The 114,556-nt window shown below is 53.3% G+C and overlaps 10 protein-coding genes across 10 annotated transcripts in view; 5 read left to right on the top strand and 5 right to left on the bottom strand.

Annotated features, from left to right (window-relative positions):
• Window positions 1-837: 837 nt before the first annotated feature.
• NCLIV_001220 (conserved hypothetical protein) lies at window positions 838-6,355 on the top strand (the record flags this gene model as incomplete). The annotated part of the gene is made up of 2 exons (XM_003879617.1): window positions 838-852; window positions 1,418-6,355. 2 exons carry the CDS (start codon window positions 838-840, stop codon window positions 6,353-6,355), a joined length of 4,953 nt encoding a protein of 1,650 aa, XP_003879666.1.
• Window positions 6,356-11,113: 4,758 nt separating this feature from the next.
• Window positions 11,114-16,296, top strand: NCLIV_001210 (klla0c10076p, related; the record flags this gene model as incomplete). The annotated part of the gene is made up of 10 exons (XM_003879616.1): window positions 11,114-11,274; window positions 11,695-11,758; window positions 12,344-12,422; window positions 12,836-12,934; window positions 13,456-13,520; window positions 14,010-14,139; window positions 14,630-14,651; window positions 15,354-15,387; window positions 15,600-15,721; window positions 16,206-16,296. The coding sequence occupies 10 exons, from the start codon at window positions 11,114-11,116 to the stop codon at window positions 16,294-16,296; spliced, it is 867 nt and encodes a 288-aa protein (XP_003879665.1).
• A 2,295-nt stretch (window positions 16,297-18,591) lies between these two features.
• On the bottom strand, window positions 18,592-23,270 carry NCLIV_001200 (hypothetical protein; the record flags this gene model as incomplete). Its single annotated transcript, XM_003879615.1, has 8 exons — window positions 18,592-18,618; window positions 19,109-19,134; window positions 19,826-19,924; window positions 20,430-20,653; window positions 21,174-21,229; window positions 21,907-21,998; window positions 22,131-22,278; window positions 23,136-23,270. 8 exons carry the CDS (start codon window positions 23,268-23,270, stop codon window positions 18,592-18,594), a joined length of 807 nt encoding a protein of 268 aa, XP_003879664.1.
• Window positions 23,271-25,742: 2,472 nt separating this feature from the next.
• On the top strand, window positions 25,743-31,594 carry NCLIV_001190 (conserved hypothetical protein; the record flags this gene model as incomplete). Its single annotated transcript, XM_003879614.1, has 2 exons — window positions 25,743-28,574; window positions 29,507-31,594. The coding sequence occupies 2 exons, from the start codon at window positions 25,743-25,745 to the stop codon at window positions 31,592-31,594; spliced, it is 4,920 nt and encodes a 1,639-aa protein (XP_003879663.1).
• A 15,250-nt stretch (window positions 31,595-46,844) lies between these two features.
• On the bottom strand, window positions 46,845-52,120 carry NCLIV_001180 (cbr-GPDH-1 protein, related; the record flags this gene model as incomplete). Its single annotated transcript, XM_003879613.1, has 8 exons — window positions 46,845-47,012; window positions 47,420-47,638; window positions 47,824-47,976; window positions 48,182-48,331; window positions 48,714-48,868; window positions 49,338-49,494; window positions 49,743-49,934; window positions 50,708-52,120. The coding sequence occupies 8 exons, from the start codon at window positions 52,118-52,120 to the stop codon at window positions 46,845-46,847; spliced, it is 2,607 nt and encodes an 868-aa protein (XP_003879662.1).
• A 3,492-nt stretch (window positions 52,121-55,612) lies between these two features.
• NCLIV_001170 (putative CBS domain multi-pass transmembrane protein) lies at window positions 55,613-62,436 on the top strand (the record flags this gene model as incomplete). Its single annotated transcript, XM_003879612.1, has 11 exons — window positions 55,613-55,704; window positions 56,203-56,422; window positions 56,827-56,965; window positions 57,388-57,999; window positions 58,558-58,625; window positions 59,100-59,179; window positions 59,823-59,887; window positions 60,274-60,383; window positions 60,617-60,787; window positions 61,369-61,830; window positions 62,239-62,436. The coding sequence occupies 11 exons, from the start codon at window positions 55,613-55,615 to the stop codon at window positions 62,434-62,436; spliced, it is 2,217 nt and encodes a 738-aa protein (XP_003879661.1).
• A 2,125-nt stretch (window positions 62,437-64,561) lies between these two features.
• Window positions 64,562-69,793, bottom strand: NCLIV_001160 (conserved hypothetical protein; the record flags this gene model as incomplete). The annotated part of the gene is made up of 7 exons (XM_003879611.1): window positions 64,562-64,608; window positions 65,320-65,470; window positions 65,703-66,701; window positions 67,057-67,301; window positions 67,838-68,152; window positions 69,044-69,167; window positions 69,701-69,793. The coding sequence occupies 7 exons, from the start codon at window positions 69,791-69,793 to the stop codon at window positions 64,562-64,564; spliced, it is 1,974 nt and encodes a 657-aa protein (XP_003879660.1).
• Window positions 69,794-87,738: 17,945 nt separating this feature from the next.
• NCLIV_001150 (elongation factor Ts, related) lies at window positions 87,739-90,259 on the top strand (the record flags this gene model as incomplete). The annotated part of the gene is made up of 3 exons (XM_003879610.1): window positions 87,739-89,133; window positions 89,460-89,612; window positions 90,137-90,259. 3 exons carry the CDS (start codon window positions 87,739-87,741, stop codon window positions 90,257-90,259), a joined length of 1,671 nt encoding a protein of 556 aa, XP_003879659.1.
• A 15,542-nt stretch (window positions 90,260-105,801) lies between these two features.
• NCLIV_001140 (putative CMGC kinase, CK2 family) lies at window positions 105,802-108,751 on the bottom strand (the record flags this gene model as incomplete). The annotated part of the gene is made up of 7 exons (XM_003879609.1): window positions 105,802-105,939; window positions 106,566-106,694; window positions 106,903-107,078; window positions 107,584-107,718; window positions 108,081-108,189; window positions 108,405-108,477; window positions 108,651-108,751. 7 exons carry the CDS (start codon window positions 108,749-108,751, stop codon window positions 105,802-105,804), a joined length of 861 nt encoding a protein of 286 aa, XP_003879658.1.
• A 2,464-nt stretch (window positions 108,752-111,215) lies between these two features.
• NCLIV_001137 (uncharacterized protein) overlaps window positions 111,216-114,556 on the bottom strand; it is a gene marked incomplete at both ends in the record, with an annotated part of 3,473 nt that continues 132 nt past the window's right edge. Inside the window, 6 exons of the mRNA XM_003879608.1 lie at window positions 111,216-111,530; window positions 111,779-111,877; window positions 112,680-112,814; window positions 113,509-113,572; window positions 113,864-113,995; window positions 114,264-114,556. The exon at window positions 114,264-114,556 is cut by the window's right edge and continues 132 nt beyond it. Of these exons, the coding sequence (XP_003879657.1) occupies window positions 111,216-111,530; window positions 111,779-111,877; window positions 112,680-112,814; window positions 113,509-113,572; window positions 113,864-113,995; window positions 114,264-114,556 (1,038 nt within the window). The remainder of the gene's footprint in view (window positions 111,531-111,778; window positions 111,878-112,679; window positions 112,815-113,508; window positions 113,573-113,863; window positions 113,996-114,263) is intronic.

Below are 114,556 nucleotides of genomic sequence, written 5' to 3'. Positions count from 1 at the left end.
GCAGGGGGTTCCCGTGTGAGAAAAATAACAGCGGTGTATTTAGCCGGCGACTCCAAAACAGTGACCCTTCCAGAGCGCTAACGGTGGTATTCTTGCCACGAACGAAGCTTGAAGATACTGCATACGCACAGGTGGGAGCAACTGGACAACTTCAATTTTCGTTCCCTCAGATTTCTCGGATTCCAGAGTCCGGCCAGTCCCGACAGGCGGACTGGTGACGGGAACGAAGCGCAGTCCCGCGCATTTTGAACACATACACCACAAGTTTGGCGTGACTTCCTATCCTGATGACGCACGTGGAAATTATCTGCCGTGTATATACCGGGCAGGCATAGTGCGGTGGTCATGATTAGGTGTCGAAGCCATGGGGTGGTCTCTCGAAAGGCCCAAGGAAAGGCTTGATCAGAGAAGCTCTATCGTTTCAGTCATTGGCTTTCCGGGACCGCATGCTGGTGTGATCTTCCGGGGCTGCCCAACTCATTGGACATCCTGCGCGTCGAGCCCGTGTTTTCTACTCCTGCTCTTTGTGTCCACAGTTCTCATTCCCCGTTCCACTACAGCCACTGTCGTTTACCCACCATGTCCTCTGCTAGGATACAAGACACCTTTGTGTTCCTTTCCTCCATCTCTATCCAGTGGAAAGCATTTCGGGTTCTTCCTCGGCGTTCCCCCTCTCCTATCTTCATCCTTGCTGTCACTACGTCTTCCGTCCCCTTCTACCCACGGCCAGCTGTCCCGTTCCGAGGACCCAAACCTCAACGCGGCAGCAAGACATGGCGCATGCTGCTTCCCACCTGAATGCACCCACGTCTCCACTCGTCCTTTGTCACGTACATTATGCGGCGCCGAGCAGTACGCCTTCGGTTTTGCGTTGCCTTCTCTCTGCGTGTCCCCCTGGGGACTTTCTCATCAAGGCGGCCGGCAACGCCTGTGCAGCTCGACCTTCCACCGTATACTCCCCCCCCGTTTCAAGCCTCACTCAGGGAGAAGAAATGTCACTAGTGCTGCGTCTGCCCACCTTTTTGCATGGAATCGGCGGGGGACAGAGGAGAAAGACACAGCAGAGGACGATATTCTGGACTTTGTCGAGTCTGGGGGAGCTAAAGACAGGTCGTGCCAAGCAAAGAGAGAGATAAGCAGAAGGCACCAGGAGATCGGCCTTGCAATCAAGGCGGGAAATGTCGAGGAAGCTTTCAGGCAGTTGGAGAAACACCTCACTTCCATTGTCTCTGTACACCACCGCGAACACACGGGGCAAAATCCTGCCTCGACACGCGCTCGGGGCTACCATGGAGTTCAGGTGTTGGCTTCACCACGGGCTTCCCCTGGCTGCCTTTCCCACCGAGAGTCTTCCTTTTCGTCTCCGCAGCTTGCACGTAACCCCTGTTCTTCGCCTTCTTCCGCTACGACTTCGCAGTGTAGGAAGAATACTGTCGCCGTACCATTCGTCGAGAGTGCGAGCGGAGTGATCAACTTGGCAGCATCCGTTGGGGACTTCTCCGTCGCATGTCGAGTTCTCCTTCTTCTCGAAAAGTTCAACTTACTCTCCCCCCTTCCGAGCAGCGTCGGCAGTGCGTTCGTGGCTGCGGCGGCGGCGGCCGGCGAGGCAGAAGCAGCGAGTAAAATGCTGCAAATTATGCACATTCAAGGTATCGAGATGCGGCGCAAGGCGTTTGCGGCCATTGTCAGTCTTCTCCTCTCCAGGGGCCAGGGATTCCTCGTTTTGAAACAAAGCGGTCTGCTCCGGATGATGAAGGAACAGCGCTGCCTTCCTCTCCCCGCACATCTCCTTGCGCTTCTCCTTCAGGATGCTCAGGGAGTAAGGAACCAGTTGGAGCGCGAACGGCGCGCCGCGCGTCTCCTTGTCTCTTTGCTGGAAACGGGGCTCGAAACAAAGAACGGCAAAGACCGACAGGAAGAACGGTTCCACTTCGCCGAGAATGTGGTCCGCCGCTCGGGGAAATACGGCAATGGGACCCGCGGACCACCGCCGGCGCGCCCCACGCCCCCCGGCCCGCATGGGGTAGACGGGAGCCTGCAAGAGGAGGCAGGCAATGCGTTCGCCACGGCGCTCCAGGAAGCAGAGATGCGTTGCCGCCAGGAGGTTCAAAAGAGCACTGTCCGGCTCCGAGAGCTCCTCGATGCAAGTCGCGAAGTTCTCGGTCTTCTCCAGCACGTTACCGAGCATGAGGAACCTCTTGCGTCAGCCCCTGCGATTCAGTTCTGCAACGCCCTCCGGGATCTCGACCTCCCGGTAGCTCACGTAAGTCACGCTGTTCTCCGTCACGAGGAGGGAGGCGACGCGAATCGGTTACCTTGTCTGCCTTCTCCGCTTTTCCTTAGCGAACCCGAAGACGGGGCGCCCGCCACGAACGGTCCCCCAGCAGCTGCAGCCTTGCAGTCCACGGGACCTTCGTCACAGGTGACGGGCGACGCCTCTGCAGGTTCTTCAGGTCAGTACGGCACTGGGCCTTACACGTGCACGACTGACGAAACATATGAGGGAAATGTGGGAGACGACGACGGGGACTCTCCCCCAGGAAAGACGGGTGTGAAGCCCACGGACACCAGTACGGCTGCGATTCGTTCTGCAACCCTTCTAGACGACCAGCCACGAGGCGCCGGTCACTATCCCTCGCCACGGCCCTCTCCGGATGCGTGCTCGTCTCCCCACACGAAGTGTTCTCCCAGTTTCGATTTCGACGGTGCGAATTCGCACCTCTGGAGAGAGAGAGAGAGGGACAGGAAAGGTTTCGGCCAACAACCACGCCGGTACGGTGTGTGTACAGCTTGTGGCGTGCACTTGAGGCGCATCCCGCTAAGTGCCAATGAGCGCCGGCTTCTCCGCGTCGGCGTGCTCAAGCTTTCCGCCATGCTGCAACCGCGGCAACTCCGCGCTCTCCTTGCTTTCGAAGTGAACCTCAGTCGCGTCCAGGGGCTGTGGCCGTCCAGCGCACGCCAGCGGACTCCGGCGAGACGAGAGGAGTCAGTCGAGGAGACGCTTCCCGGGGTTTCGCGAGGAGTCGGAGAAGACCCCGGAGGCGGAACAGTGCAGGCGAGGCAGACGGATGAAGCGGAGGCAAGCGGTGAGCGGGAGGCGCACACGGCGACGGGTTCGGATCCTTCAGAAAGGCCTCGAAAAACGGGGTCGGCTCGGGGCACTCCGGGTCCGACCGGGCTGACTCCGGCGCCTTCTCCGTTACGCCCCGTAGAGCCACGGTTCACCATTGTCCTGGACGCTGCTAACATTGCGTACAACCGTCAAAATCGGGAGGACGGCGTCTTCAGCTATGCCCAGATCGAGTGCGTTCGTCGAGAGCTCATTAGTCGTGGAGAGAGGCCGCTAATTATTCTTCCAGCTGCGTACTTTTGGGGGGTCCGACCGGCGACCGCCCCCGGGTTGCCTGCCGAGTTCAGGGGACAGAGGCGATCAAAGCCCTTCAATTCCCTGTCGAGAGAAAGCTGGTTTCGGCCACACGTCTTTGAAACGCAGAGTGCGACATCCGGAGGCACTGCCGGTGACCAGTGGCAGGCACCAGCGGGAGAAGACCCCATCGCTTGTCGGCGAGGCCTCTGTCCCTTCTGCCGGGATGAAATCGTCGTGCCGAATCGATGCAAACCCAGCAGAAGACGGCGGAGAGATTTGCTCGGTCGAGTTGCCACCAGCGAGGCTGCCCGAGCGCTTCGCGGACACCACAGCAGAGGAGCGCACGCCGGCGAGCCGCAGCTCTTGGGCGTGGGGCAAGACCACGCCTGCGGCAGCGAGGCTGAGGAAGCGTTTGGGAATCCAGACCGTATGCGGGAGCCTGCCTGGAGGTCTCATCTCTCTCGTTTTTTGTTCGCCGCTGACGCGTGCACAGGTGTCTCAAGCTCCGACGGGGTTCCCTTCTCACCCGGCGTCCTAACAAATCGGCAGCGGGTGACGTGTCGAGACAGGGCGCTGCTGAATCAGTGGGAGAGGGAGGGCTGCCTCTTCGTGTGTGGGCTCGGCGCGCACGACGATCACTATCACCTGCTGGCGTCGCTGAATGCTCCTGCCACGGAGGGTCTCTGGAGGAGGCGGATCCGCGTTTCGCCGCAAGCGCAGCAAAAGTGGAGCACGGAAGGAGAGGCGAACCAAGGAAGAAAGAGGAGGAAAGCCGTTGACGACCCACAGGGAAGCCTTGTGGATATCGACGGCGCTGACGCGCATGTTCAGGAAGGGGATAGCGGCACGCACGGTCCTTCCGTTGGAGAGGGAAGTGTGCCCAGGCCATCGAACCTACTCAGGGAAGGCGACGGCCCGCTCGCTGCCGTCGCGCCATTCGGCCGAGCGGCAGCAGATTTTCCAGGGGGCGCACGGCCTGCTGCGTCGGAAACGGAAAGCGCATCGCCGCGGATTCCCCATTCTCTGAGCAATGCAATGCATGCGGCTGAGCCGACGGTCAAGCATGACCACTCGCTCCATACGAAGCGCGAAGACGGGGCAGAAGGCGGAGAGCAGAGAGAAGGGGGCAAGAGGGAAGGCGCGAAAGACCTGGCCCCGGCAGAACACCGCGCTTTCCTTGGCTATGTTTGGGACTCGGAAGACTGTGAAGGTGACAGCGGCGCACACACGGAGCGCTTCGAGAACGGCCCAGCATCCCCTCTGGACATGTCCCGAGGTCTTTTTCCTCTTTCTCTCTTGACAAACGACCGCTTCCGGGACCACCGTCTGTCGTCTCAGCAACGCATTCCTTTTCGCCACTGGCGGCAGCTGGCGCTGCTTCCTTATGCCTTCCAGTGGGGCCTCAGTCCCCACGATGGAGAGCTTCAGCTTTCACCGACTCCCTCGCCCTTCTCGCCTCCCTTGTCTCTAAACGTTCCCGCTTCAAAGCGACACGACCGCCAGAGAAGGAGAGAACGGCAGGCAGGAGCCACCGGAGACGGACGCTGGTGTCCGGGGCGAAGTCAGGCGAAGCGGAGGCGCGTCGCCGTCCCAAAGGAACAAGAAGAGGATTTGGGGCACGTTCGCTTCGCGGATGCCAGCTATCCAAGAGACGACGAGAATTCGGCGAGCGACATCTCTGCTTCCGTTGGACTTCCTGACTACGAAGCGCGAAGCCATTCGCCGTCTTCGCGAGGTTCTTTGCTCGCAGACGTTTATCCGCAAGCACCGCTGTCACCATTCGCTGATGGATCCGAGGAATTAGTGGCGCCTTGCCACGATTCGAGAGTTGAGGAAGAGACGGGGAATCTGCGCAGCTTTACGCGTGGCGGAGACGCTTCTGAAACAGCTGCTTTCTTGTCGGGTGCGCACTGGTCTCCGAGCGGCAGCAGAGTCGCACAGCGGGCCTTTGCGGCTTCTCAGACGACTTCCACTGGTTATCAGGTTCCCTCGAGGATTCTCGGCCGCCGTCGTGCGTCGCCCAGTGCGCTCTTTGCCTTGTCGTCCCCTCACGCGTCTCCTGTCGACTCTTCTAGTGGAAGCAGGTCGCGAAAAAGGGAGGGAACCTCGCACTTTGGAGAACACCCCTTTGGAGAGAAGGACACGACCCTCCCCCAGGAGCCGTCGTGGGTGTACGGTGGCACGGGTCTGTCTCTTCGATCCTATCCTGACGGCGAGGAGAAGCCCTCATCTTTTCAGCAGACTTCCCAGAGCTTTCCTCTGCTGTTCGTCGGCATGACGAAGCACGTCACACAGCGAATGCAGGTTTCTACGCAGCGTGCGAAGCGTTCCCTGCTTTCCTCTCAACGCGGACTGACGAGCGACCGAGTCGCAACCAGCAGCAGTGGAGACGGCTGCTGGGGTGGCGACCGGCCTTTGATTTTCCAGCACATCACAGAGCTCTTGCAGGAGTACCGGCGGCGCGAGAAAGCTGGAATCACGAGCGCTCCTCTAGATGGAACAGAGGGCCACCACGGCTCAGAACGGCCCTCCACGGGTGACCCACCGTCAGGCACAGGGTCGGAGGAACGCGAGGAGTCTCTTATCTGGCATGTGCCTTTGCGGGAAGAAGACGAAGAGGAAGGCTTTCCGGATTTTTCTGACTCCTCGGTAGGCTTCCGCTCCCGGGGCAGCCATGGGCCTCTTGCCGACACCCTGAAGCGCGGCGAGGAGGGAACCGCAACTCCGCCAGAAACGCACTCGGCACGCAGAGAGGAGAGAGGAGGAACAGAGACAGAAAGGGACACGTTCCCGTCCTTTGAAGGGACAAGCCGTGTGGGAGGAGCGGACGGAGACCTAAAGGGAGAGACACCTTTCCCGGATACGACGCATGCGGTCGAGTGGCGTCACCAGGAAGCTCTTGAGAGGAGCAGGACGTGGCTGGGCATTGACCTGACGCCTTTGCATGAGCTTCTTCGGGAGCGAGAGGACTTCCTGGTGAACAACTGACAGTCTGCTTCAGCACACCTGGGACATACCGCGTTTTTCTGTGTAGACCGAGCTCTCAGGTATCTTTTCTCAAAGCAATCTTGACGAACGTAAGCTAACTCATATGAGACCTCGACACAGGCCGCAACCGTAGACTGGCATTGAGCCCCCATCTCATTTTTAATGAAGATCCGACATCTGGAGGAAACCGACATCTGCCGCGAAGATGCATCCGCGATTCGCTCCCTGCAATTTCAACTTGTGGGCAACAGCCCATGTGCATGTGGAACAAGGGGACGTCGTCTTCGGTATTGTCGATTGAGCAAACAGTGCGCTTATTCGGGAAACACGTGCTCACACGTAGTTGGCATTCAGACAATCATTTCGGTCCCCGCATTTTTAGACTACACGAAAAAGTTGACAGCCCGCGCTTTGACTCAGAGCAAGTACCGAGACAGCCAGTGCGCGACAGAGCAAAAGGAAACTGTTTTAGGCTGACGTGAGCAATCGTCGCCTACTTCCGGCCCGTCCATGAATGCATAGCTTCAGCATGGTACACGAAAATATGCATTTATGCACGTATCTATGCGTACCGGTTGTACGTGAGGATGCACGCATGTGGGCATGCCCCGAGGATATATTGGTTTCTATGGATATACATACAAATCATCTAGTTGTGTGTATTTGTCTCCAAAGAGACAGATACTGTGTATTGAGCGTTGTGCTTCGGTCTGGGCAATGCATGAGATGTACATACTCTTGTACATGTTGTGACATGGACAAGCTTGTGCACTGTGTCGCTTCCGGGCGGGCCTGTGTCATGCCTCCGGCTCTCCCGTGAGTTTGTGGTCTTTCGTCCTAACGGTGAAGTAAGACTTGGCGGCGGACTTCAGAAAGGAGACGAGGCAGTGAGGCCAGATTGCGTTGCTTGCTCACTTCCTCATCTAAGGCGACATAATGGTGCGGGAAGGGCGCTAGGTGGTCTCTAGCCACGAAGAGTAGATGTGCCCCACTCTCGTGTTTATCGCGCTGCGACTGGAAAAGCTCTAGCCGACTGGGCACGCAGGCTCGCCACCGGCGCGTTCCTCTGAGCTCGAGTGAGCGAGGACCGCGCCGGTGGACACCCCCCGGTCACACTCTCGCCGCCAAACGACACATTTGCAGGAGACGCCACACCCGAAATTTCCCAACAGCAAACCGACGGCTGATGGGCCGGTCCAGTGCCCCTTCTCTTCTTCCGCCCAGATACGACGGAAAGATATGGCGGCAGTGGGGATTCCACGAGACGCGTGGTGCGGAGGCCACCTGAAAGGGCCGTCGTCTTGGCCCCGGTGAAGAAAAGGCAGTGTTCCCGGTCGTGGGTGCGAAACACTTTGCACATGGCGCTGTCCTAGACTGGCCTTTTGCACACTCTTTTTGCGGGGCGAAACACGCCTTGGGGAGAAAATCTGCGATAGGCAGTAGACAGGCGCGTGCCTGGGTGTTAAGGGTGGTGTGCGACACCCAAAGGAGCACACTAGAATGGAGAACAGTCAGTCCGGGCTTCCTTCTGGCTTGTGGCTATTCCGGCGCTAGCTTTCTGGCGACAGCTTTCTTCTTGGTCTGCGAAGTCTAGAGCAGAGCGGAAGACAAAACGTCGAGCTTTGTGTCCAGGTTTTGCCGAGACGCTCACGCAGGGAAGCTCCCCTGCTTTGCGTTCATCTCCCACAAAGTGGGAAAGAACTGAACTCGGAGAGTGCATGCATTCAAAATCGATTGCGCTACTGATTTTTCTCGGCTGACGGAGCGCCCGTCACAGCTGGACGGCCCATCTCGGCCGGCGACAGATTCGCCAACTCTCGAGCACGACTCGGACTCGAACCTGTGGAAAGTGTCCAGGATGGCTGTACGAAACGGTTCTGTATCTCCCCCCACGGTTTTCACTGATTCCCTTCAGTAGCATTTTGTGTGGTCTTCGTAAGAGCGCGAACACCGGACAACGCTAACCACGCTTGCCTTCCCCTGCAGAGGCTGTTGACAGCCGAAGGTGCCGCTCACCACTCCTCACGGCTTTTCAGGGAACCCTGTTCATCAAAGAGCCCGATTCGTTCGCTTCCACTGGCAGACGAGAGGGGTACAAAGAGCTAACAACGGAGAGCTCCAGAGTTGAGGCAGCGCAGCACATTCAGACCCCGTGCGTAGATACAAACCAGGCAGCTCCTGCTGCTGAGCGGGCCGGCAGTGTCGCCTTTTCTCACAAGGCAAGATGTCCATTGGAGGCTGGTTGCGAGGAACGGCTCTCTCGGAATTCCTTCCGTCGTGCTCCAACGCAGCGCATGTGCGTCGTGTCCGAGCCCCTGAGGGAACAGGACGCAAAATGGTCCTGTGGAAGGAAACCAGGAGGGGGCTCCATGCGGAGAGGACCTTCCTCAACTGTGTTTGAATGATTGAACTGCTTTGAGGAAAGGGAAAAAGAACAGTGAGAAACAAGCCTGTGGTGTGGGTGAGGCAAACCGAGTGTAGCATTTTCCGAGCTGTGGACTGCCACTCGCTCGCCCGCCTCATACAACCCACGAGTCGGAACCCGGTAGTTGTCAGTTTGTCCCGCCTTGTGCCCAGTGACTTGAACATCTTTGAGGTGTGCTTCGGGTTTTGCAGCTTCTTGCTGCGAGAACGGCGCTGTCTGTGTCTGGGGCCTGTTGTGTGCCTAGCGAACACGCGGAATCTGCGCCGCTCGAACGGCCACCGCAGCTTTTTCGCGCTTCCGAGACTTGGAATAAAACCTCGGGCTGTGTTGCACACGAGTTCCACGGATCCACCGGCACTCCGAAATTCCTCAGAAGGTGTGTCTCTTCTCCCAGTTTCCTCACTTTTCCTCCGGTGGTTCGCAGCTAGTACCACACGTTGCTGGCAGTCCCGCTGGCGGGGGGGTGAAACGGTGTTCCCGAGTGTCCGATTGAGGACACACACGCCCCCCCCTGCGAATTCGACTGGCTGCAGCTGGCTCTACGCATTCTTTCTTCTTTCAAGGAAAAGCGTGCTTTCCCCCCTGCCTTGTTTGCTGTCTAAGGCTGTGGTCCCAACTTTCACGGCCGAGAGCGAGACCGGAAGACCAGGCATACACGAGCAACCGCGTCGCGCGCAGTTGCTCGTGGTGTCGTCGCCCGCCTGAGCAGCGCGGATAAACCGATGCAAAGACCTGACGCCGAGCAGCGGAAGCGGAAGCGAATTTCTCTTCGGACAAGCCTCTCTGTCTTGTCGTCGATCCGCATTTTCTCGCACACGAGCGACGCGACTCCCTCCTTGCAAAAAGCTGTTTTCGGCACGTTTCCTTCATCGCTGGTGTCAAAACGAATTCTAAAAACCGAGGCGAATGCCACGGGAAGAAAAAGGTCTGCAGTCTTTGACCGCAAAAGTGCAAGTGGTCGGGAGTGAACCGAAGGGCGCCGGCCCCGGGCCCGCTTTTCTTCTTTGCGTTTTTGCAGATGCAGTTGACCGCGATTGCCGCTTCCTTCTGCCTGGCTCTCCGTTCTCTGATAGCTGTGTGCTCTCTCGCAGAGTTTCTGTTCTCCGGGGCCGCAACTGCAAAGGGCCGAGTCTCAAAAATCTCAAGATGAAAAGAGCGCTGTCTCCTCCGGAGCTGCTGGCAACCCTTTTCCAATGAGAGGAGAGTCCGGGCGAGAGCACGTGAAGGCTCCACCTCGACTTTTGCAGTCCCCTTTAAACGCGTGCGCTCCTCTCAGGCACGCCATCCCGTCTCGTCGCGTCGGTCACGGACGTTTGCGCCTCTTCGCGTCCTAGTCCTGCTTTCTTCTACCGTGCTGGGGCTGTTGTGGCTGCGGCAACCAGGAGACACCGCTTCCTGTCTATCCTTCGGCTGCATCCGTTGCCTCCTAGTTACAAATTCGATTATCTTCGCTCCGATCGACGGGGCTCGCCTCTTCTCTGATTCGCCCGAGCCCCGTCCTCGCGACTTCTGTTCGGGCCTCGGTATTCTGTATTATTTCCAAGACGGTGAGCGAGGCGGCAAACTACGCGCTGTAAAGAAAAGACCTGCGGAGTTTGTGTCCAGCGCCTTTCTGCTGCGCCTTCCTGCCGCGTGCTCTGCGTGCTTCAGGCGTCTCTCTGGAGGGCGGCAAGACAGCGCGCCCGTCACACCTACGCCTGCCTTCCGACCTTCGTGACCGTGTCCGCTAGCCTCACTCCTTCCTCTCATCGGTTCTTTCGCGGCGCCCTCCTCGAGAACTGTGCGGTATTGCTTTTCTCCCCTCGTTTGCGTGCCGGTCGCTGCGGCCACGCGTCAAGCTCGCTTGCACCCGGCTCGCCGCTTGAGGAGAGAGCACGCGAAGCGGGAGACCGAAATCGCGTTTTTGTGGATCGCAGCGTCTTGTCCAAGTTTCAATCGCAAGACGGAATGTACGCTCGCACCGCTTTTCCCTGAGGCGGGTAACAGGCTGGAGCGTATCGGCGACAGATGGTGCGGAGTCCCATTTGACCGACGCGCGTGCCTTTTTTCCCGACGCCATGTACGGGAGGGTTCGTCTTGAGGGATTCAGGTGTACATCCACCTGGTAGCGTACGAGGAAAGCCCCATAGTCACCTCTCTTCTCTGCCACGTTTCCCGGCTGTTTCAAAGAACGCGTCTGCTCTGGCTGTTGCATCTTCCGCCGCTTTCGCGTTTTCGGGACGGGCCGTTGTGGCCCGCGTCCCCGCTACGACTCGCCAGCATCCCGCTCTCTCGTTCCTGGCGCCGTTCGCTGCACTTGTTTCTCTCGACTGCCTTCCGATACTGTTTCCGCTATGATTCTTGACGCCCAAACCCCGGACGGGGAAGCCGCAATGCCGTCCCTTCTGGCGGGCGGAGACAACGCGGGTGTCGTCCCCGTCAAATTGACGGAAAAACTCGAGGTGTTAACCCACGCGCCACAGTGCGAGTTGTTGGGTGAATTCGGTAGCTTTGGGTAAGTACCTTCTGCGCTACCCGAAATTTTCCTTAGCCTCGGAACCGTTCGGTTCCCTCGCTCTCCACGACTTTTCTCGTGTGCTCTTTTCTACAGTGTGCATACTGGTTCGTTGCCTCAGCCCCCCGTGTGCGCCTCCGGTCGTCCGGATTGCCACGTGCGCTCCTCGTCAGTTTACTCCTCCGTTCCTCGCGCCTCTTTGCCGGTTCACACCCTCAGCCGCTCTCCGAGGCGTAGCTGTTGTTCACCTGCCTCTCCCTCCTCGTCTTCCGCGCCTCCTCCGCCCTCACCCTTTCTGTGCGTTTTCCTTCGGTTTTCTCTGGAGTCGTGTAAAACACCAGGGAGCATTTACCAGCTAAGCAAAATGCGACTCTTTGGTGCGTTGCCGCTGTGTGTGCTGTTTGACTGCCTGCTCTCCAGCTGGTGGCTCCAAGGCGTCCTTGCCGTTCTTTCCTTCTCCTCGCTCCTCATCAAGCGCTGGCAGGTGAGAAAGCGTCTCTTTTTTGTGAGCGGGCCCTGCTGAAACGTGCGGAGGCCGGACCTCGGCGGTGCCGCCTCTTCTCCCGTTGTGGACTCGTTTTGTTCCTCCCTTTCGCATCTTGTCGCTCCCTGCTTCCTTGTGGTTTTGTTGCTGACCTTTTCTCTCTCAGTCCTCTTTCCTGCCTGTGCAGTCGCTTTTGTTTGGTGTCTTCCCGCGCCCCTCTTCCGTCTGTGTTCTCTCTTTGTCGTGCTTGCGTCTTCTCGCTTCCCCGTGTCTCTCACGTCCGGTCTCTTGCTTCTCCTTTTGTCCACTTCCCTTTCGGTCCTTCTTCCGCGTCTTTTCCTTCCACCAATTTGCGTTTTCGGCTCCGGTCTCTGGGGCCGCGTCTGCGTCCTTTTCGGACAGCTCATCTCACGGCCAACATCTGCGATCAGCAGAGCCGAGCTCGTGCGCACGTCTCCGTGAACCCGCGCAAGAAACTCGCTGCCACTCAGCCTGCTCTTTCGTGTCGAGTTTCTTTTCTCCCTTTCTGCCCCCGTCAGTGTGTGCAATCTACACGCGTGTCTGTTCCCCTGCTCTGTTCTTCAGGAAAAGCCTCGAAGGCCACTAAAGGTTTTCTGCTTCGACACCCTCAAGCAAATCACCGGCTCTGGAGTTCTTCACATACGTCAGTGTTATTTCGCGTCTTCCTAGTCCCCGTACCGTCGTTCCTTCCCGTCGGCGTTCCTTCTTCCATCTCTTCCTTCCCTTCTCTCCGCAGCTCCTCTGTGTTGCTGTTTCTCCGCTTGCTCGCCTCTCTCCCTCCCCCCGATCGTCGCCTTTTTCTTTTTTTGCTCCTGCCCCCCCCTGCATTTGTGGCCCCTCGCGCCTGTCGGCCTCCGCTCTCTCTGTCTCTGGGCGAAAAAGTGCAAAGAGGCGGGGACGCATGTCTGCGCGGGTGGATCCTCTCCCGCGGCGCGTTACCCCTCCTCACACACGTTGGTTTTGTCGAGCCCTCCGCGGCTTCTGCGCCTTCACGCTGCTGCGTGTCCTCCCTGGAGGGGCGTTTTCGCCTGTGCGTCTCTTTCTCCGTCTTCTCAGTGAACTTGGTGTTCGCGTCCCTGCTGTCTTCCGTCTCGACCGAGGACGCCGACCCGTGCGAGTGGTACTGGCTAAACATAATGGTTGACACAACGCTGGGTACGCCTAGGAAAAAAGGGAAACCTATCGTGCGTCAACTGCTGCTCTTTTATGCTCTTTCTGTTTCCTCGCCCCGTGTTCTTCCCATATATACGGGCGGTCCAGGGTTTCTTTGTGTTTCCAGCGGTCTGTGCTTGGTCGTCTGCCTCCCTCAGCCTCTGTGTTCTCGCACCTGTCTCGTCTCGGCTCTTCTCCCTGTCCATCTGCTTTCTCCCTCATGTCCGCGAGTTTCGGTTCTTTCTTGTGGTTCCGTCGTGCGTCTCCACACCGCCCGGCACCTTTCAGTGAGGCGGTCGCCTGTCCCCCCCCCCAAAGCTCCGGGGTACCTGCTCTGGGTCCGAGTCTCTGCCATCGGCTTTCCTGCGTGGCCCGTGTCTTTTCACCTCTCCTCCACCAAAAACCCGCAAATGCGCAGCTCTTTTCGGGTTCGCGTCCCTTCTTGTGCCCGGATATGTGTGTTCACGCAAGGGTTAGGTTTGTCGTCTTCCATGAAAAACGGTCCAGGATCTTCCGTTCCTCAGGTGTCTACGTCCTGCATCTGCTGGTGGAGTGGATGACCCGGTGGCGGAGCCTGACTGGAAGCACCGTAAGACCTCACCTCTGGCAATCCAGCACGTCTTCTCATCAGCGGGCCTACACACGTGAACGCCTCTCGCGTGCTCTCTCAGCAGGAATGTGCGCTTCCACATTTTACCTTTTCGGCCTTATCCCACATTGAAGACACACCCACTCCGCTGCCTCGCCGACAGCTTCCACCTATATGTACAAATATACATATATATATATATATATATATATATATATACATATATATATATACATATATATACATATATATATACATATATATATATATATATATACATATATATATACATATATATATATATACATGTGTATATATATATATATGTGTGCATTTGTATGTACATGTATGCTTATGTGTCTAATTATTGACATACTTCTGTGTGCTTGCTGTGTCTGTGGACGCCGAACGCGTGGAGGGGTCCTCGCTCGGTGTCATCCATTGAGCTCCGCATCCCCCGTTTGTATGCGTTGTCCCTGTACGCGGCAGGCCTTTGGCTACTATGGGAATCCGCCGGCGTGGCGCGCCTGTCTGCGTCAAGTACTCGTGTGGCAGGTCATTGTGTCGGCGATGAAGATGCTCATGGTCCTCGTGATGGTCGTGGGCCAAACACCTCTCAGTAAGCGCGAAGAAAACGCAGTTTACAGAAAATTGACGGTGGGCAAGGGACGAAACCCAGGGCAGGAAAGACAGGGGTGGGAAGCCCTCCCGTGTGGTGTGGGTTGGCGGCCGTCGCCACGCGAAGGGAAAAACTGAGAGGCGAGCTGCGAAGAGACGCGGAGTCGTGGAGCACCAGGGACAGCAAAGGGACAAAGTCAGCGGAAGGGGCAGAAACGAGAAACGCGGCCAGAGACGCAGAGCGGTGGCGACGAAGATAACAGGAAAACGAGCTTTCCGCCGAAAGGCCTCGATTCGACCGCTTCATGTGACGCGGCCAACAACAGATGATGCGCCGAATCGAGGATTTGGGTTCATGGGAAGCGGGGTCCTCAAAATGGCCGGAAAGATATACCTTTGCGGCGGTATCGATGCAGGCGCAGACGTGCCTGCACGTGTATATACACCAAGGACTGGTGTCGGATCTCCTGGTTCTCTCTGTGCGTTTTCAGCGTGGATAGCGGCGGCGCTTCTGTGAGTCTCTCTACTCTCCGTTTCCAGCCAGATGTCTGTTCTGAGAACCCCGCTCGCGGAAGGCAGCAGTACACAGCCGATGTGCAAGACGATGGAGTGGTTGCGTCGTAGGATCCTTGGGGTTTTAGTTTTCAAAAGAAAGGCACGCAGAGTCCTGCAGCGAGCGGAACGAGATAGGTCTGTCATTTTGTGGGGGTGTTTGAGTTTCGATATTAGGAGTTACACTTTGCTCTCTGGGAGCAAGAGAGGTTGCCACACGGATGGGCCCACGACATATCGCTGTGCTTAGTTATCAATCGGTCCATGTGTCTTAATACATATATACTGACATAAATACATGCATATATATACATGCATATCGTGTGAGCCGGGTGCGTGTGCACTGGCCCAGTGGCGCGTGTTCGAACATCTTCATGTATGGCATCTCTGTTTTCTTGAGGCACGGATGCTGTAACCGTCTGGAGCATCCTGTGCGGCGTTGCAAGCGCGCGGCATGTAGAAGGTTCTGTGTATGTAGTATGATCTCCCACACACAGGAATATCCTAGGGCGGAGAAAAGGCGCCCAGTGCGTGCATCTGGGGAAGAACGCGGTAGAGAGCCGGCAGTTCCCATTTCGGCTCGACCATAGCCATGCGAAGGAGGGGAACTCGCGACGGCACACACACATACACACACCGGTTCCTTGTTTCTCATCTTTGCAGGAATTCCCTAGATGACCAACCCCGTGTGAAGCTGGTGAGTCGAGCGGTGCGTGAGGGGAGGTCGCCTCCTGCTCGTTTCTCAGTGTTCCCGTCGCCCTATTCGGCACTGTGAGAATTTTGTGTGCGTTTTCGGGCCTTATCTTTCACCCTTCCTGCTCCGTGTGGCGTCGACAGTCTACGGAAGCCGTCGGTTCTCTCTGGGTTCAGGAGAGCCTCACCCCTGTCCATGGTTTCCTTGCTCTGTAGGTGGTGGTTATGGTGTTGACGCCTCTGACCATGAACACGATCCAGTACTGGATCACTGACAACATTATCAAGCGCAAACCCGGAACGAGCTACGGCCAGAGACAGTCGGACTGGCCACAAGGGTAGGTCGGCGGCAAGGAGTCGCGGGATACGCCGACTCGCGGCTAGGGGACCAGGCGAGGCGGTAGTACACAACTTGCCTCCTCGCCGGGAACGTTTCACTCTCTGAAGCTAGCAAACCTATCCGATATTGTCCACAGGCGCAAACGAAGGACAATGCGTTTTCTGTCCTTTCTTCGTGCATGCAATTCGCTACATCTGCCCCACGAGATGCTCGTCCCGCTTACTGGCGCCTTCTGCCATATAGAACCCGTATTCACATTTATCGACATAGGTATCATGGTGTCTGCCTGCGCATTTGCATCGCTCATAGATAGATAGACAGATAGAGAGGTTACCTTCACACATGCAGTTAGGTAGTCGGTGTGTAGATTTCATGCCGTCTGTACTGCAGCTCGAAGACCGTGCTTTATTTGCTAAATGCGTTGCCTCCTTTATTTATCTTCTGTTTTTTCTCACGTTGCGTCTGTGTGTCCACTTTCACAGACGAGAAACTTACCATCCCGTAGAAGCTCTCAGACGCCACGACGGAGGATCCTCGATCTCTGAGGACGTCTGTCTAGAAGACAAAGCGTGATATCAAGCACACACGCGATCTTCCGTTTACACATTGTCTTTGAATGCGCGTTTTCTGCGCCTGTGGACCGCAAATGCCGAGTTGAGAGAAAACTTGTGAATATCTGCAGCCACAGGTGCACGATCCAGTAGGCTCTGTGAGGGAGCAAATGGGGGAGGCAGGAGATGGGGAGACGCCAGAGAACGTCAGGGCAGCTAAAAGATGTACCTTCGTAGAAGGAGAAAGACGCTCACGTGTAGTCGTGTCGAAGTAATGCGTGCAGTGGATGCCACCGTCTTAGCAGCGATAACCGGGAAAAAGGGAAACTGATTCTGTTTTCTGTAAACGTGTGGACTCGCATTTCTTCTTTTTGCCAGTTGGCCGAACGAGAAAACGCTCTATCTCCGCCGTGAGGCGGGATATATTCTGAAAAGAAATAACCGTGTAAGGAGCCTTCTGTGTCTGTCGCCGGCACATACACGAACGGGACAATCTCTCGCCCTTATCCCGAGAAGATCGAGAGAGGCTGTGTAGCGGCAACTTTGCCGCTCGCTCTCCGTGGGGCTTCGTGCAAGTTTTTTCTCTGGGTAGGAAATTCAGTGGTCACTGTTTTTTCCTCGCCTGCAGAACATGAAGAGGGCATGCATCCATCTTTCGCCCAAAGGACAGAGCAGAAAGCTCAGAGAAAATCGTCCCTGCGTCTCTCCTCTGACGAGTGGGCCACACAAAAACACAAAGATTGGAAGACGAATCAGCGTTTAGAACAGTCGTGAAAAGAAAGACACCCGAGCGATAAAAAAGTCCGATGGCCTTTCGCAAACTTGCACGTGGAGGCCGAGCGCGGAAAAGGCAGCCTCCGGCACAGTAGGAAACTCGCGGCTTCCTTACGCTCTCGCCCCTTGAACTCCTCCCGTGCTGCCTTGTTCGCGTACCCAATGCCTCATTTGTAAAAGCCTGCAAGTTTGTTTCCAAGTGTCTCGCTAGCTCGGACGGAATACCGGTAGAGAGTCGAGGACAGCAAGAGCCGAGCAAAAACAGAGATGCTCCCCTGCGTGCTCATATGAAGGGAAATGCAAATGTATATATGCATAAATGTATACATGCATGTATGTTACATAGTTTGACCGACTAACGTATAAATATACGTGTCGACCGCTACATTAGCGTGTGGCTATTCCTGTGGATGCATGTACACGCACATTGCGTTATATGGGTCTGTGTAAGCATACTTCTATGTGCGTGTGCTTTGTTGTTTTTGTGGCCTGTGAGGTCGCGCGCATGTGGGCCCTTTCTTTCTTCTCAGAAAGCACTTCCTGAAATCCTTTGTTGCCCTCTAGGTCCAGTTTGCACACAACTTCTGAGGGCGTTTCCCTCGATGGCGCGGCGCCTACGCAAACGTTTCTGGTGTCCGTGTCGCTCGCCAAGCGTTTCTCGTGTCTCCACGACGCCCACTAGCCTCGGCGCTAGCTATTCGTTAGTCTGTTCCACGTGTGTAGCCCGGATAACTGTAGTGCCAGTCACTCCAGGATCCCCGCAAAAACGCTACATCATCTGTGCAAAATGGCCGCGATTCGGGGTCGAGCTAGAGAACGGAGCTCGGGAAGAACACGCGTGAAGCCAGGTGCTGGTGCATCCCACTTGGAGCCGCACGGCCGGTGTTCCAATGAGACAGGCTTTTTTATCGGGCATTTCCATTCCTATACCCCGAAAAAGTAATTCCCACGCGAGCATCTTCCCGTTAACCTGTCTGGCCTTTTCCCCCACCCCCACTGTCCGACACCACAACCGACGCGGGTGCATGCTCGTATCACAGCCGACGCAGCAGCAGTCTTTGGAAAGACGCACACGCGGCGTTATCCCTTGATAGTTCAGAAGACCTCGATTTGAGTCAGAAGCGTCGCCGAAGGCTGGGAACACCGAACCTCCGGCGTACTGCATTTTCTTTGTATCCAACGAGAGACACGGAGAACCATGGGGCGCGCTCGTCACAGCAGCACGACGACGGCGATCCAGACGACGCGAAAAAAGCGTTTTGAAAACGACACAGGAGGGACTTTTAGACGATCTAACCGCCAGGAGAGACTGACATTAGGAGGAAACCCGACACTGAGAGGAGAGGAAGGACGGAAGGAAAGGACACGTGTCGAGAGAGTGGCGGAAGAGCGAGAGAAACAGGGAAGAACGAAGAACCTGTGGTGCAAGGAGTGGAAGCAGAAGAATACACCGAGAAGCATGCGAAACGGCAGGACGGAGTTGAAAAATAACTACTCCGGGGCACCGCGACGGACGCGGTCGGCAAGAGAGGTGTGCTCGCCGTCAAGGCCCAAATCCTCGAAGCAAATGCTGCAGGCACAAAAGACACAAAACGAAACGCAAACACATCTGAACGCCCCCGCCGAAGGCACAGGAACACACTCTCCGGGAGATGCAGGCGGCATATGGAGACGCGGCGACGCCAGGCACCTGTTCTCTGAGAGTATGGCCGTAGTGGCGATGCATGTTGAACAACAGAGTCGCGGACGGAAAGGAAGATCGACGAGGCAGCGTCGGGTAAAGCGAGACGGGCGGAGCGGAGAGAAACGAGCCGACTGGCGCCGCACCATGACGCACGTGAAAAAGAAGACGGAAAACGGAAGAGGCGTAGGAGACCAGCGCACGCGGGGAAACGAAAGTGACAAGGGACGGCGCCCCCGGCACGGCGGCAGAGGCGAATACAACGAAGGAACTGCGTGATGGCGACGCGACAGAGAACAGTGTCAACGGCGGGGGAGAACGTCCAGGGGACAGCGGCGGCTCGAGAGAAAGGCAGTCTCCGCAGCATAGAAAGACGTACCCGTATAGATCGGAGAGCCCCCTGTCCTGTGCAAAGAAGGCAAAGGAAAAGAGTCAAGAAAGGATGGACCGCAGTGACGCAGACACCCGAGAAACCAACACGGGGTCGCAACGACTCTCGGAGGGCGATCGCAAGGAGAAAAAAACAGGGAAATAGAACCAATTGAACACCATGCATTAATATACCAAAGACAATCAGGTATGAATCTGGGATCCTTCTTGGCCGATTCAGGAGAGAAAATGCAGAGCGAACACCTCCACCCAAGGTGCGTGAACCTCATCAACTGAAGGCGAAGGAAAGGAGAAAGATCCACTCGCCCGGATACGGTTTTCGCGGTGGGAACTTTCGCGTAATTTCCAAAGCGGCATTACGTGGCCAGTCGAGACATGGCCAACGGCTTGTCAGGACCAGCTGAACAGGAGCGGGGTTCCCTCGGGACTTAATGGAGTGCTGGGCGGGCGGCGTCACGTTCGAGTGCTTGGCGAGCGTTCATCAAAAGGAAGGCTTGAGCCTGTTTGCGCTTTCAGAGACACCCGTCTTCCGGTGGGTCTGCGTGCCTTCCTGGCTTCCGTCTCTGTCTTTTCGGTGTTCTTTCCCCCTCCCCCCGTTCTCTGCCTGGCGTCTATCGCCGCTTCCGATCCACTTTTCTTCGTCTCATTCTCTGCTTCGCCCGCCCCCTGGTGGATTCCCCAGCTTCCACCGTCTCCTTTTCCTCACCGGGACGAATGGGGTCATAGAGGGCAGGCGGCACGAAGATGCGCCGCTTCGCGAGGACGCCGACCGCGACGACGATCCACCAGAAGACGAGAATGATCGCTGCATGCAGACAAGAAGAAGGAAAGCTCAGGGTGCGAGAGCCGCTGCCAGCTAGAGAGCAAAGACGAAAAGGCAAGGCCCGAAACCGCCACGGACGCAGGACGGCGTAGACACGGAACGAAAACACGCGCGAGGGCCTCGGGACGAAACACGACGAAAGCGAAGAGTATCCGCATGCGCGAAACAAATCGACGAGTGCCAGGAACAGAACGCACGCTGAGGGGAAGGAAAAAGGCCAGACGAGGATGCGCAGGCCGAAAAAGAACGGCGAGAGAGAATGAAGCGTGGCGATGAGCAATGAGAGGCGACCATCAGGAAGAAAACGACGGGGGTGAGAGGAAGAGCGGAAGACGGTGATGATGGGAAGTGCGAGCAAGAACAAGCAAAAGAGACGCGTTAGGGGAAAAGGGACGAAGATGTGCCAAGAAGGCGGCTAAAGACGATTGGTGCTATGTCACGACGGCGACGAGCCTCGACTGCGCCTTCGGCAACTCGAGAGTCTTACCCACAATCCACCTCAACCCTGATTCATTGCATTCCGGGAGGAGAAGAAGATCAAGGATCCAAACGATTGTTTGGCACATGTTGAATACGTGAAAGAGGCGAATCCAAGTCGGCACGGTCTTCACGAAAACGCCCAGCACAGACAACCCCGTCGTGAGACGCTCGAAGCGGAGGCCGGTCGCTTGGCTGTCGTCGATGGGCGCAGGCGTCGAGACCGACGCGGTGCTGCCAGAGCGAAAAACAACAGAGATCGATAACGTGGAAACGCATGGCGAAGCAAACACGCGAAAAGGAGAAGATGCAGGCCAAAAGGCCCAAGTGGAGAGAGACATTAAGAGAGACACACTGGCAGAGAGGGAGTGGACTGTGGAAAGCCCGAGTCGCTATGGAGCGGGAGAAGGGACGCGTAGAGGAACTTCCGGATACCTAAGCAGGGGAACGTGAACGCGATTCCAAGAAAGAACAAAACGAGGGCGAAGGGCGACAAAGGCAAACACAGAGGCAAGCGTGCGAGGACGCCCGGAGGGAGGAGAGAGGGACATGGAGACGGGAAAACCGAGGACAGACGCCGGATTCTGAACACAGAGTTGTACGCAATACCACACGGAGGGTTGGTTGCCCAGCTGACAGGAGAGAAGAGAAGAACGGCAAACGCGGTCCGGACGACTTGAAAGAGTCAGGTGGAAGGACGCAGCGGCAGGAATGTGCGAGCCGGTTGCCATGCAGCTATTGCAATTTAACTTACGAGGAGGACGCACTGATGGTTGAGTAACCCCAGCATGTGAAGAAGAGAACAAGGCTCTGCAGAGAGAAAACGAGCAGGACTCCACGCAGAAGGGGAGAGGGACGTCGGGGACGTCTCCTGTGTTTATTTAATCCCCGCGCCTCCATTCCGAGACGTGCGCCGCGCAAAGGAAACAAACAGGCTTTCCTCCGTTTCCTCTGCCTCTCCAGGACGGAAGAGTCGGTTCACCCGGAGGGCGGAGCGAACAAACGAAAACGAAAGAGCGCCAGACACGAGAAGTGCCAGGACGTGCACGCGCTCGGAAAGAGAAAGGGCGATTCTACGCCAAGATCTGCGATGGAGAAAGACGTGCCCATCGCCCATGAATACATGCAGATAGAGGCCGGCAGAATGATCTACACACAAACTTTCTGCGCCCCCGTTCCGACAAGCAGGCGAGCGTTCGCATGCATGCACGCCCCGAGAAAGGCGACGCAGAGTGGCCGCGTGAACCGGCGCGACGCTGCAGATGACTTGATCGACAGATTCACGCGGAGGCGGGCCGGCTGCAACTAAAAAGTTCAAGCGACTGTTTATCAAAAACACAGGTATCCGCAAAATGTAATTATGAAGTAAGGATACAGGCACCTGCCCAGTGCCCACCCACAGACGTCGGGGCTCCGTCCAGCGATGACTAGCTAGACGTCTTGCATGTACAGCCCCAGCTCATCCTGCATTGACATGTCTCTCTTACCTGCAAAAACCACGCGCCGGAGAAGAGGTAGACACTGGGCTTCATAGGACAAGCAATCTCCGTATCGACTCGAGGCACCGTATACTGGAAACCTGGAAGGAGACGAGAGAAGAAACACACGCGGGTTTCGCCGACGTCCCGCCCATCAGGCTGCTCTTTCCTGCCTTCTCCGGCGCTCAGTGTCCACCGCCCCTCTGACTTGGTCGTGGCTACGGTCAGCGCACCTGTGACAAGGACGATGGCTCCGAGGAGGTAGAGGAGGCCGACCCAGAAAAAGTAGGAAACAATCCTGCGGCCGATTTGAACAGAGGAGCCGACGCAGAAAGACAGGACCACAGAGGAAAGGCGTGGAGGCAGCAGCGCAGAAAAAGGCTGGGCAACAGGAAACGACAGAGAAGTCCCCGCAAAAAAACGCTGACGAAACGAGAGAATCAAGCGCACACGGAGTAACGGAACGAAGAGTGGAAGACGACGGAGAAGACGGAAAGCCAGAGCGGGGGGGACACAACAGAAGACAAAAGGCACGAGCAGAGAGAAGGGAAAGAACTTTCGAGCACCAAGACATGTCCGACGGGGGATGTATGCAAAGAGTAGAGAGGACACACAGATGCACTGTACGCCTAGAGGAAGCACAGTGGCGGGTGGAAACGGAAAAGACGAGAGGAGACACGTCACCGACAAGAGGGTCGCGAGGAGAGAAAGCGAAAAACGGTCGCACATCCAGAGACGGCCATACAGCTTACGTGACTCTCAAGATATCGGTCCAGAAGTTTTTGCAGCAAATGAGGTAAACCATGGTCGTGTCGACAGGGCTTTGACCTACAGCGTGCACACAGGCGAAAACATCAAAACGCGGAACGCACATGACGGAGAAAACCCCGCAAAGGCACCGAAGCAGGCAGAGGACGAGGACGGAGGAAGAGCAGGGAGTGGACGTGGACGAAAAACCGCTAGAGAGAGAGAGAGGACAAGTAAGCGCCTGTAGCAGAGCAAACGCGGGGGACGCGCAGACCGGCAAGAAGCTGTGGCCATCCGACAGGAGACACGAGAACTGCCTTCCTAGGCCAACACGCTGCTGTCCTACGCTGCCCCTGTTCGTCAGGTGTCTCTGGTAGCACCGGAGTCGTCCCTCTGGTGGTTTCCAGGAGCGCGCACACGTCTCCGTTCCTGAGAGCAGCGAAATCTCTTCCTATGGCGCGCGCGCGCCTTTCCACTCAAAAGAACCTCACGCGCATGCGCGGAGAGTCCTCGCGAGTCGGAAACTGACCCTTGGAGCCTCCAGGCGGCTGGTTCCGCGGCGCTGCCGCCGGCGCGTTCGGCCGGGGTGGCGGAGGCGCTCCGCCGCCGGCAACCACTGCAGCCATCTGGACGCCCGAAGAGAGACGGCAGGCAGCGAGGAGAGAGGGAGAGCAAAAGGGCGGGACGGAGGGGGGAGGCGACCCGAGCAGGCGGACCAGGAAGGCGGAAACGACAAAGACCAGCACGTGTGTGAAGGGCGGAAAGGGAACGCGTGGAGAACGCGCCAAGGATCCCCTAGGAACAGAAGTGGGTGAAGAATACGCAGAAAGCCAGTCGAGGCAGAAGCCGCAAGAAGAAGCAACCGGGAACCCCCGGAACAAGAGGAGGCGTGTAAGTGGAACAACGAAGGAAAAAGAGTGGCGGAAGTAGGGAGCACAGACAATCCAAGACCGGGGCGGCGCAGCAACGACAACTGGACCAGGATCAAACTCTTTTTTAACGACAGCGGAAGCGGCCAGCAGGAAAGCGGAAGGCCAGGGTTAACACTGCAGCCGCTCCCGCCATTCTGCTTCGAACCGGAGTTTGGAGGAATGGTGCACGCCGAATGCTAGTCTCACTGTCAGGGTACATTCCGTTCTTTAGTCTCTCCCGTCGCCTCCTCTTTCCCTTGTCCTTTTCTGGAGGAGAGTAGAAACGAGCCGGAAGAAGAGCGATAACTGGGCAGTCCGAAGACGACGAAGGGGAGTGCGGATGTCCCCCTTCCAATATCGGTTGAGGACCGCTCCTGTCTAGGCCAACGGAAAGAGGACACGAAAGGAGCAGAAAAGACAGAAACCCAACCGTGCAGCGAGCGAGAACAGGAAACTAGGTCGTGGTCGCGCCTGCCACCGTCGCGGGACGGCGACTGCATCAGAAAGGGGCTAGGATGAACACGACGCCATCCTCCACTGGTACGGGGCTTATACCAAGGAACTCGAGCGCTTCCTGAGGCATAAAACGAGAAGAAGCGAGTTACTGGCAACTAAAAAAGTGGTGTGCTTGGATCTCCAGTCCCTCGTGCCGTTGCGCTCCACCCCCGCTCCTTCCGTGAGCAAGCGCCGCGGTGTGGACCGGCGACACGTTGAGCGAGACAAGTAGCTTTCCACTGGAAAGGGGAGTTTAGGTGCGTCGGATAGGTGTCTTCACTCGAGAAAAAATCCCCAGCAGCCGGAACACAAATCGGTGCGCCAAACGGCCTCCGAGACACAGTTCAGCGAGATGCCAAACAGCGTCGAGCGGAAAGTCGCATGCAAAATGCCCGACGCATGTGGCTGGGCCTAAAAAGAGCAGTCAAACACGGACGTGGTCACCACTGCGCGTAGTCGCTTGCCAGAGTAGCCAGCTGGCTGCTTGTCTCTCTCCGACAGATGCAGCCCCTCAGACGCATTCTCTGCTTTTTGAACAAACTCAATGCGTTTACGTGTCGCGGCCAATGTCGCAGATGTGCCACGCTCGCACACGATCGCGCGACTCGCTGTCGAAGTCAACAACACCGCGTCTCGTTCGGTCTTCCAGCGAAGCCGAGGCACTACCACACTGGTGGCGCTTGAGAAACGTGTGTCTTTTGACTTCCCGGTCCTGCTCGTGGTGAAGTGACGACAAACGAGTAAGGAAAGAAGGGACACATCTATAACTGAATTCGTTCCGTCGCGGCGAACGAAGACATCGCATAAGCGGTCGTCGTGGACGACAGCCACTCGCGGTTCGGCCGAGTACATGCGTCGATTCGTGGCCGTGCGCGTTTTGTTTACAGGTTGCGCGCATTGATCTGTTCTCGTGGCTACAGCTGCTCTTCAGACTGAGTCTGCCGCCTTCTGCTGACATGTCAAATTCCCCGGTGACCGGGCATAGTCCACGGAATCCTGCTCGTACCCAGAGCCCCGACGTGTCTTGACTGCTTGAGTCAGAGAGCCGCCAAAGCGCGCAGGCCGCACGCTGTCTACTTCAGATTTGTCCTTTCGTGTGGCAGCGGTTCAGAACTTTTTGCCTTTCATACCATCGCATCTGGAGCTTGTGTCCCCTTTTCACGTTGAACACACAGGCTCGGCCGTGCCGCCCGCGCAGCGCATTTCCTCGACTGTACGCACCGCGCCAGGCTCGCTGGCTCATTTGCGCGCGGGGCGCAAGATTTTTTCCGTCCGGAAGGACGATTCCGTGCCTAAACGACTTGGGACTCGATTAATTGTTTTCCTCCGTTAACCGGAGCTCCCAAGAGCCCCGCAGATGCAAACTAGAACTCCAGTTTCCCGTCTTGTGTGGTAGGTGGCCTCTTTGCCGGTGGTGGCTGTTTTCCGGAGTGTGCTGTGTCATTGTACGAAGGTAAAGATAGTCTCGTTGCATCAGCAGTGGATCCAAACCACCCCGTCCCTTTCTTGGCGATGACCCTCAGCGGCAGGAGCTCCTTTCTTCGACAACCGCAGCAGGAAGGAGGCTGACTGGTGGTTGGATGTCTCCTTGTTTTTCCGTCTGCCGCCCGTCCACAGCCAGGAGTGAAGAGGCCTGACAAGCGGAAGAGGTCCCACGAGCACTCAGGGTCTTTTCAAACTTTTCCCTTCGAAATGTCTGCATCCGTCTCTCCGTTGGCCGCAGGACACGATGAGTTGCCTCTGGGGACGCCGGAAAACGCCGGGGGCGCCGTCCAGGAATTGCCGACACCTGGCCCCAAGGCGTCTGGGCGTGACGGTGTAGTGGAGATTGCAGACGCGACCAAGGGGTGCGGGGGCGACAGCGAAGAGTGGGCGGGCTCCAGCTGGCCAGTGGGGATCCTCGAGACCAGAAGCGATAAATGTGCGACAGAGGAAAGAGATCCTAAATTGGGCTCCGCTGCTACTGGCGCGCTCACAGCGGAAACCGGCGAAGCGTTCGAAAGATGGTGGGGAAGCCTCTGTTTGTCGGATTCGTCCTTTCCGAGTCGAGTCTATATACCATGTTCCCATGGTTCGCTCTCTCCCTCTGTTTCTTCGCATTCGTCTCCAGGAGTCGTGCCGCAGCCCTCACCTGGACTACTCGCTGAAGCGCTTCCTGTCGACGATGTGTCACTTGGGGACCGTGGTCCGTGCTGCAGCTTTCCGACGCTTCCTGGCCCTGCCGGCGCCCCATCACTGTCTTTCGTCTCCTCTCTTTCGTGCTCGTCGTCTCATTCTTCTTCCCCTGACACAGAGGGCTGCATCTCTCAGTCTGGCGGGTGTAGGAACGCAGACACAGCAGAGCCGCATGGCCTCGATTGTTCAGCCGGAGAGACAAACTGCGGGAGGTCCGCTTTATCTGCTCCCGGGGCCTTTTCCCTTTCCTTTCCGCTTTCCACTGCAGAGATTGCTTCTGCTCCATCGCCAAATGCAGAACTGTGGCTGCCTGCACTACCGGAGGCCCCTGGTGTGCACACCCTCGGTGTACAGAGCAGTCTCTCCGTTCGGTCCTGGGAAGACACCGTAGGCCCGCGAGGTGCGGAGGGGGTGGGAGTTCTTCAGACGACTCTCTGCTCGCGCGAACCCGGAGAAGAACGCGCATCCACCAGTGTCGGCCGTCAGGCGACTGTGCCTGATCTTGTTGCCCCGCTCTTTTATCAGGAAACGAAAGGGCAGAGCGGCGAGCAGGCACGCGTCAAAAAACGCACAGCTGCCTCTCCGAGTCCGGAACTCCGCCAGCCGCCGAGTGTCCACCTAGGGGAGTCTCTCTGGGAAGGCCTTTTCGGAGGAGAGGCCCGCGAGGCTTCCTTCTGGCTTGTGAAACACTTGTTGTGGGCGGAGCGCACAGAGCAGTTAGAGGCAGAACTGAATGGCATGTTTCGCTCTTCGTCTCCGGAGCATCACCGCAACGGACCATCTCCTTGTCCCTTCCTTTTTTCGTGTTTTCCGCTATGGAAGAACATCGCAGCGAGGCGACGGACGGACGAAGGCCGGGAGAGCAGCCTCTTGTCCCCAGCTCTGTCTGCTCTTTTTGCCGTAAATTCGCGAACCTTGACTTCTATGCTGATGCTGCCCTCGCTAGCAGCATGGGACGAGAAGGTATTCTTCTCTGCCTTCACTTCCCCCGAGGCACAGTCGAGGATGATACCATCATGGTCCTCGTTTTTCTACGGAGACGCGGAGGGAAGCGAACAAGACAGTCGATCTCTGTGTCTTTCTTGCCGTCCTTTCTCGCCTCCGCCTTTCCTAGGAGGAGTTGTTATCGGACGGCCTGTGATAGGGAGTTTATGCTATATTTCTCATGCGTTGCTTAACCGGTGTGAGCATATTTCGACATGTTGTAAACACCACTTGGTCGGATTCCAACGGTCAAATGAGGGGCGTCATCGTAATTCGAGAAATTTTTCCAAAGTTCTGCGTCTGTGTCGCGAAGTGTTTTGCCGACTCCTTCTTCTCCATTCGACCGCAGTAGCTGTGGCATGGGGAAGGCACATTCACTTTGACTGGAGAACCGCCAGCGACGCACCAACACCGCGGCACAAACAGCTGAGTCTTCTTCCTCTTCTATGCCTGGAGCTCTGTCGCCAGCAAGGTGAAATACGAAAGCTTCAAGGGTCGATATCGCATAAGCTGCGCCAGCAGCACGAAGCAGCAACTCGGTCAAGGCTTCTCGATGTCCTCTGGGCCGCTGCGGCCGGTGACGAGAGCTCCACGGCGAATAGTGACGAGGTGTTCCCGTTTCTGTTTCGTGCTCGTGGACCACCAGTGGAGGGTCAACAACATGAGAAGCAAGAGAGGGGAGAGATGAACGAGGCAAAAATCGCCGACTTGGAAGAGGATGCAAGTGAAATGCAGACTGTGCTTTGGTGGCTTGCAGCGCATGTCTTCATGTGTGACTCCCAAGTGTATCTACACCTACCAGCGGACCAGCCAGTGTCACATGGCGCGGTCCCCGTCACTCAAGAGATTCCAGCGACGAAGACGGGACTTCAGGATCTGAGGTTGCTTGAGCAGACGTGCTCGGCCGCAGTCAGTGTCCACGACGATTTCTGCATCTGTCAAGACGGAGTCACAACCGGTAGTCCCCGGTGTACACGGTTTTGTTGTGCATGGGCCCGACGAAGAGCTGTCCACAGCGATGGGCAAGTCGCGGGAAATGAAGCGGGAAGGCTCCAGCTAAACAGCTCTACTTTAGCCGTTTCCCGCAGGCCTCACCATTGCAATCGCGAGGTAGCAGGCGCATCGAGGTTGTGTCCTTGTCGTCGTGACGTATACCAAAGCGCAGGGGACAGAACTGACACGGTCCCCCTCATCGTGTCGTCACCTTCTTCCGGCTGTATGCTAGATGTGCGAGGCCAACATCGGTCTCCCGTGCGAGCCATACGGGTTGCAATTCTTCTCCTGCGAACCACATTTCGACACTTTCTCTGCTCTCGTTCTGCTGTCCCGACCCAAAGCGACGCATCAGCTCAAATGGTGCGAGAGGTAGAGGATCCTTACCCCCTAAACGGGGCAGTGCGTTCACAGGGTGACAGCGGCGACGACACTTCCACGCGACGCGGGGACGGCGGACAGGCCTCTGTCTTCGTCTGCGCCTTCCTCGACGACGGACGCGTAACTCTGAATGGACGACTTGTCTCAGTAAGCCCCCAAACCTCTAAGTGGAAACACGGGGGACGGAAATTGAGGTAATATTTTAAGTAGGCAGGATAGTGCGCAGCATTTCGCCATACGATACGGGATGCACACGGCTGGTGGATGACTTGCTGGAGAAACTCATGCTTTCGTCCGATCTCGCCCACGTGTGAGGAAAAGTTAGTGGGTTTTCCAACTTTGAAAAGTTCGTACATGGCCGTGTCCTACAGGCTCAAAACACCCTTGTGGTACACGTTCTAGACGTGGCCGTAGGCGTTGCCCGTGACAGTGGAAAATCCTTGTATGCGCCTGTCTCCCATGTGTCGGCGACGTCAGTAGAAACGTAGACATTGTTTGCAACCATTTAGGGTTTACTATTAGTTTTCAGCTGTGCGTGAAAACCGTTTACGACCTCGCGTTTATCGAAGCATTTCCATCACACACTGCTGCGATAACTAGGGGAAGAGGAAGAACGGTTTAAAAAGCAAAATGAAATCTATTTCATACTTCGCGGGGTAGCAGCATGAATCTTGAATCTAGAGCCCCATTCCTGTCAGTAGGATACTTCTCGTTAAGAATATTTTATGTCCACTTTCAGTCTGTTGATGTACTTCTGTAGGAGGCCATGCATATGTTACAATCTGACCCCTCGCGATGCGTTCGATTGAGCTGCTCAGATCTGTGCTGTGACTGCTGGTCTCTTGCGCGTATCCCGCGAAAGCTGCTTTATTTACGCATGCGCTTTTATTGCGTCCTCTTTGGTGTTTGTTCTGGTTTTTCAGTTTCCGACCCCCTCTCTGCAATCCCCAGTATGTCCACATATTGTGGACGTGATCATGTTCTCGTGGTTTGGGACAGGCCGACGCCCTTCTCCGTCCCCGCAGGGAAACTCTTGCCCATTGTGGCCTGTTTCTCCTTCTACCTCTCCTCCCTCTTCGCCGTCCTCCCCCATTTCCTGCGACGTCACTGCTCCGCAGCAGCGCTTCACCCTTTTGTTCCTCGCAGCAGACGGACGACTCCTAGCGAGTGGCGATATCCCACCGTTCCTCGTTCGGACGTCGCCCCTGTGTGCGACACTCACGAAGGGAAGGCTAGGCAGTTTCTTCCACGCGCATCCCGTTGAGGCCGTGTGCTCGCGCACTGGGCGACCACTGCTCTTTTCGGCTTTCTTGGCAGCTAACCCTGAAGGTGCCGCTGTAACCTCCGGTCTGGCCTTGCCTCGCTATCGGCATTTGCAGGGATCGGTATCAGGCGATATGCTTATCTCTCGTATTCCGACCTCCTGCTCTTCAGAGGCATGTTCTGCTTTCGGTCCGTCGCCTTCTGGCGTTCCCTCTTCTTCCGGTCCCAGGCGCTCGCAGGCGAATGCAAATGCTACGGGGGCTACAGCAGACACTGCGGCAAATGAGCCTGTGTCGCCAGGCTTGGAGGGCCCAGGAGCGCCAGTCCAGCTATCGGATATGCGTTCTCTTGCTCTGTTGAGAGGGCGTGCCGCATTACACAGTTTCGAGCATCAACCTGTCGGCGCTTCCTCTGGCGGTGGAAGTTCCGGCTGCGGCTCCGCCCGCTTTTGGTCACGGCTTTCCCCCTGCGACTCTTTCCAGTCGACAGAGGATAGAGATAATTCTCGGTTAGGCAGAAGAGAGGAAACGTTGCCATGTGTTCTGGCTATTCTCCAGTCTCACACGGGTGACCCTGTCCGGCTTCAGATGGCATTTGAGAAGCCAAACCGCTCTGGAACGCAGTTACAAAGGACCGCCGGGTGTCGATCAGCCTTGATCCAGGGAATTGGAGGAATCCGCGAGGACTGTCACGTCGCTCTTGAGTTTGTTTCATGGGGGCTTGTGGGCAGAGGACGATACCAGCAAACACCCAGTGCTGCGACTAGTTTTAAAAATGAAGTAGACACAGAAACAAAAGGGGGAGAAGGGACACACAGGAACAAGGACGCCGAACACAGATGTCATGCTACTCAGCGGAAGATGCGTTCAACTCGAGGCGAGGGAGGCGGTGTCAAGTACAACCCAGTGGAGGACATGCCGTGTTTTTCCTCCCTCCCACATCTTCTAGAATCCCAACGGTGGGCTGCGTGCTGCGTGTATCACCTTGTGGTGCTCGTCAAGACCGGCCCAGCGACGCATGAAGGAAATATTTTGCTGTCAACTCTCGAAAAAACGCAGCATGATTGGCTTACTTCCTTCTTCGTCTCACATCCCCACATTCGCGCCTCCATCCGGTCCCTTCGCCTCGGCTTCGAGCACCTGACCGCCTTTCAAAATGACAGAGTCAGACAAAAACTCTTTATGCCACAACCAAAAGCAGGCGCGTCTCCCGAACGACAGGGTGGCACTGGCAAGATGTCCGATACTGGTGGGACTCTGAGGAGGGGTAGATGGCGGAGGCGAGGAAACGATTCCTTCGTTAACGGAAGGAAAGAAGTACCTGAGGACCAAGTGACACGTCAGACCGTGGAGACTACATGTTCGACAGCTGAGAGGAAGAAGCCTGACAAAACGGACGATTGCCAACCAGGAGGCTTAAAGATACAAGAGGCAGGAATGCCATTGGAATCAAATGGCGACGTCAATAGGGGCATCAGAGACGGAAGCAAGAGAATAAGGCCTTTACTAGAATGGGAGGAAGCTGACGGACAGTTACGACTCTTCTTACGACTGGTTGATGGCGCCTTCCTGTCTATCAATCTCCACCAAAGGCGCGTCGAAATTGTGTGGGACTCTAAAGACCGTGGGCTCCTAGAACAGTTTGAGCATATGACTTCACCAAAGGACAGGTGGAGACCTACAAGGAGCAGCGCGGCTCACTGGACCATATTTGCAGCTCGGGAGTTTTCAGACAAGTCTCCATGTTGAAACCAAGGCAAAGCATATATGACGGTGCAGCATGAGAGTATAGGCGAACTTTACACGGTTCAGTGTATGCCTTTTAAAGCAGAATTGCAAAAGGAACGGAGAATCGGCTTCTCACGGTTAAACACAGCTTCGAAATCGAGAAAAGTCTGTATTCAGTTTAGCATCGCCTCAATAAGTTCGGGCATGCAACAGAAAACTGCTGGCGATTCTCGTCACTGTGTGCGTCTGTACTGCGGCCCTGTGTTGATCAAGTACTTGCAAATACCTGGAAGACCAGATGCACACCATATTTCTGGGGTGATCCACATTTCCTGTTTCTGTGCATTTTAGTCGTGCCATCTGAATGCTTAAGCCGATATTCCGATTTTGCTGTCCTGGAGCGATTCCCCGTACTTTGGTTTGGGAATCGTCCAAGCGTGTAGTGTGTGGAGAGTGCAAGAACATCATAAGCTTTTGATCAGGTGCCCTGCTTGACTCTTTTTTCTCCTATCGCCGGAACGCTGAGACCAAAGGCCCACGTTTTTCAACGCTCATGCTGTTGGAGCTAGGCGAATAGTATGCCTTTGCGTTCGGGACGGAAAGTGTGCCGACAGCAGTTCATGTTGTACCACTAGCCCCGGGACTGCCATTTTGCATCGACTTCGTTCCTCTGATACTCTGTCCCTCGTTTGCCAGCCCTTTTCATGAGTTTGCTCCTTGTCGTGTCAGTGGGAAACAAGTGCCTATGTGAAGGCATCGACCAACCATAAAATATAAACTTCCTCTCGCACAGCGAAATGGAAGAGCACTACCCCAAAAAGGCCTGTCCCACAGCTCAATGAAAGAGCTTCAGATCCGACTCTGTCGTACAACTCATGTAAACCTCCTGTTTGTCCTAGTAGTGTCTCGTTGGTCTAACGCATGCCTTGCCCGGACTATCCTGCAGCGCGACAGAAGTATTCAATGTGTTTTGTCATTTCTGGTGAGGATCCCAACACCTCCAAGATCATTGCGTGCGGCTCGTACTTTCATAAAATGAGTGTGCAATACACGGACTTCCAATCTCTCCCAACGAGGCCAAGCCAAGTATGTGCCAAGGGTTGCTATCGTTCTTTTAGCAAACACATGAGGGGTCGTAGACAACTGATATATACACACACGCAACACAAGCAGCCGTGGAGGGAGCTCACCTGCAATTAAGAGCATAACGTTTCCCTCGTCCTGTCGTCGGAGCTGTGGCGAAACGTCAACCCGTCATAACTACATTAGACTACAAAACACTTTCCAACCTAGCAAGTTCCCAGTCTGTTCAGCACAAGTTTGAAAAAACGCTGCTAATCGTCATTCAACAATAAGAGAGAAAAAAAGAAGCTGTGACGACTATGGTAGAATTTCCATGCACTCTTGTTGGACCTGAATAGCAATCTGGGGAAATATTCGGGAGCCTCATGTCAATAAACGGCACACAACGAAGAAACCATATCATAGCACACAGAATCCTAATCGGGTGTTTGTCTCCCTGACGTAACCCCGGGCAGCTTAAACCGATCGATATGCAGCGCAATCCAGCAGGGGAATGTCAGGCTGGTCTGCGCCCGTGGCTTCGCATAGAACTGCCTCTCCACGGATGCAGTGAGATCGAGGAGCCCACGGGATGACAGGAAGAACGCTTTTAGCTTTCCTATCTCCCACAGGACGAATGTACTCGCTTTGTGCCGCCAACAGCAACAAACTCCTTCGTCAGCAGGGTACTCCAGTGTGAGTTTAACAGCAAAACAGTGGATCACGCCGTGTGTTTACAGACCGCCTGCACTATGCCTTCTCCGACTAGTTGCCCAGTATTGTTCATCTCAAAAATTGTAGAGGACGAAAAGTGAATTGAGTTTAAGTCCCAGTGTGGACATGTGAGTCACCTGTCTGAGACAAGCCAAAACAAGAGGATATTTCTTTCCTCCCTGCTACTGCGGTCCGTTCGGCTGTAACAGTGATACGCCTTCGGTACAGTTTTTTATGTCAGTGAGCAAGCTACACTTCCGCGGTACTGATAAATAACTTTCTGTCCCACCTACCACACCACTTCTGCCACGGTCTGCAGCCAGTGTCAGAAACCTGAATAACTTTGTTTTCCGTGTGTGAAAATACTTGCTTGATTGCCGAGAGTATATCAAACGAGGCCGCTGGCATGAATCCAGAGCTATCAAAAGGTGAGAAGCAAATATTTGTATGGCAGTTCAGTCGACACACGAGATACCCAAGTCCTCCAGACCATGAACCAGTCCCCAGATTGCACGTACATCGGGGTTGACGGAAACTACCAACGTGAATACCATGATGTTCGTACAGGCTGTGTTCCAATGTTCCTAGCAATGCCACCACATTCTTCTGCAGTATCGCTAAATGCGACCGTGATACCTCTAATTGTTTGAAGTAGGTTTGATATCCTGTACCTACTAATCTAAAATTGTGAGATCCTCGTCGTTTATATGAACGTAGTAATCCTCGTCATGTTCCTTTTGTATACTTAGCTTACTGTGTGCTTGGGCTAAACGCAAAAGAGAGTTTCTGTATATAAAACCTCCGTTCTCCAATACCATATCTTGTAGCTTGGCCTTATGCAAGTTCTATTGTGGTTTTCATGACCACCATGGTAAGTGCATTAAGTAGAGCGCCATCCAGCATATATTTCAAAAACCTTTTAAGGTCTTTGAGTTACCTACGCTACATCACTATGCAATCTTGAAATCATCACTTGCTAGTGGTTCTTGTACTAAAAAGGTTTGTCCATGTACCAGGATGAGAATTCACTTTTACTGTCATGATCAGGAATGCTTGAAGCCACCAAATGATTTATGGTGGTGGATACATGACAACTGCGAACGTGCCCGCGTTTCCATGAAGTATGACGCCTTCAACGTACCTGCGCCAGAGTGTTGACCGCTCCCACCACCGCCCCTCAATAGCGTAACATCAATTTTACTGGGAAACTCATCGGCGCCCCACCCTGAGTGGCAGAGCGTCGCCACTCTCTAGATTGTGATTCCGGCACATTGCGTTCCTCCTACGGACACAACGGCACAGATGTAATAGATCTGGATTCCTGAGAGATATGATGACGTCGGACCAGGTGCACAAGGGCCTCGGACAATCAGCAGCGACTAAAGTGAGCTGGCGCTGCAGAGGTAACATATTAGGGGTTCTCAGTGACTGGCTGTGTCCCTTATCGCTATGTGAATTCGGCCCTTTACCCCAGACGTTTAAGTGAGAGCCTTCTACACTTACTGCTGTGACTCTTCCAAAAAACGGAGAAGAAGGACTAGCCAAGGATCTTGCGAGGGTCGTATGGGGCTGCCATTTTCCTCCGTTTGTTACATGGAACTTGTTTAAACGTGCACCTAGTTTTGGTTGTGTGCAACATTTCCTAAGGGTAACGGTGCTAAAAAAAAAGCTTACCTTTTTCCTCTTCCCCTGTATACACTCCTAAACGCGTGAACCTCCGTCGCGTTGCCGGTATTGCCTAGCTCTCTCGTCCTGTGGTTGCATTCCAGCTGAGCGTGGCCTCGGCACTCCTTTTAGCTTCAGAGCAAAAGAAAGAGCGACCTCAGCAATGAGGGCATTTACAAACCCGAGTGTCACTATTCGTTACAGAATCAGCTACAGTCGTGCATGACAATCTCACGCTCGACTTGATATAACGAGCACTAATACGTAAAGTCTCTCTATACCAGTAATCGGCGCCATCTTCTATACATACAAAGAGAGGACTTGTTTGCGCGCAGATCTACCCTATTGGTTTTGAAGTCAGCTGCACGACAGGACCACCAGGAATTGTTTGCAGACACATTGATTTCGCTGGGAGGCGAGAGTGGCCCTCTAAATTCGTTCCGTGAGAGTCGTGCCCCGCCGTCAGCTGATTACTTGCTTTACATTTCTCACATCCTTGCTTGTAATCCGGGCGCGTGTCGAGGACATCGGGCGGAGCTAGCGTCGTCGGGCGGAAAGCCATCGATTCGCCAAAATAATTGTGAGTACATATTTCGGAGGCTCTTCCCTGATGTCATTGAAGCAAGGGTGTAGGATGCCGCGCCCATTTGCTTTGTAGTGTCCGGTCCCTTTATCTTTTCACTTGTCTCTGACCCGTTCACATTCTGTTTCACTTTTTTTGGGGCCTGAGGTTTCAAGGCTGAACTCAATACCTCTAGTCGAGATACCTAAATTCTGACTCCCGCCCGCTAGACGCTGGTTTTGCTGTATAGGGGTGAGGTGCCATGCCATCAGTTGCTACTCAGGGATTCTGAAGCACAGCTCTTGCTGCAACAGCATATCGCTTGGTCGCACGTGTGAGACGGGCAATCCAATGAGAAAACAAAACTGATTCTCGGTTGTGCTTCTAATCGATTGATACTACCACATTGCTTACGAGCCATAATCTCATTCATATCGGTTCCAACAAGGACGAAGGCTTTCGGCACCTAGTCGATGCGGGTCTGTTTCTGTGATATTCAGTGCTTGCCGTCACGTATGCTTCGGCTTTGGCCTTTCTTATGCTGCTGAGGTATGGTACTGCATGCCCCGGTTACCGATCCAGCCTCGCCTGTCAATTCGTGGGTCCACGAATAGCAGGCGGGTGTGCAGGCACGTTTGGTCACCTTGTGATGCAAAATGGCTCAGGGGTGTACCAAGCGCATCGAACTCAAATAGCTGCATGCCGGTTTGACGTCATCCCTAACTGGCTCGGTATCCGGGAACGTCTTGTCACTCACACGCTCCTAATGGGCGAATTTCCACCTCCTGGCTGTCTAACAGATTGTCAATCTTGTAAAGGGAGGGCCTCTCAAAAGCTACAACATGGGTGCAGGCTTGCGATTTCGCCAGACCTGTCCTATAAATTTACTGGCATATGTTTCGACAGCCCCACCTTTAGATGTCACGGGCGCACACGGTAAGAAGAGGCTTAGGCCGCGAATAACATGGCAACTTTAACCTAGCTAAACAATGCATTTATCCGGGTTTTTATATACACGTCGGCAAAGTCACGAAGAAAGACGCGTAGGAAACGATGGAGCCCGAAAGCCTTTGACACCGACTGCTGGTGCCGTTCGCGCACGCCCCCTTGACACGCCGTTTTTTTTCCATTCGTCTTCTGGACCAGTAGAACGATCACCGTCTCACTCTGAGGTAACATGATTTCTTAACAGAGGGATTAAAAAAGCGAAACCGTGAACTCAGTATGTCGTGGGCTTTGTCGAGCAGCCGGGGAACGCTGCTAAGGCTCTCTTGACTATCAGAGATTGCTGGGCTGCTCAAGACGTCGGTACCTTCGTCGGCCAAGTCGCATCCGACTTCCCCAAGCGAAGCGTCGAAGTTGTTCTCATGATTAATCACGTCTCATTGCCAATCCTTTCGGAGGAGCGCGAACCGCCTTGTTTGGGAGACATTTTTGGGCCTGTTGCTGAACCCATCACGACTCCCACAAGGAGACAATTCAAATTGAGTTATATAAGGCGTTTAATTGCACAGAATTCGCCATGTGCCCCACGGGCCTTCGGAAATCAGATGTAGCAGGCTGTACAACTTCTTGGGCCTCAGATCTCAGAATATTGGCTGGCGTCCAGGAAGTATTTCATCTGCTGAGAGCATCTGAACCATTTCCGTGCAAGGGAGCCTAACGCAGCAAGATTCAAAGCCCCTGTGAGTCATGAAGCCGGCGATCCTTGCCCGTAGACAGCGATTCACTCATGGTGCCTATACAAACACCTCCGTTTCGCTGGAAGAACAATGAAGAGCTTGATTCTGTAGTGCACGCATTTTGCTGCTCGTATTCGTGATAGCCAAGGTATATGCTACTGTTGAAGCGCTATGAAGTATGAGCCCGATAGATGACAGCAATACGCGCGTTATCCGCCGCCCTAGGCTCCGTGAACGACGGCAGCAACATTCGGTACATCTTCGGGAATGCAGAATGTCAACCGAAGCACGGGGGAGCCATGAGAGCGACACGCTGCAGCAGTGTCACAGGCTCGGCGGGAGAACTAGGCAGACACGAGAACCATGAAAAATCTAAGATGTGCAAGTGCCGTGTGTCACAGGTGAAAGGCAACTTTTAAAGTTGCGCACAGCAAGGCCTTCAGCCCAGGTAATCTGTGCGCGGCTTCGATCGATGCTGCGCGACGCTATAAGGAACGACACAAAATCGAGTGGCCTGTGATAGGCGGCGCCGGCAAGGCCGTGCTGTCGAGTATCTTCTATGAATGTATAGCCTCGCCCTCCACATGCTCTGGGCTGGCAGAGAGAATCCTTTGCCAGAAGCAACGACGTTGGCGGGGGGCAGCGCCGCCTTGTCTAGTCGGCTGCTGGTCCGGTCAGTCAGATGCCGGGGCAGATGTGGGAGCGACTGCACTACACTCAATGGTAACGTGGGTCCTCCATGCTGACACACGAGCGGAAACCAAGAGTTTTGGGGGGAGCGGCACGCGTCGGTTGTCAGCCAGATCGGGCAACGACAGGTAAGGCAACACGTTCCGTAAGCACAGCTACGTCCACCTTCTCATTCGCCGGTCTGACGTATGCTGCAACTACGGGCCGCGTCATGCGTCAGCTTTTTTCGCGTGAGTCTGGAAGATAGAGAGGAATACCTGGTAGCGCTGGAGCATTTCAGCCCTTCGCAGAGCAGGACAGATGGAAACGCTATGATCCCTGCTTTGATGTGTCGCGATGGGCCTCCTGGGAGAAGAAACCACGTAAGTGGACGACGGTAGCAGTAGGGGGACTCGCGGGGTGCCGCGACACCACCGGTCTCACACGTACCGTCCGTGTGCCGCGGAGGGTCCGTGACGAGCTTCGTGATTCCCAGAGCCGTGATCCCGCGTGCCTGCGGCTCTGATGATTCATGTGCTGGCAAGAGCTCGTATACGGTAGCCACTGTAGAAAAGGCGTGTCAGGAAGGCTACGGCGCGCCGCAATGGAACCTCGCTCGGTTGCACCTATGGGCTGGACGAAAAGGCGACACCAGCCATTTGCGCTAGGACGCTGTCACTACGCCGAGCAGATAAAGAAGACAACACGGGCCATGTGGGCAATCGCGACACTGGACAGCAGAGGAAACCAGGGCTTGCGGTTCAATGACTTCGCCGCTGACGCTTTTGGCTGAAATCTGAATCGTCTACTCAGCGACATGAGGTTCGCAGACCGAACGTGTTGCTCCACGGCGCCAAAGAATGTACCAGCCCTTGAGAGCAGCACAGTTTTCGGAGGCAAACAAGAGACACGGATCCGGTAGATACTGTATCGTTGTCATTGGAAGGCGGCGCAACAAAAAACACTAGAGCGAACCCTCATGTTGTGCGCGCCAGCGAAAGCTGCACTACTCGTTTCTTTAGAGAAGGCGAATTATCGCGGGAAGGCTGGCTGTCCGGCGGCGTCCTGCCGCAGTGTGGCAAATGCCTTAACGTGCCAACGCGACATCATGTTCACGCTACCGCACGAACGTCTTAGCCCTTTATCCCTCAAGTGGTTTTTTCAGTATGCACTCCCCGGTCGTCTCGAAACTCTTACATTCACCATCTCACGCACCACAGGGTGTGCTGACAGTTCCAGAAACGAGGGTCGAAAAAATTGAGCCGGTACTACCGTCGCGACAGAGAGTCGGGGAACACGCGGTGTAGTTTGGAGAGCCTGGCCTCAGCGCAGCAGTAGTCGACAGACCAAGACTCTTCTGCCATTAGACGCGCTCGTGTGTTCATGCTGGTAACCGCGAGTCGATCGTCGCATTGATTGCGCCGAGAGCGACATCATCCCTAAGTTCCATGACGTGCCACAGGCTTTTCGCATGGCGCAATCACGCTTGTTGCCGTGAACTATGAAGGCTGTACCCGAAGCCGAGATATTTGGCGCCATGGCTGCCCCTGAACACGGTCAGCAAATCAGCAGTTGACTGGTCTGAATTTCCACATGGGCTTAGGGCCGCAGAGCGCTTCGTATGTGAAAAGGTAATAGCACTGGTGTGGTCACACTCACGGAAAGGACACGAAGAGACCACATGAAAACGCCATCTTCACGTGCAGCTGGCAACACTGAGAGGGCCTCCCGGCGAGCTATGCTGACCTGCTTTAACTCGACACTATGCGACTCAAAGAACAGCGAGCGATCTATATCACTCGATGAAGTGTTCGCACAACAGAATTCGCCTGTTACACGCTGGACCGCCTGCGCCTGAGAAAAGCCCGCATTATTTCATCCATCGTTCGCTGTCTCGTACAGCTCGCGCACCGCTTGTCAACTTTGCTTTTTCGGGCGCTCCTCCTCGTCTGTGTTGCCCTGTGCGCACCGTGAAAAAGCCCCGAGCCAGAACCATGCTGGCGGGGTCGTCCCCCGAGAGTCATTACACCAAACGGCGACCTGTAATGAACCACGAGTCGCATCTTCGGAAGAACTGCGTTGCGGCTGATCTGCTTTCTTGTCGATGGGTCGCCACTTAAAGACGCCAGCCTGTGTAAAGTATCCGACCCCCGCCCGGGTTGACGCTGTTCACCGGTAGAACTGCTGCCGAAACAACTTGCATTATTAGTACCTAAATGCTTCAGCTTCTGACGTGCCACACTGCGGATCTGCTCTCGTGGCCGTCTTCTTTTTTCCCCCCTTGTCAACCATACCATACGTGAGACCGGCCCCGTAGCTGCCAGAACGGAAGCACCGGCTCCGAGCCACCGTATACGCCATGAGATCGTGGATGGCAACTAGAGTCTCTGACCAGCGGACTGGCTGCCTGGCGCGCGACAAAAATTGTGTCCTAGGAATTGCGTGTGAGCCAGCGAAGACAGGCGGGCTTGTCTGCTGGCGGCTGAGTGATCTCATTGGCCACAGCTCTGTAGCTGTGCCCGATATTCACCCACTAAGCCGCTTCACTCCTTTCACCGGCGCGCATGTGCGTCCGCTCCAACAAGCTCTTGAAATGCAACGCCAGTTCGCTGTGCGTCGCAGTATTCCACATCTCAGACAGGGAAGGCCGCAAGATCGCCTATAACGCGGGGGGATTAACGGACAGGGAAGGCTGTTTTCCGTGGAAAAGAGCTTCTTTGGACGAGCCGCTGGAGCTCAGCGCGACAGAATACGATCTCGAGATTAAAAGTCTATATAGAAACATCTATTTCTGCGTCTTCTGGGATAGAGGAGGCGAGACATTGGGCGCTGTTCCCTCGCCTTCAGCAGCCCACGGTGAATCACTTCTGTTGTGCCCTGCTACTTGTCATGAGCAAGTGCTCTGCCTACTGGCGGTGCACGACGGAAGGCTTTCGGGCGAGCCGACTGCATAATTTTTTCGGTCATCGCCCGGCAGAGTTTCTGGCGTTTTCGTGCTCAACGAGATGCTCGAAGCGTAATGTCTTCTCGTTCCGCACTGCCGTTATGGAGAGGGCTGATGCCAACCCCGCGTTGCTCTGTGCATTGGTACGCCATCGGCTCCCTCCATCAGTGTGTGAGCCCGACGATACAGATCTCATGTCAGCCCCCGTAGACCGGCGTGTACAAGCCTGAGGAAGAGGCGGCTTGTTCTGATGCCTTTTCTGCGGAGCTCGGCCAGCCTGCACAGCACTGCGAGACATAAGGTCCAAACGGGGGCCGGAGAACCCTAAGCTCGCTGGCAGGTATGTCGCAAGCCACAATGAGAAGACGCAGCCTCATATCAACGAAGCAGCTTACCCCAAACTTCTTCAGAATGATCATCAGGCGACTACCGTGCATAATCGCACAGGTCGTCTCTGGCTTGCCATCTCATACCGATTGCTATATATTCCGCTCAGGCTCGGGCAGCTGCCACCCTCAGAGCTATTCTGTCTGCTTTACCTCAGCGCCGCCCCTAGTGCTCCGTTGTCCGCTAGCAGCATCCCAGCAGGTCACAGGTGGCAGCTCGCCATCTCCTCAACGGCTAGTGTCGAACCGCAGGCCCAATAATAATATCGAAGAAATCCTGAGCTGATGGGCTGACACTCTCTCGCGTGCAAGATGGTCGCGGGCAGCAGATCAAACATGTCGCTGACGAAATTAAGGAATAACGTCTTGTGAAGAAATGCGAAACGATATAGAAAGAGTTGTAGCCGACAGAGTTTTGCTTTAGCATTTACCCTAAGCTCTAATGGCGCTGCGCGGAGAAGCAAACGAGTAAACACGAGGGGGGCGATCTCTTCAGCAGACCGAGACCTCGTGCTGGCTCCTCTTATCACTGTTACTGCCCCACCGCTTAGAAGTCATGAGGCGGGCCGTTGTGTGTTTCAGTTCAGGTCGTCTAGAGCATGGGGAAAACACACGCTACCCCAACGCTACTCCGTTTGCCAATCCAAAGCTGGAACAGTATCAGCCGGCAACAAGGGAGCATCTGCGAAAGAAAGAGCCTGGATAATCGCAACAGAAGAAATGACCTGAAACGACCTTTTTACTGACAGCGCTTCACCCCCGCTTCTCTGGAGCCCCGGATGCGGTCCACGGGGACAGAGGCCTCAGTGAGCGCTGCACGTTCCCTAAATAATGCTGTCGGTGGCTTCAAAGGCGACGAAGTAATTGAGCTTCAGTCTGCAGCTGCAATCCATTCCCCTGCAATTCTACGATATCACTTCTGTCTATTGTAGCGGTCATCCATCATGACCGAAACATGGAGGACACTGCGTCAAGCCCGTATATCAAGAACGTTGAACAGCATGCGCTCCAGCCACTGGTGTCGCAGGTGAGCTACGTCTATCTTTCGCGAACCAGACCAAGGGGTTCGAGTGGCGGATCCTCGACCTCCATGACAGACGTCGACACACTCCCCTCGATTCATCTCTCAAAGCGGGGCCCCCCCGTAACTGTTTGGAGAGGTGGTGCGTGCGGCGTTCTAAGCACCTTTGGTGAGGGATGAGGTCCAGCTTCGCCAAACAAGGATTGGGGCGCAAAAAACGCCACCATTGTCCTTCATCGTGGCTGATGTGTCCATACACACAGGGAACCTATATTGAGTACCCGTATGGCTTCGTTACGCAGCAAAGGAATTACTCTCTTCGGGAAACAGACCTTGCGGTAAACTTCAGCACATAGTGTTTTGACTGCTCCAACACTTGTGTTGAGGATACGGTAGAATCCAGTGCCAGACGCTAGTGCCTCTTGGATTAAAGCAGGTACACTCATGTCCTCCTAGGTACTGAGAGGTGCACTCGACACCAACCAAAGCCAGTTGCAATTCGGATCACGTTTTTAGTCTACACGACACTTCAGTCACTGGCGAGGATCTACAATGGATTGCTCCGTGCCCATCTTTGTGTTGCACTTGCGGAGCCAGTTTTGAGTGGTCAATGCACAGGGTCGGCAGTAAAAACATAAAGATCATTCCTGGGCCATATGATCTAATTATCATATTATACGCGTAGAACGTCACCGACGTGGAATAACCTTAATGCAGTAAGATGTGAAAATCTGTTTGCCATTCTTATGCATGCAACCCAGTCTTGATACGCTTTCAGTTTTTCAGCTAACTGGCCTGTCTGAAGGTTACTCAGATGTATCGCGTGGGCGTCGGTACAGCAGGTCGCCAGAGAACGGTAGTCATATTCCTTGCTGGGGTTTCTTTAGTGATACATTTTGTGCTGACGAATCGGGTGCTACGTGTAGACTCCCGTAATTAGGCAGGAGTGGTACAATGCCGCTCCGTCCCGGTAGGATTCCGTAGCTGTGTTGAATGTCGAGAGCAAAGCGATGGCTCCTCTGTACAATAAAGATGCCCTAAAAGAACTCGACCAGACTGCAGTCAATGATAACCTCCAATATGGCGCCTTTTAGTGTTGGGCGCCTCCCGTTTTGTCAATCGGGGGATCTTCTGTTTTTTCCAGGAAGATGAGGGGTTGCGCAGAAACAACAGATTTGGCAACATGGCTGTGATATGTATTCGGGTATCCCGTGGCGAACCACCTGGTGACTAGGAAATAGACGCGTCGCCGTCCTTGTTTGCTTGTAGTGTGGGCAATTTGCGCAATGAGCCCTCAATGAGGTGGTACACATGATATTGATGACAGGTGGACAAAAAATGAAAAGATGCCCTCGGTCCGGCGGGGCGCGCTGGAGTGCGAAAGCATCGCAAATGCAGAAGTGCGGTTTTAGCTTTTGATTTGATCACGATATTGGTGCCCTCTGCAGTGCCTACGACACAGTTCTCTGGGATGGAAGGTCACTCGCCGGCAGACCACATTTCTACGTTATAATTATTTTGCCCGATAACTGGTTGATGGCTGCCCTACGGGTGCCGGCAAAGAATAGAACCACTCTCTCAATGAACACCGCACAAAAGGTAGCTTTCAGCTAATGTTCCTGGGAGGGGGGAAATGAAGCAGAATCCATATAATTTAAAATACCAATTATCAGAGCAGCACAGTTGGAGGAATATGTAATTTCGTGTGACTCTCCGGATTCGGTTGTGGTCACAAAGTGGTCGTGCAATTTACACCACTCGGGAGGAAACTGTTTGCCTGAACGGGCCTATGGCGGGCTCATGTCAGCAGTGATTCTCTAATATGTAGAAGTCTGTGTGGCACTTAGTGATACGTCACCACCATTGGGATGTAAAGGCTGGAAAACAGCGGGAGACATTCCATTGCCACCCTCTGCCCTAGTGACAGATTTTCCGGCTGGGGTCACCTTAACAGAAGCAGCCGGCGGACCGCTTGGCGTGATCGACTGTCTCTGCCTCGTCTCAGCTAACACTGTCTCCTGCTTCGGATTTCAACTCCACTTTGTTGAGGTGAAATGTCTGCTGTTTCCATTTAAAGCATTCATATGCTTGCTGTGGAATTTCAGTATCGAACGAATGAGTAGTGTCACGTGTGTTACAGTTGCAAGCTCGCAGCACCGCTTCTGCGACTGCGTACGCATTCGGCTTCCTTCTACCGACAAGCATCACTTCTGAAGCCTTATCTGGGTTTCGGGGATGAGAGCCGAAAAAGAGTTCCAAGAAGCGAGAAAGGCGTAACTAGCCCCCGTGTATTTCTTCACTCTTTTACTCAGTGTTTTACTATATTACACATAACACAGTGTCCCTTTGCTCACAGCCCCTCCGATTACATTGGGTTCCCAGACGGCTTTGTACCAGTGCTTTCAGGAGCGGTGCAATAGGTAGGTGGTAGTGCTTTCGGCACCACGTTGGGTGTCCCCCTGACACAGCCTTTCACGTTCTCTGAAGCCGGGACCTCACCTCTGTGCGGTTGGCAGCGGGACGCCTTGTCAAAGATGTATGCTTTTCCAAACTACTACAAAAGGCGAGGCCTCTTACTACTTTCATCAGTAACATAATTTTAGTACTGTAAGACGCAATTTCTCAAGCTGACCGAAGTAGAAAACGATATGGATAAAAGCAAAACGGCTTGGCAGGGTATGCGGCCCTCGCGGCGGCAAACATTTCGTCTGCGATTGACCAAGATATTTAGTAGTAGTATGTTAGGTTAATAGTGTAACAATGCTGCATACAGGAATGTCACAACACTCCTATATCATTAGGCGCCCCGGTGTGAGCTGAGTACGTTTTAACGAGCAGCTGACCGGGTCCTCGTGTGGTGCGGTTTTGGCCATGTATACAGAGAGTAATAGCATGCCAGCGGACAGTATATTTTTAGCGTAAGCGGTTCAGACTTGATGCGCAAGGTCATTCGTTCAGATCACTTCGTGTTTGACTAGCTGGTTTAACACGGTTATTCATATCAACGAGTCCCCAGGGTACCTCCCTGAGCTTCGTGAAGAGCCAGCACCGCGGATCGTGGCTAGATCCCCAGTTGCAGTTACCAGTAGATACAGAGGCTGCATGAGCTGCAGAATCATGCAGGGGTTAACATATATCATAGGTCACAACGGGGCACGGAGAACAAAGGGGGCACGTGCCGAGTGGGAGGGGGTAGTTTAAAAAAGAGCAAAGATAATCTTCTTTACCTCAGGGATTACTTCAGCTTCCGTCCTTGACAGAGTGACCGGGCCCGCAGCTCCCAGGGGAAGGAAGGAAGGTGAGCGCTGGAGCCATGGGTCAGGCGCAATACTGTCTATGGAGAGAATCGTCCTACAGTTCCAACTTATCTGATCAATAGCGAAAAGCATTGACTGATAAAAGGTGAGGCTCTTTCAAGAGACAACTCGGGATATCCCCAATTTCCTGTTTTGTGCATGTGATACATCGAAGTTGTTTCGCGTTGCATTGTCTCGGGTCTCGAGCGGGGGTTTCCCAGTGCTTTATAGGTGTATGAATTTCCTGCTGCCCTGTTTCTGCTTTCACTTCACTGTTGGCGACCAGCTCCTAGGCCTGATGATCTGCTTTCCGTTGTTCTTTCAGCATTTTGATTAGTTGATTTCGACTTGCGGCGGTTCGCGGGCGTGCATGCCTCGCTTCCCGCCCGACGGTGTTGCTCTTCAGTTGTCGACGCCAGGCAATTATCTTGTGGCCCCGGATCACAAATGTTTCATGTGGGCTGTCCTCTCTGAAGCCTGAAGCGAAACATACCCGCTGGCGACGTTTTTGAAAATCTTAAATCGGAAAGATGCCTTGAAAGAACAACTTGCAATCCAATGATACCACTTCACCGTTTTCTCTTATGTTCCGGGTACACAGAGATTACGGGGTGTGTGCTGGCATAATTGAGACTATTAGTCAATGCCCGTGGGCTTACTTCATTTCCTTGTTCCAGGCGACAGTCGGTGCGGTGTTTTGCTGCTTCATTCCCCATGGCCGAGATATTACTCTGTACGACCACGTGGCGTTCAACGCCACAGACCACTACGAGAATGTACTACGACCGTAACTATTATATGCGGCGCAGCCTTCAAGATAGCAGTACGGCTTCTATTGCTATTGCAGCTGACCAACCCAAAATGATTCCAAATCCTCTGCTTTAGTGTTTTGCAAGACTGTACGAAACATAAAGAAACATTTAAGGGCTTTGCGGTTTGGACGGACAGCCCTTCTGCACCCGAAAATTGAAGTCTGACAAAAAAAAGACGCTAACGAGCCCCTCTTGTTTGTGGTGGTTCACTGCGTCTCGCTTTCAAAGTAACATGCAGCCAATGTGGGTACGACCGCGATCACTCTTTCGGTCTCGACAGGAAATTCGATGAATCGCCAGAACTGCAACGTCACATTGCGCCACTTTGTAGACAGCACTCACGATGCCTTAGCGAGGCAGGCCATCTCTCTTTCTGCTTCCGCATCAAAACTCCTTCCCTTCTCTTCGCACAGCCTGGAAACGTTCACTGGAGACACGTTCTGTCCGATCTCAACATCTCATTTTCTCTCCCGACACTCTTCTGCTACTGGGGCGGACGGAGCGAGGTCATCCGCGGTGTTCGCGGCGACTTCTATCTCTGTGTATCGCTTCTCGTATTCTTTGACGATCTTCTTTTCTTCTTCTTTGAAACGTTCATGGTCGACCATCGACTGAAGACGGCCAATCTGCGAAGGCAAAAAGGAAAAGTGAGTACACCAAAGTTGCACCGGGAATCGTATGTTTCACTCCGCGCTGAGAGGGGGTACCTCGTGACTGATCGTCAGCTACGCAAACGGGTGTTGGGCGTCTTCTTTCCGGATTCCTTTTCATACCCATGAACGGGAGTATTTGCTCTTTCAGCTGCACGACGCTGCGCTGCTTGAAAAGACATGCGCTACAGAACCCTACTCGCGGACTAGGGTCAGATGTAGTCTGTGCCATTCATCTACAAAGCCACGGCATCTTGTCTTCCTGTCCCCGAGAGGAAGCATGGCACAATGCGACACAACACTAGCTGGCTTTTTTGGAGGCAGGAAATCGTCTTCTGTAGTTGCCAGGTCGTAAAGTACAACTCCTGTGATGCAACACATACCCTTCTCTTGGCATTTGCCATCAGTGGAGGCAGCACCAGGATGTTGCATTCTTCCGGCGTCTTGTGGGGGCGGACCTCGCTCGTCTCGAATACGCGGACGAGATCTGCTGGGTCTCTTCCCTTGAATGCGATGTCGTAAGTGACAGTAAAGAGAGGAAACAGGTGGTCTACTTCGTGGGAAGAGATAACCTCAAACACTTCCCTTGTCGTCAAGGTGCCCTAAAAGAGAAGCACAACAGGAAAAAGAACAAAAAACGAAGACTGCTGACGGAGGAAGCGGAATCACGGGAACCTCTACGTTTCGAACTCTGCTGCGATACCCGAGACACGCAATGATACCGCTACTGCGTAGTTGCCTTTGATCTCCTTTTGCGAGTGCCTCTCCCGTTCGGCTAGTTTCTCACCTGAAGCTTTTGACCATTCAGCATCTCGGCTTCGATTTGGTCCCAACTCTTGTTCCCTTTCTGTCGAACGAATTCCGCCGCACAGCGCGCATTGCGACCACCGAAGACTGTCGTGATCACATCAGCGTAGCCAGCACTATCGAAGAAGGTTTCCTGCATACAACAGGATGAAGGCAGAATAGCTCTTTCCTGCTTAGTCGCCTCTCCAGCTCCGTTTGGGAAATGGTGACGGACGCGTCGCACGGACAGAAGTCATAATGGATGCAAAGAAGAAATGTAAGGCCACCAAAAAACTCGAGCGAACGTACGCCGACAAGCGAGAGACAGCGAGAGAGTCGGAGGCGGAACCCGAACTTACGGCGACAACGTTGTCAAAGAACAGCATTCCGAACTGTTTCATCTCCTCGACGCCGAGGCGAATGATAGCGCTTTTTGTATTAGTCCCTACACCCACGCCATCACAGAAACCGGCGGCCAGCGCAACGACGTTTTTGACTGCTCCGCACAGCTGCAGCAAAGGCAGAAGCATAAAGCACCCTGTTACTTCCAATGAAGCGAGGAACAAGTGGTCGACTGAACAAAAGGATTTGACGAAAAGCCATCAGAGACGAACGTGTCGACCTGATGTGTGTTTGTCTTGATGCTCTGCTTCTTCAACCGCGTAGGCTCTTCAGTTTCTGTTTCTTAGCGCGCCTGTCGCCAGGTGCGCGTTGTGCCATCTGGAACGGCGAAAGTAGACACGCGCCGTCCACGATAGGGAAAAAAGACGCAGCAGCCGTTGTCACTTTCGCATCTTTCTTCTAGACCCCTTCTGACTCTCTTCATTGCCGTGCAAAGACCGCTGACTTGCGCCTCTGTTACCACGAGGGACTCGAAATTGAGTGCCATACCTGAACACCAGCAATATCTGGGAGGGTGTTGACCTTGAAGTACGGCTTGTCGAAGAGCTGCTGCCAAATCAACGCTGTGTCCGTCTCATCCGGCGAATGGCCAATTGTTGCCTCGGCGAACTCCTCCCGAGCCACGTCGTTGGCCACATTTGCGCCTGAAAAAAAAGGTCGAAAGAAACCCGATAAAAAACCCGCTGTTCCTCAGTAGAGGTTTGTGGAAATCCGTTACACGCAAATAACATATACCTTAGCGATGCGCATGAATTACACATATGCGTACCCAAAACTGGATCTATAGCTACACGCAGATGCTTATTTGTAGGTAGACATATGCCGGCAGACGTGTGACTGGAAAAGTGACTGCATTTAGGCGTTGGCTCTTTGCGTCTTGGATGTTTGTCAGCCAGTGGACGCTGCCACCCCCGAGTCGGAGTGTTGCCTCGGACTGCTGGTGTGTGACCACGGACGTCTAACATCTGGCCCTCGTGTTGCTCGTCCGGTTTCAGTTCACCTGGTCTCTCGAGGAAATTTGGAAAAAAAAAAACACGACAAACAGCCAAACACGTGCGACGCAGGACGTGGACGTTAGCTTGACACGCTGTCTATTTGGGTAAACATGCGTACCAGAAAGAGCCGCGCACTCGACGATGTTGAGCTTGGAGCGGATGGTGTCTGAGAACAGTTGAGGCCTTCCGCCTTCCACGTAAAGCCCTTTGAGAAGCGATATCGCGCGTGCGTGGGGCGGCACAACGTTCGCCTTCGCGAGTTGATCGCAGACTTTCTGAAACCCCCAGACAAGCAGGTGCGAGCCGAATTCCGTGGTTCCTTCTTTCCCTGCCCAAGCACCCGACTGTGGGGCGCGCGTGCGGATTCGGAGAAACCGCATACGTCACGCAGACGACGAGCTGAAACGAGAGTTTTCTTTTCTACCTGTGTCATGCTTCTTCTCGGTGGAGGAAAAGGCGACGCAATAACAAAGCGAGAACAAAACAGGGTGTCTATCCGGCGTCTTAGGACATGAGCGCTTACCGCCACGAACTGATGGGGCATGACGAAGACGAGGAGATCGGCCCCGCGGCAGGCTTCGACAACGTCGGGAACTGCCAGCAAGTTTTCGGGCAATTTGTGACCCGGGAGATACTTAACATTCTCGTGCCTCTGGTTGATGATGTCGGTGAGTTTCTCCCCTTCGATCATCTCCTCGAACACCCACATCCGAACCTAAAACGGAGCAGTAATGAAAAAAGGGCGAACCCAGCATTTTGACGCGCACAGACGCTTGGACTCATCCTGTAGTCTCGACATGAAGAGCTGCACGGCAATGCAGGGGGAATATGGGCGCAGCAATGATTCTTGAACACTAATCAAGAGATTCCATACGTGGACTTGGAAGTCGAGCAATATGCGGGAACAGGAATGAGACAAGCAAACAGAAAAGGGGGTGGACTGCACTTGGAGAAAGGAAACCGCTTCCGATGTCACCGAATCAAACACGCGACTGTGGTGGTGAGACAGACACGGACGAACGAACCCCACCAAAGCATGGGTGCACTTTTAGCACAACTGCGCTACTGCATCCTCAATCGCCGTCTGCTCCGTCGCCTGGAACATGGGAAGAATGAAGGCGCCGCGGGAGCAAAAGGGTCAGACATTCCCCTGGGACAACTAGAAGGTTCAACTACGGCCCTCTAGACTATCCGTAGACTCTTGCGGACATGCGGAGGCAACCAGGGTAGCGGTGCCGAGGAAGCACAGAGAAGGCCGGTGGAGCTCAAGGAACAAGGTGGAATGGAGAGAGAGCCGCGCACCTGATCGTGGAAGACGTACGAAAGATTCGCGTTCTGCGCGCAAATCTTTCCGATCACGCTCCCCCAGTTTCCGCTGCCAACCACGGCCACCTGAGAACAAAGACATGAAGCCGGGAAACAAGGTAAAAGAGAGATCGCAGAGATGGAAGTGAAAAAACATACACAGGAGGAAAGGTCGTTGCTTACCCTCAATGGTCCCTTTTGCAAGACCTGAAAGAGAGACCTCTTGGGTTGGATAGGCCGAAGAAAAGAATCCATGGCGTCTTGCTTGCCTTCAGTGCGTTTCCTTTTCGTATGGAATTCTTGCGCAGAGACAGAAGAAAAGGCACGCGTGTTCCGTCGGTCACCCCACGCACTGCTGCGGGTGAATGAGGGGGCCGCAGCGAGCGGGGAGAGGAAGGCGTTCGCTTGAATTGCTGTCGCTTCTGTTGATACAGGGAAGGGGCGGAAGCGAAAACAGGAGGATGAGGGAGGCGTTCTATGCGTAATCGGACAAAGAGGTCCAGGCAGCCCAGTTAGGAAAAAGAGGAGGAAAAAGAGAGTGAACGAGCGCGGGGCAGCGCACGAAAGCGATGCGGGCCCGGACACAATTTGCGTAGGATGAAACCCCCGGAATCGATATATGACTGGGGGCTTCACTGCCGGAAAGAGAGCTTCCGATATTGAACGCGACCATTTGCCGTCAGACAGAAATCGGAGAAACGCACTACATGTGGACTTCCCGTGCACCAGATAAGGGAACGGCGGAATGGTCTCGAGGAGCCTTGTAGGCGGCGAGCCGCTACCCGCCGGCGTGTGCGGTTTCTGGGCACGCAGAGTCGTGGGTGAAGGATGTGTTGGATTCACGCTCTTTCGAGGTGCCCGAGCCCTGACCGTAGACAAAGGTGGATCGAGCCTCACGGGACCCGTGCAGACCGGAGGTGTGGATGACTGCGAGAGGCGACCAGATAAACCGTACTGCCGTGCGGTACAGGAGGAGAATAGACGAGTGAAGTTGTGTCCGAGACCACCGGAAGAACTGTTCCAGCAACCGGCACCCGACAGGCTGCCAGCTCGCGACTTAGTCTTCGAGTCACTGCCGCATTGCTGGCCTGGATGCACGGTCGGTTCGTAACTGTCAGTGACTTTCCTCCTTAAAAGAAAACTCGGAACCCTCGCAGCTGCACAAACCCAAAATGGCAGGAACGTGGAAGAAGACGCTGGTGCAGAGACTCCAGCAAAAGCAAGGCCGTTCTTCGGATCACGGTCACGTTCTTTCTCTGACGCCACAAAGAGAGGAAGCCTATCTTCTGCTGCGTTAAAGGAAAGGGACGCGCCGGAACAGTGCTTTATAAGAACGACGAAATTGTCACCTTTTGCAGTGTCTGTTTGCGACTTTGTGTGCCCTGCGGCAGCGAACAGATTCCACAGGGGGGGAACGTAGCTGTGCCTCGAATTTGGTACCTGGTGACCTCCCGCCCACTGATTCTTCCGCCTTTTGCTGCGGTTGCGGTTTTTCTCACCCGGAAACGACGGAAAAGTTTGTGTGTCAGAAGAAAGACCAAACTGCTTTGTTGCCCAGCACTCATCGGCCGAGAAATGAAAATAATTTACTTCCATCTCGGGTACGCTGAAGTCTACGGCGTGAGATACCGCCCGGGTGCGTCCAAAAGTTGAAAAGAAGAACCCTAGCTAGTGGCATGAGCTGCTGCGCGTTTTCCAGTGTGCAAGAGTCGGTCCGCCTTCTGAACCTCGGCCCACGGGGGCACATACGGCGTTGCCAGGATCTGGCTCTCCACAGAATGAGAAAAAACGCATGGACGGCAAAATCAAACCCACCAAATTCTATAAAAGCCACATTCAGCTTTGTATCGATTTGGCACGCGATCTGACAAGCAAGAACTGCGTGGACCGAGATAGTCCGCGACACACTGGATAGAACGAGGCGAGAAGCAGAGACTTCGTAGGTAGCCGACCTGGATACACCGATGCCTGGAAGCGAGTAGAGTCCTACCGACGTGATGCATATTTTTTTCAGGGAGTAAGGGTTGCTAAAAGGATCACATTTCGAGGCCACCGAATGGTGGTGAGCGACGTCATTGCGCGCCCGAAGGGCGGCGAGACGGATACCACCCAGTTAAGTTGGAGATGCGGAGGGCCGTGTAAATTTCGACGTCTCCGGAGACAGTTGCTGCGGAAGAGGTGAAATGCATCTGGCATATACTGAACAAATGAGCGGGACGTGGAACGGAAGGAAAGTAAAACAACCAAATCAGATCTGGAGAGGTAAGAAAGCAGAAGCATTCACGGTACGACTGCAGAATTCCTCTCCACCGAATATTTTTTTGCTACTGCGCCCCCTCCTCGACCACGATTGGGGCGGTGAAGAAAAACGACACCAGAGAAAAATATTTTGGGGGACACGGAAACGTGAAACAGACAACACAGCGAATTCTGAAGGAGGTAGGGAATATCCAGGAGGTCTGGAAGGACTCGTGATCCATGTGTCTCCGCTGATCCGTCTACCATGCTGTCTCGTTCCAGGCACGCTGCGCCGTACGTGTTGCTGCTCGCCTGTTGTTCCCCCCTGATCGCCCGGGCAGAGGGCGTCGCGTGCGCCAGAAGACACCTTTACGTCGCTGACCGCCGCTGACATTCTCTGGTGGGTGCCTGGCACAGATATGACGAACAATCCCTGGCGGAACTGATCTGTTTTTTGACGTACGCCGTCCTGGTCCCATACCGCGCGTGGTTCTGTTTCAACAAAACCATCACCAGCTTCACTAGAAAGGAGGGAATCCGCTGGCTTATGAACTGGCGGGCAAGGGAGACTGGAACGATAGATCGCGTTTGTAGCCGTTCGGAGTGGCGCGAGTTAAACTCATTTTCCATACCCTTGGGTCCCAAATGACACGTCCACTCCATGAGCCCCCGAAAAGTGTCAACGCCCTGAACGCACTGCCACCAGTTTCAGCTGTACAGACAGCTGGGCCCCGGATGCTGCGCATGTTCCGCGAATCCAGCCTCCACTCATTGCATGTGGCGGTTTCACAGTCAAATCGCCGCTGCATCTGGCGGAGTTGTTTCAGTATTCTCGTCCCCTGAGCAAACATGGCGAGGGAAACGAGACCTTCGAAGAAGAAGGCAGGAAAGAAGCGTATCGTCGAGTAGACCGGATATTTAGCGGAGAGCATGTACACGTGAGGGCTCCGATGTCCCTGTTCGGGAAATTGTGTGCAGTGGAAATAGAAGGGACACGGGGGCCACACTCCCCGCAACGTCACACCGCTCGAAACACAACAGGGGTACTTTATGCGCTGCTGGCACAAGCCAGGAGTCAGTCTTTTTTATTTCTTGGTCTCAATTCCTCTAATGACTACTCTGTAAAGGCGACATTTTCTTCATGCAGCCGAGGGAAAAGGAGTTAGCACAATCGACGCCTCAATCGCAGTGGATCTTCCTCCTTCGAGTGTGGTCCCGCCCTTCTCTCGGCTTTCTTTTCGTTATGTAATTGTAATGCTTTTTTCCTATTGATATTTTTCCATTCATATTTTCCAGAATCTGCTTTCAGATTCAGAGCGAGCCGACAATTTCCTAGCATCGTTTGCCGTGTCCCGCTCATCGGTGCGACGCAGTGTGCGGCGCGCATCGTGGTGCCTGACGGAATGGTAGCACCGTTTTTCTCTTGAGAAACCCCAGGGTTTCCCGTCCTCTCTGCCGGATTTGTGGAGAAAGCTCCTTTGAGGAGTGACACCTCTGCTCGAACTACGGGTCGGCACCTGGATGATTCCGATCATTCGGGGCGAGAAACGCATTTTTTGTAGCTCGTTCTGCGGGTCGTGTCCCGCTCCCTGCTTTCTTCTTTGTCTACCGTGTTCCGTGCCAGCTGCGACGGCGGAACACCTGCGTCCTTGCATGCGTTTCTCATATGTATACTATTTCGCGTCACGGTTGACTGTGTCCCTTGGTGTCCTCCTCTGCACCATTTCTCGTGCTGCCAGCCACGTGGCCTCGTGGCATTGTTTGTGCGCCATGAGGGGGCGACGCCAGAGGCTGAGGCCAGGGAAGTCTCTCTGCAGCACCGCGTCACCATCTGCGCATTCTCATCTCTCATGCGGAGGACAGTCTTTCCCATGGAAGGAGCCGCCCTCTGCTGTCCTGCCAAATGCCGGGAGCTACGCGCAAGTTTCCCCTTCCCGCCCATTATGTCTTGCTTCTTTGACTTCTGACTTCTCGTCCCCCTCCGACTGCCTCTGTTCGCTAAACTGCGGACCCGTTTCGCCGATTGCGCCGTCGCTGAGGCCTCTCTGTAGACCAGCGGGCCGCTTCCGCAGTTCGTTGCGCTGTGCCCGAGGGGTTTTGTCGTGCGCCTTGGCGCTGTTTCTCCTAGCATCGCTTTCTCCCCCGTTCTTCCCTCTGGCGATCTTGCCCTCGACTCAGGATAGCCAACCGGTGACTCGTACCGATGGAGCTTCGGAGCCGTCGTCTGGGGAGACTCACGTCCTCGCAGCCGCTGCGGCTCCAGCTGCAAGTGGCATCTTCGGCCGCGGCTCGGAGACAGCCATGCGGCCAGTGGACACCCGAAACGTGGGAACGGAGGGCGACGGACACACACGTACAAATGCAGATCCTGGCGCAGCTGAACTCGTAAGAGAGACAGGAAAATTCGCAGCGCCCGATCATTTTTTGGGTTCTGCGAAGGAGGTGCGCGAGGGGACGGGCTTCGATTCCCCGTCAGAGAGAGAGGAAAACGGAGACAGCCCACTGTCCTTCTCTTCTTACTGGCACTCGACTGTCGTCTCCGAGAAGTCTCCGTTAGAGGCTGCTGATGCGTTGCTTTCGTGGAGCGCTGAGAAGGTAGACACCGGCAGCTCCGAACAGGAGGTTCGGAACCGCGGAAGAGAGAGAGAACGCGGCGGGATGCAAGTGACAACGGATCGGCTGAGGACTGCTTCCGCCTCATCTGCCTCTTCGACAAGAACAGCTGCGCCTACTCAGAGGGCGGAGCAACAGGGTCGGCATTCCAACAGAGAAGAAAACGAAGCCAGACTGTCTCCGTTCTGGAGGGCAGTTTATGTTGCTATCAGTGTCGGGCTAATAATCTTTGCTGGCATGGCCAGCGGCCTGACGACAGGATATATGGCGTTTAACGAGCTGCAGCTCCTTGTGCTTCAGGAAACCGGGTCTGCAGAGGCGCGGCAACAGTAAGCAAAGAGGAAAGAAAGGCCGTTTCTTGGCGGGGCAAAAAGTTATTGCCTTCCATCTATCGTGCCGCTTGATTCAGCTTCGTACACCTCCTCTCTTCTCACTGGCGGACCCTTGCGTCTTTGGCTTGGCAAGATTCCTCCGCGAGTGTAAACCTCTTCCCGTTTTTCCAAGATATTCGGCGTTCCTCGCCTCACTCTGTCTCTTCTCCGTCGGTCTTCGTAATATCTTTCGTTTCTTTCTCAATGTGCTTCAAAACGCACGGATTCTAAGCCATGAAGGACTGGCTGCATACGACCGGTGCTCCTGCGTTTCAATTTGAACAACCGCTGCTCCCTTGGTCTCGTGTCGAATTTGCCGGAGTATCGTTCCTTCTGTGCTTCTCCTCCTTGACTTTCTACGTTTCCTGCTGTGCTTTTGTTCGTTATCCCCTCGCAAATTAAGGCGGTCGTGCTACGCCCTTTGTGTTTGTTCCTATCTCTGCATGCGCCATACAGGGCCGAAGCCGTATACCGCATCGTTCAGGGGAATCGGCATCAGCTCCTGGTGACGCTGCTCCTCTGCAATTCACTAGCCATGGAAGCGCTCCCCCTCTTCCTCGATCGGCTTTTCACGCCCCTGCTTGCTGTCCTCATTTCCGTCACTGCCATTCTTTTCGTCGGAGAGATTTTGCCTCAGGCACTGTGCACAGGAAAATATCAGCTGCGGATTGCTGCGGTAAACCCAGGAAACCAACAGGAAACTGCTGGTGAAATTCTGAGTTGATGGACGTTTTAGCCGTCCTATACTGTGCAGCTTTGTCAACTCCTGTGCCGCTGGCCGCCTATGATCGGCGGTCTAGCGTCGCTAGTCTTTATCTCCTCTCCTTTCGCTCGGCAGTTACGTCATGCCTAGGCACGTGCACTCAATGGCCCAGGTTCGGGCCGTGCCGGCGGGAAGCAAGTTGTGCCATTACGTCGATTGTCCTCTTCAAAGTTTCTTCCCTCTGCCAGTCAGTGTTCGTATTTCCGCTCCATCCCTCATGCCTCGCCGATGTCTCAACTCCCTGTTTCTCCACTGGCGTTGCCTGGGTGTCCCTCAGTGAACAAGTGCTTTTTTCTGGCTGTTTGCCTCCTTCGCAGGCCCTTGCTCCAACCGTGCAGTTGCTGATCTTCCTCTTTGCGCCGGTCGCCTACCCAATCGGCAAACTCCTCGACCGGTTCGTCACGACGGAGAATCGGGCGACTCTCTACGCTCGCTCTGATCTCAAGGCATTGATTGGTGAGCGCGTAGCTAGGATAAGAGCGGAAAGCCTTTTTGGCTCACTCTTGTGCGGTGTGTCTCCTTTATCGTTTCTGCTTCTTCCTGAGGGTGTGCAAACGGACCAGGAAGCAATGCATTGAAAGCAGTCTCCTATCCAGGACGACCGGGCCCACATAACGGGCCTTGCTCGCTTCGGTTCCAAACGCGGGGCTTAAGCCACCTCTTGACAACGGAGTTCCTCCAGGGCGTTTCTGCGGAGCAGGACAGCGCTCTTTTGCTTCACAGTCAGCAGTGTATAGTCCTACCTTTCCTGCCTTTTCCCCCGCGCCGTTGTTTCGCTTTCATTGCGGTTGACCTAGAATCCTTTTCGCAGATGCTTCCTCCTCGAATGCGTCCCGCTAATTCGTTGTGGACCTCATGTGCTCCGCGTGTGTTGGCAGGTCTACACCAGAATGATCGTCGCCGACCGCTGTTGCTTCAGCACACCATAGAGCAGCAAGCGCGTCTCGCCCGAGACGGCGAGTCTTCGCACCGGGGCCGCTCACCTTCCTCAGGACAAACTCGTGTCCCCGGTGCGAAGGTGACGCCCGTGGCTCTTGCAGTGCCGGATGTTGTCGAAACCCTCGGCAGTGCAGGATCAACACAAGACGGGAAAGGTCGCGCGACAGGCCCCTCTTCTTCCCAGAGCAACAAGGGTCGGAGGGAAAAAGCCGACACGGCGGGCGCGGGTGCGCCGCGGAGCGTCGGCGACGGGGAAGGAACCGAACGATGGGCGGGCGAAGAGAGTGCAGGGAAGGGGCTGCGATTCAGTCCCGGAGGGCGCAGGACGGTCTGTTCCCAGAACGGTTCTGCTGGGCCGAACGGAGAAAAGGAAGGAGAGAGTAGAGACGAGACTCTGCAAGACCCAGAGCAGCACCCGTCGAAGAAGGGGCAAGATGGATTACATGCCGCTCAAAACGACGGTGGGGAGCCGGAGGGAAGAGCGCAAGAGACGCGAGAAGATCTGGAAAGAGCAGTTGGACTGAATCGCGACGAAGTTCTGATCATGCAAGGTATGCAGTGTCCATCCGATCCTGAGTTTATATGTACATCTACTTTTATATTTGTTTATATATATGTAGGTTTCAATATGCGCAGAGGTGGCCTTCATGCGAGAAGGGAAAGCGTTTCCACCCATGGAGCAGACGGGCTCGTCTGTCTTCTCATCTTTATGTGAAGCATCGCATTCAGCCATCGAAAGGAAACTGCGGCTTTGTTCAGCTGAAGGCTAGCTATCTCTTTTTCTCGCGAGGTGACACGGTGCGAGAGAGATGGCAACGTTAGGATTAATGCTTGTACTCATCGGAAGAAACTCTGTTCGTACTGACCTTGACGTTCCGTCCCCTGATCTCAGTCCGGGAGGAGGGAGAGAAAAGAGAGAAACTAATTCTCTGTGCACGGGTGCAAGGACAGAATGCTATCGTCTCTGCTTCCCTCCAGCCGTGGCATGTTGACCATTTCACAAAGCGTCTCAGCGTTTTCTCCGTTCTACCTTGAATTTGCTTGCTCCGCTATCCCATGCGGTGAAACGCCCACGACACAATTCTTCTTCTCTTTTGTTTACCTTTCAGGCGCTTTGGATATGGCTTGCAAGAGTATCTGCGACTTCATGGTGCCTCTTCACGACGTCTATATGCTTGTAAGAAACACTGCGAGAAGTCAGAGTGTTCAACAATAACTCATCGAACTACCTTAGGATCTATGCGTGGTGTGTTTTGTTGGGCGGTGCGGCTCTTCTCTGGACAAAAACTCGACCGTTTTCTCTTCGCTGGCAGCCACGTCTTTCCAGGGTCGGAGGGGGAAGTGTACAGCGATTTGGGAGTGGTATATTCGGCTTGTGGTACGTCTCTCTCTGACGCGTTTTGGGGAAAGGTCCTTTCCGTGCTGTCCACCATAGCGTATTGTAAGCGAATTTTTCTTGCTTTTTGCGTACACAGGAGGACGTGCTAAGATTCATTGAGTCCGAATACTCGTATTGTTTTTCGTCGACAACGTCCCACAGTGTTTGTTTCACTGTCTCTCTTCGAGCCCCTCATTTCTGCAATGTTCGTCTCCACGTGACAACGAAGACCGCCTTCAACTTGGTTCCTCAGTGTCCGTTTTTTCGCTTCAGGAATGTTCGATGCGGCTGACCCGCGAGCTTCTGGTTGATGTTCTGCGGAAAGGTCATTCCCGTATTCCGGTCTACGAGGGGTGAGGCAGACAAACGCAAGGATCGCCAGTGTCCGCATGGTAGACGGCAGCGCTGTGAAGTCGCCTGTGAAGTTTTCGTCGGGGCGTTCGTCGCTTTATACGGATTCAGGGAGCTTGGAGGGAGTGAGCCAGGCGCAGTCGTTTATCGGTCGAAGGGAGAAGCTTTCTCAACTGTTGCTCTTGGGGTTCGGGCCTTGTAATGTGCCGGAGATGGACACAGGCGGGTGATGCAGCCTTCGAAAAGGTCGCAGATATGCGTGGACGGGGTTGCGGAGAGAGCCAAGCACAGGTTGGGTGGCCTTTTGTGTGTCCTTTGACGTACAACTCAACCTGCCGATATCTCGATTAGGAATACAAGTAACGGGTGCGACTGTTTCTCGGCGCTCGATGTTTTCGTTAAAACACGTCCGCGGTCCCCGGAGCTCAGATGCGTACATGTTACGCTGTCTACTGAAACAAATCCTGTTCAACAGGCATGGAGATACGCCTGTGTTTCTTTCTGTGAGTGTCAGCTCTTCTCCAGGGCTTTCAAGAGGTCACGCCGAAGCTAAGTGCATTAGCCAGTAGAGGCCCTATCTATGGGTTTGCAGGACGGGATACGCTTTTGTGCCGACATCCGCTTTCGTCTGCTGTGTTTGAGCAGCCGTCGCTCTAACGTCCGAGGCGTACTGCTGGTGAAGAGTCTCATTCTCATTGACCCAAAAGCGGGTAAGAGCAAAGAAGGATACCCTCGTGGTGCAGGCGTCCCGATCTGCACCTACAGTGACGCGTGCTTGATTTCGGTCTGCAGTCGAAACTGCCTTGTGCGACTCTGACGAAACTGCCCCGTCGCAGAGGCAGGAATTCGTGTCTGCTGCGTACTTGCTACTACGTCGTTCGCGCTTCCATTTCCAGTCCCCGCTGGGAGATGCGCGCGAGTTCCTGGTTTGAGATTGCAGGTTGCTAGCCAGTGTCCTGTGCTGAACGCGCGTTGCCAGCCGAAGGACGACAAGCACTTGAAGCGTAATGTGCCGCTTCATGTGTCAAAACCAGAATAGGGTGGTAGAGTGGCCCATTGGCGAATAGTTATGTACATGTGTGTCTGCTGCCCGTAGGCATCAGGATCCGCGATCTGATGCGAGGGCGAACCTTCCGACGTCTGTGCACGCCGTTGTTCGTCGCTCCTTCTGCGAACCCGTACCAACTTTTGAACGAATTTCAAGAGGTAATGACCGTGTGGACCATGGCCATTGATTGTGGCATGCTCGCTGGTATGGTCCTATGGTGGCTTTCGTGGAATTATGCGACCGTGGTCGGCGTACGTCGACTCAAGGGGGTTCACATATTCACTAAAGGGAGTCTCTCTGCGCGTACACTGCCTGGGCTTCATCGCCCATCGCTTCTGTCCATCTGCGCCTCCGTGTGATTTTTGTGCTCGGCGTTTTGACTGTTCAACAGGGACGCTGTCACTTGGCTTTCGTGACCAATGACGTCGCAGCGTATCAGCAAGCGTGGAAACAGAACGTGGACGTTCCTACGACTGTGGATCTCCTGGGGATCGTGACTCTTGAGGACGTGATAGAGGAACTCATTCAAGAGGAAATCATGGATGAGTTTGATAAGCGCGTGGTGAGTGTCTTTCCGTCTTCGCAGTGGCCTTTCGTGTTGGTAGGTTTTCCTTCTTTCTTGTTTTTCTCTCTTCTGCTTCATGACTTTCCGTGATGTCGGTTGTGCGTGTGTGTATGGTGAGAGGAAAGACGAAAGCATACTCCAGTGCGTACGTGCAGCACCTTGCCATATATGTGTTTCCACCTTCCCCTCTCACATGCGATTTTGGTTCTCTTTCCCTACGGTAGAGTGCTCGTACAGGAACAGTTGACAGAGGTTTGTCCTGGCGCACGCTCCCACTTTTGGTGTCCCAGTCTTTGTCCGTGTGTTTCTTTGTCCTGTTCTTTCGTGATGTCCTTTCATTGTTGCAGTGTTATGACAGCTTGTCCTACCCGTCACCGTACCACAGGCGCGTGTCCTTGTTCGCTGTCTCTAAGCGCTGTACCACTGTGCTCACACACTGCCCTCAGGTCACCGTTTCGCCTTTTTGATATCGTCTCCTCTCTTGTCTCTGTGAGGACCCCGCTCAACCTTGTGTCCTCCCGTTCGACGTTTATCTCTTTGTATGTATCTCTCTGTCTCTTGCCAATACCCGTCCACAGACAGGAATAGGGCCCTCGGCGGCTCGTGTTCTGGGCTCGGCCAGCAGCGTCCACTCTGGGGTGCTTGCAGCGACACCGGCCATGCCGAGGTTTCGCGCGATGGACACCTCCGATTTTCTTGGTCTGGAGCCCCAGTGCGAAGGGTCGGGCATCGACGTTTCCGAGGGACTGGGCACTCGCTCAACTACAGACGTTTACTATCCAGCTGTACGTGCGTCGAGCGCTCTGAGTCGTTTTGCATCTTTTTTTGCTCTGGAAGAGGCTGCCGCGTGCGCGTCCCCCTCATCCCCGTTTCTTGGGACCCTTCCGCATCTTGGGAGTCGAGCGGCGCTTCTCTTCACTGCTGATCGAGCGCCCGGGCCAGGCACCGGAGATCAGGCCAAAGACAAGCTGGAGACGAACAACTACGAACGGTTGGCAAGACTGACAAAGTCGAAGACGTCGGAATATCCTTATCAAGGGGTACGTGCTGATGAGGCAGTAGCGACCTCTGGGACCGCAGACTCGGTCTCACTTTATGCCGCGGCTGGACGCGGAGTCTCTTCCGTTTCATGTAATGTTGGCTCCGGAGGAACTGCGCGCGAGGTGGACCCGTTGATAGCCGAAGCTTGTCGATCTACTTCGGCGCATCAAGAGATGTATCGGCCGTGCTGGGAGGAGTTCGCAATTCCGCAAACGCCTGCCTCGTCTTTGGTGGAAGAAAAAACGCCTGCATCGGGAGCAGTTTCGCCCAAGCGGCGGTGCCGAGTGTCGCCCAGCCAATGTGGGGGATCAACAGGAGAGGCTCCACCGGAAGTGTGCGCCCGACAACCATGGGGAGGAGAGGCGTTTTCTTCGTCTTCGCCAACTGCATTGTCTCGTCGATCTCAGCGACGGCGCTCCACGTGGGTGTCCGGCCGTGCTGCTGACACTCCAGGTCGCGTCATTGTTCAAACCGAGGAGGGGCTGGAAGGACCGCGAAGGATGCCCGCGTCGGTGCAAGTGGGTCAACGCGGCAAAACGCACCAGCAGAGTGATACTCAGAAGAAGCTAAGCCAGGATTCTCCAGGAACTCGGCCCTCTACCTGATCCAGTGTTCAGGATGAACAGTGGAAAGAATGGTCCATGGACAGATTGACATGGCCGTCGAACGAAAATAACAAAACGTGTTGAGAGGGCAACCACTCTGAGTCTGTATATGAAACCGAGAAGCGATGCGTTGTGTTGCTGGATACGAAAAGAAAGCCGAGATACTTTCACCGTTGGAGGGTAAACAACAGAAGAAAACGCCTGAGATAGGCTGTAGAGAGAAGATTCATTTGGCATTGGCATGGGAGAGAAGACGGAACATGTGCCGGATGAGGACAGAGGTGCCGCGAAAAGAAGGAATTCAGAGCACGAAGACCTGGAAGAGGAAGAGGAGGGACCAAAGCGCCGCCGAGGAGGCACACGCCGGGAGAGATGGGGATGATGTCTCCGGGGGACAAGACAGTGGAGGCAAGGGAAGCAGGAATTCCGATTTTAAGATGGCGCCAGTGGCCTTGACGCAAGACAGCGCAGGGACAAGTTGGCCCGGAAAAGCGCTGTGCATTTGCTGAAGAATGAACACGTAGAAAAGTAGAATAAGGTTTCGGTATCGCGCCGGTGGAGTATGATGGTGGTAAAGCGTTGGCAACATTTTCCTGCCACAGAAAATTTCCAGTTGTTGAAGCATCACCCGTTGAACTTTCAAGCGCAGCACCCACGCAGGAACTCTGAATGGATCGCAAAGATTGTGCCAGAGAAGTGAGTATGGCAGATGAAGTTTTCTGGGTGTTCGCGTCTTTTAGACCCGTTGGGCTGAGACGACTCTTGGATGTGATCATGGTGTGTCTGCGTGAAGCTTTCGGGATAACACGGACGGAAAAGAGATTTCGTATGATCTGCAGCAAGTAGGTACAGGCTAGATATCCTGTCCTAAACTTGTCTTTTTATTATCAACTCCTCGTTGTGGACTTGGGTGCCTCTCCACAGTGATCATTCCCTTTGAGGGATGCAACTATGGTTGAGGCAAATACCTCCAGAATGCAAATAATTGCATCTGAGGTGCCTGCAGGAGCTGTCATTATTGACTGTCGAGAGTTTGCGGCGAACGTGTTGCCACTCCTCGTGACGGCATGCGAGAACTTATCTGCAACAGCAGGGTGCTAGGAAATGAAATACTTGAGTAAATGCCGTGTCACTGGTTTCAGAGGCTGGGGTGTATTTCCTTCTGCTGAGTTGTGAAATCGGTAGAGATCGGCGCAGTATGGCGATTCATTTTCATTTTGAAGACACAGATTCAGCTCTATGTTTAAAAAACGTTTGAATGTCCAGACCAAAGCCACGTGGCTTCGTTGTTGCCTTTTCTCTGAATTTTTTCTGCTGACTTGGCTCATCGCATCCATGGTTTCCTCTGTCAAAACCGTTTCCCGCTAATGACAGAGGAAAAACAGCGAGGGAGAAGCCAAGATCCCCCCACAACTGGAGATGCTCGTAAACCCGCCTACACACACACCGGCTTCACTGAGTGTAGTAAGCTCGAAGATGTCGTAGGCATATTATCGGGTACTCCTAGCGTATGCAGATAATAATTCGCTGGAATACTTTGGAAGCTTACGCTTCCGTACAGAACAACAAACCCTGTCATTTTTCGAATGCTGTCCAAAATATTCCGTGCAATACTTCGTGAGCATAGATGACCAGCGTATTCTGTTCAGTACGCCAGCTGCGTGAATGAGTTCTCTGCCGAGAACGCAACACACCCGGCCGTCTTGTTTTCTGCCTCTGTTCCTAATCCGTCTGAAGGACTAGTGCCCCAGCAACGCTTTCGGTCCCCCGAAGGGACGCGGAGCAGCACTCAGAAGCATACGGCGACTCGCTTGCATTTTGCCTTTTGCCTTTCCCCTTGGGTTCACTGATTCGTTTCTGCCTGTCAGTTCTGGATGCGTGGCGTTGCACAAAACCCTCTGCACGTCCACGCGTACACGACACGCGATGCGAAAGTAGCACTCGCTTTTTCGGAGCGTTACAGCAAGGGCGACAGTTCACTGAGGCCCGAAAGGTAGCAGGCAAGTCTGTGGAGAGACTGATGCTCGCCTGTAGTTCAGTCCTTCCCGTATTCGAGCTGCTCCAGTGTGAATATGAAGCGGAAATCGCAAGGCCGACATGAGCGATTCATACGGAGGCACAGACGTTAAATCACTTGGACGTGAGCACTTTGTCGGTTCGTGTCGACGCTGCCTGCGGTCAGAAAAAAGGGTGAACGGAACGCAGTAGAAGCGTGTGTAGAGACCAGTGGATGCGGAGTTTAAATGGTGCAGAAGAATCACGAACTGCTGAACTTCAGTCAGATGAAGGACCCTTTTTTCTTGTTTTCCCGTGGTCTGGCGAGTGCGGTCTACCATCCCCTGCTGGTCGACCGGAAGGCACTGCGGCTTCCAACAGTCGAAGACAAAGGCCTGAAAAAAGAGGAACAAGAAACGCGGAAACACGTGAAGGCATGACTACGGGTGCAAACGAGGGCACTGCTCCTCGCAGGAAATAATTTTTTCTCCCGAGGAGGGACGTGAGGGGGTACTTGCATTTGAGGTCTGAGCTCCCACACGAAACTCTGTCGAACACACTACGGCACGTGTTGCGAGGCGCTTGCTGTCAAACGTGGTATTTTGTATTTGTTTCCCCTTTCATGTATAGTGCACATAGCTGTTGATACTCAGAGCGACACATGCACTAAGGCGTTCCTGACAGTTGGGAAGCGGTGGACAGAGTAACCTGGAGAGAAACCGAAATTCAGGCCCTTTGATGCGAGAAGCGCAATTTCCTCGCAATCGCTACGTATGTCCCTCCCTCCACACAACCCCATTCCCCATGTCGGGGGTGTGCTGGCGAAAACCTGTTTGCTGATTTCCTCACCGCCTTTACCCGGTGGGATTCAACCCCCGGCGCACGTACACTGGAGTCGGAGGACTCTAGCCTCTTTGACGGGGATGAATCTCTGTCCGTCAAGAGAGATATCGCAGACGGCGAAGACGAACTCTTCCGGCGCCTCTGCCTGCTGCTCTTCCACGGTCAACGCGGGGAGAGTGAGCTCTGGAGTAATAAACTTGTGTAAGGACAGAACGGAGCAAAACATACCGTGACAAAGTCAGACCCTGTTCCAGTTTCCCGCAGAGCGTCATTCGCCAACGTAGGAGGCCAACGTGAGGCAGGCAAGTAGGGTGTGAAGGATTGCTGCTCTCTGGATTGGCCGCGGTATTTGGATAGCCTTAGTATGCCCCCGGCACGCGTTCGCCCTCTCTCCTCAAATTCAAACACTTTCTGTTTTCCTTTCTTACTGCTAGCGTTGGATCCCGTGATTTTTCATCTGCGCCGTCGGGTCCTGCATTTTCCGTCTTCTCTCTTCTTCTTCCTCGCGCTGCCGCCCCGCCGACAAAAGCCGCATTCCTTCCTCCGGAGCTTCCAGTCTGTTCTCGAGGTCCTCCTAGTCCAGGCGGCGGGCTCTTTCCCTCTTGGCCTCCCCCGGCGACGTTTGCTGCTCCAGGAGTGGCTGTGCCGCCTCCAGAGGCAGTTTTTGCCTTCGCTCGACCTGCGCTGCCAGCTGCTCCAGGGCCACTTTTCCCTCTCTGGTTATCCATCACACGGGCCCCTCCAGGTTTCCTCTTTGAACGGTTCGGATCGGGCATGAGCGTGAGCGGCTGCGGCTCTAAATCTATTTGGGCATCCAGGTAAATAACGCGGTAAACCGCTTCTTCTGCAGGTGACGGGACCTCTTGCGCAGAGCTTGTGTGGGAAGGCATATCGTTGTCCGCGTCGGTGGGCGAGGCCGCTGCGGAGAGAGGAGGCATCTCATCATGAAGGCAGGAAAGAAAGTCTCGTGCAGCCGGGTTGCCGGAGCGAAGAAGAGTAAGCCGAACCTGGGCGCTGTTGCTCGCAATCGCTGACTGGACAGAGACTACGATATGGGTGTGGGGCGATAGAACGTTGTCCAGATCTGCCTCGAAAAAATCTCCATTCTCCGAGATGGTGTAAGCAAAGACATATTGTGCACACAGATCTCGACAGTAATGCGTGAAAACAGCAGGTTGTCTGCTGAAGACTTGACCGTTGAAGGAGAGAAAAACAAAGATCTGATCCTCATGATCCGACTGATTTGAAGGCGCGAGACCGTCTTCAACTTGGCTGGCGCTTGGGCTGTCGGGAGCACCACAACGTGTCCTTTCATTGAACGAAGCCGAGCTTCGTTTGTTAGTTTCCTCGGAAACAGCTTTTTCGGAAGAATCGTTCGACACTTCGTCGGCGACATCTGCAAGTTCCTTGTCCGGTCGAGGATGTTGCTGCGCGTGTCGAGGGCACAAGACAGTGTCGCTGCTGCTGAAAGCTGATGCGCGCCACTTGAGGCGGGAGAAACGACCTTTCAAAGAGCCAGGAAGATCCAGGAAGAGACCTTTGCCACTTGTCACTACTACACTGTTTTATCTCGCTCTTCGTACAAGGCATTCCTACCGCGGACGAACCAAATCGAGTCATGGTTCGACAGGACTGCTCTCGTTCTCCCCTTGACAGATGGACAACCCTCAGATCCTAGAGGCACCAACCGTGGCTAGCTGCCTTCTGCGCCCTTCTAGCTGGAACGCCGCCATATCTTTCGTAATCAGTGACAGATGCGACTGCCAGAGAAGAAAGACTTACCGGCGACTTCTTAGGAGGCATCCAGAAGCTAATGCGTTGAGATTCCAGGTCGACATGAGCTGGCAAGATCTCTTCAGTACCATCCGGGAAACGAAGAAGAACGGCGGTGTTTTCGGACTCAAAGCATTCGTTTGCTTGGATGTGCACCTTGGTTTGCCGATCACCCGACCCGACATCAGGAGAAATGCCTAGCACCTGCACATCGAGGACGCGGAGGCTCTGCGGTCTATCAGTAAAGTGCACGCCTGCGAAAAAACACCGCATTCCTCAGCTCAGAGGCGAATACATACACGGGCGTTTTGCTTTGTCAGATTGGCGAACGCATATTTCAAATGTAGCAGTGGAAGTATCGCATATGCTGCGTCCTACCGACTCTTGTCCACTTCAGGATATATGCACCAAACGGCTTTCTCGGTGCGCCTCATGCCTTGGCCTCGGCGTGCCATGTAGCGTGTAGTTCCTACTAGCTTCGAGGTCTGTTTTCCGGGTTCCCAGTTTCCTGTCTGCTTATACCAGGGCTTTCAATTTGTTCTCTTCAATTCCCTTCATTATACATTGGGTACTACAGCATAGAACTTTTAAGGGCCACCGAAGAAGACAGGCGTACATGGAACTAGATCTATCGAAGAGTGAGAATCTTCTGGTCATCCCTGACGCATCGAGGCGGGGTTCGGTTCCCCTGACCCCCGCCTGACTCGATTTTCCTCCTTGACACTCGCCTCTCCACCGATTCCCTCTCTCCTGGCCGGCTTTGCTTCCCTTGCTGTTGCTGGGGGCCTACCGTTTAGCCCAACGTCGACAAACGTATCGAAATTTTCGAGGACCGTTGGGTCTAGGGCCGGCGAAACGCACTGGACGGCAAGAGTATGGCCCTCTCCACTGTTCGCGAGTCCGTCTCCGCCTCGTCCCCTTTCCGCATTGCCTCTCTCCACTGTTACGATCTTCGCTGGGACGAAGACCGAGTAAGAGAAACCGTGTTCCCGTTCCAGCGCATCAGGCACATAGACGTTGAACTCCTCACTCCCTTCGTCGAGGTTAGCGCACGCCGTCAGACGTGCCGCCATCATTTCGTGGACTGCGCCGAAGCTGTCGCCGCCTGACCACCGGCAGGCAGGACCCTCAGTGACAGCGGCTGACTGTGGGCCTCTTTGGCCTGCCTGGCCGGCGTGATTTAGATGGGATGTCGAGGCGCTGAGCCCGTTCAAGACACGATTCGATCTTCTACTAGCGTCACTTAAGCTCAGGGCCCGCCGCACCGCTGAGCGACAGCTGTCATAACTATTGGGTCTCCACGCCAAGGGAGAAGAACGGTGGAGTACACCTGGGGAGGACGTCAAGCTGGAATTTCGCAGTGAGGAGGAAGGAAAGAAATGACTGCCGGCTGCCGTAGAGGCCCGTCGAACGCATGTGAATTTAGCCACGATATCATCCTCTGGAACACCACGAGGGAGGTAGTCGACAAAAATTGTGAGCAGAAGGCCACCTGAAAAAGAAACCGGAAGACAACTAGGAACAAGGGGCAGTGAAGGGCCGCAATACCAGTTAAAGGCTGGTGGAATAGAGACCGAAGCGCCGCCAAAGGCATTATTTCCCTTCTTGCACTTTCATCCATATATATATATATATATGTCTACAGATGTACCTGTCCAACACTGCTGTATCCGTCTCTTTTTAATGCCATCTCTGAAGCTTTTTATACGCGAAGTTGAAAACAAAAGAATTGACGACTCAATGTAGGTAGCCCGGTGATGCTGTCAGCGCGCTCAGCGATGGCAGACACGGCAAAAGCCACCTCTCGAAACGTTCTTTTTTCGGTTATGAGGCCGGGAGGTAAAAAGGCCTGAATCTGAAAATGTCGAGAATTCAACAGGTACGGAAGCTACTGGGACGCCGGGCCAGGTTCTTCCCCAGCGTCGGCGATTAGGGGCGGTCGGCCATAGGCAATACAACCTCAGCAAGATCGTAGGTTTGTCTGTTCCTTACTTACCCTCTACCGCAATGTTGTTGGGGGTCACATGCGTCACTCTCTGAGGGAAGTTGGCAAATAAGACGCGTGCTTTGGGCGCTTGCTCTGAAGCACTGCTCCAGCAGCATCCGCCATCGATGGACACCTGCAGAAGACAGCAGGCCAGGGAGATATGAACACAGATTCGTCTGAAAAAGAATAAGGCTGCAAGCACCTACATTATTGACTGTGGTAGAGGCGAGGGCCTCAAATGGAACATCTCACAACGAGCGACGTTAGTGGGTTTTTGGGTCAACAAACGGAAAGCGATTTTCGAGGAACACAACGCTATAACGCTGGGATACAGTGGCTAATTTGACAGTTGGGGAAATGCGAATATGGAGACACCTGCTGCTTAGGAGGACCCGCACCTGCCGGACCGTATGAGATTGGGGCAGGTTACTCAACGTAAGTGTTCATACGAATTTCACCTATGCGAAAAGGCCTGTGGAGTCACGAGACGACGGAATGCGTCCTCTCCAGATTTATACAAATCGAATGTGTTGTGCGGGATTTTTTCTCACTCGAAGTAATATGTGCATATACACATTTGTACATTAATATACACACATAGCACCACACGGAGCCATTCAGACCCTGTTTTTTCGCCTTCGTTTTCGAGGTCAGATGTCTCCTCACTTCGACAACGTAGGGAAAAATATGGCGGGTTCTGCTTTCGAAGGCCTTCTTGGTGGCATGATATGCCCGTGCTTGTTCCTCTTCTGCAGGCATCCCTGGTTCAAAAAACTCTCGAGAAGGGAACGGATCATCCGCAGCCTCTGCGCAAGCTGGGCTCGCGAGGACGCCGCGGAGCTGCCCCTCACTGTTGCCTCGTTTGTCCACTCGGGAGGGCAGCGTCAAGAGCTCATGACCGGGAAGGGAAGGACATTCGCAGAGAACTTCACGTGCGCCTTCACTGGAGTCTATATCCGCTGGCACTACGACTGTTCTTGGCCCATGTGTAGCGCAACAAGGACGCGACTCGAGGTTCCCGGAATGGCCTTGGCTTCTTTGATATGGCGGAGAACATTCGGAAGATGGTGGAGGCTCGTCGGCAGGACGAAATCTTACGAAAATGTCGGTGGTCGAGCGTTGGCGGTGGGCTGCTACATAACGCACTGGCTTTTGTTTGCCAGGACAGCTGTCAGACGCGATTGTTTGCCCTCTCTGTCCCGTTGCTCTCCTCGAAAAGGAGTAAAACTGCGAGGTGTGTTCGAGCACGCCGTGCTCCGTAAGGTCCCAGCAGCTCCTTGTACTGCTGCGTTCCACTGGAGGCCTGTTCCTGGTTGTCTTGCCTTCCCCCATCTCCATCTCTGCGGGTGTTGTACAAACAGCGGGAAGTGTAGTCGCCTTGGAAGTGTCGAGGCGGGACACGGGGGGAAGAGCAGAAAGACGGAGGCGAAGAACTGGGAAGAGCGGGGATGATCCCGGGAGTGGCAACAATCGAGGGCGGAGCTCCCAGATTTGGCATGCCGCAAAGACCATCAGTGTCTCGTTGCTACTCGCGATCATGCTGGAAGCAAGACCACCAAGACCCGGAATAACAGCTGGCAGAGTACAGAAAGCAGAGAGAACGATTTGGGAACACTCGGAATCACGCTGGCTGCGTTGGTCACGGGTTTTGGCACATCAATGGACAGAGGGGAGAGAGAAAGAAAGAAGGCGGCAGCATACCACAGAGAACACTCATTGTAAAGTAAAGGATTGGCCACTCGGGAACTGCGGTCGTCCTACGCGGTGTTGTCCCTATTCCTACCGACTCATTAGCAAAACGAACGAATTGCCGAGCTCCGTCCTTGGCCGTAATCCGACCCCTCTTAAAGGCATACGAAGTGATCGACACCTCAGTGATACCCGACTATGCAATTGCTTTTTGTTGACGATGGCCCGTTGACGGACGGTATGAACAGAAGCCTAATTGCCGTGCAACAGTACCTTTTCCTGGAGACCAGTGCACATGACGGGACAAGACAAACGAAGGATCCGACAGGCCTGCCAGTGGCGTCTTCGCTTGGACTTCCCCGACTGTTTCCTTTCTTCTCGGCTCCACATTTCAGTCTCTCTTTCGACTGGCAAAAAATTGTATTTCCTCACTTGGCGTCAAGCAGGCCTCAACTTCTCTTCTGCTCTTTTCTGTTAGGCTTAGCCTTCTCCGTGCAAGATTTTCCCTCGTCGCCTCTTCCCTTCCGCTGGGAATCCTCCCACTAACTAGAACGAGTCCATCGTCAAGAAGGAAACCAGAAAACAGCCTGCCGACACAGATCTGTCGCACTCGGGGTCTGAGCTTCGGCTCCCCTCTTCTCTCCGCTCCCTCCGCTATACTGTGTGAATCTCTCAAGCACTTGCTTCCTAGACTCCCTGCGGCCGGGCCGGACCCTCCAGCTGCCGGTTGCTCCTCAGCAGCCGCTGGGAAACGTGCGGATTGTGGCCGCGTACACTTGGAGCCTCGACACACAAATGCGTCTGATTCGTTGAATAGAGAGTGAGACAACCCCCCAGTGTGTGCGCAAGACGGGCGCACAGCATTGAAAACGTTTGGACTCGATGCGCCAGTTGCCTGAGCACTGTATGTGCTTTGGCGACAGGTACGATAAAGTGGACTGCGAGTAATCGTGGAGAAGTCGGAAGGGCCCCCTCTACGCAGGCAAGGAGTGGGGAGAGCCCGGGAAGACCACCGGCAGCGGTTTTGAGGCTCGTACTCCGACACGAGTGTGGGACTGTCTGTACGCTTTCGGTGTCCGAGGCCTAACTGGCCGCAAACGTTTAAGCCCCATGCATAGACATCGCCATCTACGGTAAGTGCAAGAGAGTGTCTCCACCCTGCAGCCACTTGCGCAATGACGACAGAGTCCTTTCCACTGTGGGAATAAGCATGCGAGCGGCTGCTGTCTCTCCCGTCCTTGTCGTTATGCTCAACAGGAAGTCCATTGTCAAACCTATCGGTAGTCTGGTGGGGCAGAGACTTTCCTTCCTTACCGATGCTGGCCGTCTTCTGTTTCGTAATCTGGACCAGTTGGGGAGTGGGTTGGGCAGGACAACGACGGCCAAGTCCCAGCTGTCCACAGTCATTACTTCCCCAACCGAAGCATTGGCCGCCCTCCCTAGTGACAGCGAGGACATGACTTTCGTTACACGCGAGCGTTTTTATGGGAATTTGCATCAGTTTCTGAAGAAAGCGAGGAACGAGAGAGATCTCCTCATGAACACGACCTAGTTGTCCGTGGAATCCCCCTCCCCAGGAATATACTTCCCCCGCTGCCGTGAGAGCAAGAGAGTACGTTTTGCCGACACAGGCTTGAGTTACACAAATGTCTCTAAGAGTAGGCACAACAAGGGGAACGCAGCCACCTGCGAGGCCGCCTCGTCCCACGCACCCAAAGACACTGTCTCCACTCGAGTAAAGGCGCCCGGAAGAGGTGAGGATGAGAAGATGACGCGGCCCATGACAGGCCCAAGTAATTTTTTCTGAGTCAAACTGAGAGTCGGCGGCACTCGTTGAGAAAATATCCTCAAAGGAGCTGTGCTCATGGACGCCTTGGAGCTCCGAGACACTATCCCGTCGACAAAGGATCCGTGGCCGCTGAGGTGGGCACGATTGGCCGATTCTATGTGGCAACGGCAAAGATGCATGATAACCGCAAGGGAAACTCCCTTTGTGCGCCTCATCGTGGTCCTCTCCGGGTCCCCGTTTCCGGTCCATTGTACATTCGGATTGGGGCTGCGTAGGAGCTTCGGGAGTCCGAGGAGACGGCCGGCGACTACTTCTCCTTCGCAGATCCCCGTGACTGTGGAAACCAGAGTCACTTGTGAATCTACCTATTTGAACTGACGGTTCGGAGCCCCGCGTTTCCACCTCCCCAAAACACTGTCGCCTGTGAGACTGTCTGCACGGACCAGCGTGACTATCCACATGTGACTGACAGTCCCCAGATCTCGCTGGGGAGCTGAGTGCAACCAGGAGTTTATCGTATCCGCCACTAATAAAGGACAGATGCTGACCGCTCAAGCTCGGCACCTCTTTGAAGCTCCCGTCCGTTTCCTTCGCCAAAATGAAGACGCTCCCTACGCAGCAGGGAAGTCCGGGAGTTGCATCCGTAGCTGCCAGTTGACCGAGTGAACATCTGCTCTGATGAGATCTACGCGGTTGATTGAGCAGCCGAGGCCCGTTAGGGCTGTCGGATCCGCTGGAAGACGCTGCTGCTTTGTTAAGGGGAAGCCCTGAGCGGGCGGAACCGTACGGCTCGTCAGACGCCATTTCACTACTGAGTGTTGCTTCACAGAATTGCTTGCCGAGCCGAAGAAAATCTTTTTTTCGCATATTTCATCCGTGCATATTGATTAAGGGTGCTCACAGATCCTTCGCAGGAACGTAGAAAAACGCTTACGCGTAAAACGTATATATTATATCTAAATATGGTCTATCGGTATTGCAAACACTGCTGCATAGAACTGGAGCCCGCCTCCGGTATGTTTGCTGACGGACCGTCACCGTATACGCGAAAGTCACCTTTTCGCGCACACAGTTCTTCGCTCCACAGCGGAAACCAACATTTTCCAAAAACGATCATGTGGAGGACAGTATCATATGTAAACAATGTATTAAAACACAGGAGAGTGAGCGAACTTTAGAACTGACACCAGAGCCACAAACGGTGAAGCTGAAGCCCCCTGGATTTCTACTTTTGCCTTCTTATATGCCAGCGGAGGATATGAATCTCCAGGAAGGGAGAAAACGAGAAATCCACGTGATTCTATGCGATGCTTCAGCAAATTGGTGTGCAATGAACCCATTATGAACACAAGTGCCGACGCAAGGTAATCATGCCCGTCTTGGTTTCATCTGGAAAACTTCGAATCCCGCTCGCGTGTGTCAACACGCGCCAGGGTATTCGAATCACGAGTCAGATTCGGGTGTTTCGGTAAAACGAAAACCATTACCTGATTTCCGCTCGGCGGAAACCGTTCGCGACTTCGGCAAAACGCGATCTTTACCGACGTCTGATGTCGCCAGCCCTCATATGACACGAAAAAAAAAACTACTAGGTTCCTACAACGGGCTTCCATAGGATTTTCATTCGTTTCCCTACATCACTTGACATCGTCTCCGTTACCGTGCGCCACGAACCTGTGGCCCCCAAAAACGCATGAGCGGAGTTCTTGGAAAGTGCATGCTGCAGCGCTCCCCTCTGTATTGTTCGTAGAATTTCGGAAGGCACTCAACTTCCCTTTTGTGATAATGCTGGACACAAGTTTTCCATCGAAATCCGTGGATTTCTTTTCGATGCTTGATTAGTGCCCCTCGAATAGCAGGAGAGCTTCACTGCGCATGCTTGCACAGCTGGCAGACATGCCGACGAAAGCGGCTTTTCGTTTTCAATGATGCCCCGCCACATGGTCATGTGAGCGAATTCAGATTCGCCTCTGCTGTGACATCCGGTCCACCAACACGTCAGGTCTTTTGTGAAAACAGATAGGACCCAACAAGGGATTGCGGCCTGCTGCGTCCTGGTGACTTGTGCAACTTGAAGTCTGTAACTTGAAGTACGTCTCATTTTCTTCTTCGCTAGTTAGGTTTATACATTTATTTTGAGATGCACACGGATCTGTGCAGCGCTGGTGCCATGCCCTGCTCCTTGTTATGTAGCTGATAATGTGCGCCTGGAAAAATATATCATCCTCTCTCATGACCTTGCATCGAACTCCCGGAGCATCAGTACTCAGGAGGATCGAAGTGGGAGTTTTTTGGTACAATACCTGCTCCGTTGCAGAAGATCGAAATCTTTGTTTTCCACGTGTGCTTGCTGGTGTTGCACTCGGAAGGAAGGAGCTTAGAGTTACGCGACCGTTAGTGGTTAGCAACAATAATCTCTCAGCTTGCGGCATTGTCCCAAGAAGGGTTTTTAGAGGAGACCGGAGCCTGGGTGGACTAGCCAGTGTATTACCATCTTCCTCGTGTTTCGGTTTCCGCCTCAGTTGAGTACCGAATCTTCAGCCGACAACAGAGTCTTTTGACTTGCGACCGCAAAACAGGCGGGACGATTCTCGGAGTCGTTTTCTGTCGAGTTGTGGCAAGGAATACATCAAAGCGCTTGGGGATATAGTAGCTATCTCGATAGATACGCAGCTCAATCCACACATTGGTTGTGTACGGGGAAGCGGGATCGAGAAAATAACGGCTCCATCTTCAGTTTCAGCTTCTGGCGTAGTGTACTCGGCGTGTGACTTCTGGACTGTGTGAACTGAGATAGAGCGCGTTAATCGTTAAAAATTGTCGGCGTTGAGATTTCGAAACAAAATGGGGGGGGCCTTCACCTGAGGAGCTCAGACAGGTGGTCATGTTTTTGTCGATGGTACTTCCTCCTCGGGTTGTGCTTGCCCCAACGACACACAAACTGGGTGCTACAGCAACTAATCGGTGACTTTTATGTTCTCACAACCGCGAAGAGGGACCTCTCGTCTCTCGCCGTTCAAAAAGGACTAGCAAGAGCTTTTCATGTGCAGATGCCGCACGTGCTGCTGCTATCTGGTGCGCAAGACTCTTCTTACATCTAAGATTGACGGTTGTCTACAGTTCTTTAAGGCTGCAAAGAGGCTACTGACTCCAACTGGAAAAGTTGTACTTGCTCTCCTGAAAGTTAGCATGATGGACGTGTCGGACGGAGCAAGGGGGGCACCGGCGAAGAACGGCCTCCTGCCGCTCGTCGAGAGTTCTCTGGCTCCGCCTCCGTCAGCGCCCTCAAACGCCGTGACGGGGGCGCAGTTTGCTGTCGAGCGAAAGAGATTCGTGGAAGAAACGACTGCGTTTGTGGAAAAGTATCACATTAACGAGCTGTTCGACGATTTACTAAGGGAACTTATCCTGCACTATCCAGACGATCCCATTGAACACCTCATCGACTACCTTGAACGGCCTCTCAGCATCCGCGTCGTGATCCTCGGACCCCAGGCATGTCTGGCTCACTTGTTTGTCACCGAACACCAAATCATCCTCTTAAAAGAAGAGAAAAATAGGGAAGGAAAACAGTCAAGAGGAAAACCGAGGAAGAAGGATGGAAAAGCTGAATGAAAACACTACTGACTGCCTCTCCGTGTAGACAGGCAAGATGTGATCCGGTAGAACGCTGGTTCTGTGCTGGCGTTGGACCGTTTACTTGCAAGAACAGTTTTCTACGACGTAGCAGAAGGATACGAATTTAGGAACCGTTTAGCATGGTTGCGCTTTCACTGCCAAGTTCAACATCGAAAGAGTTCTTACCCCTTTGGAAGACGGGTAACTATCGAGCAGAAACTGAATTTGCTCCTGCAGGGAGGAAAGACTCTTTCACCCTGACAAAAGAACTGTTTCCCCTTCTTAGACTTGCTTGCTTGTCGGCATGAAAAAACGGGGAACTTCAGCACCGGTGGAAGCATTCAACTTGTCTCATGGCTATTCTCCCTCGAGCAACTCGGCAACACGGTTAACCTCTGGCTTTGGAGGGGCACGGCTTGAGAAAACCGGCACTTCGCATCTACCATGTTCCAGGTTATGCAGCTAGCTGGTTCCATTTGACGGTTCGGCTTTTCCACCTGAATGACGTATGCCTTACACGTGGATCCTGCAAATCGAGTGTTCGATTGGTTAATCTCCAGTGGTCCACGCGTTACTGCAGGGAAGCCAGAGGGCGGAACTCTGCGACAAGCTGGCTGATAGTCACGGCCTCCTTCACATTCATGCGGGCCGTTTAATACGGGCTTATTTAAAAAAGAGTGACAACAACCTTCTCAGCCGCTGCATTCAAAAAGGAGAACTCGGTAAGGCTGTACAGAAGTGGGGTCCAATAGCACACATGTTGTTACCTGCGTGTCCTCATCCGTAAATTCGTAAAGCACATCTTGTATAACGTTAGATGGGAAGACTGGGGGCCGGATCGAGAACACGTGATATACACAGAACAACAAGTCTAAACTTGGGTGTACACGAGGGCCTCGGCCGCCGCGGCAAAGTTGTCGACTCTCAAGACGCGAGCACCGAGCCTCTATATCTGCCTTTCCAAAGACGGCAGATAAGAATTTTAGTCTACAGTGTCTGAGGTCCTGACACAAATCCCTCTCTTCGTTCGAAGATTCTACTCGCCACGAGAGAGGATGTGGAACTTCATTTTCAAGTCCACTGAACAGAGCTAAATCGCTCCTGTTGCTGAACGGTCGGCCAATAACGATACTGACAGAAAAAGTGTTTATTCGAACGTACCTATGCTGCTCCGCATATATGTGCAGATCTGTGGAGAAGAGTCTATTCCTACTGCCGTAGGACCACCATCCATAGCCCAACTAGCTCAAAAGAACTGGACTTTGTTTAGGGAGCGTTTTTAGGATCCGCCACTCACAGTCATCTTTCAAGAGCTAAGGTTACTACAACTAGCACCGGGTAAATCCAGGGTGCGGTCGCTCGCGGGTGCGCGTGCCTGTCCTTCTCACTAAAAAGTTTTTTTCTCCGCTACTCGCTGTTCAGTGCCTGACTCGATTGCCATTGACGCGGTCCTGCCGATCATAAAAAAACATGGACGGCGAGGGTGCATCATCAACGGCTTTCCGCGAACAAGAGTTCAGGCAGTAGCATTGCAGGTGAGGCATTCGACCACTCGTGCAAAGGGCTTGAAATGTAGAAGAACTGGACCCAGTTTTCCTCGACGCCTTTTCTTCCATATACAGTGGTCTTCGTTCCATTTGGAGGTTCAGCAAAACGGTGCGATGCTAGGCAGTAATGACCACCAAAGTTTGGCCTTCGAAACATAGAGGAAGGATGAGAGGAAGAGAGGCAGGCAAAGGGGAATATATGAGTAAATCGAGTTGCCTGGCGGCTGGTCTGGAAGGGAGAAGTTACTCAGATTTGTTGAGGTAGGGTGACGGCTCATGGCGATCGCTTCCCTGCTGCGTTCCACGGCTGTTCCCCTGCGCGTTTGTTTCAGGAATGCAGAATCGTTCCTGATAAATTCATTATCTTGAGAGTTCCAGAGAGAGAGCTTCCAGCATACTTCCAGCTGCGTCCAGTCACTGAGCAGCATGAAACCGATGCAGCTGAGAACTCTCCCGTTGATACGGCATATCAGGACATATCACCGGCTTCAGGCATGCTTGCAATCTGTCACTCAATGAATCACTGTAGTGCAAAAGCCAGATCATACGAAAGGTAATGCGCCCAATTTCTTTCGTGCTCTCGCACACTCTACATTTTCCACGTTTCGGAAGCGGAAGAGATGCCGAACGTGGTGGAATCGTTTTGTTCACCGCCATGTTCTTTTGCACTTTCGAACAGATGGAAGGGAAAATGTGCGAGTCCTGACAAACAGCTGCTACATGACTGGTTGATATCGGCATATTTGTGGATATTATGCATTCTCCTGTTATTTCTGTACGGGTACCAATGGTGAGCAAACGTCAGTTCCCTATGAGGCGCGCATCTGTTGCTGCGAGACGGAAATCTCCTCAGTGCTCAGTTGCCTGCTATCCACCTATCCACGACGTTGCAACATACATGTTTGGTCGCCCACAATACAGGAAACGTTGCTGTGGTTACTGGTGCCCCAGACATATATCCGGCGTTATGCAGCAGTATTCGGCTGCATACCACATGATCAGCACCTCTGCGAACCAGGACGAAACTCTTCAGAAGATTAGAGTAGGTGATGAAGTCAACGGACAGGAGACACGTCGTCTCCCGGCCGATTTGAACCTTTTGTTGCGAAGCAGTGTTTCTCCTCGCCTTGTGCCGCTGAAAACGAGAGATCCTAGAGCTTCCCATATTGCTTAGATTTTTGGGTTCGCTCTCTCACGTAGCTGTTCTGCTACGATCCCCCTTGTCCCGCTCTCTGTGTGATGCATGCGACTATGGGACGACTTGCGCTCATGCCGATGCGGTTTTCCATGAGCGCAGGCACACTGCGGTTTGTACGTAGACAAGGAGCTTCGCCGCTATCAACCACGAATCTGCGTAAGTCTTAAAACACCACGATCACGGAAACAAGCGCGCAAAACATCTGAAACAGCACGGGTGGGATTGAGGGATTGCTGGGTTCCAGAAGGAAGCCTTGATCTGTTGTAGCCGATATACCACCTCCTCTGACTGATATTACAGAAAGAATTCATAGGACAGATACATTAGTCTCGCGTAATTTATTTCACTGATCTATGCAGAGAAATTCCGGTGAGCGCATACAAAAGGCCTCCCACTTTGGTCGAAGCCCAAAAAACCGCCTTTTTGGGTGATAGGGACAAGATCGCACAGTTATTGTGCTTCCTGTGTTACACCTGCAGTGTGGTCGGCCGCTGCAAATGCTTTGTCGATGCGCTATTTCATCTTGCCATCTATAACCAAAAAAACTCGAAGACCTCTTCTCTCCCTGGCAGGAGCATGTGATATGCTGTGCCCGGAATACACAGATGTTGGGACCGAAGGGGAGTGGCAAGTCGACACAAGCACAACTGTTGGCAGATTGGTACGGAGTCGTGCACGTCGACGCGCAGCAGCTCCTCCGAGAACTGGTACGTGCGCTGCAAACTTTTCCTCCCACGTGGCACTGCCCCCTCCAAACATCGTACTCCATCGCAACATCTTTCGGCGACCAAGGCACGATACATGCCAATCGCTTGTCAGCATCTGTTCAATTAGTGGCCACGGGTACAGGGGAAGGTTCCGCATAGTAGACATTTATGGTAGTAAACGTGAAAAGTATAGGCACAGTTATGTATGAACACATATATGCATTTATATCTATGCACCAGTATAGTCTTTTTTTGCGTGCGAAGACGCGCCTGACCAACCACCATGCTTCCATGCAACTTTTTGCGAATGAGACTCTCGCACAGATGGTGTCGCTGTAGACTTTTTGCCTGTGCGTACGCAGGCTTTGAAGAACCTGGAGTTGAGAAGTGTGCTCCGCGAATCTGAAGAAAAAGGAACCCTCTGTAGGTTTCCATCGACCTCCCAGTGGAGAATCACTTGGTTTTGCAGCTGGCTAAAAAGGATCAGAAGAGTATATATCCATGCTTTATATCTTCCTTGTATGTTGGACGGCAACTCGATTTTTCTGACCAATTGCTCTACTCGACGCGCGTACGCAGCACCCTTACTCGACGCGCGTACGCAGCATCCTTACTCGACGCGCGTACGCAGCACCACCTCTGAAGTTTCTCTTTCTCGGGCTCTTCACTCGCTGATAACGTTTCCAAGCTGAGTCGTTTGTTTATTCCTCTACTCTTTCGAGCACAGGATTGCCAAGTGCTACTGCCCCCGCTCCATGAATACTAGCGAGTGGCCAAAAGAGCTGTTCTGCTTTGTCGTCGGCTGTTGTTGCTGTCCGGGGCGCGAACGCGACAATCGTACGGGAAAGGGTAGCGGCTCACCGTTTCTTGCAGCCGTGCGAGTCTGTGCAGTGCCGCAGGAGTTCGTCCTTCCAGCAATACTGAACAGATTGCGGCAAGCAGACTGCTCTCGAAGAGGCTGGATTCTCGAAGGCTTCCCTCAAACAAGCTCGCATGCGGAATGGCTACGACACATGAGGCTGACTCCAACGCAGATGATTGCCTTAGACATCGAAGCTGTGAGTCAAAGGCTGGCGGCGACGTCTTCTACTACATCCCAGCCGCGTCGCACATGGAATGCATGCTTGAGTTTATTCGATACCACAGCAATCTCCTGCGTGACAAGGATCCTGGCAATGACGAGAAGAGGTGTCACCGATTTCCTAGGCCTGGTGGAACGTTTGTTGACTGCAAACTGCATGACGCCCTTACTAGGTTCTACAGCTAGGAGGTGGGGGCATAGCCAGATTGCCAGGCTAACCGTTCCCAGCTTACGGTCCTGTTCCTTCACCGGCAATATCAAAGGATGGGAGATACAAAGATTCCGCAGTACCATGTGAACTTTCGACGAGCTCAGGAGACCCAGCGCGATCGTGTGGCAAAACGCCGGCACGACCCATCGACTGGTCAAGTAAGGCAGGAGCTCGACAAACTCTATGGCGACGGCACGAGCTGAACCCTTGCTGAATGCCGGATCCTTTAGAGAATGTTCAGAGCACCGAAAAAATTACTACCGCCCCTGGGAATTCTGCTTCTTTTGCAAGCTGTTCCGTTATGGGAGACATAAGATGCACTGTCTGCACACATATAACGAGCAACTGTGCGCATCGATACAGTACGTGGTCCAACTCTACACGATCCCGCCGGAAAGATGCTTCTGCTGGGCCCCTCGAGCACACGCGATATCGAGATGTGGTTGCTATCGTCTGGAGCGGCTTCACAGGGTGGTGCCTTGTAATATTCTACAGTGACGAATGGGCTGGCGGTACACGTGCCTGTACCCCGTATGCCTTTTCTCACCGTGAGTTGCCCCTCGCTGCTTTCCAGCATTGCACCACCTATTCAAAGCCCCGGTGTTACACCGCAGGTCAGGACCACTTTCTGTAATGGATGCCTATATGAAGAGGCCCCAGAGCCCGTTCCTGTCTTGTATTGCCAATCTTCGGGCGGCTATGTCTGGAAGATGGGTGGTTTCGTCGTTATGCGTCGCGTCTGATATCGTTGTAGGTTTATTATGAGAGTCCAACTGATTCTGACGTCGCAGAACGCCTTCAGGTCTCCAGATTTGATGCGCCTGATTTCTTGAGAAAGCAGTAGGTTGAGCAACATCACGCGGGCCACACTACGGTTAGAACCTGGAAGATAACGAGAACCCTGTTGCATCCAACGAGTCGTAACAGGCAGAAAAAAGCACGTGCAAAGCAGAGAAGGAAGATGTGTTCACAGACACATGGGATTGTGACCCCGATGGGCGTCATTTGCGTTGGCACCTGCTGGAAACGGCCACATGAGACCGCAGGCGGAGCGCATTGATCGTCACCTTCTTTATCACAGTTTGCTACCAGACGAGGAACCCCTATGAGGGCGGTGAGGGGTTTCACTGGAAACACGTATCGTCATAATCTCTTTCTTAAAAATAGTTGTCACATTCAATGTGGCGAAAACTTATATCAGGACGAAAACTGAGAATGATCAGCGACGGGACCTCCTGCGACTGTTTCCCGACGTTTCCGTCACGCTAAGGTAGGCAATGGTCGAAACACACTCGACCGCTGAATCCCGAATCTTTATTATTTCAGGTAGGGCTTATCGGTGGCGTTATCATTGATACTACATTGTTAGGCGCTCGTGGACCGGCCCTTTCGTTCGCCTCTGTGGCTGCTGGTCTAATCAACCGCTTCTGTGGCGTCAACGGTACTGACGTCACGTCACCATCCTGGCTTTGCATGCTGAAGATTTCAGCAATCTAACCAGTTTGGTGCTGGGCGCGTGTGTCCTACTGCAAAACCACTTGCGACACTTGGCGACAAACAGACGTTCAATTGCTCAGATGAGCCTATCGCTATAGGAGATGTGGACGAACTTAAACACCATGTTTAAAGGAACACCACCCCAATCATAAAGCCATTGGTGTCCGAGCTATTGTGACGAATCCACAAACCCTAAAAGACATATATACGTAGGTGCAGCGGTGCCCTGCAAGCAGTCGGACTTTATTTGTCGAAAAGCACTTCGTGCTTCAGCACACCAACAACTTTTTAAACCGAATGCGCTTTTTTGAGCCTCTGTGCTTGACCAGTGCAGTTTGTCAGATGTGATTCCGTGGCAGCAGCGATATGCTTTCTCTCACTCTCGCAGCTCAAACGACATTCACTCGCCTGATGATGTGTTTCACCGAATTCTCGAGCACGTGGAGAAGTAAGAGCACAAGGAAGCAGAAACTGCCTAACATGCAGACAGCGGGTGCTTCCCTCGTTCCTTTGTATGGATTACCGGGGAAAAGGTTTTGAGGTAGCTGAATAATGAGTATCAGGAAACTCGAGTATGGTGGCAGCCTGTTGCTAGTCGCGCAGAAAAGAAGATGAAGACAAGGGCATGGGATATGGCCTCACTGAGACCAGTGCGCCGTGGGAAACCAGTGTCGTCTCATGAAATCCTTCAGGTACTTAGTGGCAGCGCTGCCGTGAAGACTCATTCTTTAGTCCAATGGATGCCCCTCTTGCCTGTGCGCTGTGCAGAACTCTCTGAATATTAATGCGCCCATGCGGGCTAATTAAGCCTGAAGCGCCGGGCAATTCTCAAGCTCTTAAAGAATTTCTCGCACGCGGTTACAAATAGTTGTAACAGCTTTCCGAGAGACAACAGTGGAGTTTTGTTAGCTCGATTGTCATTCCCATAGCGATTGCCTTGGGAGTTAATTTGCTCTGGAGGGGCTAGAGAATTTCAGACATCTGGCGTAGTAGCTGATGCAGACGAACGTACAGGGTGGTGGCTCCAAAGGTTCGCTGTCCGTTGCCCCTTGGAGTGTGCAGTAAAGGGTCGCCTGAATCAGACGCCTACGGTCTATCTAGAATGAGGAATACCATACGCACATATCTATCTATATGCCTACTTCTGAGTAGACATTGCCCGTTGATGCGAAGGAAGCTGCCCACAGATGTGCCTTGCCAACAACGCGCTGAGCCACTGCCGCTCAACCCTTGGGGCTTCACTTCTGTGCAGTGTTTCCAAAACAGCAAGAAAAATTGGAGAGGCCCGCCGGCAGCACAAACACGAGGACTACCAGTTACACACGAGATACCTACACCACGAACTCAGTCAACCCTCAACTCGGGAGCATCCGGACGACGAGTTATACTATTTATCACGTCTTTCCCAGGCGTAGAACTGTATTAACGGTGAAAAACACGGTCACGTTACACATTCTCCCTTTGTAATACCGCCATTATTCCTGCCCCTCAGAAAACTTGCACCACCGCTCGTCACTTGACTGTATGCTTGCATCCTTGTAACGCCCGACATAAACGTATGTTTTTCCTCTTCTTCCGGTCAGCCTTCAGCGTTCACAAGGGCGTCGCCAAACCGGACACTGCTTGCGTCTGCAGTATGCCATAGTTATTTTCACGAAGAATCCGCTCCCGTCTTAGGTCTTCCCTGCACAATCACCACCACGTCTGCTCTCTGCTGCCCCCGCTTCGAGTGCTACCAGCTGGTCTACACACCGAGGGGCCCAGGTTCGGCTTTTATTCCGCCACTTAAGTCTTGAAACGACAAAGTTTCCTTACTGCGCGCCCCTCTCGACCTGGGCACCTCGCTCTAGTTTCAATCCTCCCTTATCCAACCCGCGTTTCGCGTTTTCCAGAACTGACAGCTCACGCAGTCTTTCATTTTCGAGCATCAACAGTTGTGCATCATAACTCTCTACCATAGCAGTCACTCTCCACAGAAGAAGCCAAACAGTTAGACTCAAAAGAGATAACCACCAGTTCCTCTCATGCCGGAGTTTGTAGGCCATACACTGCAGACCTGCTTCTCCGCCAGCAAGGGCCGCCGCCGCTGCTTGGGCAGCAGCCGCTGACGCCGCAGCTGCTACGGGATCTTTGCTTGCGTTACCGGGGAAGGGATTGCCTGGTTCAGCTGCTCCACAGTATTGCGTATAAGACGGTGACGTATATATACGCGTTAGAACTGCCTGCTCTCGAGCGAAAAAAGACACACTTATCAGAAGAATGAGAGATACAAGCCGGAGATTTACGTAACCTAACGATATCGTCTGTCGGCATATGCGGCTTGTAGCGGCATTGAGAAGCCGAACACCGAGAAGAGACGTAAGAAGAAGGAAACCTCCCAAAGGAAGGAATATGAAAGACTGGAGAAATGTCGTCACCTGCATCTTGCGCAGCAATACAGCATTGAAACACGAAGAAATGACCGGGTCTTCAGTAATGCGATGCTGAGCAGAAATCCAAAAGCTTAATCTGGCTGTTTCTCAAACAGTTTTGGAGAAAACAAGGTTTCTTTGGGAGAGAAAGAAAATGGTATGCACTGAGATGCAACCAGAGTCAAGGCCCGTTCGCAAATATCGACAACCGAGTGAAAACACCAGCACACTTCACAAAAATAGTCCGCATTCAGGATCGCAGGTGAACACACCCCCAACAAAAAACCAGCTTGTCTCAAAATTGTAGCACGAACAGCAATTTGTCGCTTTTCGCCAGCTCGGCATGACGCAGTGCGTACCTGAGACTCACGGGAGTGGCATGACCCATCTATCGGGACGTTCATTTAGCACTTTTTGTTGGGTGAGAATAAGGAACTGACATATAAAAAGAGCAAACGGAAAGAAAACAGACAGACTGAGAGACGCCTACCGTAGCTAGCCGCACCACTGTCGATGCCCGTTGACTTACTCCCAGCAAGCACTGACTGCGTTCGTCTGTTGCACTATCTCCACGAAAACTGCCGCGACTGAAGTCAATGCACTCACTTGTAACATTGCACAATGCTTTTTGAGGAAGTGAAACGCGCAAGCATTATTTGACGGGTATGGGGCAACCACACCTTGCGGAGGCGATTGCACTCAGATTTCGCAGTAAAAAGGAACCCGGTCTTTTGCCGAAGCACAACCGCCACACCTTTGCCTCTGCTTTCCCCAGCCTGAACAAATAAGGATCATCACGCAGATAGGAGTGTGACTCCCGGTAGAAACGAACCACCAATCCAGAGTAACAAGTGTTGAGAGTGTTAGTGGGCACGGTAATCGTCCCCCCGCACGCGGGGCGCTGATACGGACAACGGGCTTATGAGGAGGCAGTTTCCTGCCAGCGCTTGCAAACTACTCAGGTGTGTGGATCGGAAGAACGCCAAGCTCACTATTTTGGGGTGCTAAAACACTTAACTCGAGCACTCAGAGGCAACGAAGCACATTTTACGCGTGTGCATGCGGCTCGGGGAGGTCGGCACACAAGGTCGCGGTCAGGACCGCGACCGACAGCATACTGCTTGGCATAAACAATTCTGCTTTACAGTAGAGGACAACAGCAGGATACCTCATAGGCCCATCAGAATGCGCTCGTTAAACTTCCTTTTTGGCGTCAGCGGTCTTGACGCATCTGAAAACGTCATCTAAACAAGAAGGGATGCCTCTCGTGGCGATGGTCACAAGGGGCACGGCCGGAGTGGTATCAGCCAGGAAAACCGCCTTTTCCCAGCCGTTCCGCTCTTGGAAGTCCCTCCGCTGCAATAAACAGTTACTACAGACAAAAGCCTCAAACACACACGAATGATGCATACATCAGATGCTCAAGGAAAGGTGCCCTACAAGGCGTTTGTGTCTGCACAAGTAATAATACGATACCGATGCTGCTGCGCCAGTATCGGTTGCGCGTCGCACACGGACAGTCACATTTTTCAGTGTGATGTGCATGCATTTGAAATGCATTCACCGAGCCCCGTCCGTGACAAAATCTGCAAGGCGGCAGATGTCGGTTGCTCATCAGAGACTTCGCTAAACCACTTCCGACAGATTGAAGTTGTCACTTTCGGATGCTGTGGATTCTGCACCATTTTGCACTTGTGTCGGCCTGTGCTTTTCGAGGCTCGTAATCCGTCGTACCGCCAAATGTGCGTGTGCACTCGTTTGACACACCGTTTTAGCTTCCATGCAGCGGGAATGCTATGCGTATGTCTTACACAGGTATATCTATTTTGCCTTACTCCGTTGTCCGTCCATTCTGTCACGTAACTTAAAGCGTTTTTATCACTGTTTTGCAGGCACCGCACGTGGATCGGCCACACACAGCTGCCACCAGGTCCATCGTCTCACCTGCGTCCGGTGGAATTGTCGATCGAATACAAAAAACGTGAAAAGCGTGGCGCCAGCCGAGCCATGTCACACAGAATGGAATCGAGCGTCTTCGTCATCTCGCAGCGGGTGATTCAACTCCTCTCGCACATCATTTGAGAGAATTCGAGGAAGGGGTGAGCATCGTTGCTCGCGTACGCGCGTTTGATGATAGATGATCGATTTCCGAATCTGCATGCCCTTTTTACACTGCCTCGAGGATCCCTGCTCGCTGCAAGCCGAGCTTCCGTGTCGTACTGATGCATCACGCAGAAATGCGGTCCCTCCGCTTGAACCGAGCATGGGATTTCCCGGTTCTCAAACTGCGCAGTTTTTCATCTGGTTGTCTCCAACCCTCTTACCACCGGGTTGGGTGTTATCTGGTGATGGACATTTTCTCACTTCCGGCAAAGCCATCCGCGCTGTTATCTCCATGCCGGCTCTACGTGCTTCCATTTATGCCATCGTCCTTCTTCTGTTTCTTTCTCCGTCTGTGGCCGTAATTTTAAATTCTCCCGAGCATTCGTCGTTTTCCGCTTTTTCCTTTACTCCTCCTCATTCCGCAAAACACGGCGCCATAAGGAGGGGGGGATGGCGTGCACTCCGCTTTTCTCCGAAAAGCGGAAGCGGTGGCGCTGTCTTCCCGGGAGGCGACATTTCCCCTCGGCAGTTCGAGGATCTTGATTCTTCCGCGTCACCATGTTCTGCCGCTCTGCAGCCTTCCCTCGACCTCCAAGCCTCTTTGCAGCCCCGTTTCGCCCCGTCGTCCGACTTGCCACCCACGGGCAACTCCATATTCGCTTCTACCAATTTCCGCACTGCAGGAGGAAGGCCACGGAGCACGCCGCGACCAATCGTGCCCCATTCTCACCCTTCCCGCTTCTTTCTAGGTCTTCTTTTTCGCTTTTTCGCTGCCCGCAATAGGGACGGCGTCGCCCCCACGTGTGCCACAGCAACTTATTTGAATAGGGTCATCGCACCGAAGCGGCGTGTGATGCCCCGGTATTGTCCGACTCGGAGGTTTGTCTCCTCGTGGATTTCGCCGGCCGTGTACGTCTCTTCCGCATGTGCTCCGTCGCAATTCCCTCAGTCTTCTCCAAACTCCCCTTTCTCGAGCCCTGCACCTTCGGCTTCGTTTCCTTCTTCCGCTACGGCTTTCCACCAGCGTCACCTTTTCTCGTTCCATTCGTCTTCGCCATCTCGCCTGCGTTCTTCTGGTTCTTCGGGTTCATCCCCTACCAGTTCGTCTCCTCCCTCTGTTTCTTCAGACCCCGCTTCCGCGTCCCCCCCGTCTACCTCGTCTTCGTTGGAGCTGCTGAAACAGTTGCGCGCCTTGACGAACAGCAGCGTCTCCACATGCAGAGAGGCACTGGCTGCGTCTTCAGGCGATCTCCGTGCCGCCGTCGACTGGCTCCGACAGCGAGGCTCTGCAGCGGGGGCAGCAGCCGCAGCAGCAGCCTGCCTCAGTACCGGCCAGGCACGAGAGGGAATTATTGCTGTCGCTTCGTGGAGGGTCAAAGTGCCGCCGGGACAGGTTTGCGGGAGACCAGCCTCGTCCCTCGTGGAAGACAACGCTTTCGATGGCGAAGGAGCTTGCGTGGACACGAAACCGTTTGCCGAGGAGCCGGAGCAGGAGGAAGGAGAAGCTGGAGCGCGTGACGACGGATGCATGAGAGCACACGCCGAGTGGGAGGGCAGAGTGATGATCAAGCTGAGCTGTAACACAGACTTCGTTGCTCGAAACGAGCAAGTGACGTCTTTTGCGAGCCGCGTGGCCCGCATTCTCGCAGACCTTGTCAGTAAAAATACAGTAGAGAATTATCTGCGTCAAATCAAGCGAACTTCAGCTTCTGATGACCCTCTTTCCTCGCGTGAGCGGTCCGCCTCTCCACTGCCAGAGGCAGGGCCTGCTCTTGTCGAGCACCTTCTTAATGCCTGCTGGCCTTTTTCGAGCACAGGGGAGTCAGCCCGCGATTCGAACGCAGTTAACGGCTCGAGCGCATGCAGTGGAACAGAGGGAGTTGAAGGCGAATCGATGGAACGTGTGGTTCGAGACGAGTTGCATTTCCTGACTTCTCTGGTGGGCGAGCGAATTTTAATCGACGATGCTGCAGCAGTGGCTGCTCGGATCGGGGAAGGAGCTGTTGGAGCGTACCTGCACGACAAGATAGGCGACACGGTGGGCTCTCTGGGCGTACTTGTGGCGCTGGACACGACGGAGAAGGGCGGCGAAGAGCGACAGGAGGGTCCAAAACGCCCATCGAACGAACATCGGGATCGCGGAGAATGCACGGCGGACAGCCAGCAGACAGAGGGCAGAGCGGAGCGCCTTGCTGACCTGGCGGAGAAGGTTGCTATGCAGGTCGCGGCAGGGAAGCCGCTCGCTGTAGTAAGTTCTTCACCACGATATCCGAATGCCGTTGAGTACATTGTGCTCTTTTCTTGAATGTAGCGACCGTGGCTCGGTTCAAGGGCAGACGGCCTTGTGAGTTAAGGTAGAGATGCCTTTGCAGACTGCACAGGCGTCGGAGGAGGAATTGGAGCGTTCGCAGCGTCTCAGCCTGCGAGAACGCTTGCATAGGCCCCAGTAGATAAGGGAAACGAGAAGTTTAGAAGCATGCAGCTCATGCTTTGTTTACGTGAGCAGCAAGGCAACTGGCTTTGTCGTATAAACACCCGTTGTTTTGGACCTGTATCCTTTCTTCTGTTCTAAAGGACGCAGCATCTCTGGATCCTGATCTGTACGACCGCGAGGCTCGCGCTTGCCGCGCTCAGGCAGAGGAAAGCGGCAAACCGCCGGCAGTTGCCGAGAAGATGGTGGCAGGCAGGTTGAAAAAGTGGTTCAAAGAAGTTCTTCTCTCTGAACAGGTGTGTACGCATACTTGAACTGAGGGAGAATTTTCACTGCTTTGCTACCTTCTTGCTCTCACACCAGAGACTGACTGACGCCCAATGCAATACACGGCCAGAAAGTTATTCTAGTCTACTTACGTAAAACGGGGTTTCCTGTCCAAGCGGCGTAGTGTCTGTTCATGCATTCCGGGGATGCGCCCACGCAAAAGGCAAAAGGCAGCTCAGCCTCTGGCCAACGATGCGATGGTTCAGGTGACTGCTCCGTTCCAGTGCCTCGATACACCATCTCATAAAGGGGATCACGTCGCACCTAATGCGGCATGAAACTCAACTGTGAAATTCAGAGAATGGGTGGGTTGAAGGCGCATTGTACCCTGATTTTCTCTAGGCCTGGCTGTGTGTCAGTGGAAGAGGTATTGATGGACTGTGCGTCATTTCGGGCTGAAAAAGACCAACGGACAACAAACCAGTGCAGGAACGTTTCCGTCAAGCGTATCCGACTGCATGCTGCTGCCTTGCGGGTGACAATTTGCTTGCAGACTTGGCTACTGGATGACCGAGGCAAGTCCGTGAAGGACGTGCTGGCGGAGGTTGCAAAGCAAGAACGTCTCTCGGCGCCATTGCGTATCAAGACAGCAGTTCGATTTTTCTTTCAGAGATAACGGTTTTGTGGATTTTGGTTCCCTTTTGCTAGGCCTCCTTTTCATACATCGTGAATGCCTGCCGTTGTCCTTGCCTTGTTCATCGCCAGAAAGGTAACCCAACCTTTCTTCGAAGCTGGTTGTCTTCCATCTACAATATTGACCACGCTTTGCTAACTCAGCAGAGTGATACCGTCTTGGAAGAGTTCAGGCTTTGTTTGAAATAGAGAACCCCCGGAACTCACAGCAAGCTTGTGCCTTCGTCTCGTGGATCGAAAAGGCTGCACCCCTCTCTCAGCCACGGAAAGGGAAGACAGGATGGTTGCCGTGAATTGCGGTGGCGGCCACAGCGACGAGTTTAGGTAAACTGAAACAGAGCTGGTGGATCCTCACTTTCGGCAAGCGCGAATGACTGGAAAGCATGTTGCTTGAACCCAAATCCCCGACTCGCAGCCACGAAACAAGCTGCATATTTACTTGAAGCGGAGATGCATTCTGTCAGAGCACTCCGTTTCACGCTGATCAGCCCCCGTTTTTTTTCCAGCACGCGCCAGGTGCACAAACTGGTAGGAATCAAATACAGCGTGGAGCGCAGCATCATCTCTCATTGCAAGGACAACGCAAATAAGTCCAGTCTCACACGGAGTGCCGAATCCGGTGGAGAAGTGGGAACCGAAATCCTGAAGCCAGTCACCAGAGCTCGTGAACGGACGGGCGAAATTTCTGCTGTGCCGCTGCGTGGCGAGGAGCCGAGGTATTCAGCTCGTCTGAAGCACTCGGCGGCACCTAGCTATCCGCAGTGAACGAAGCTCCCGGTCACACAGGCTGTCGTTTTGAAATTCACTTCTTTTCCCTGTAGTGCAGTAGCAACGGCTCGTATTCAGATATGAAGATTGCATAAAAGAAATGTCCCTTGTCCGTCTGCATCCCGAAGGGGTCCAAGAACCTGGACGCGCCAAACTGCGCGAGGACAACGGGTTTTCAAGCAGGCGCTGTGTAAAGCTTCTCGCAGAGCATACCTGGTCCTAACCAGTCTGAGATACGATCCGTTTCCAGAAGGTTACACGCAGCGAGGGGCCACTGCACAGTTGGGTTTTGTAGGAAAGGGCGGTACAGCAACGGAGGCCGACAAGGAGGAGCCATCGTGTTTTTGGAGAAGCGACATCGGTCCCGAAGGGTGTAGCATCGTGTCAAGAAAACTTGCGCTGGATTTCTTCTTTTCTCCGTAGTGGGTGTGTCTGGGCGGTTCAAGCTGGCAGCGTCAGTCTAGCAGCATCACCGGCTCCGGAAACACACTGTTTCCCGCGGCACAAGGACGGGTGGCGAAGCATTGAGAGATTCTGGAAAATCACGGAGGATCCATGCAGCAAAGAACTCGATCCGCCCATCGATTCCAGAGGGCCTCCTTCGTCAGACAGTTGCTTTTTCACCGCCGCCCTTTCCCATCTATTGTTGCTGTCACCTCGGTGCCTGTGTGTGTGTCTCGGATTCGCTTCTTCAAGATCTCCAGCATCTTTGCTCTGTTTTCGGGTGCTAAGTATCCGCAAGCACTCCACACGTTTTTCAGCGACTGAGCACCATCACACTCTGGTAGTATGGTTGCTGTACTTCGCGTCGCGGACCGCGCCCGTTGGCCCAGCGCTGGTAGGAGGGAAGGGTGTTCAGCAAACCCAAAGGACGACGGATTGCTTTTTATATCTGTTTTCCCGTTGGTTGCGGAGGCGTCTGCAGAGAATGTCAAGACGTCTTGAAACTCATGGGAACCCTTCGCGGCTGTACTCCTTCCAGAATAGGAGCTAATAACGGACGGCGTTTCCAGAATGGGAGAAAAAGAAGAAGGCTGCGCCTCGGAGGTGGCTGTTGGCCCCTCCCGCAAAATCTGAGGAACGCCATGGAGTATTTTGGACGCTTCGATTCTCAGCGGTTCCCCTGATGGCGATGAATGGATCCGCGGAAGACACCTAATTGATGGTTGGGGTTCACTGGAAAAGCAGTAGCTCACGAGGGTTGCCCTCACTGCAACAGCCGCAGCACTTTGTGTGCCTTGCTGTCCTTGAAAGTTTGAGTTTCCGTCATCCGGACGAAACTTATGGTAACGAGGCGGGTCGGGAAGAGAAAGAACACGTTGGGAGGTGGAGCAAACTGTTGCATCACGCAAATGGGGAGACACAGATGCTCGAGCGAGCTCGGGCGAGGGCAGCCTACCTGCAAACAGCGAACGGGAAAGCGAGAGAGGGATGCACACTCTCACGATGCATGTGACAGATACCACGTCTGAATCGTATGACGCAGTGTGGGAGCCGCATGAAAGACGGCGTGGCCAAGGCTCGATGAGTTCATAATCAAATGCATTCCAACAATGACCATCTGCAACGAAACGACGGCGGCGCGGCATGACGATCTGCTGGTGGCATCTTGTCGGAAAGAGGTTGGATGGAGGATCAGGACAATACACTGGGGGAAAACTACGATGAAGTCGCACGAGGTAGAGGAGCTTGCAAAAACGCGCGACACCGAGAAAAGCAATGGGAGTCCTCTTGAGACGTTAATCTTAAGGGACAGGTTGGAGGCGTCCGCATAAATATATATATATATATATATATATATACCGAAAGTGCGGTCGAAAGTAGTTCCTGCTACCGTACCATTTCGACCAGAGGCTTTCCGAGAATGGCCACCGTCTGTTTGAAGGGAGGTAGCAGATGGCAGCACCATGGAAGCGTTTCCTTTCATTTGTGAGGGATTCGTGGCATTTGGTGTCGACGCTGATGAAGCCCGTTGTTCGAAGATGTCCGAAAAGAAACTCTTGGTTGGCCGATAAGCAGGGGAAGGCGCCTAGGGTCAAGATAGCAGAAGAAGCGGGCCATGAGGAGAGACCAAGACGTCGAATCAGGAAGGCATATTGAGAGGATGAGGTGGAAGGAAGAAGAGGGATCCGTGTGGTACACGCTGCAAGACGTATATTCATCAGGGACCCGACAGTACATCACAGAGAGATTCTACCCATTCCTGTTGAGGAGCTCGTCCGTTCCAAACTCCCACCTGTCTCCTACAGTTTTTCTGGGCCGAGCAAACGGCATCAGTCAAGATAGAGAGTACTCACAGTTTCCCAACTGCACTGGCCCTCCTTGATTCGGGCGCGGCTTCTTTGTGCAAGTGCAGATCGTCGCCTTTCCAGCCAGGCCTCGTTACGCCGTTGGGGACCGTCTATAATAACCCATGGGAAAGACCTGATCTGCGTGCTTGTTTTTTTCCGCTGTGATGCCGGTCCGTAGTTTCCACTCCGTTCGTGCCGGGTGTCCTCTTCCTGTCCTTCGGCATCATTCGCCGCTTCACGGTAGCTGGTACTGTCTTTATCACGGCAGTGGACCCGTTGCGTCTTATCTCTGACCTCATCTGGGCTTCTCTCGTGGTCACTGCTGTTGCCATCAGGGGGACTGTGTTCGGCCTGCTGTGTCATTTCACAATATCCGTTTTCGCTGCCCGTTAGCAGGTTATCCGCCTCGCCATGACCTCTAGCCACTGCGGCTGCTGCTTTTGCCTGTGAATTTAACTCAGCGTCTGCTTCCATTGACGCTTCCTCCCACGTTCTCGCCTTTGTTTCTCTTGAGAACGCTGCCGAGACACTTCTTGCCTTTTTGTGCGATGCTTCTTGGCGTGTGTGTGACCCCATGCCTATATTTTTCAGGCCGTCGGGTAAGCCATGTAAAAGGTTGTGCGAAGAGAGTGGCTCTTCGGAATCGGTTTCGGTAGGACCGTGCGTTTGGGCATGCGGAAAATGCCGGGCTAAGGAAGAAGCTGTGGGATGGAGTGTACCAATGAAACCCCCGGTGCTCGTTCCCGCAACGGGGTTGTGCTCTTTGTCGCGCCTTTCCTTTCCTTTCTTGCGCCGCTGGTCCGAAGAAGTCCCAGAGGAAAGCCCTTGCCCACCCTCAGAGAACTCTATCGTTAATTCTCCTGCTTTTTCCTTGTTGCTACGGACTTCATTTCGTCGAAGGAGCTGGTTCTGAGAGGCACACAATTCCGCTGCTCTAGACCAGGACGAGATGCCGGAGCCTGTCGGTGATCCTGGTGAGATAGACATTTCCTCAATCATGCTTCGCGGGTTCACAGACCGTGTTGCTGGATGAAAGTTTGTACTGCTCACTTCTCCGTCTGTTCCCTGTGGGTGTTTTTCATCTGTCTGAGAGGGGCTCCTTTCCCACTGGTCCCGAAGCGACGCGGTTGAACGGTAGCTGTCACCTGGTTCCAGCCTGTTATGCTTTGCAGTGGCAAAGCCATCGGAGTGGTGTTGTTCTTCCGTAGGACAGGAATTGCACCCTGCGGCGACCGCTGTTGCGGTTTCCACCGCCTCCATCTCGTTTCTCAGAATGGTTTCCGTACTGTGGTAACGGTATTTGCCGTCGATGCGGTAGAGCAACGACCGCGTGCCAACGGCCTGGCCATCCTCACTGCCCAAGACCCCACACCGAAGAAGAGGACTTGTTCTGAAAAGAACCAGTTTGAAATTACACACAAACCGGGTAGTCTGCTTCTCTTCATTTAATCACCGATTCCGTTCAGGTAGTGTTTGAAGAGGCTCACAACAGCAGTGCACCGGTCCGCAGCTGAAGAGCGATCCACATAGTAGGATACCTTGAGACATTATCGAACCATCTCTTATGTGTAGGTGTGGTTACTTCTTGGGGCGTTACCCGAACAGCTTCTTATGAAGGAGAGGTTCCGGGCCGGCCGGCGCCTTCAGGACCGTAGGGGTAGTAGGAGGAACACCTGGGAAAAGCATTTAGAAGTGGCAGGCAGGAGGACAACAGGCACTATGGATAAAGTGAAGGCTCTTTTTATTTCCATGAACGGAGTCACCCGTTAGATTGCTTCGCGCGCATGGCACGTACGCTTTCTTGAATCGCCTAAGTAGCGTTCGAAGGGCATCTGTAGTTGTGAGAGAGAACTTTTGGGCGTGGATGCACTCCTTCTCTGATGCAGCCGTCAGGAAGTGGCTCAGCAATCTACGTTTGGGGCAAAAGAAATCCTGTGTCACGGCGCCGACCGTTGTTCCATGAAAGCGCATGGATGCTGTCCATTCCGCTGCCCTCTAAAACGATTTTGTGGGGCCGTCCACTAACCTGGACTGGCCCAGTTTATGCGGGCCTCGTTGATTCCGCAATTTGACTTCGAAAGAGCTGTGCTTGAGACGCAGCCTCCGCTTCGTGTGTAAATGGGGCCGGTCGCGTTCTTGCTGGTTCCGGTTTCGCACACTATTTCAGACGCAGAGCTGCCTGATGCGCTGGGCTGTTGCACTGCAACTGCAGGTTTTGGAGAATTCATCAAATAACGGCTGAGCTGTCAGGCGGGGGAAAATACAAGGGGATGAGAAAGGAAGGACGCGTGGTTGATGAAGTCTTGCGAGCAAGATTGAATTGCGCGACATGGTGTATATATCAATCTACACATACATGTTTATCTTTGTCTACGTGCGCATGCGTTTACGTGGCATGGAAGTACATATATAAATACATGGAGATGTACATCTGAAGGCCAGTTTTCCGCTCGATGAAAATGCCGTCACCAGTGAATACTTCGCAGGCAGGTGCTCTAGGATCCTTTAGCTAGGACATTTGTTCTGCAACGCATCTGGAGAAATAAGTGTCATCCATGCCAGTTTGCAGTTGCGCCCTGGAGGCGAATGGCATGCTGTAAACGTCAAGCAGCAGTGTGGCCTTGACTCACTTTCTTGTTCAACTGTTGGGTCTTCGGAATGCAGTCCAGTGCAGAAAACCTGAGAGCGTAAACACGCGTTTCATAGGTTCTGTTTCCGGTTTCCAAAAGTGGTTTAGGGATGCCCTTGAAGATTGTTCACGCTAGGTAGAGGGACGCCTCGCAACGTGAGAGCGTCGTTCCGTCAGGCAACGTTTCAGCACAAATGCGTCCAACGCCTGTATAGTTGCGTTTTACTCTTTCATTCTAAGGGTAGAAGATATCAGTCGGCGGCTTCGTACTGCACGTCAGCGAGGAAAAGTCGCTTCACTGCAGCAAAGTAGTGTACACCTCCCCCACCTGGCCAGGTAGCAGTTTGTATCGAAGAGCTGCGCAATGAGTGCGTTGATGCGATCGATCAGCATCCACAGCTGCCACCGGTTCTGGAAGATCCGAGGGAAACTCCGGCGTAAGCAGAATTCGACGCCGTCTTTGCAAGCAAGAATCGCAAGAGGGAGGACCACGGAAACTGCAAAAGCGCCGTCAAAGCATTCCTGCATCAGGCGGGAAGGTTCCACGAAACACCAAGCCAGCTCGAGTTGATTAGGGCCGAAATTGTGCTGCCTAGTGTACCGCGTTTCTGTGCGTCAATGCACACAAAAATGCACGCAAGCATCCTATCCACAAGGTGAGCTCGTCCACCGAGTTAACGTGCCCTCGAGAGGCATTCGAGTGTTAGTCTCTCATGGAAGCCTGTACCCCCCTCTCACACATTGTCCGCGGTCGGGTCAACTCAGAATCACCCTGAGAGGCTGCTACGCGTTCCCGCTCGTGTAAACTCACTTTGATATCGCAGAAGATTTGTGTGAAGAGCTGCTGGACGGTGACTAGACAGGCAGCCCTTTGGGCCTCCGATTCTAACGGGATGTTGGCGAAAGTCTGCAGATTGGCTTCGGGGTGTGGGACCTTGGGCGATCGTGTGTCTCTCGTAGCAACAGTGACAGCCCCCCAAGTTTTTCCTTCCGGAATGAAGGACGGCGAGAGTGTGAATTGCCTCATGCTCAAGGCAGGGTCATTGCAGGGTGGGTCAGGCCCGACGAGGAACGCGACATGTTCTGCTCCAGGTGTTTTCTGACGTCCGAGACATCCGGAAGGCACACCGACTTCCGTGCCTGCCTGGCTCTCTGGGGCCAACCGTCTTTCTGGAGCGTGCTCATCGCTCTTCACGGCCCCCGAGCTGTCGCAGTTCCCGCACTGTGGGGAAGGATTACACAGAGACGAAATCGGTGGACGCCCAGGTGTCGCCCCGTCAGGAGGGGCTTCTTCAGCTTGTACGCCTGAACGGGGCTCTCGGCAGCCTGACGGCTGAGCAGGCGACTGCCGGAACAAGAGGAAGGCGAGGAAATGAGCTAGCGCACATGTTAACTTGGCGACTGTCGGAGAGCAGGTGACGTTCTGCAGTTCGGCTGTCAGCACGGGGGTTAGTTCATCTGTGATGAGGTGATGGAGAGGAAGCTCTTCCGCAATGAGGCTAGTAATGCGAGACTTTACGCGTTCCGGATCCACCTACGACCACAAGGAAATAATGCAGAAGCATCACGAGGCCGACGAGTCGAGTAGTGTTCCTGTGATCTGTTTGTACGTCTGTATGTTGTACGTATGCATGCATATATGCACCTGCCTGCAATCCATCCGTAGATATATGCATTCGCATCTGTATGCGCATGTATTCTCTTTCTCTCGGTTGCATTAGTTCTGCAGTGGTCCACGCGCGGCTGACCGAGCGTTTTACCAACGGTTCGTGTGCATGCTGCGACAAGTTCCTGTTTCCTGCCTCTAGAACGACTACGTTTTCACAACTGAGTTCTCTCTACAAATTCTAAAACACCTGTCTGATCTCTGCCAGTGCCAAGCCGCCATTACAAAGTTGTTTCGATGCATCTTGTTTGCCTAGGGCAAGTGTCTCAAACCCTCTAATATCAAGCCAAAGGCAACATCGAACACAAGGAAGACTCAGTCACACGGTTCCTCTTCTTCGGTTTCACTTCTTTGGCCTCCGCCTTTGAACCTATAACCTATAACAAGCGAAGCAGCCAGCCAATGGGTTACAGGCTCTAGTGTCCTCCCCACCAGCAGGACTCTCGACGCCTCATCTTCGTGCTCCGCGCTGACAGCCAAGGCGAAGTCCTGGCTCCTCATCATCATCCAGTGCGACACCCTCCAGCCGCCCTGTGATATACGGGGAAGCAGGTGCAAAACTGTATTTATTGGCGAAGGAAGCGAGGCAAATCCATGCAGGCTAAGGCTCTGAACAAAACTGAAACACCCGGATTGAAGATCGACGAGGCACTGGTGTCGATTGGATCCACCCTTGTGTAACTCCCGGCACGTGCGGTGAGTCCGACTGAATACGGAAAACTGGAAGAGGCAGCACGAGCCCTCATTTCGCTTCAAAAGCGAGTCCCACGCTACCCTCCGCGCAAATGCGTTTGGAGTGCTTTCCGGAGGCCAGCCCGTACCGAGCATCTGCAGTTCCAGTTCACTGGGTTAGCAGCTAAATGTCAATCAAACATGCGAATTTTAGGTTTTCCATGAAATCTTTTTGGAAGAAGAGGATTGAAACACACCGAAGTTGCGGCGCCTCGACCGTTGTTGGTCCCGGCTCGAAGCATGCACAACATTTCCAAGCAAGCAAGCATTTGCTGCGGAGTTAGTACGTCATGTCTCACACCCGTGCTACATAAGCTGTCATTGTCCCGCAGCCCTCGTTGAAGCCCGGTGTCAACGCGGCAGGAACTGAGAGGCTGGGGGGCGCCTAGGAGCAGCGGTTTCGCGCACTGCAGTGGCTGATGGTCTAAATATCAGTAGCTTGACGTGGTTGTGGAAACGAGAACCCATTGAGGCACTTGTTGTACAACCTGTTCCCCGGTTCACTGATGTCATACTGACCAGGCAAGTAAACTTCTCAGGGGCTTACTAGAGGGCGCCGTCGGAAAGCGGCATGCGGTAGAATATACTTTCGCTGGAGCCCCTTGAGCAGGTTGCTGTGCTCCACAGCAGTCATGGAGGATACGACTGAATCAACAAGCAGATGAACGACAACGCACTTCGCTGCGTAGTTTCAGTGGCAGCCGCTTTTCTGACAGAAGGCAATATCGTGACGTTGGCCTGCGGCACCAGTTGCCGCCCAAAGCTTTTCTTGCGTTCGTTCGGCCGAGTGGCAACGCACTTGCTGCCAAATTGAATTCTGATGATTTGCGGTGACACATTCCTGCCATCCCACAGACTACAGGAAGGGAAAGCTGTTTTTCGTGGCAGGAAAAAACCATTGTAAATTGCCCTAGAAAGAAACATATTTTGCGGCCACTTTGAGGCTGGGCACTCCGCTCCGGTCTGCAGGTCCTTGTTCTGCCGATGACTGTAGAAAAATGGCTGACTGTGAGGTTACATGGCAATGCGAACCACGAGCCAGGAATCAGAGCTGCCCTAAGGCAACATGAATCTATCCACTTTGCTGGTGTATCTCAGACGATTAAACTGACTGCACAATCTGTGCAAACGGCTGCACAGGTTCATCAGTGGCCTCAAGCATTCGTGGTTTCGCTTCACCAACATTGAGCTGCTGTTGCTGGAGATGTGCGTCCAGGCAAGTGCTGTCTCAATACTGGATAAGCTCGATCGATTCGAAGTCCGTGTAACTGTTCAGGGACCGAAGGTCTTCAGTCTTCTTTGTACTCTCCGTACAGCTGCTGGCGTGGTCTGCCCTGGACCTTGGTGGCGCCATTCTGAGGAGAAGCGCGCTAATCTCGGCTGCATCGACGCCTTGGCTAGGACCGATACTCTTCTGCTCCTTATTGGAGAGTGTGTCTCTTCTCACGCGGCGCACAATGGAAGATCGTGCAATCCGAGAGGCTCTATCTACTGTATTCCACCGGAGACATGCGCTTCCAGGCCGCCTCCGTGATCCTCTCCCTGTACGATAAGCGATCATTACAGGGGAATGCCTGCGCGAGATGTTTGGCTTTGTCCGTTGATGATGCCGGTTGCTGTTGCGCTGCATATACGTAACATTGTTTGGGATTAGGGCTTAATTCGTTTGACTCGTGTCACAGACGCCTCTCCACGAGAGCCTTCCAGGTATTGATCATGTGGAAATAATTCTTGTAGCGTTGTTTTTAGGGCAGAACGTGTCCTTTCCGCTTCCCCCTTCTTCATGGTTGCACGCTAGTTGTGAGGCGGAGCTGTTCCATGAGCCCGTTACTGTTGTCTAAGGGGAGCAGCGGTTACAGGACATCGAGTCCTGATTCTTGGGAACGTCAGTGCACCCTCCCTGCCACTCTTTGACGACCGACCGTGCGTTGGCTCGCCGCAACGCTTGTTGCGACTTCTCTCAACGACATTCCTAGTGATTACTCGCGAGCAGGGCATCACGAAACTGCCCCGGTTCTTGCGCTAAATAGTACCCGGGCCCTTTCCTGCCCTTCCGAGCGTCTTGGTCCTTTGTGGGCTGTCGTCATGGCTCGGAGCAGCACCTCACCATCTTTCTGGTTCTCGTCAAAATGAACCTGGCAGGATGTTGCCTGTAATGTCTTTTTTCTGCTGCTGTCAGTTCCTTTTGTGAGTCCATTAAACTGTGCCTTGAGGGCGTTGCTGTTCCTAACCATGGCAGCCGGGCCCAGTCGAGAGTCCGACGGCCGAGTCCCTGGTGTGCTGGTGACAGATCCAACTGCGATATCATCTTCCTTCTCCTCAGCACTTAGGAAGTCACTTCCCTCTATGCGCTGAAGCAGGCGATAAAGCTTGGTAGACTGACTGGCACAAATTGGGCGCAGTAGAACAGACACGAATCGCTGTCACAGCACAGCACACTCTTTTCGTTTGCCTGCCTGCGACGGCAAATGTGACCGTTTCACTCTGGACCCCTTCGCCTATCTCCTGGACTGCGAAGCACACAGTTTATTGATCTCTCTGCGGATGCCCTGGTCTTTTGGGTTGCACCCAAGAGGCGAAAACCTCCTCTGACCAAGCACTAAAGGAAACAAGCCTCATGGTATCCATGGATATTAAACATGGCAATAGGGCTCAGGAATTGTCTCTCAGCGGCGCCAATACGAGGGAGTTTCGTGCCTTCACCATCCGGCGTACGGCGTTGCCCGTTCCTGGTGCTCCCAACATCATCGAGAAGCCCATGCGCAGCAGCCGCGGTGCGCCTACGCTAATACAATTATGGTGTTGACCTCTTACAGGATTACCTGGATCTGGTTTTAAAGCTCTGTGCTAAGTGACTATCTGCCGAAAAGCCAGGGCAATCCGGGGCTCTGTGATACAGTTGTATGAGCACACTGTTTGCCTACACGGGAGACACCACCTGGAGCAGAACAAAAAGGGGTGCTAATCATATATGCCTTGTTCAGCAGAGAGAAGAGCCGACACTGTGAAAGACTCAATTTCGCAAACGAAAGCTGCGCTGCCACGGAAGCCGTCTGTGCAAGAAGGAGTCAGCAATGACCCACAGGAAGTCTGTTTCTTTTTGTCTCCGTCTCTTGTCTGCCTCTGCACCCTCTTCGTTTGCCTGCTCGGACGGCCGATCAGCCAGTCTAGGCGCAGTAGTATCCTAGCAGACAAATCAGAACGTCCGTCCCCTTGCTTCTTGGCCGCGTCCTCTGGGCAACAGTAAGGACAATTGTGGTAGAGTGCTGGCCTTGTGTCTACAATGCAAAAAGCTTGTGAACTTCGACAGGAAGTCCGAAGATGTTCGGGGCCTGTCAAGCTTCTTACTAGAGTTTCAGTGCGAAAATCCAGTTCGTCTTTGACGGTCTCGTGAAACTCCGGTCCACGTCGAACGGTCGGAGGGAAGATACAAATGGATTCAGCCGCTGAATGCCTGCTGCAAGCATGCAGCGAACCCCGTTCACCTCCAGTCGTTCGACGAAATTTCAGTGTCCGTAAAAACAAACGAAACTGGTTCCCAATGGCGCCTGCTGGCCCAAGGACTCGAACATTAGTGAAGCGGCAACCGGGTTCAGTACAAAGCCCTCGGTGCGTGCACGGTCAGTGTAACTAGTTGGTAGTAAGAGAAGCACTCCGCATTTCACCGTCCAGAGACACGTCTCTGACGGATTGTTTTCTCCTCTCCCTACTGTTGACTTTATGAATATATATGTACCTATAAGTCTGCTGACGTCTTACCTTGTGGCATTCCACGTGGATGTTATATCACATTGCCAGAGTTGCAAATTCTTCTGCAGCAGAGCTTTGTTTCTTCTGAGGACAAATGAAGAAAATCAACAAATTGAAGACAGGCATCCAGCGGCACCGATAAACGCTGGGCTAGTTCTATTGCATACGCCGAAGAGCCACAATCTCGGGGGGTTGCGAGTATAATTTGTAGGGCTGAAGTGAAGATAACGTCCATTCACACATTGTTTAAAAGGAGAAACACCACCATCCTTCCGTACGTACTTTGTTGGCGCCGTGTTAATCTGTAGCAAGTATTGCTCGAAGAAGTCTTCCGTGACGGCGTAGAGAAGCATCTCCCTTGAAATTGTTTTGGGGTCCAGCTGAGGAAAGAGAATCACCGTGTCGCGCATTAAATGCCTCTTCGGCGCACGAGTACTCGAAAATGCGCCTCCCGGTATGGTGATACTGAGAAGCATCTAGTCACCGTAAATAAACGGGAGACTGCTGGCGAGAAGCATGCGGATTTCTGAACAATTTGGACCAGTTATCATGAAGGAGGGGAGCATGTGTAACTATGGATAGAATTGCATCGAACAAGGCTTCTGCTCCGTTGCCGGTGTCCAGCAGTGATTTACTCTTCCTGTAGCGTGAACTGTTACAAGGTTAGGGTTTACGCTAGTGATTGAGGGCACGGAAGCAAAGTGAACAGCGGTTTTTGACGTACGCACTTCAAGGAAAGCTTTTGCTTCTGTCGTTAAAGTACGATCGGCTAGCAAAAACGGTCGCCGACTGTTGTGTTTGCAACCACACTCCAGTGACTCCGGGAAGATACGAAGGGCACGAGCCTCCCGTTTATTAGTAGCTACTTGCCGCTAGAACTGGGCAGAGGGGTATCTTCTGATGATTTCTGGAACCGTGTCTTCGTGTTGGAGGGGCTTCTGTCAGCTTTCATGGAATGTACATTCGAGTTGACAATCGAGAACTTTTTCGTGACAGCTTGACTAACACTATGGCTGGCTATCACCAAGTTCGCCACCAGCAACGGTGCGAGTTTCGTAGTTTCAGTGTCACGTGATCCATGCAAACCACGAGAGTTCTCTACTGATTCCTACAGTTCCAACGGTCTTCCAGAACATCTGACCGATGCCCTCGAATGATCGGGGGAACTTCGGGATACAATGAATTACGTTGTACACTCAACAAGAGGTAGGATTTGTGAAGAATCCAGGCAGCTGAGTCCAGTTCAGTTTTATCGTGAGTTCTTCACATATGACAAGGGCATCACGGGCACGACACTGCCTGCCATGCGCTTATTGGCGCCAAATCATGGGCACAGCAATGCATTACTCTGATGGCGAGTGGACATTGCAAAACATGTTTTCGCTGGCGAGCAGTGGCCGTTTGGTCTCCACTTTATGGATGTACCATTTACTGTTCACGACTTTGTCTCTTACTTCTCCCCCGCACCGCAGCGGGATAACTACGGGCTCTAGCTTGTCTTGCATCTTCCCCACCGTTTGAAACTCTTTTTCTGTTGACGTCCCCATCCTGTTGCTGAGCCCGGTGCCGCACACAGAGGGAGGGATGAAAAAGTAAGCCACCTCCTGTGGAGACGCCGGTATGCCTAGATCACAAACCAGACAAAGGATTCGTTTTGTTCTTTTTTTTGGCACCCAGCAACATCTACAATCATTGTCACATTTTCCTATTGGTTCGGTGACTTCGAAACGATACAGTGCGGGTAATCCACGAAAAAAAGAAACACACGGTCGGATAATCTTCAATTTACCCACATGCAATCGCCGTGACGTCGATTGTTGATGCCAGGCCCCGTCACGCATGCAGCCAGAAACGCAAGTCAGAAGGCCGGCAGCAGTGAGAGAAGGTGGCTTTTATGATTGTGACCGCCTTTCTCTAAATGTGAAGAGGATGAAGGAGGGGCGAAATTCACGCGGTACATTCTTTGCAGTTGAACAAAATGCACCTGTCAGCGAGGCGTGCATCACGAAGAGGACATACGCGGAAACGTTGACTGTCCATCTCGGTATGAGGCAAGCACACGACACACCGTCAGAGTTCCTGGCAGTAGAAGACCATAACACCGTTGTGGCCGACCCCACAGCCAATGTCCTCTCCGAAGGTTCACAACATGACTCTGTTGAGAGAACGGGAACTGCTGGAAGGCGGCCGGCTGCTATCCGTCAGCAGGAGTTAACATTCTGTCCCCGCGTCTCTTTCTATATAGTTCAACACAGTGCAGGGGGACAGAAATTTTCGACTACTGCTTCGCATGCCCCGCCCTTCGATGAGGGCAAACCCATAGCTATAGCGCTGCATGGAAGCTTCCGACAGCCGGGTATATTTTTAGGAAAGCGTTCCCATCTCAGAATTAGCATCGGTAATACTCTATTGGCGCTTCGGCGGGTGCAGCAAAACACTGGCATCCTAACACACCTGCGCGAGCCCGGAAAAGGCGAGCTACCGCTACCGTAGGTCCGATTCTGTTGCTGTCCCCTGTACGGTGCGGACGGGAACCGGGCTGTGTGCAGTCGCCTCACATTGTTGCCTTGGGGAAGTCTCACTGCAATGCAAGTCCTCTCAGCGATGCCAATTGGAAGACCAGAGAACCTGCAGCACAGCAGGTGTCTCGTTTAGCCGTTGCTGGGTGTTATTTTGATGCCTCTTTAGCAAGAATGAGAGATGCCTGAGAGCATCGGGATCGGTCGCTCATGCCTGATGGTGCAGCAGAGTGTCTAATTTACTTTGCGTTTGCATAGGCGTGTCTCTGACTTTCGGGAGAAAACCGCGACCAGCCTGGCAGAGAAAGGCCGGTGGCAGTGGTTCACCTGCTGATCTTGAACGCTACGTTGGACTCAAGCTCTTCTGGTTGCTGACGGGCGCCCATACACTATTGTACTCTGTGCTTAGTTAAATGCTTGATGGACAGTCGAAAGAAATGTAGCGTTACATCCGGGCATGGCAAATCTTAGGGCCATCTAAGCAAAACTAGCGCACTACCATCGCCACAGAAAACGAAGTAAGGGTCTTTCGACAGTTTGTCTTATGGTACAAATCTGCATCAATTTCTTTCCATAGAAAGGAACAATTTTTTGGCTCCGAGAGTGGACTTACAGCACCTGCTGGGATATGGGACGTACTCATACAGACAAAGGTCTCCACTATGGGATAAAAGGGTGGCAATAAGAAAAGCGCCCCTCATAGGTCGACGGGTACGGGCGTCAAATGCTGCCGCTGTGAGTCAAGAATCGAGAATATGCTGAAGTTTCTGCCCTTCATCGCGACGCTTACAGGAAAAGGCCGCGGTGACATGGTTGAACATGGACTATCTCAAACTGGTTTAAGGAATCTTTCCTCAAGCGTGAGAATATTTGGCTTTATAAGCGTGGTATTGGGCCTGCAAAGAAAAATAACAGCAGACACCGTGCGCAAGTGTCCAGCAATCAAATACAGCGATGATTTTGAGACAGGTATCACGTTCCCCCAAATTTCGGAAACACGCGTAGAACAAAAACGCCTGGTGAGCGTAACAGGCTGTATCGGACAGGATTCACCGCACAGGGGCAGGAATTCTCTTGTTTTCCAGGCTACCCATATAGCTACCGACACAGACTGTCTGTCCTCAAAGACACGTTTACAGAGCATTAATGCACTCGGTATCAGTTCTTGCTCTAGCACGGCGCATTTACTCGTATTGCGGGGGAGTTCAGAATATCTTCCGTCGTCGGCCTTTTCTTCGGGTCCTTAGCTAACATTGCCTCGCAAATAGTTCTCAAGTCAAGCGAGTATCGTGTTGGAAGTTTAGGGGCCTGCGTGCGACAAACACCATCCAGCAGGGCCACTAAAATGGAATTTGGTGGGTCCACGCTTCCGAAGCCGACGTATACGCGATGGGGCGGCAGCCGGAATATGGCCTTGTTCGCCGTGGTGGAGCACGCATCGGCAACCCTTCTCTTGGTCATTTCGGAAGTTCAGAAAAAGTCATGATGTGCTCCGTGATTTACGAGGTGTATCGGGGATGCTGCAACAGCTTCCGACCAGCGACGTCGTAAGCACGGTTCATGTCCACCACACAGATAACACACACGGAAGGACCTTTGATTGCAGGTAGCAACTACAAGGCGTGACGATCAGGCATGTGGTAAATGACGCCTATTGTTTCTACGCATTACGACAACAGATGATTCAATGTTGAGGACGTTCTTCCGCCTCATTTGTCTTCGGGCAACGTAAACCGTCGCCTTGCAACCCCTGTTAACCAATTGTGTGGTAGTTCTATCCCTCCACTTCCAGTCAATTCATGCAACCAACTGTTAGGGCCCTCGATGCAGAGACCCCCACCGTACATCTCACGTCGTCCACCTGTGCCATTTCAGCATAGCTGAAGTTCCGTTGTTATCTCCGCTAGTAGTAGACGAAGCAAGCTGGTACTCACTGGAGCATGGCATATATTCCTATTCAATTCCGGGAATGTTATTCCCCTGAAAGGTAGTTCAAATGTAGCGGCCTCCACCATAATGCACCCAAGAGCCCAAATATCCGCCGGCGTCTGGTACGGCTTGCCCTGAGAAGAGCGTAACCGAGCACAAACTCGATGTAATGTGGCGTTTCATGCGGTTGGGCTGCACCCAAGCAAGAGATGTGTTCTCAATGTGCCGAGGATGCCTGGTGAGCCCAACCTCTCCGGCGAACAAAGGACGCTCATTTAAATGTACTTCTGTATATACATACGCATACATGAATTCACAACTGCAAACAGCCAAGGGACTGACGGTCCCCGCTGCCCCCCTGATGGAATGCACCTGGCAGAGTTCAGGGGCCATGAAGGCCGGAGTTCCGCATTGCGTCTTCGCCTGTTGAAGTGTGAACTCGAGAATTTTTGATAGCCCTAGGTCACCGACTCGAATGTAGTTGTCCTGGTCCAGGAAGACGTTCGCGGGCTTGAGGTCTGCAAACCCGAGACAGCGATGTTCGAAAAACAGCGAAAAGGAAACCCTTCGCATGAGTGTTTGTCACCAGCGTGCCACCGTGCTACTGAAAGGTGAGAGATTATGAACTGGACAACTAACCGAACTACGAAAACAGTAACGCTCCCACCCATTTCCAACGCATGATACGTCTCTCTACTTCGTTAAATAGAACCTAGAGTATCCATAGATGAGACTGCAGGTAGTTAAATACCTCCAAGCTTTCAAATACACAGTTGCTTTGCTGCGTTAAACTTCTGCAGGCTGTGGAATATAAACAGAACACGGACAAAAGTTCCGCTGACAAAGAAAACAAGACGGCTACGATTGTCTACGAGGTTGCCACGCCGCGGGCCATCATTGAACTCCTGATATTCGAAACACTGTCTATTCCTTTAATCCATTGTGGAACATTCATCGATAGCATAGTTTGGATTCGCGTTCCCCTTGACAGGAGCCTTCACAAGTTGCATGCAGATGCCTTACCACGATGGAGAATTTTGTGCTTGTGCATGAAATGCAGAGACAGGGTCAGTTGCAAGAGCCACGTCCGGAGGGTCGTGTCACTGAACGGCTTGGCTTGCCTTTTCCGGTCTTTTATGAGCTTCCCAAGGTCTCCCCCTAGAGGTGGGGCACAGGAACAAGGTCAAACTCACTCGCAACGCAACACAGGCTGGCTTTGAGTCATTTAAGGTTGTCTGTTTGAGATCTCTAAGTTTTGTAGATTATTCGCTTATAGATATGGTAGGCTGTCTCTGTAGAATTTTGCACTCCCTTCTAGGGCAGACAGTAGGTACACACTTACATAAAACACCCAGAAGCGTCTGCTGTCACTCGTTGCTACTATGACGTTTGTGATGCAAATGCAACAAGTGTCCTCGCTACTACTTGCCGTGCTAGGTTGCTTCCACCCAAACTAGCAGGTGACGTCGGCATTGCCTTCGGCAGGTCTTTTTACGCAGTTTCAGAATCCGTGGATTCACCTGCGCAGTATTCCATGACGATGCAGAGGTGAGGAACGCGGAGATACGTGGATGTGAATGCACCTTTGTAGGATACAGTGAATGGTGAATCCACGAGCTTCGTCAAAACCTGAGAATTCAAAGGAGGCAAAATGCGCTGATACCCATGATATGCAGCGATTCGGTTGCGGCGAAATGGAAGACAAGAGTTCCCTGCATCCGCTGTTGCAGAATAACTGCTTCTGAAAATCCCTCGGAAACGCCAGGGGGTGCCGCAGTAATGGCGGTTAGCTGAAATCGAATCTTTGGCTACAATGTCGGCAATTCTACGGCTGTACGTCTTACCTGAACCTCATTTTTGGCTTCCTCGACTTCTGCAGGACTCATTCGAGTTGTATTGATCAATTTCATAATCAACCTAAAACAAGGAACCCCACATATATATCGACGCGTCTGATGGTGTCTCTGTAAAGCAACCTCCGGCCAATGCCTCAGCTTTTCTTGGTCTGGGCGAGCGCGCCCCGACGCACTTTGTTGTGCTCGGCAGTCGTTCGGGATCCTTCGAGGGCATGCTTTGCACGTGGAGCTCACCTGTGGCCGCTTTTATCCTTGACTAGAACTGCCTTCCCGAAGGAACCGCTGCCGACCACCCTCTCGATCTCGTAATCACCAATCTTCTGTTGAGCTGCCATTGTGACCTTGACACCGTGCGAAACCGAGTCTCTGATTAGAGAAAAGTGAATCTACAAGACCTGCCAAGTGCCAAGACAGGCACAAACCGTATCTCCCGTGTTCGACCACCAAAAGCTCCACACTTGTAACATATAAGCCTATTACTGTAGTCTGAGTTTCCACTATTACAGATTTCCACATCTCTTTTTCAGGATGTGAAGGGACACCTCGACTTGTAGGACTTCGCGCCCGTGAGTATATCCCAGCAGGGACTATTTCCGTGGTTGGTGATACTGGCAATGGAAGGACGCTCTAGACCGTTTTCCCCAGCAATCTTCCCGTGACCGGAAATTGAAAAACTCTCCGTCTCTCCAAATGCGCGGCAGCAGTACTAGTTTGTCAATACGCCGAAAATGCTCTCCCTGATCAAAAAGCTACTTACCAGCAACGGTGTATTTGTTGAACCTGTTGAGATTTTGAGCGGTGACACTTGCAACAATGGTCGCACACAGAGGAAAAACAGGGAATCCCTAGCGCGGCTACAGCATATTTTCCTGTTGTCACTGAATAGCAAGCCATATCAATGCTCAAAGCAAGGTAAGCTGACAATGTTCTTCCACACTTTTGGCCCTGCAACACCAGGCTGAGCGGATCGCGCGCCTCCCTCAAAAGCCCCCGCCACGGCATCAACATTGCGTTGTGCATGAGAATCACCTCCACTGATGAAATCTGGATGACACATAACTCTGCCTCGCGCTCTTCGATAATTGTACAAGCGGCTCCATTATCCAGCCGGCTCACGAGTTCTCTATTTCAGGCACATTTGACAGTACTTCCCTCATAATTCCCTTGCTCTCGATGGCAGTGACCTCAGCTCCGCCACAATGCCAATATAATAGACAGTCCAGACTACGTGAGACCGCCGAGGATATTGTCTAGCCGGGGGAAGCTATGCATCCGTGCCACAGAGAGATTGCTAAGCTACATGTGGGAAGCTGTTTCGGGCTCGTCCTCAGGCGATTCCGTTCACCAGCCCCATGGTAAGCCACCACCCAAAAGTGGAGCACAGAACAGGCATGGCCAGCAAGCCCTGTTGTAGCAAGAGTCCCCAGCATATACAGCCTGTTTTCTTTGCATTCAATGAGATTTCGATGCTGCTGAAGTTCAGTCTTTCCAAGCTAAGTCAGATCGTCGTATACACGACAATCAAAGTACTGCCCTGGGGAAGCGGAACGGTAATCCACAAGAGGGGTAGACAACGGAATAAGACCAGGGTATGGTGTAAAAACTGATCATCAGGTTGGGACAAGCGATTGCAGGCAAATCGCCGCCCAGGATGACTGTAACTCCTGTATCCCACGATTGTCAGTCGAGTTTTCTCGTCCCGATCCTTTGCTCTTTACAGTTGCAGGGTCTGAATTTGCAAAACCACGATTTTACCGTGTCCAACAGCCGTTGGCCGAAAAAAAGTGTAGACATCTAGAGTAACATATTACCGCTGTCGTTCTGATGGAAAAGCATAGCTAGCCCTCCCAGCATTTGTAGTCATCGTACTAGAAGACACTACAGCTATCTTTACACCGTACGCAGTGAATCACCGGACTGTGACCATGCCGCAAGGCCTACACTAGCAGCGGTTAGCTGTTGTCACTCCAACCACCGTGGTATCGACGCACAGCTCTGCACAAGCCTCAGAGCGGGAAAAAAGGATAGAATCACATCATTCACTGGTAGAACGACCGCCTTTTTACCCTATACTGAGGCAACTGGCCAGCTGAAGCGACCGGGGTGATCACAGTCAGCTCCGCTGCTTCGGAACGGGGAAGAAACCCGCTCTCCTACAGCGCGGGGGATCCGAATGCAAATACCCCGGTGAAAAAGGCGAACGCCTACGTAAATGTGCTGACAAGAGTGGAATCCGTTTCCACAGAATTTGTTTCATGTCTAGCACTATGTACTGTTCCAGTGGTCGAAGTCTTTTTACGAAGCCGGAATTAAAGGTGTCAGCCCCAGGGTAACGATGGAGCTGAGAGGATGTCCTGATCGATGTGGTACTAACACGCTTTTTCTTTTCACCGCATCAGCAGGACACCGTACAGGCCACTGTGTACAGTGCCTGTGCTATCCCCACGGCAACCGAAGGATCACTGACGAAAATCAAACGATTTTTGCAGATGTATGCCTCCTTCACCAGGTGCATCAGTAGCCGGAACTACTGGTACTTGTGGCCTTTCATTAGCTGTAGCCGTTCAAAAGAGGAGATTTCTCGCTTGATACAACAGCATTCGCCTCCGTCTAACACTCGTCTGAATATTTTTTGTATCCGTGATTCTGCAGATTGTAAAAAGTGGAACAGGCGGTGATGTGCCTGTCTAGCCAATGGCAGCAACTCATGGAAAGGCTTGGCTTTCATCGTGAAAGCGAGGCTGCACAGTGCCTTAACGATTCCAGTGAGCTGGACGGGGGTTACGACTGCCGACTTACCTATCTTATTCCAGCGGCCCACGTGCCTGAACAAGAGTTGTCTCCGTGTTCGATGAAACTATACCGGATACAAAGGCTTTCGCTGTACGTGCTAAAGTGCAGGTGCCCTTGAACGGCAGCACCCGATATCCACGGTGACTGACATATTTCCACCAAAAACAATTGTTCTCCTGATAAGCCTGTAGGAATAAACGATCCCCAAGGTGCCGTAAGCGGCGAAATGCTATCGCGATATCTGATATCAAACACGGGTGTCAGGGCGAGGGTGCGAAAGAGACCTCTTCCTTTCCCATAGATTTCAACAGCTCGTTGCACCTCAAAAAGTGTTGACAGCCTGTAACGCACGCGCCGCAAAGAACACAGGACCAACAGGACCACGATTGGAAAAAAACACCGTTCAGTCTGCATGACACAGTTTGCTGCTGCGTGGAGGGAGCGCGGGAAAATGGCGGGGTCGCAGGACTGGCCAGGAGTGGGAGAACTTGTTCGATCAGGTCGAGTGCGGAGACACAAGACAGATAGCACGAGTCCTATTCAGCCGTGATTAGCAGACTGACACCTACCCTGGAAGAATCGCACAGAAAGGGGCGACGGATGTCCCGATTCCAGGACGCGGTGACGAGAACGACTGACGCCTGCTGACTTTTTCTGAGCTGGCTTGCCTAAAAGGTCACAAACGGAGAAACAGATTTTAAGGACAAAATCACGTCAGCATCGGAATTTCTGCCGACATGTGAGGGATGCTTTGATGAGCGAACATGCAATCAGATTTCGGACCCTGCAGCGCTGCGCTAGAGAGAAGCAACCTAACATCCAATCACGCACGTGTTCTACCTCGAGTACCAGTTGGGCTGCCTGGGGGCAAGAACCCGAAAAGAAATCAAGAAAATTTCCTTGTGATAAGATTCAGGTTCTGTGGATGGAGACATTTCATAATTTCGATGCGTTTGGAAAAAGTAGACCTGGGAACTATTCGAGCCAAAACAGAGTGGATTCACAGTTTGTTGTCTGACAACGGGTGTTTCCGGGCTCCCTGCCGTGCGTGACTCTTACATATATGCCACAGTTTGGGACGAACCAGGCAGAACTCACCCCAAAGAAGGAAAACAACGCCCTCACGTCGCGTATTGATCACATCAATCACCTTGGTAGTGAACCGGTCCCAGCCCTGCAGACCCCATATTTCGCAGTAGGCAGTTGAGATGAGCGCACACCAAAGCTTCTTCTTTGTCGCTCCGCTGAACGCCTTCTTTTCCACCTTTTTGTGTAGCTCGAGCGCTATGAGAACACCATTCTTGTACCATACTAAGAATGGCAACGCGAGAATACGTATTCCTTGGCGTGTCAATCAAACTGATGTCAGTTATACTTTTCATTATTTCGCTAGGAACAGATCAACCTGGTTTCCATCTGTGGAACCGCGTGCGACGTATGTCGAAATGGAAGAGAAGAAATGACACATACCGCAGTCCGATGAGACATCGGGGTACTTTCTCGAACGGTGAGCAGAGAATTAAGAAGGAACACGCCCTGTGAAGCCCACGCTGTTAGATCCCCGTGGACAAAGGAAGAGATTCTGTTCGTATGTGGATCCATCAGCTTCGACCCAGGATAGTTGCGAGCTGAACGTGCATGCACAGAAACAATCCAGAGAAGAAAACTTATGGTCAAAACGATACAATACGAAGCAAAGCAGGTGAACAAGTTAGCACGTGGGGAGACTTCTTTGAGAAGTACATCCATCTCAGGAGCACATTGAGGAGAACCACAAAAGAACAAGGATCACAAGTAGGGCAAGACGAAAGATGCAATTAGCAAACGGTTGGAGGCTGTTGGTATGGGCTGCTAAGAAACGATGGACATCGTACCAATTTCCTTGAAGATATTCTGCAGACTCGGAGGCAAAGGAATCCCACGAGGTACGGAGAACGCTAGGCCCTGAAAACCAAGACGGAAAGAGCAATTTTCCCAGTGCCCCTGTCAATGACAAAACATTTGATTTCAATGCCGTAATTCATTTCAGTGTAAGAATGAAAGGGCGGAGAGGACACAAAGTAGAGAACCGCAGCAGAAACGAAAGCACCGCTTTCAACAGCGCATCTGTTTTTTATGTGCAAGCTAGTGCCCAGCACCGGGTAAAGACAAACTATCCAGCTTTTTCATGGCCTACTCTACTTTTCTGTGATCATAGTCTCCCTCGCATTGACGGAAAAGGCAGAACCTTCTTCTAATGGGAACACATTTTCCGTTTCTTTTTCCACATTGCTTTCCCTCGCTGTTCCCCTCCACACACCATGGCTTGTCTCGGTTGATGATACGGATCCTGTCCGACGACGACGACCTTAACGGCGTTGAGTCTGAGAAAGGAAGAGCCGGAAAGGAAGAGCCGGAAAGGCACAGTCTACTTTTTCGAACTATGTAGAAGCACGCATAACGGAAGAAAGTTCGTCAACAAATGACCGCCCACGAATAACAACGCTTGATTCTTTCCAGGCCTTCCTGCGACGAGACCAGCATAAGAGATGCGCTGCGGGGAGGTGCCGTCATGTGACGACTAGGGGAGCAACGTGGACGCCACTTGTAGCCTAAGAAACTGACTGCTTTCTCTTTCAAGGACACTACTTGTCTCTCAATAACAGGCGTCCTACGGGGTTTGTTTGAAGGCGTTGAAAACCAGATGGGGCGGAGGATACACTCGATATTTTTGCCGTTCTCGACGGATGAACTGCATGCAGTCACGGAAGTACGGCAGCCGCAGTTCCTCCTTCAAAGCATCAAACCTGAAGAGACAAGGGAGAGGAGGGGAGATGCCGATGTATCAAGTGGGGATCCGCTTCTTGTTGTTATGCTTTGTACAGAAGACTCGGACAGCGAACAGACGAAATACAATGCAGAAAGGCAGCCCTGAACTGTGAATAGCTACCAACCCATTTGACTGCGAACAGCCTACAAGGTTACCGACGGCAAACACACAAGAAATGCTTGAACCGCTCATGGTTTTTCTTTCAGGAACCTTCGAAACAGGAATGTGACTTGCACCAGTATTACCAGCAATCGCCGAGCGTTTGGCGCCAAAGAGCTGCTGCTTCTGAAGGTTCCCTCATCTCTCCATCTGGATCAACCAAGAGCGTCCCCGTGGGCACCTTCACCAACGAGGCAGAATCCACACTTTTCTCCCCCTCCCCAATTTGTTCCTCTTGGCGAGTTTCTGCTGAAAGCTGCTCTCGCTGCAAGTCACCACTAGAGGCGGTGGTTGCAAGCTGGCACGCAGAAGCGCCGGTCATGGGTTTCGTGCCGTAAACTTGCTCCTTCCCAGAGGTGTTTGTCTTCGCAGAGAAGAA

The sequence above is a fragment of the Neospora caninum genome, chromosome Ia, assembly GCF_000208865.1.
Source record: "Neospora caninum Liverpool complete genome, chromosome Ia".
Taxonomy (NCBI): Eukaryota; Apicomplexa; class Conoidasida; order Eucoccidiorida; family Sarcocystidae; genus Neospora; species Neospora caninum.
Note: the sequence above shows the minus strand (reverse complement) of the source record. Positions and strands in the feature narration are given on the sequence as shown.